Source organism: Thalassophryne amazonica, chromosome 19 (assembly GCF_902500255.1).
Source record: "Thalassophryne amazonica chromosome 19, fThaAma1.1, whole genome shotgun sequence".
Lineage (NCBI taxonomy): Eukaryota > Metazoa > Chordata > Actinopteri > Batrachoidiformes > Batrachoididae > Thalassophryne > Thalassophryne amazonica.
The window spans coordinates 49,723,514-49,867,692 of NC_047121.1; the positions used below are offsets into that span (position 1 = coordinate 49,723,514).

The 144,179-nt window shown below is 41.2% G+C and overlaps 2 protein-coding genes and 1 long non-coding RNA gene across 7 annotated transcripts in view; 1 reads left to right on the forward strand and 2 right to left on the reverse strand.

Moving 5' to 3' along the window:
* Nucleotides 1-801, reverse strand: part of LOC117531917 (serine/threonine-protein phosphatase 2A 56 kDa regulatory subunit gamma isoform-like) — a 12,798-nt gene extending 11,997 nt beyond the window's left edge. The window contains exon 1 of the mRNA XM_034195105.1: nucleotides 770-801. Within this exon, the coding sequence (XP_034050996.1) occupies nucleotides 770-801 (32 nt within the window). The remainder of the gene's footprint in view (nucleotides 1-769) is intronic.
* Nucleotides 802-9,651: 8,850 nt separating this feature from the next.
* LOC117532127 (serine/threonine-protein phosphatase 2A 56 kDa regulatory subunit gamma isoform) lies at nucleotides 9,652-79,672 on the reverse strand. Of its 5 annotated transcripts, none has more exons than XM_034195405.1 (16): nucleotides 79,485-79,660; nucleotides 79,317-79,382; nucleotides 69,133-69,283; nucleotides 33,953-34,152; nucleotides 24,163-24,273; nucleotides 23,498-23,590; nucleotides 23,150-23,280; nucleotides 22,993-23,052; nucleotides 22,154-22,262; nucleotides 21,850-21,903; nucleotides 21,304-21,474; nucleotides 21,067-21,194; nucleotides 19,922-20,023; nucleotides 19,729-19,801; nucleotides 14,512-14,625; nucleotides 9,652-9,936 (listed from the first exon to the last, which is right to left on the reverse strand). In XM_034195405.1, the coding sequence occupies exons 1-16, from the start codon at nucleotides 79,509-79,511 to the stop codon at nucleotides 9,802-9,804; spliced, it is 1,725 nt and encodes a 574-aa protein (XP_034051296.1). In that variant the 5' UTR covers nucleotides 79,512-79,660; the 3' UTR covers nucleotides 9,652-9,801. The 5 variants fall into 5 exon arrangements, with proteins under 5 accessions (XP_034051296.1, XP_034051297.1, XP_034051298.1 ...); XM_034195408.1 differs by having other exon boundaries at nucleotides 9,859-9,936; nucleotides 14,512-14,590; nucleotides 79,485-79,671; XM_034195406.1 differs by lacking the exon at nucleotides 14,512-14,625 and having other exon boundaries at nucleotides 79,485-79,672.
* LOC117532128 lies at nucleotides 14,622-15,082 on the forward strand. The gene is made up of 2 exons (XR_004566790.1): nucleotides 14,622-14,792; nucleotides 14,847-15,082. It is a non-coding gene; the product is annotated as an uncharacterized LOC117532128 (long non-coding RNA).
* Nucleotides 79,673-144,179: the final 64,507 nt, after the last annotated feature.

Genomic DNA, 144,179 nt, shown 5'->3' on the forward strand with positions numbered 1-144,179 from the left:
TTCTATGGAGATAAACAGTGACATCAGAGCACATGTATATAGCGCCAAATCACAACAGTTGCCCCAAGGCGCTTTATATTGTAAGGCAATGGTGTGGTGGAAATTACATTTACAAGGCCAATAGTGCCCGTAGTTAAAGAATCACCCTTATATAAATATTGTGTGAACACAATCATCTGTGTAAAATGAACTTTAACTTGTTGGTGTCCTGGTGTGGAGGCACGTGGTACTCACTACACACCTGGAGCAACTAGGGGATTAAGGACCTTGCCCAAGGGCCCTCAGTGATTTTCCAGTCAGGCTGGGATTTGAAGCGAGGATCCTCTGGTCTAGAGCCCAACGTTTAACCACTAGACCAGCACCTCCCCTACCTGATATGTGTAGTATTTAGAAAGCCAGATCTCTCCTCTTCCGTTTAGGATGTCTCAAATTTACCATCTGGAAACCGAGGGAAGGCCTCCATCATCAAAACCGACATTACTGCTGTTATTGGTTTTGTCTTCATTGGATATAATACAACATATGACAAACATTACAGACACATTAAAGAACACCTTTCCACCTAAAACCTTTAACAGATTTCTAATTTCTCTTCACATTGTCATTTGCCTACAGTTGTTCAAACTATATTATAAATTTCCTCAGGTTACATCCACAATAGCTGCTTCCATCCAGTGTAACTGGGTGGTAATAAACTGTCATCTAAAGATTATCCAGAACTTCAGTTGTTTGACAGGTTCTTCATCAGTATGACAGTTGTGTCGCTCACCAGATGTCACTGTTTGCTGGCACTTCAGCCATATCCATTCATTAGTGATGCACATGCTGACGATGTCCTAGCTGTTGTTTCATCATAACCCAAATGATACTCACCTTGAGTCTCCCCAACCAACTGGTTATCTCAGTTATTCTCGTCGTACCCAAGGATTCTTTGAAGTGATCCAGCCCTGAACACATCCAATCTCGGCCTCAGGTCACTGGTTTGTCCAAATCCCACAACCGTACAAAGAAAGCACCAGAACTCAACAAACTTGTAACTTTGTTGTCCGACAAATACATCAACCACCTGTCCAGTAACCTCATACGCAGTTTCCAGCCATCTCAACAACAACCCCCATGTTCTGCTAAATAAACCCATTTTGATTCCCAACATGACTCGGGTTGTGCTCACACAAGTCAAAATAGATGCATTGTTGAAAATATATATTCAAATCTCTTTATTCATTCTACATCATTTAACACCACTAAAGACAGTGAGAACACACAAACTACATGAACATTTGTCAGTTATTTAAGAAACTGCATTTTTTTTTTTTTTTTATAAAATAAGAACTTTCTAAATCCTGGTGCTGCTGAATGTGCAGCAAAAAAAAAAAAAAAAAGTAAAAATAAAGACGTATGTTCCAGATTGACTGTATCCTCTTGCTATTTGTTTTATTCTGTACAGAGACAATTTGTACAAAATGAGTCTAGATATATAACACTACATGAAACAAGTCAACTCATATATACACAATATTAAATGAATCATATAATACAGGTCACATACAAAAGGACACTTTCATTTATCATGTTTTGGAATTATGTTCAACTTAAAAAGCTCTGCAAAGATGCTGCAGAATCAGAACCAACTGCAAAAAGTAATTTTAAAAACCATCTCATTATGAACGACTCATTTTCAAACACTAAAATAAACTTCAAACTTTTCTGACTCACTCCTAAATTCCATAAAACATCTTTTCCCTGCAAGCAGGAGAGTTCAATAAATGACCTTGAGGACAGAAAGACATCAGCTTGCTGAATGGCATTCCTCCAGGGGAAAAAGGTACATGTTTAACATGGTACTTTAAATTTACATCTTTTTTGCATTCAAGCAAATACAGTATTAATACAGTTAACAAGCCAAGTCACAATGTCAGTTTATTTTCAGCATCTGGTATTTTAGTGACCACTTCACACTTCACGCTCTGTTTTAGAGTCCTGCTCACTCTGAGGCCACAAACAAAATCAAAAATTCTAACAGATGCACTGTGAACCTCCAGGGAAAAGACAAAGAAATAAATCACACGGAATATGAAGAATTCTACCAGACCTCTTTAAAGAACTGTACTCAATGGAGAGATTTTCTGCACAATTCATTTGTCCCAACTATTTAAATCAGAAACCTGTTGATATAAACAACGACATTTCATGTATTCAATGAAGATTCTTTAATCTTTGTAGAATACTGCAGTTTTTAGGGTGGCACTCCTTCCAAGCTTTGAACGTGGGGACAACAGCTTCATGCAAACTGTGGATTAAAATTAAACAGAAACAAGATGCAAACATTCCAGACAACCAAGCAAACATCACAAACCATATTTAATAAGCAAAACCGTTGACCCACATATGAATAATAAAGCTTTCACCTGCCATTTTCCTGAACAATGCAAGGCTGCGGAAAGGCGCCATTTTGGTCTTGAATGTGCAAAACTTAAAAACAAAGCAAAACAAAACCCCAAGGCATGTGTTTCTGTGAAGTCAGATGAATACATACCCAAGAAATAAAGAAATAACAGCAGTATTGGCACTGGTGCATTTAAAAAAAACAAATCCATGAAAGTCAGTCTTTCCTTTAACCATCAGTTTGTAAGTTCCACCTACCCCCCTCACCTCATTTGACAGCAGGAGAAATAAAATATGGGTCATTGCATATGAAATCACCAAAGGTCCCAGTTTTATGGTTTTGGAATTGCCTGACTTTGGTTTATTTTGTAACCAGTGTTGAGAGAAGAATGGTCTTGGTGGCAGCTCAATATCTTGTTTCATTTAGATTCTATGGAGGTTTTAAAATGGGGGCGTGTCCGTGTTAACCCTCTGTGTTACGTTTGTGTCCATGTTTACTTCGCCATAAATCAAAAACTAGAAAAGATGTAAACTTGATATTTTCAGAATTTGTTTATTCTGTCTTAAAGTTTGTGTAAAATGTACAGTTGAAGAAATTAACCTCCTGGGGACCACGGCATTAATTACAAAAAATGGAATTTGAAAGAAAAAAAAAAAAAAGTTCCGAAAGTGTGCTGACTTTGATGTGCATTTTACCATATTTGCCTTGTCATGTAAAATGCTGTTTGGCATGTTGGTAGTACTAATGTTAGGCTTCCTTGGGATGCAAAGAACACCACAATGTCCTCAGATTTTGCCCGAAATTAACCCTTGTCCGGCTATTTTTACCAAATATATTCCTTTGGCACCCCCTTTTGGGCATGTGGGCATCTTTTGATTTTTGTTTTGTTGGTCTCAAATGAAAGGTCTTAATTGGAATTTCAAATTAAACCTGGTACCAACATCTAACAAAAAGCCTGATGGGTGCCCTCATGTGGTCATAATCGGTGGTTTTAAATTAGTTTTTATAAAATTATCTTTTTAACTAGAAATTTAATTGTTAATAAATTCTTTTTTGTATTTGGGAACCACGTCTCTGTCTCAATTACAACGAACCTGTGTGTCTTACAACCCCTGGCAATAATTATGGAATCACCGGCCTCGGAGGATGTTCCTTCAGTTGTTTAATTTTGTAGAAAAAAAGCAGATCACAGACATGACACAAAACTAAAGTCATTTCAAATGGCAACTTTCTGGCTTTAAGAAACACTATAAGAAATCAAGAAAAAAAGATTGTGGCAGTCAGTAACGATTACTTTTTTAGACCAAGCAGAGGAAAAAAATATGGACTCACTCAATTCTGAGGAATAAATTATGGAATCACCCTGAAAATTTTCATCCCCAAAACTAACACCTGCATCAAATCACATCTGCTCGTTGACATTGACCCTATGTCATGACATTGGCCAAATACAAACAACATGGGAAAGTTGTTAAAGGCAAACATACTGGTAGACCAAGGAAGACATCAAAGCGTCAAGACAGAAAACTTAAAGCAATATGTCTCAAAAATCGAAAATGCACAACCAAACAAATGAGGAGCGAATGGGAAGAAACTGGAGTCAACGTCTGTGACCGAACTGTAAGACACGGTCTAAAGCAGGGGTGGGCAATTAATTTTTACAAGGGGCCACATGAGGGACCTGAATTGTGTCAAGGGGCCATACCAATGGTATCTTTAGCTTAATTCTGCCCAACTGTCTTCCACTGTAAAATGCACTTAGTTACATAATGTGTATCATTCAGTTCATGAATATCTGAAGTTTTTAATAATGAGAACTGTTGTACGCTAAAAATTTCACATTTAATTACTAATTCGCAGTTGCAGTATACAGGTGGAGTGAAAAACAGAAGACACGTGGTCTGAAACATCTTACAGGTGTGAACCACACGAAATCCAGTCAAGTCACATATATAAACACATTGACACGTTCGCTCTTTTAGCTTCACAATAAAAGCATCCGACTAGTTTAATCAGGCATTTTCAGAATAAAATAAATTTCTGGCAACTGAATTTTTACCATTACTGCAATTCTTCCAACATGGCAACTTTTCACATTATAACTGTAAATATTGTAAATAAAACAATTCTAATTAACGTTTTTCATTGGAAAATTCACTTAATTGCATATTTTGAATAGCTGGTACTGGTAACTGGGAAAATAAAACTATTCTGTAACTATTTATAATTAGGCTATGTGAAATTGTAGTGTAGAGGTCAAATACAGGCATACAATAATACATCAAACAATATCTTGCAATGTTTTCAACCTCATTTCACCTCTTCAGTGAGAATAATCCAGTCGGTTCTGGGCTTCAACAAGGGCATTGAAATCTGGCTGAATGTCAGAAGTGGCTATGCGCAGAACAGCTGAGAGGTGGTCATCAGTGATAGAGGATCTGTGTTTAGATTTGTTGAACTTCATCAATGAGAATGTCTGTTCACACACGAATGTAGAGCCAAAGAGGGCTAGGATACTCTGAGCATGTCTCCTCAGGTGTGGAAAGCTCTCCTTTTTCAGAGAGGAGTAAAAGTCCAGCAGTGAGACCGACCTAAAGTGCTCTGCCAGAAGTATGTCAGACTGTAGGTCAATGAGTTCCATCTGAACATCACTTGGTGCGTTATCAACACTAAAGCTGAAGAGAAAAGAAACCATGTGCATTTCACTTTCAAGAGTTTTGAAATCTTGAAATGTCCTTGAAAACTCTTCATGCAGAGCTTCTAACATGGTTGCGTACTTGTGGAGGTGATTGGCTGATCTTGTGGTTTCCTTTAGTGTTGGCAAGTGGGTCAGAATGTTGTCCTTCACTTGGTTCAAGAGAAGCTGCAGCTTTCTCATGAAAGCCTTCACTGCACTGTACATCTCATACACAAAAGCACCCTTGCACTGCAGTTTGACATTTAGTTCATTCATAAGTGCAGTCACATCCATGGCAAATCCGAGGTCTGCCACCCAGTCTTCATCTGAAAGCTCTGGGATGTCATGTCTTTTCTTAATACAGAAAGCCTGAATCTGGTCTTTCAGGTCCCAGACACTTTACAGTACTTTGCCCAAGCTGAGCCACCTGACAGCACAGTGATAGCTTATTTCACTATGTTCAGTCTCATTTTCCTCCAGAAGTGCAACAAATTGTCTGTGATTTAATGCTCTCGCTCTGATGAAGTTCACTATTTTAGTTACAGCATCAACAACGTGATTAATCTGCAACACTGTCTTACATGAAACGTCCTGATGTATAATGCAATGTAAAAATGTTAATTTCTGCACAGGGTTGATTTCTGTCACTTTATCCTGTATTCTCTTTAGAAGCCCAACATTCTTCCCTGTCAGATTTGGGCAACCGTCCGTTGTCACACCTGTTAGCTTTTCCCATTTCAGTCTTAATTTGTCCAAACATGCATTTACCTCTGTGAACAAGTCCAGACCAGTGGTTGTACCTTTCATTGACTGCATGGCTGCCAGCTCCTCTGTGATTTGAAAGTCCGCACTTATCCCACGTAAAAAAAAATTAGTAGCTGGTTGGTGTCACGTACATCGCAGCTTTCATCTAATGCCAGAGAAAAACAGTCAAAGTCGGCGGCTCTGTTCTTCAGCTGAAGTGTCAAGTTTCTAGCGATGTCCTCCACCCGCCTCGTGACAGTGCGTCGGGAGAGTGACACGTTCTCAAACGCGTTCTTTTTCTCTGGACAAATCAGTGAAACAGAGTCCAATAAGCACTCCTTAAACTCTCCATCAGAAAATGCTTTACTTTTTCTGGCGATTTTGTGAGAGATTACATAACTTGTCCTGACGGCTGCATCTCTGGTGGTGTGAAGTTTGGTAAAAAGTCCTTGTCGGGCTTGCAGTTTTGCGAGCAAGACTCCCTCGCACGCTCATCATCTAACAAATTTCTGTATTTATCCTCATGCTTAGTCGTGTAGTGGCGATTCAAATTGTAATCTTTAAACACAGCAGCTTCTGTACCACAAATTAAGCACACGGCTTTACCTCTAATTTCTGTAAAGAAATACTTGGCAGTCCACGTCTTATTGAAAACACGACATTCGTTATCGATTTTTCTTTTCTTAGCATGAGCTGACATTTTGAGGGTGACAGGGCTAGCATCACATCCCGCTGTTCACCTTCACACACATACAGAATAGGCGTGAGCGTATTTTCAAAATAAAAGCAGCACAGTTGTATTTCATGCATAACCGTTATTTTTTCAATTAATTTTTTAATTTATCATTGGCCTCACACGGGCCGGACAGGGATGCAGAAAGGGCCGGATCTGGCCCGCGGGCCGTGGTTTGCCCAGGTCTGGTCTAAAGGAAATGGGATTTACATACAGAAAAGCTAAACGAAAGCCATCATTAACACCTAAACAGAAAAAAAAACAAGGTTACAATGGGCTAAGGAAAAGAAATCGTGGACTGTGGATGACTGGATGAAAGTCATATTCAGTGATGAATCTGAAATCTGCATTGGGCAAGGTGATGATGCTGGAACTTTTATTTGGTGCCGTTCCAATAAGATTTATAAAGATGACTGCCTGAAGAGAACATGTAAATTTCCAGTCATTGATGATATGGGGCTGCATGTCAGGTAAAGGCACTGGGGAGATGGCTGTCATTACATCATCAATAAATGCACAAGTTTACGTTGATATTTTGGACACTTTTCTGATGTTTGGGGATGTCATTTTTCAAGATGATAATGCATCTTGCCATAGAGCAAAAACTGTGAAAACATTCCTTGCAAAAAGACACATAGGGTCAATGTCAAGGAGCAGATGTGATTTGATGCAGGTGTTAGTTTTGGGGATGGAAATTTACAGGGTGATTCCATAATTTATTCCTCAGAATTGAGTGAGTCCATATTTTTTTTCCTCTGCTTGGTCTAAAAAAGTAACCGTTACTGACTGCCAATCTTTTTTTCTTGATTTCTTATAGTGTTTCTTAAAGCCAGAAAGTTGCCATTTGAAATGACTTTAGTTTTGTGTCATGTCTGTGATCTGCCTTTTTTCTACAAAATTAAACAACAGAATGAACATCCTCCGAGGCCGGTGATTCCATAATTTTTGCCAGGGGTTGTAGTTTGAAGTTATTCAATTGTCGAATTCCCTGGGTGAAATTCCCAGGGTGATGTCAGAAGTCCGACATATCATGTTCATTCATGATTTCTAATTGTCTTGACGATTAGGAGTAACTTGTCCGCTTTGCCACAATCGCATCAAAATCATCAATCACAGCAATTGGAGCTGAATCAACAAACTGTCATTGGACAGAACTTGACAGGCAAGAGCTTGCAAAGTTAAGAAAATTTTCACAACAAAATAAATTGAGCTAATTTACTTGACTTTGTTGTTTGCTTAATTTGGGAGGGGGGTGGAGAACATAATTGATGGAGGCTATGCCTCGTCCAATATAACTTTTCTTCATCCAATATTTCTCTATGTTGGACTCCTTACCATCCATCCATCCATCTATATATATATATATATATATATATATATAGATATATACACGAGGTCTGTCAATAAAGCAACGGTCCTTTTTATTTTTTTCAAAAACTATATGGATTTCATTCATATGTTTTTACGTCAGACATGCTTGAACCCTCGTGCGCATGCGTGAGTTTTTCCACGCCTGTCGGTGACGTCATTCGCCTGTGAGCACTCCTTGTGGGAGGAGTCGTTCAGCCCCTCGTCGGAATTCCTTTGTCTGAGAAGTTGCTGAGAGACTGGCGCGTTGTTTGATCAAAATTTTTTCTAAACCTGTGAGACACATCGAAGTGGACACGGTTCGAAAAATTAAGCTGGTTTTCAGTGAAAATTTTAACGGCTGATGAGAGATTTTGAGGTGATTCTGTCGCTTTAAGGACTTTTCACGGTGCGAGACGTCGCTCAGCGCTCTCAGCCGCCGTCGTCAGCCTGTTTCAAGCTGAAAACCTCCACATTTCAGGCTCTATTGATCCAGGACGTCGTGAGAGAACAGAGAAGTTTCAGAAGAAGTCGGTTTCAGCATTTTATCCGGATATTCCACTGTTAAAGGAGATTTTTTTAATGAAAGACGTGCGGACCCGTCCGCACGTCGGCTCGCAGCCGACGCGACGCTCCGCCACAGGAAAAACAACTCTGTTGAAAGCCTTAAGGACAAGTTGGAACATGTCCTGCTGTTAAACAATTTCTCATATACTCACTCCACTGAAAGCCATCAAAAGCCGCCTGGATTTTACAAATGGTTATCAACACGGAGGTGTTTTTCCTGTGCCGCCGCACCGCGTCGGCTGCATCCCGACGCGCGGACCCGTCCGCACGTCTTTCATTAAAAAAAATCTCCTTTAACAGTGGAATATCCGGATAAAATGCTGAAACCGACTTCTTCTGAAACTTCTCTGTTCTCTCACGACGTCCTGGATCAATAGAGCCTGAAATGTGGAGGTTTTCAGCTTGAACAGGCTGACGACGGCGGCTGAGAGCGCTGAGCGACGTCTCGCACCGTGGGAAGTCCTTAAAGCGACAGAATCACCTCAAAATCTCATCAGCCGTTAAAATTTTCACTTAAAACCAGCTTAATTTTTCGAACCGTGTCCATTTTGATGTGTCTCACAGGTTTAGAAAAAATTTTGATCAAACAACGCGCAAGTCTCTCAGCAACTTCTCAGACAAAGGAATTCCGACGAGGGGCTGGACGACTCCTCCCACAAGGAGTGCTCACAGGCGAATGACGTCACCGACAGGCGTGGAAAAACTCACGCATGCGCACGAGGGTTCAAGCATGTCTGACGTAAAAACATATGAATGAAATCCATATAGTTTTTGAAAAAAATAAAAAGGACCGTTACTTTATTGACAGACCTCGTATATATATATATATATATATATATATCCAAGGAGAAACCATGAGAGGATTTTTAGACAGTGATTCAGTCTGTTCCGATGTGTCCCTGTCTGATGCAGTGTGAACATTTGCAAAAAGGAATGATGGAAATAATGTGATGTCTGGAGTCCAAGATCCCACATTCACAGTGAACACGAACAGGTAGAAGAAGAAAGAAAAGCATTAAGATCAATGGCGAACACAGTGAACGTGGTGAAGAAGACGAGAAGACCAACATCCTCTGCTTCCATCCAAGTTTGCAAAACCAAAAACCCGAAAAAGCAAACGTTTTAGGAAGGTGGAAACGGAGCTTTTGCAGACTCTGACTGGATGAGCGAGATGAAAGGGGGAGCAGCAGGAATGAAGGGGTAACTAAGAGTTTTGGAAAAAGTCACCAGTGTGCGACTGGGTCCTGGGTGGGACGGAGGTGCAGAGTCTGTGGTCAATCATTCATGCCTCTGGAGCTACTGAGGGTAGAACGGGCAGCAGAACAGAGGGCTGGCATTCTGCTGGACCTAAAGTCCGTCGGGGGAGGTCAGCATGTCTTCAGCTCTGCGGTGGGACTCCAAGGCTTTTGCGGTGAAGATATCCTGAGACAACTCAGATTTGCGTCGCATTAGAGGTCGCTCTCGCCGCTGGTCATGTTGCAACTGCCGAGGGGAAAATGAACATTAATTATAACTTCTCATGTCATGACCTGGTGTCATACAAGTCACATCGTGCCTGATGGACGTCGTGAGCACAGCAAAAAAAAAAAAAAAAAATCTAACTTTAGAAACAAAATTACTTTAGTAAAAACATAAAATCAAATCAAACTCAGCACACTGCACTAGACAAATATCAGAAATGATGCAAAATACACAAGACATATCCTAAAAAAGGGATGGGAATCAAGAACCTGTTCCAAATTTTCATCCATTGGAATAATGAGTCTCAGACATTATCAATGACGGCATATTTTTCATGACAAACAGCGATACAAAAACTAACGCATGATGATATGAGAAACAACGTCATGACATCAAACTATGCAACGAGCAAGAAAGAAACAAGCTGCAAATTCAGGTGGGCCGACATTTGCCCCTTTTAGAAAAAGAATCAGGAATCAATTACAAAATCTATAAAATCTGCAGGTTCGGTGAACTGGAAACTTCAAAAAATTGTCCAGGTCTCCTTTGTAAAAGGGACTCGATCTCAATGGGACTAATCTGGTTAAATAAAAGTTAAATTTAAAGGTGATAGAGAGAGGTTGAATGGGGCATTAATCCTTGTTCTGTGATGTGATATGTAGCCCCAAAAAATTGGTTGGGTCTGTAATGGCTCAAAACCTTCCTAAAAGGCTCTCTGTAACAGCTATGTGACTATGCTGCGTTTAGAATGCGTCATTTGCCCTTAATGACGTAGTTTCGGAGCTTATTTGGCAACCTCATTATGAAATGCACGTAGGTGTTGGTGCTGATCGGTTGCCGTTGTTTGATTGGCTGCCCTTGCTCTCACTGAAAAGAAAGCGCGGAGGATCAGCTGTTTTTAACAGCAGATGCGGAGCAGCTCGGAAAAAAAAAAAAAAAAAAAACATCTTTGTCTTTGTGAAGCTCAGTGCTGTTACCGGCATCACTGGTAGTTGTTGGCATTCTTTTTTCTTCTGGGCGAGAAGGTTCTTCTAAACAGACACACGCAGAACACAATGCGCGTGCTCTCCCTTCGCGGCGCCGCGACCAGCTGCTTGATGAGGACGTAAAAAAAAAAAAAAAAACACGCAAAATTGGACTAAAAAAATATGCGAAACTTAATTTGTTTTGTTTTACTTCGGTTACTGTGATTTCCAAAGGTTATGCACTGAAATAAGCAAGCTGCCCTTTGCAGGCTTACTTGCTGCCAGCATAATAATGCAAATAGCTAGCTGCTAAGGGGTTAGCTCATACCCTTTAGAGGAACACACCAGAGCTAACGTGCCATTCTAACAACAGGAATATAGCGCAACACAAATTTAAAACAAAAGAAAATGTTATACTTACAGGCTGTACTGATTGCTGGGGTTGATTTTGTCGCAAAGTCGGAACTGACCCTCTACTGAGTATTAAATGCCGATGAAGCCAACTCGAAATTGAGCAAGGTTGGTGAAACAGTCCTCCGTGAAATGTGCAGAGCAAAGAAATAGTCGGCGGTTGTATGTCCTGGGGATGCGGCTAAAAATGAATAAAAGCCAGTGATCGCGTACATTGCTTTCCGTGGGATGAATATGGAAAGACCGCAGTCCGCTATGACAGCCTGGGAAGGCACACCTGTAGCTCGCCATTGCTCCTCTTCCAGTGGTAGGAATGGGTGAGCACAACCTTATGAATAATTAATTTCAAAGGGGCGTGTGTGAAAGGGTGTGTGTGTGTGTGTGTGTGTGTGTGTGTGTGTGGGGGGGGGGGGGGGGGCTATTGGTGAAAATGTCACGCAACGTTTCCCTCAAACACGAATTGGCCTATTTTCTGGCGGCAATTCAAAAAAGGAGAATTACTTGAAAGAGAGGTTCTGAAACTTGCTGGCACTTCGTGTGTATTCCCCACAGCGGGGAGACTCTGAACTAACACCAAAAACATGAAAAAGATGATTTTGATTCTCTATCCCCTTTAAGATAAAGAGTCAACGTGATAAAGGTGTCAATATTATGATTGTGTCAAGATCTCGTGATATTAAAACACGACAATATTTCTCGTCGCAGGGAAAATCTGTGTCACAGTTTGTTTTTTGGGGGTGGGGGGCTTTATTTTGAAAATCAACAACTCACAAGCAGTCACTCACTGTAGCTCTGAAGCAGCGCATGGCGTGCACGGACTGAGGCAAGTAGCAGCATATCTGTCTATTTTTATTCCACACAAATGGTCAGTGTGCCACAGAAATGTGAGTGTGTGTGTCAGGAGAAAGAGGGAAGAGCACAGAGGGACAGAGCGTGTGACACTGTAAATGTGCTGTATGGCACACAGATGTCCGTTAATAAAGCTCGCAGCTCTGTGGCCTCCTTCCAAGCGGTAAACTTTGATGGCCTCAGATGAAGTCCTACCAGAAATAGAAAAGGTGGCGGTTCCTTGACTGGCCTCTTGAGGCTGGCTCCAAAACGGAGCAGGTTTCCAATGTTCAATATTAGAGTACAAATAAATATGTTTACAGACTGGTACAAAAACAGTTTTGGTCTGCTCTGTGTCAGTCTGTTCCCATCAGATCTCAGATGCTAAGCAGTGTGGGGCCTGGTTAGTACTTGAATGGGAGACCTCTTCAGAACACCAGGGCCAGTGTGTGTTTCTCCAGGTAAGACTGGAGTTGCATCTTGAAGAGCATCAGGTGTAAAACTTGTCACAAATATCAATGCGAATCTGGTTGTTACTGTGGCTTCCCCAAACAAACGGGGGCAGCTGAAAGAACAACAGTAGTTTTGGTCTCTGTACATTGTTTCCTCCTCCGTGACAACTGTACAGGAGTGCATTTTTTCCTAACTTCTTAGTTAAAGTCATTTTAAGGCATAAAGTTATGTATAATTGGGGGGTGTGGTCGGTTTGAGTGGCAGTGGCTGAGCTCTGTGACCCCTACTCTCAGAACATCTGTAACTTATTGTCCGATGGATACAGCTGCAAGCTGTTGTGGAGGCTGTGTGTGTTTCGTCTGGAGCGTTTTATTACAAACACCTTGTTGTGGGAGGAAACATCTTAACAGATCATCTAAGATGTCTCTGCTGCAATATTTGTGTTCAATATCAATATCGTTGTTCTGGATATCTACAGAAAGTGACCTCAAGCAGGGTTCCTTCCTGGGGTCTGCCTCAAGACCCACTCATGGAACCGATTTTCTCGAAGGCTGGAGGTCGGGGCTTATACATAATGTGTCAGCTAAAAAAAAAAAAAAAAAAAAAAAAAAAAAAAAAAAAAACTTGCAATAAAAACTTTTACATAATTTGCATATCGTTTCATCTTTTACTGCAAATGATAATTCATATGCAGAAAAGCAGAATCGAAGTGACATTCATTACAAGATGATTAGTTAAAATATTTCAAAATGCACCTCCAGTGTTTTGCAATTTGTGACGGTCAAATACGAAACAAGCGTAAAAGGCTATTTTACAGTAATGTTTTAGGCTTCCTTGAAAATGGTGTGAAAATCTCATCTTGTCTCGTTCTCACAAACCCAATATCATATATTATTATCACTTTACCGAGGCATTGCTAGGCCAGTATCGTAGATTTACATTGACGCTACCTGGCTATACCCGCCCGCTGTGTGTAAACAAATGACGTCATAGCGCGTAGCCCAAGAACTGTCCGCCAAGGAAAAGATAAAAAGGCAAGAAGTGTGTGTTGGTCCCAATATGGATATTCTGGATGATTTTCTCATGGATAGTACGACAATGAACAGCAGCCAAAGTAGCCAGCTTGATGAGGACGCACTGCTGAATTTGGAGAGCAGAGCGCGCCAGCCGACACGACAAAAGTTAAAGTGAGCCAACTTTTTATGTACGTGTTACGTGTTGTGTATCTTAGTAAGTGATAATAATGCAAATAGCATGCTGGTGTCGTGCAGTATGCATTTTCAGAGGCCTGACTCGGCGAATATCTGTCATTTTGGGCGACTGGGCATGAACGTCGGGCCTCTAAAAATGCATACTGCCCTCCAAAAGCATGTTATTGTATTATCATCTCGTCTCGTGAGCTGAGTGTATCGTCACTCCCCTAATCAATACCATTAAGATCTTGCGTATCAATTCCCATCCCTTATCCTACATCACAATGACAACTTGCAAACAACAAACAACAAAGTTTTGATTCCAGTGTCATCTGTTTCCAAACTGTTGTTTGCTCCAATTCAGACATGACAAAAACTGCACTGAAACTAGAACAGCACTCAGAATGCGTGTTGTTCTGCCAAGGTGTGATGAGACTGTAATAAAATGTAAAAGTAAGACTTAGCATGTCAGTTCTGAACACTGTTTTTAGAAGGGACCAGGCCCAAATGTTTCATCGAGGTTCATGTCAATCAGCTCAAGTCTTGCTCCAGAGCACGAGGGAAAAAGTGTACCATCACCACTTTGGCAGAGGCAGCAAAGACTACAATCTCTACAGAAAGTATATGTAGAAAATGATAACAGCAGATCAGTTCAACTGCAGAATTTGGAAGCACTGGAAACCATTTATTACTGTACAGAGTGATTGTGAGAAAATGGATAGCGACAGAGAAAAGTCAGGTTTTACCTGAGATGCACCTTCAACTGTCCTTTTTAACCTCTGAAAGTCTTCTATCAAAGGAACATCCGTCTCCATTGCTACAGGACTATTGAGGTCAGAGGAATCAACATACATAGAGAACTACGTTGAAAAGAAAAAGAAATAAAACACAAAAGGATGAAGAAAAGACTTTCAGTTGCATGCAAAGAATGATTCAAGAGGGTCCTGAATGAATAAAATGAGTAAACGTCACAGCAGTTTAGTTGGGGTTTTGGAACTGAAATGGTTAAAATCTAAATTTGAAGACTGTTGCATTTTCAACACACAAAAATGGTTTGTGTGTAAAATGGTTTAACATCAAGAAGTGGAAATACCACAATATGAATTTAACATCCAAAATACTTTGTGACAACATATTGTTGCATTGATGTAATAAAACACATTTTTTTAAAAGTACACTGGCAGTGAGGGCCATTAAAAATGAGACCATGTCAGATCATGCCATTACCACAACTAAGCACATTCATAAAGCAGGACCACTCAACGATAGCCTGTAATGTTAAACAGAAGCAAGAACAGACCTAAACAGAGCAACAAAGACCTACCAAAAACAAAAACACCATCACACAAGTGACAAATTAAAAGAACATCCTAAATACGTGGAAATTGTATGCGCTGTGTGTGCTGCACGGTACAGTATGCTCCATATTGACTCTACCGGTGACACGTACTAAGAATACCCCATACCAGATTTGCATACTTGCAGGATGTTTGTTCTGTACTGAGTTTACCTGAAATTGAAATTACTGAGTTGACCTTTTCTGTGTGCAGACCAAAATCAGGTTTAATGTCAAATTCTGATCTCAACTCTTAATAATATTGCTCCCCTGGCCTAATTCAACAGTAATTTGAACAGCATTTAAAGAAACGTAGACGATACATTCGAACTTTAACATGTTCAAAATATGTGCAATGAGGATGTGGGTGAACCAAAAGGCAGTAAGAATTAAACAAGGATGTATTAACAACTGCACTGACATTAACTACTTAAGAGAACTGCGCATATTGAGCCATGCAGTACATTGTGGGTTTGACTGGCTAACATACAGTGGGGAAAATAAGTATTTGACCCCCTGTCAGTTTTGCAGGTTTTCCCACCTACAAAGAGTGGAGAGATCTACAATTTTTATCATAGGTACACTTCAACTGTGAGACAGAGAAAAAAAAAAAAAAAATCCAGAAAATCGATTTGCATTTTGTTGCATAAATAAGTATTTGATCCCCTAGAAAAACATTTGTCTGCTATTACAGATGTCAGACGTTTCCTGTAGTTCTTGACCAAGTTTTCATACACTGCAACAGGGATTTTGGTCCACTCCTCCATACAGATCTTCTCCAAATATTTCAGGTTTGGAGTTTCAGCTCACTCCAAAGATCTTCTATTGAGTTCAGGTCTGGCAACTGGCCAGGCCACTGAAATGCTTCTTACGGAGTAGTTGCCCTGGCTGTGTGTTTGGGGTCATTGTCATGCTGGAAGACCCAGCCATGACCCATCTTCAATGCTCTTCCTGAGGGAAGCAGGTTGTTTGCCAAAATTTTGCAATACATGACCCCATCCATCCTCCCTTCAATACGGTGCAGTCGTCATGTCCCCTTTGCAGAAGAGCACCCCCAGAGTATGATGTTTCCACCCCCATGCTTCACGGTTGGGATGGTTTTCTTGGGGTGGTTCTCATCCTTTAAACATGGTAAGTGGAGTTGACTCCAAAAAGCTCTATTCTGGTCTCATCTGACCTTCTCCCATGCCTCCTCTGGGTCATCCAGATGGTCACTGGTGAACTTCAAACAGGCCTGGACATGTGCTGGCTTGAACAGGGGGACCTTGCTGCCCTGCAGGATTTTAAACCATGACAGCATCATGTGTTACTAATGTAATCTTTGTGACTGTGGTCCCAGCTCTCTTCAGGTCATTGACTAGGTCCTCCTGTGTAGTTCTGAGCTTTCCCAGAATCATCCTAACCCCACAAAGTGAGATCTTGCATGGAATCCCAGACTGAGGGAGATTGACAGTCATCTTGTGTTTCTTCCACTTTGTAATAAATAATCATAGCAGTTGCTGTCTTCTACCAAGCTGCTTGCCTGTTGTCCTGTAGTCCATCCCAGCCTTGTGCAGGTCTACAGTTTTGTCCTTGGTGTCCTTAGACAGCTCTTTGGTCTTGGCTATGGTGGACAGGTTGGAGTGTAATTGATCGAGTGTGTAAACAGGTGTCTTTTATACAGGTAACAAGTTCAAACAGGTGCAATTAATACAGGTTAAGAGTGCAGAATAAGAGGGCTTCTTAAAGAAAAATTAACAGGTCTGTGTGAGCCAGAATTCTTGCTGGTTTTTAGGTGATCAAATACTTATTTTATGCAACAAAATGCAAATTAATTATTTAAAAATCATACAATGTGATTTTCTGGATTTTTTTTTCAGATCTGTCTTTCACAGTTGAAGTGTACCTGCGATAAAAATTACAGACCTCTCCATTCTTTGTAGGTGGGAAAACCTGCAAAACTGACAGGGGGTCAAATACTTATTTTCCCCACTGTAGCTACCAACAAGCATATAAAAGATGGCAGATTTCACTATAAACAGGAGTGATTGGTGCAGTTTACATGACTTTAAAAAAGGTAGGGTTTCAATGACTGGAATCTTTTTTAGTTAACTCAGAGGTCTCCGTGTTCTTGGGAAGAACAAAGACAAACTCATGGTGTTAGCATACAGTGCAAATGCAAATCTGCCCTGTATTTTAACTGCTGAAGCAGTGAAACAAATCAGACAAGATTGTGTGGACTTGTTACACCCGACCTCCTGAAACTGAGTGATGGATGGAATAGCAAAAACACCGACATAAAAATGTAAACAGATATGGCTGAATATTTGATGGAAAATGATGAGAGTGTGCTCTTAAAGTGACTCGACAAGGTCAGTAAGTCTTGTCACTGTTGACCATAGCAAAGTTCCGTTCACGTAATTAAACTCACTGTGATTCATACAATTGATACTAATTTAATACATTGCATACGCCAGTTGTGGTTTCCGGAGCTTTATGCTCACATTTATGAATATCACACTGGCTTTTATGCCACCTTTCAAGTCTACAACCCCTGGCAAAAATTATGGAATCACCGGCCTCAGAGGATGTTCATTCAGTTGTTTAATTTTGTAGAAAAAAAAGCAGATCACAGACATGACACAAAACTAAAGTCATTTCAAATGGCAACTTTCTGGCTTTAAGAAACACTATAAGAAATCCAGAAAAAAAATTGTGGCAGTCAGTAACGGTTACTTTTTTTAGACCAAGCAGAGGGGAAAAAATATGGACTCACTGAATTCTGAGGAATAAATTATGGAATCACCCTGTAAATTTTCATCCCCAAAACTAACACCTGCATCAAATCAGATCTGCTCACTAGTCTGCATCTAAAAAGGAGTGATCACACCTTGGAGAGCTGTTGCACCAAGTGGACTGACATGAATCATGGCTCCAACACGGGCGATGTCAATTGAAACAAAGGAGATGATTATCAAACTCTTAAAAGAGGGTAAATCATCACGCAATGTTGCAAAAGATGGTTGTTCACAGTCACCTGTGTTTAAACTCTGGACCAAATACAAACAACATGGGAAGGTTGCTAAAGGCAAACATACTGGAAGACCAAGGAAGACATCAAAGCGTCAAGACAGAAAACTTAAAGCAATATGTCTCAAAAATCGAAAATGCACAACAAATGAGGAACGAATGGGAGAAAACTGGACTCAACGTCTGTGACCAAATTGCAAGAAACCGTCTAAAGGAAATGGGATTTACATACAGAAAAGCTAAACGAAAGCCATCATTAACACCTAAACAGAAAAAAACAAGGTTACAATGGGCTAAGGAAAAGCAATCGTGGACTGTGGATGACTGGATGAAAGTCATATTCAGTGATGAATCTCGAATCTGCATTGGGCAAGGTGATGATGCTGGAACTTTTGTTTGGTGCCGTTCCAATGAGATTTATAAAGATGACTGCCTGAAGAGAACATGTAAATTTCCACAGTCATTGATGATATGGGGCTGCATGTCAGGTAAAGGCACAGCGGAGATGGCTGTCATTTCCTGATTTCTTATAGTGTTTCTTAAAGCCAGAAAGCTGCCATTTGAAATGACTTTAGTTTTGTGTCATGTCTGTGATCTGCTTTTTTTTCTACAAAATTAAACAACTGAATGAACATCCTCCGAGGCCGGTGATTCCATAATTTTTGCCAGGGGTTGTATAACCGAGAGGTAACTTCTTTTTTCTCCCCCTCAATCGCCTAGTCAGAACATCCAACACTTTGTCAAAACAATGCCATTTACTGCTTTTTAAATAAGAATAAAATTATTATTGTGCAGATTGAGTTTAGCCTTTTGGCCTGGCCCTCCACAATATTTTCTGTTTCTCATTTGGCCCTCTGCAAAAAATACAGGGTGAACACAAAAACACTCCTTGGTTTCAAATATTTATAATATCAAAAGTTACATGAATAATTTTACAATTTTGGTATCTACAGTTGCTGAAACTCAAGTTTTTTTTTCTCTTTTGCTGATTCTTCTTCAAAATTGTGAAATTATTCATGTAGCTTTTGACATTATAAATACTTGAAATCAACGGATGCTTTGTGTTGACCCTGTAATTGCCCACCCCTGCTCTAATGGCTCACACACATGGTCTTGTGTGCGGTAAGAAATTAGTGGGAACAGAGGAACATGTATGGACTTGAAAATGGCACTTTTTCCCCATTTTGACCACATCCCCACTGTGTTCATGAGTGTGATGGGGTACAATGGCAAATATCATGCTAAAAAAATAAATTAAGGGCTTTAAAGTCATACTGGTGACAGGTTATGAAAGCTTTGGTAATATTTTTCTTCCTTTTGTCACTCATCTGGAGTTTATAAGTAGAAATTAACTTAGAGTAATATCTCCACCGAGGCACAAAATTATTCAGCTTGCAATATTTAAAATTTTGAGTCTCCATCTTAAAATATATTAGTAACAATATTATTTCAAAGCAAGTCCAATACGTTGATAAAGATTCAGAAAACTTGGATGTGAGCTTTTGAGTAGTACTGTACAGACTTCAATGAGTGAACCAGATGCAGGCAAAACTATCACATCCTTGGTGGAGGTAAACAGAAGTATGCATAAAAAGTATACATTTTTTGTACCACTCACCTGTGGATTTGATTTGGCAAGGTTCTCAATCTTTGTCCAAGCCTCTTCACGTTCTTTTGACTTCACCTTCTCTCTATTGAACAAAGTGTGAAGGCTGAAGTAAATACTCTGCTATAACTGCAACATAACTGGCTCTGCTGTCTAAAGGGTGAAATTAAATCAGTCACTATGCAATTACTAATTAAACACATACTTGTTTTTCTCAGCCCTGAACTGCTGTGTACAATCATCAAATAGTTTCTGATTCATCTCCATGAAAAGTTTCAGAGCATTGTAGATGAGGCCATGGATGGTCCTGTGAACCCACACAAATAAGACTTAATCAAAAGTGACATTTTTAACCAACAGTTTCGCCAGTTCCCCTCAGTGGCAAATACCTCACTTAAAACTAAATACAACAGAACTACAAAGATAAAATCTCAGTTTTGCAGTGAAATGGAGTTTAGACAAATCTTCATCTTGAAAGGTGTTTTGCAAAACTACTTTTTCAGAGACCAAGGCCAAATTTTCCAAAACACCCAAATATGTTTATCTCATAAAAATATGAAACTGTAAAGGCAGAAAACCTGAATTAAAGATCTGTAATCAGAGGGGAAAAAGTTACAAACCAGTACATTCAAGTTTGACTAAAGTTTGCAGCTGACCACATGGAGAAAGAAAAATAATACCTCCTAGAAGAATGTTTTGTGTACAGACCACACAGAATTTAAGTTGTTTGGCTGCAATAATCAGAGATATGTTTGGAGGAGCAAAGGGGAGGCCTTCAAATTCAAATATACAACATGTTCAGCATTCTGCTCTGGGCCCATTGTTAATGAAACTGATGAATTTGACAAAGCAGATGGAATAATGAAGCAGGATCACCTCAAAATTCAACTTCAACACGTGGACACAACTGGGTGTTTCAACCAGACAATGGCCCAAAAACATATCAAAGCTGCTTGTGGAACACTTAACGTAAGCTAACATCAAGTTTTTTGGAATGGCCTCCTTATAGTCTGGACCTCAAACTTTCCAACAATATTTTGTGAAAATTGGCACCATGGACACTTAATTATTGTTTTTTTTTTTTCCTATTAGATACCAGCAAATCTAAAGTTCAAAATCATTGAAAGCCCAATACCACCATAACATTCATGTCCATAAGTGCATGTTAACTTCTGACCACAACCCTAACCCTAACCAAAAATTACAATAACTGTGACACTGTTCAACTACTTATGGGTGTGATTAAACAAGGAGCACAATGTGTTATTCTGCCAGTTGCTGTGCTGACTTGGTGTTACATGCAGTGTGAGTGTGTCAGGACATTTTTACACCAACAGTCCAGCATCTCACTTGTTCCAGTGGGTCTTTGAGTTGCGATACAGAGCAGGAAACATAATTGGCAGAATCTTTGCAGCGTTATCGCTGATTAGACTCATTATGTACTCATTGTTCCAGTAGTAGAGCGCCCTCTCTGCCACCTGCAGATAACAGACACCTCAGTCAGGATAACACAAACAGGCACTGCCATGGAAAGACCTTAGATAAAACAGCAATGAACTCGAAGGGCAACATTCTCTTGTCGGATACCTGGAAGTGCGGGCTGGACACACACTTTGCTAACTGTCTGAAGAGAGGCTCCTGCACCTTGACAAACTCAGAGGGCTCAATTACATCCAAAATCTCCTCCAGCTCATTGAGGAACATCACTTCCTTAGGACTGTGAGTCTTTGGCCAGTACTTTAACAGAGCCATCACCACCTATTGTGATGGTAAAGTACAACAACTACATTAATAAATGACGTAGAATATATATATATATATATATATATATATATATATATATATATATATATATATATATATATATATATATATAAATTCGCAGAGAACTGAGTCACCTGTTTTACATTTCATAAGTCATAACAAGGAACTCATTTACAAATGTAAATGAGTTCCTTGTTAAACATAAAAAAAGAATACTTAAATTAAAAATTCCTCAATTAGCCCCACTCTGAAGTAGATACGTTTTACATGTCTACACAAACAAACAAATTCAGTGCCTTCAGATGGATAAAGGCTGACTGGTGCATCTTCTGGAAAACACAATATTATACCATAATTTACTTGACATACCGGCTCAGTTAGAGTGCTGTCCTTTTCCAAAAACTGCACAACACAATAGGCCAGCTGCAAAGAATGTATAGAGACATATTTAGGAAACTGTCAAAGCATTTTAAATTTTCTCAAACACACATACATCACAATGTCAGCCTGTGCAATTATGTAACTGTGAAGGGCTGCAATTTACATTTAATAACTAAAGTGTGGTGATCTGTGAATACAGAAAACCATTCTGACATCTACATAACTTGACATGATTTCAAGGTTAAATTGAATCGCTTGCTTCATTATGAGTTAAAAATTCTGCACTCATTACCTGTGGATGGTACACACTGAGTGACTTGACTTTATGCAGAGGCAATAAAACCTTTAAAAGGAAAATCTTGTGCTCTTCCTTTAGTGGTAAGGCAAATCCGTTGATTATGCTGTGAAATACACACAAAAAAGAAACTTAAATGCGTCTGGGTAACAAGTAAGGGGAAAAAAAAACCCAACTCCTCTTTCCCTTGTATAAATGGCTGAGAAGGAATAGGGCACCTCAGTCTCGTTTGAACCCTGCACGATATCGCAGGATTTGACCACTTATGGGGACAGCCAGTCCCATTGTGCAATATATACGCAGCATAACTTCACATGAAAAAAATAGTGTACCGTTTTGTTTTCGGCTGCAATCACAGAAGCAGTCACGAAAAGGTTTTTTTTTTTTTTCTTCTTTCAGTTCCCAGTGGAGAAGGAAGACGAGGCAGATGGGAGACATCGTGTCGGTAAGTGTTAGCCTAAACAGCTAACCAGACTAGCTGTGTTCTCTCACCTCGACATGTTTGTGCTGCGGGTCATAAAGAAACTGCAACATGTCCACTTTTTCTTTGCATTTTCACTTTGTTTGCATATAATTTGCCAAAAACCTCTGAGAAAATGCTGTGTTTCCCCCCCTGAAGTAGAGAAATTAAATCATATTTTACTCCTTTAGTGCCTGCCCTCAAATGAGACTGTGGTGCCCAGTAAAACTGCTAACACACAGTCAGCTATCAGCTACAAGCTTCATATGTCTGTGTATTGATCAGACGATAAAGACCATCTCTGAATCTGATATAATAGTTACATACATCCCATAAACACGTTTCCACTGCTGTTTTTATAAATGGGAGTCCATACCTTCCAAGTATTTCCAGTAGTTCAGCTATACCGTTATGGTGCTCAGTTTCATAGATAAACCTTTCAAAACAAATATTTGGCAATGAGACAGGTTTTTCAAGATGTATTTACAGCAGATTTAAAAAAATGAGCGGTGCAGCAGCAGAATGGCACTGACCTATAGAAAATGTTATTGATCTGTTTTCTGATGTACGCCCTCAGTCCCAGGAACTTTCCATAGATCCTGTGGAGTGTTGTTTTGAGGAAGTCTCTCTCTCTAGGATCCTCACTGTCAAATAATTCTAGGAGCTATAATGGGGGGGGGGCCTCATTGTATGAAATGCATCTTTTGTTGCTCAAAGAACTCCGTGTAGAAAGTCAATGTAGAAAACACAGCTGAGTGTAGGTCACATCTTTTTATATTGTTCTTCAAAGATTGAAGCAGTGCTTCCATTATCCTTTGTTAGTCAAAACTGTTTTTCATACAAATATAACATAAGACACTGTTACAATGTGCAATTCTTACCTGCATGACAAACTTTTGGTCAATGTATTTCTTTGCTATATTCGGCTGAAAGTCGGGTGATTCTAAAAACCTAAGGAAAAATTCATACACCAGCTGCAAGAGAAACACATGAAGACAAATTCATCAATTTTGGGAATTCAGTTGACAAAAGTGTCAGCGAGTACAATATTCCAGTATGCCCAAAGTTGAGGTACAGTTCTGTGCAAAAAAATTTGAAAGTCCTATAAACAATGTTTTAAACATTAATATAACAGCCAGCAACTAATTTTGCTATACATTTATGTGTGTGTGTTGTCACCAAAGCTTTTCTATTTCTTCTTTTCATAACCAGATTGATCGTGTGCGAATCCCACCTTATGAACCTGCGCCTCCTCCCCACATTAAAAATAGCCAGGAATGACTGCCCAAATTGCACTGTGCATGCAAGATGGCATAAAGTAACAAGTTCACAATTCTATCCCATCAGGTGAACCACTGATTGTGCTTTTATTTATTTGAATAGTTATTCAGCAAGTTAATGAATTGTACAACATAAACTCGTGAAATTAAAGCTCTCCTATATTGAAATTAACCTATTTTAAAACTCATTTTATTTGCTCAACATTTATCTTTATGCATATATTGGAGACAATTAGAATATTCTAATTAGTATGACAATAATTAACCTGCAGATGTGGCCATGCAGCTTCAAGTGTGGGCTCGTCCTCCTCTGGATCAAACTCTGCACCGGTCGGGTTGGACGAAGGAGGCAACGTTCTGAACATGTTCACTGCAAACTGGGAGAACACAGAGGCATAATGTAAATGCTAATTCATGGAAAATATAGTTCAGAGTTTAATGTACTACTGATTTATATCGTTATGAGTGTTTTTTTAGTGATCTAGTGGTTAAGCGTTTGGCTTGACACCAGACGATCCTCAGTTCAAATCCCAGCCTGGCTGGAAAATCACTAAGGGCCCTTGGGCAAGGTCTTTAATCCCCTATTGCTTCCGGTGTGTAGTGAGCGCCTTGTATGGCAGCACCCTGACATCGGGGTGAATGCGAGGCATTATTGTAAAGCGCTTTGAGCATCTGATGCAGATGGAAAAGCGATATATAAATGCCAATATATACATAAAAAAGCTGATTTAACATCATCCCTTGATTCTTTATTTCCTCACTCCATAGTCACAAGATAACCTGCCTTTAATATTATATTAGGTTACATATTTGTATTTTTAAGGTTAGTTTTGTCATTCCAACTGGCCTTCAAAGGTTTATCCCAGAATAAGACAAGTGTGTTGCGTTTCTGGTCTCTCAGGGTCAACTGACTCTCCGGTGGGCTGCCATTCCCTGCTGGGCATTATCATGGGACAGAAACAGAGAGAGCTTTGTCTGAAGAGAGAGACTACAACCCCTGGCAAAAATTATGGAATCACCGGCCTCGGAGGATGTTCATTCAGTTGTTTAATTTTGTAGAAAAAAAGCAGATCACAGACATGACACAAAACTAAAGTAATTTCAAATGGCAACTTTCTGGCTTTAAGAAACACTATAAGAAATCAAGAAAAAAAAATGTGGCCGTCAGTAACAGTTACTTTTTTAGACCAAGCAGAGGGAAAAAAAATATGGACTCATTCAATTCTGAGGAATAAATTATGGAATCACCCTGTAAATTTTCATCCCCAAAACTAACACCTGCATCAAATCAGATCTGCTCGTTAGTCTGCATCTATAAAGGAGTATCACACCTTGGAGAGCTGTTGCACCAAGTGGACTGACATGAATCATGGCTCCAACACGAGAGATGTCAATTGAAACAAAGGAGAGGATTATCAAACTCTTAAAAGAGGGTAAATCATCACGCAATGTTGCAAAAGATGTTGGTTGTGCACAGTCAGCTGTGTCTAAACTCTGGACCAAATACAAACAACATGGGAAGGTTGCTAAAGGCAAACATACTGGTAGACCAAGGAAGACATCAAAGCGTCAAGACAGAAAACTTAAAGCAATATGTCTCAAAAATCGAAAATGCACAACAAAACAAATGAGGAACGAATGGGAGGAAACTGGAGTCAACTCTGTGACTGAACTGTAAGAAACCGCCTAAAGGAAATGTGATTTACATACAGAAAAGCTAAACGAAACCCATCAACACCTAAACAGAAGAAACAAGGTTACAATGGGCTAAGGAAAAGCAATCGTGGACTGTGGATGACTGGATGAAAGTCATATTCAGCGATGAATGTCGAATCTGCATTGGGCAAGGTGATGATGCTGGAACTTTTGTTTGGTGCCGTTCCAATGAGATTTATAAAGATGACTGCCTGAAGAGAACATGTACATTTCCACAGTCATTGATGATATGGGGATGCATGTCAGGTAAAGGCACTGGGGAGATGGCTGTCATTACATCATCAATAAATGCACAAGTTTACATTGATATTTTGGACACTTTTCTTATACCATCAATTGAAAGGATGTTTGAGGATGATGAAATCATTTCTCAAGATGATAACGCATCTTGCCATAGAGCAAAAACTGTGAAAACATTCCTTTCAAAAAGACACATAGGGTCAATGACATGGCCTGCAAATAGTCCGGATCTTAATCCAATTGAAAATCTTTGGTGGAAGTTGAAGAAAATGGTCCATGACAAGGCTCCAACCTGCAAAGCTGATCTGGCAACAGCAATCAGAGAAAGTTAGAGCCAGATTGATGAAGAGTACTGTTTGTCACTCATTACGTCCATGCCTCAGAGACTGCAAGCTGTTATAAAAGCCAGAGGTGGTGCAACAAAATACTAGTGATGTGTTGGAGTGTTCTTTTGTTTTTCATGATTCCATAATTTTTTCCTCAGAATTGAGTGATTCCATATTTTTTTCCCTCTGCTTGGTCTAAAAAAGTAACCGTTACTGACTGCCACAACTTTTTTCCTGATTTCTTATAGTGTTTCTTAAAGCCAGAAAGTTGCCATTTGAAATGACTTTAGTTTTGTGTCATGTCTGTGATCTGCTTTTTTCTACAAAATTAAACAACTGAATGAACATCCTCTGAGGCCGGTGATTCCATAATTTTTGCCAGGGGTTGTATAAGGTAAAGAGACTGTCTGGTCTTTGCTGCGCTGATTTCCTGAACAGGATGTGGAGGAGATTGTGCATCAACTCAACAATGGACACTGTAAATGTCAACTATAATTACTCTCAAGGAAATTAGCTGTTGGCTTTGATGATAAAACAAACATAACTGCATTAGTGCTAGTAAAGTGCAATCCTTCCCTCAATCCTCAATCTTATAGTTCTGTTTCCAAGTCTGATAAAGTATATGTGAGCACTAAAAATAGTGAGCAGGCGATCCGTCATCATCTAACAACTTTGTTGTGCTTGTGTTCACTCATGGTGTGATTTGGGCTTCTCAGAATAAATTTAATTAAAAATAAATCTCTCATTCATTTCTAAATGGATGCAAATGGAAGAGCTTTCATTAACCCTTTATCTACTGAGGCTATAAATGGACGATTGGTTATAATTTTTTATTATAGCAATAAAATTAAGAAATAATGTTCTATGTTTGTGTGCTTTGGTACCCTTTTCCCAGAGTACCTGAATTTCAATTATATTACACCTGATTAACTATTTATACACATTATTTGTAAGTTTTAGCATTTAAAATGAGAAAAAACACAAAAACGAACTTGATTTTTTTTCAGTTTTTTAGTGAAAAATGAGAGCAATGTAAAGGAAGTTTGGATTTCACATTTTTAACAGGAAGCTGTATGTGTTTACAATCAAAATAATTGTGTGTGTCCGGAACTTAGAAACAGTGCAAAAGTAAACATTTTACAAAGCGAAAATATGCAAAAAGTAACCAATTTTAAAGTGCAGAAGCAAACAATATGAACAACAACAAAGTGCAAAACTATTTATAAATATATGAATTATTATCTGTATTATTAAAATGTGCAATAAATCACTCATTTGATCACTCATTTTGTGCAAAATTATACAATATGAATAAAACAAAGTGTCAAACTATATACAAATATATAACCAAGAATCAAAATTAGATCTAAACTACATCAGTCCATTGTCAGTGTGGTACTGGTTGTAACAGTTTCTGTCTGGCTGAAGACAGAGGCTAATTTTACAAAGTTTGCACATCCAGCAGGTTGAACTCTTGCAAACCTTGCAAGAACGCCGCCCCTTTGTGGATCGCTGGCAAGTTGGGTTTCCACTGCTTGTTGGCACCGGGCAGTGGCTTGTGGCTGATGGACACATACCATCACACACACACCTTCACAAATGACACCAACACCCTGCCTTTTCCTCAAAAATTACTACATTTATGTTTGCTGTCTGTCTCTGTACTTTTCTGTCACTTTTGCGCTCTTTTTCATACTTGTCCCTCGTTTCAAAAGTCACAGAACGCACTTTACCGTAATATATGCAACATATAGCATACTGTTGGAAAGCACGGGTTCTTGGCTTGCTGTCAGTGTTGAAATTTTTCAGATTGAGGTCTTACATGAGAACTTACAGTAATGAGAATCAGCGGCGCACTAGTGTGAAACTTCTGTGTTTTTCCTCTGCGTGATGCGTCACAGGCTTACGTTTACTGTAATACACCATATATCATTGGAAAGCCCTTGGAGTTAGCTTAACAATGCACTTTGAATCATTCGGATTGGACAAACTATGGCGGAGTTACGGTAAAAAAATACGCATATGGAAAATATGGCGTGGGCGCCATCGCCGTAGATAAAGGGTTAACAGAGTAGGTTTTGCTCTATGGAGATCTTTTCTCCTTTTGAGATTTGCTGTAATTTAAAAATTAAACAGTGTTATTCCTTTGACACATTAAAATGCAAACTATGATCAAAACGGAGCATTGCTGCATCATTCAGACAGTTCAACAACTTTGTTGAGCCAAGTGGACGGCATTTGAGGATAACCCAGGCTAGGATCTGCAGACTAAATCGTTTTGTCAAGGCAACCATGAAGTAGTGCACTAAAGCTTACAAGAACAACAAAAATAATGTTTTTGAAGCAGACTTTGTGTTGAGGACATGACAAGCGACATCACTAGAGCTGAAACGATTAGTCGAGTAACTCGAATAATTCGATTACAAAAAATGTTCGAGGCAAATTCTGTGCCTTGAAGCTCTGTTTAACGCTGTAGTACATATGCCAGGCCTATGTGTGGCACTGTAACAGAAGACTAGAGCATGCACATAAACCGTGTAAGAGCTAATCAATTTAGCAACAAAAGCTACAGCTTTCCAACGCAACATACAGAGTAAAATAAAGCCTTTTAAGAAAAGACTGTCCACGCTCATCATCTAATACACGGTCCGCTCTCCGTGGGGAGTGGCTATTTGCCCGGCGGCCAGCTCCTGTCTCTCTCTGCCCGGTGTGAGGGGCTCAGCACTCCCCTCACACCGGGAGAGTCACAGCTCCGTCCCCAGCAACACTGACAAAGTCTCTGAAAGAAGATCCTCTCAGCAAAAGTCCACTCGTTCTTCTGTGTTTTGCTCAGACTCGCACTGAGTGTTTCGCTTTTTAATTTTCGCTTTTTGGGGCAACACACAACGCTTTACAAACACTGTAATTTAAATAAAATAACCAGAAGCACTCGGAGAGCGTAAACCTCCGCCAAGGCCACAGGGTCACTGACTGGCAAAGAGACTTATTCCACGTCGTTTCACACATCTACCGTCATGTTTTAGATTCAGTGGTTAACCCTCTGGGATCCAAGCGCATTTTTTGGACAGTTCACCTGCCTGGCATAAATGTTTTATTATTGCTGTTAACAGCTCTCCCTGCATCCCACAATCAAGTTTTATGTCTCTTTTTTTCAGGACAACCTGTACTTTCAAAATATATATGCTATAATTGTGTTTTATAAGTGTAATAATGGTTTACAATCAGAAATAAGGAAAAAGTAAAGCGAAAAATAATTTTCCACACACATTTATTCAAAACACACAGCAAACTATAATAAACTGTTTTGACACTTTATAAAGTTAATTTGGGCTCTTGTGTGAAAGACTGTGCAACAAAAAGGTTCAAACAATAAACACAAATGCATATTTTGAACAATATATACAAAATGGTCTATGCGTTTTGTTTGTCTTCATCTCAAAGCAATTTGTCTGCTATTACACAAAGGTCACATCACAAACCTCAACAACCCCTGTCAAAAATTATGGAATCACCGGCCTCGGAGGATGTTCATTCAGTTATTTAATTTTGTAGAAAAAAAGCAGATCACAGACATGACACAAAACTAAAGTCATTTCAAATGGCAACTTTCTGGCTTTAAGAAACACTAAGAAATCAGGGGAAAAAAAATTGTGGCAGTCAGTAACGGTTACTTTTTTAGACCAAGCAGAGGGAAAAAAATATGGAGTCACTCAATTCTGAGGAACAAATTATGGAATCATGAAAAACAAAAGAACGCTCCAACACATCACTAGTATTTTGTTGCACCACCTCTGGCTTTTCTAACAGCTTGCAGTCTCTGAGGCATGGACGTAATGAGTGACAAACAGTACTCTTCATCAATCTGGCTCTAACTTTCTCTGATTGCTGTTGCCAGATCAGCTTTGCAGGTTGGAGCCTTGTCATGGACCATTTTCTTCAACTTCCACCAAAGATTTTCAATTGGATTAAGATCTGGACTATTTGCAGGCCATAACATTGACCCTATGTGTCTTTTTGCAAGGAATGTTTTCACAGTTTTTGCTCTATGGCAAGATGCATTATCATCTTGAGAAATGATTTCATCATCCCCAAACATCCTTTCAATTGATGGGATAAGAAAAGTGTCCAAAATATCAATGTAAACTTGTGCATTTATTGATGATGTAATGACAGCCATCTCCCCAGTGCCTTTACCTGACATGCAGCCCCATATCATCAATGACTGTGGAAATTTATATGTTCTCTTCAGGCAGTCATCTTTATAAATCTCATTGGAACGGCACCAAACAAAAGTTCCAGCATCATCACCTTGCCCAATGCAGATTCGAGATTCATCACTGAATATGACTTTCATCCAGTCATCCACAGTCCACGATTGCTTTTCCTTAGCCCATTGTAACCTTGTTTTTTTCTGTTTAGGTGTTAATGATGGCTTTCGTTTAGCTTTTCTGTATGTAAATCCCATTTCCTTTAGGCGGTTTCTTACAGTTCGGTCACAGACATTGACTCCAGTTTCTTCCCATTCGTTCCTCATTTGTTTTGTTGTGTTGTGCATTTTCGATTTTGAAGACATATTGCATTAAGTTTTCGGTCTTGACGCTTTGATGTCTTCCTTGGTCTACCAGTATGTTTGCCTTTAACAACCTTCCCATGCTGTTTGTATTTGGTCCAGAGTTTAGACACAGCTGACTGTGCACAACCAACATCTTTTGCAACATTGCGTGATTTACCCTATTTTAAGAGTTTGATAATCCTCTCCTTTGTTTCAATTGACATCTCTCGTGTTGGAGCCATGATTCATGTCAGTCCAGTTGGTGCAACAGCTCTCCAAGGTGTGATCACTCCTTTTTAGATGCAGACTAACGAGCAGATCTGAGTTGATGCTGGTGTTAGTTTTGGGGATGAAAATTTACAGGGTGATTCCATAATTTATTCCTCAGAATTGAGTGAGTCCATATTTTTTTCCCCTCTGCTTGGTCTAAAAAAGTAACCGTTACTGACTGCCAAAATTTTTTTTCCTGATTTCTTATAGTGTTTCTTAAAGCCAGAAAGTTGCCATTTGAAATGACTTTGGTTTTGTGTCATGTCTGTGATCTGCTTTTTTTCTACAAAATTAAACAACTGAATGAACATCCTCCGAGGCCGGTGATTCCATAATTATTGCCAGGGGTTGTACTAGGGGAGCTACGACCACGACCTTTGCACCCCCCCCCCCCCCCCAAGGACTAAACCAACTTTTTTAGGCTCCTTAGATGACCCCAAAACACAATCAGGATGTTCCCAAAAATAAAAACTGGCCTCAAGCCAGTTCTGATTTGATGCAGGTGTTAGTTTTGGGGATGAAAATTTACAGGGTGATTCCATAATTTATTCCTCAGAATTGAGTGATTCCATATTTTCTTCCCTCTGCTTGGTCTAAAAAAGTAACCGTTACTGACTGCCACAATTTTTTTTCCCCGATTTCTTATAGACCCTGTGCAATAACGTCACTGGGTACCGCCCCCCCGCCGTGTTGGAGGACAAGCAAACACTCCAACATGGCGGACGATGTAGAAAGAAGCGTTAAAGAGAGTGAATATCAAGCTAATTTACGCGCGGAGGATAAAGTTACATACAAAGAAAAGTTAAAAATCACTCTGGGGAAAAAAGAAAAAAAAAAAAAAAGCGCGCACCAAACATTAAAAAGCACACGCACACACGTGACAAACACGTGGAAAAAAGCGCGCACCAAACACATTAAAAAGCACACGCACACACGCGCCAAACACTCAGAAAAAAAGTGCGCACCAAACACATTAAAAACACATTAAAGCACACACGCGCCAAACACTCGGAAAAAAAGCGCGCACCAAACATTAAAAACACATTAAAAAGCACACGCACACACGCGCCAAACACTCGGAAAAAAAGCGCGCACCAAACACATTAAAAAGCACACGCACACACACAGTGTGGTTACTCAACTGCATGTAGATATTATGACAATTTTGCATATTCTAGGATTTATAAGTGAAATAAATACTGTACATGAAACACACTAGTTAAATAGGGAGACCGACCTCTAATGAAATTATCCGAACAGATCCGTAGATTGGCCAAACTGGACTCGGATGTAAGGTCACTTCTAGCTATCCGTGCTAGCCAGATTGCTCGCCTCTTTGAAGACAGTTCTCGCGTATTTTCTCCTTGATGCTCGATAATTGGCGGTAACCTGAAGAAACTGTGATTAGTTTCCCTGTTCTTACGATTACTACAGCCGATTATACCACAAAAACTCAGCATTTTATCGCAAATATCTGCAGCTAGCTAGTGTGCGTCTGTAGTGTGTGCGTCTTGTTTGTCCTCCAACAAGGCGGAACAGAAGTTTCGTGACGTCATTTGCACAGGGTCTATAGTGTTTCTTAAAGCCAGATAGTTACCATTTGAAATGACTTTAGTTTTGTGTCATGTCTGTGATCTGCTTTTTTTCTACAAAATTAACTGAATGAACTTCCTCCGAGGCCGGCGATTCCATAATTTTTGCCAGTGGTTGTAATTCTCTGAAGCTGACTGTGTGTTTGATCTCTCCTGCTCTGAAAGCAACATTCACACTTCGAGGCTCATTCAGTCTGAGGAGTGGCCCCTTCCCCCTCATTCCATTGATATGGTAAACAGTGCTTTACGCCGGAGCGAGAAAGCTTGCCAGAGGCTTATACAGTAACATTCACAGGAAAACTAGTGGAGCAATCCTGATACTCACACACTGTTTCACCACGTAAGATTGTATGAGAGGCTTTCCATCTGCTCACTTTCACTGTGCGTAATGGCGCAGGGCGCATTGGTGCAGCCAGGGGGCCATTCAAACGGGCCAACTAGTAACACATCATTCCTAAAAACAATCTTTGGTGTGTCACGTGAGGTGAATGTGCCCTATGACTGGATTTTGGAACACCATGTGACGGTGAACCAATTCCGATTGGACACTCACATTGCTCACATCATCACACAGCTATGAGGAGTACAAAGATGGTGGACGGTGGTTCGAAAGTCCACAGAGTTAGCTTTTCAGCAAAAAAAAAAAGTTTATCTCATATCATTAAAAAGTTATTTATAATTTAGCAAAGCTTGGTCTCAGCCATCGTATATAACGGCGTTGGCCCCAAAGGGTTAAACCCTTAGATCTTCAGCAAATGTATTTATAAAAAGAGAAATTGTTAGCTGATTACGTTATTGACGCTAACTTTTTGGTTAGCTGTGCCCACCACTGCTGTGAGGCAACAGTGCTAACCACTAAGCCACCGTGCTGCCGATGTGACATTCATGTTTGAGTTATTTCTTATGTAGAATTTCTGTATATCACTCATCCCTACCCCACAGGTACAACACATTTCGTCTAAAGAAAACATGTTCATGTCATTGCACAGATTAATAAATACAACTGACACCTGCAAATATGGCCAGATCAGACACGTGTTGTGCTAAGTAGGACATGTAGAGTGCAACACAAAACAACCAGCAAAAAATAAAATGTTTTCAAAATCCTGTCAGATAGTATAGGTTAATGAAGTAGAGAGAGATGAAGGTTAGCAGGACTGCACAATGATACAGACACAGAAGGCTTGGTCAAATAGCAGGTCAAGTCTATACCGGTCACACGTAGCACCAGAACCACATACTAACACAGGAACCATGGCTTTCAGCCCCACTGTTAAAGAGGCGGTATTTTCAACAGTGGGTTCAACCTTCATCCCGAGCTTCAATTTAGCCAACAAACATAATCCTCAGATATACTGACCATGTGCACAACCTCTGGATAGATGGGTTCTGTGATAACGTTCCTGTTGTGGGTGATGTACTCCACCATTTCACTCAGCGCCGCCCGCTTCACTTCCTTCCATTTTAGGTCACTCAGTGGGTCCGACAGAAAGTCAAAAAGAACGCAGCACTGCCGTAGCTTCTGGATGAAGAGTTTTTCCTGCTCTGTAGGGGCCACATCTGAGGAGACAGAGGGAAAATGTGAGGCAGAAAAAAGGTAAACTAAGCGCAGAATAGAGTCAAAGGACAAATGAAAGAAGTGCTGTGAGTAAATACAGCTGCTGAGAAAACAGCAGCCATGTCCAAGAGGGGCAGGACACAAAAGAAAGAAGGGGACAGCTAAGTGTCAAGGATAAGAGTTAAAACAGAATGATAAAGAAATATGAGGCAGCCAGTCACTAATAGAGACAGCAACAAACAGGAAATTAAACTGTGTTGCACCTAGAGCTGAAACAATTAGTAGGGCTGTCACGATTAGGAATTTCTGGAGACGAATAATTGTCCGATAAATAATTGTGATTGACGAATATATTGTCTTTTTTCTTTTTTCCCCCCTTCTTTATATTCTACTATTGTAGTATAATTACACAACTCTGGAAGAACGTTTCGCTTCTGCGAGTGGAGAAACTGGGAATGGTGCAACATTTTTATTTTTATTTTCATTTTACATACAGTCCCAACTTTTTCTGATTTGTGGTTGTTTCTGTTGCATTTCTGAAATTGTTTCTTCTCATCAGTCACGTTTTGTGCTTAAACACTACATTAAGCTCTGATTGAAGATTGAACAAATAAATACCTTTGGAAAATAACAGCTGTTAAAGTTCAGAGTTCTCACCTGCTTTTTGTGATCTGTGTGTCTGAACATCACCACAGCTTCTTCATGTCAAGGTTTTTTTTTGTGTGGCTCAGTTCATTCATATATTCTCATTTTTAAATATGTTTTTAAAGCTATTTGACCATTTATTTCATCTCATAAATTCAGCATACCACGTGCACATGGTGTGAACAGGACGGTAACGGCAGAATCACACCTTTAGAGAAAGTTCAGAGAGAAGTAAAAGCTTCACGTTTTGTTTTTTTAACATGTTCACTCGGGTTAAAATCCTCTCTCTGCTCCGCGCTTGCTGCGCCCTGATGGTTCTCAGAGTGTAACATGTTGTGCTTCCATTCAGGAATTTCCCTCACGCACCCCCTCCCTCGCAGTCTGCAGCCTATTGACTCTGCGCGTGCACACACACGCACACAGCTCCGCATTTTAGACGGCTTTTGAAGAAGACGGCCACTGTTTTAATCGGCCGTCTTATCCAAACGGCAGGACGGATCGCTCCTCAGCCTCCATGTTATTGTCCCGCCTTAAGATGAGAGCGAAGCTGCAGCATAATAACGTCAGATTCTGAGTCGTTTTATGCTTTGTGGATAAAATAAATAATTCACGGTAATCGCGAATATGAAAAATAATTGCGAATATGAAAAATAATCGCGATTGACGAATATTGTAATAATTGTGACAGCCCTAACAGTTGAGTAACTTGAATAATTTGATTACAAAAAATGTTCAAGGCAAATTCTGTGCCTTGAAGCTTTGATTAACATTGTAATACATATCCCAGACATGTGTGTGGCACTGTAACATCCCCAGGAAAAAAAACAAACAAAAAAAAAGAACAAGACTAGAACATGCGCTAATCCATTTAAGCACAAAAGCTACCGCTTTCCAACACGACAGAGTAAATTAAAGCATTTTAGGAGAAAGATGGTCCACGGTGATCATCTGAAATAGCTTACTGCACATTTAAAGGGAAGCAGCGTGTTTGTAAAAAAAAAACAAAAAACAAAAACAAACAGTTTCATCCACTGCCTGCTCGCCGTGGGGAGTGACTATAGACAGATATCCGATGACGTCACGGAGTTCCCACAATTCCACAGTCCGCCACGTTGTGAGTCAACTTTCTTTGTCAATGATCTCTATATAATAGATCAGTGACGTCGCCACGATAATGTTGATGTTAAAGCAGGATAAAAATAGCAAGAAGGAAAAACCCAATATATCGTGACTAGGGATGGGTATCGAGAACCGGTTCCTTTCGGGTATCGTTAAGAAATGATTCGATCCACCGACATCAACAAGCGTTGTGCTTAACGATTCTGTTATCGGTCCTTCAGAGTGGCCGTTGTTTGGGGGGTGTTTGTCAGGAAAATTATCATTTCTCTACATTGATTACAGACCCTGCAGCGGGTCCTTTATCAACTTTTCTGCAGCGCGGCTTTGCTTTGAACCTTGAACCAATCGAAGCAGTGGTTCGCAGCTTGAAGCAATGCTTCTTTCTTTCGCTTAATTTTCCTCCGCTAAAACCCTAAAGAGCATACGTCTGTGAGTATTATTTACCTTTTCTATGTTAAACCGACCTGTTATGGTCTTCTGAAACAGTTGATAGATGTATTTTATAACTTAAAAACGGGAGCGATGCTAACGCGTTAGCATGTCTATGGCATTTTCAATGTTAAAAGTTAGCATTAAGCTGTTGCAGCTGTCATCACGTTCGGGTGCATTTGTTTTCAAATTGTAATATTTCTTAAATGTATTTTTGTTTATATATTAATCTAATGATTATTATATACAATTTTAGAGAAAGAGAAAAAGAACCTGAATAGAAACAACAGAAAATATAAAAGCAACTAACAATGAACATAAATAAATAAATACATACAGAAATAAATAAGTGTTTCCTGTGAACACCTAGTGACTCTTACACCTTCCTTTCATCCCTGTCTTAAGTTTAATGACAGTTTGTTTCAGTCAAACCATATTTTCAATTTGTTAATTTCTTCAGTGATTTCCTCCAGAACCATCTGCCAAACTGGAAAACTGCTGCATCGTACTAAGAGCAGAATACTACTGGAATGAATTTGAATAAGTTTTTTTTTTCCCCCTCACTAAATGGATGCTGCACTCACTACAGTTTATCAATAGTGCCAGATTACATTTCAGAGCTTCTAGAATTGAAACATTTTCGTGTGGGTGATGTTAGGGGGTAATTTTGGGTTTCAGGTTTTTTTGTTTTTCATCACTTTCATCCCTGAATATGTCAATCGTGAGTCACGTTTGTGCGGATTAAAGTTACTAACTGGGACTCCTGTCTTGTTGGGAGAAAGAAACGAGAATCATCCTCCGTTCTGTTCACACAGCTCCAAACGTTGCACGGCTCTCTGACGAGTCAAGTTAGAATGATAGAATCCAGTCTGAATTAATAACCTCAAAGTGAAACACTTTTATTTTTATTTATGTCCAGAGATCAAGGACACAGTGACCAATTTCATATTTTTATTTACTTTAAGACTCAATGAAATACATAGAAAACCTGTAAAGCCTACTTTTAGTACAAAATTCATGAGGTATCGATAAGGGAATCGATAAGGCATCGGATAAATAAGCAGAATCAATAATAGCATTGATAGATAACATCTTATCAATACCCATCCCTAATCGTGACACATTGAATCCCATTTGCAAAGCGAGGTATTTACATAAAATTGCTGAAATTGCCAATAAGGACCCGTACACGATCAGAAAAGAAGAACAGTGCTCGGACGAGGAAGCGTTCCCAGACAGACGAGGATTACCTTGCCAGATCTTGTCAACTATTTGGTATACGGTGTTAGTGTGTACACATTATGGCCCAGTCACATGGCACACGACAATTCCTGAACGAAGGGAAAAAGTAAAAAAAAAAAAACATCACAATTCATTGAGACAAGGTGGATGAAAGAGCTTTTATCACCGAACAGTCTTGCGAAGCAAGAGCGCAAAAGGGACGAAAGAGGAACTTAAGAAAACCGAAGCTAACGATCTTGACGCTTTAAATGAAACACGCCTTGAGCCACAGCTGGAGCAGTGTGTGTCTGCATCTCTGAGTTCCAGGACTCGGTACTGGGACGGAGCTCAGAGCGCCAGAGTCCTGGAGAAACTGCAAACAGAAGCTGTGGAGATCTGTGTCCACGTCGGTGGATGACCACCTGCTGTTTCCTCGTCCAGAACAAAAGTGGATCATCTCCTTCATCATCAGAATCCTCACTGTCTGTCGACATGCTGCACACTCTGTCTCTCCAATTAAAAAAAAAAGAAGAAAAAAAAGTGTGCTGTGCTGCATCACTGTATTATGTTCTAAGCCATATATATTGATTTATAACACAAAACTGTCAAAAAGGAGAATAAATGTGTAAAGATGATTGAATATATCAGAGCAGTAAATTAATCAGTGCATGTGAACGCGCACACTGACTCACATGTGGTTATTCCACCAGCTGATCACTGATCCACAACGTGAATTCTTCCTTCCAGAACAGCTCTTTATATCATTTTGATTCGTTCTACCGGTTGCCACATGTACAGAAGGACTGGATTATCATTCCTACACTCATATTGTTATATCTAATACAAAATAGTAGGAACACGCAGGAGTTGCATCTGCCGCTGATGCTGCATTCAAGTACCGTTGGAAATTACACAACTTTGTTGTTTCAAATTCAACAGTTGCTTGGGGCAAAATAATTAATTATATCCACACAAAAAATTAATTCTGGCCTATGTAAGGTGCCTGAGCCCATTGAAGCTCCCCCCCACACAGATAAAAAGAAATCCAAGCAAGCAGGCTGTTTGTCCTGTAATTTCCAACGGTACGTGAAGTAGCAGCAGCCTCAGCGCTCACAGACCGGCTTCTGCACTGTGTGAAAACGTTCAGCTGCTCCAACGAAGTCAAATTAAACAATAACGTTACAAAAACTAAACAAACGATTAAAAAAAAACATCAAGAATGACAGCAAAACAAAACAGACAAATTGAGGTTTTCGTTGCCCTTCGTTCAAATTTTTCAACAGTTTAAAAATCCTGACAAAGGTCCATGCACAAGTTTACATTGATATTTTGGACACTTTTCTTATCCCATCAATTGAAAGGATGTTTGGGGATGATGAAATCATTTTTCAAGATGATAATGCATCTTGCCATAGAGCAAAAACTGAAAACATTCCTTGCAAAAAGACACATAGGGTCAATGTCATGGCCTGCAAATAGTCCGGATCTTAATCCAATTGAAAATCTTTGGTGGAACTTGAAGAAAATGTTCCATGACAAGGCTCCAGCCTGCAAAGCTGATCTGGCAACAGCAATTTGAGAAAGTTGGAGCCAGATTGATGAAGAGTACTGTTTGTCACTCATTAAGTCCATGCCTCAGAGACTGCAAGCTGTTATAAAAGCCAGAGGTGGAGCAACAAAATTCTAGTGATGTGTTGGAGCATTCTTTTGTTTTTCATGATTCCATAATTTTTTCCTCAGAATTGAGTGATTCCATATTTTTTCCCCCTGCTTGGTCTAAAAAAGTAACCGTTACTGACTGCCACAATTTTTTTCTTGATTTCTTATAGTGTTTCTTAAAGCCAGAAAGTTGCCATTTGAAATGACTTTAGTTTTGTGTCATGTCTGTGATCTGCTTTTTTTCTACAAAATTAAACAACTAAATGAACATCCTCCGAGGCCGGTGATTACATAATTTTTGCCAGGGGTTGTATTAGGGATGTGAATCGTTCAACAACTCATGATTCAATTCAATCCCGATTCTTGGGGTGACGATTCGATTCAGAATCGACTTTCGATTCAGAGAGCTCTGAGAAATAGTTATATTACTTAAAAATGTTTATGTTTAAGAAAATGCAGCTTTACAAGGTTACTCAAGTGATTCTAGGTGTAAATTTACTTATCTGCTTTGCTCATTCGGAGTTGGCTGGCAGTTTAGCGAAGCGCTGGTCAGTAGTCGGCAGATACCGCTACTCCGCTCCTTTTAGCTCCGGGTCATAGCGTAGCATGTGGGCTTGCGGAGTTGAAGTGTTTCCGAAGTACTTGACTTTCATTTTGCAGATTTTGCACACTGCATAAGTCATATCAAGCTCCTTCTTACGCAGCAAATAATAAAATCCAAAATGCGCCCAAACATTTGCCTTCAGCAAAGACGGTGCTGGCTGAATTAGCTCTTCGTCCACCATGCTAAGCTACAGCCACTGAACTCTGCAGCTCACGAGTGTTTGAAGCACGCCGGACTACCCCCCTCGCGGGGATGCTGTAGTACGGAAGCTGTTGCCTGACAAACGGTACACGCAGCGAGTAAGCAAGAAAATGTTTTAAAAAAAATGCTTTTTAAAAATCGATTCTTGGACATTTTGGACGTGAATCGATTTTTTCCGACACCCCTAATATATATATATATATATATAAACATGTTTTCCTCCACTAGCCGCCACCTCCGCAGATGAAGCGAAAGGACGCACACTTTAAATGTCATGTTTAATGATTAGAAAAAAGCTTAAAAATCTGCATGATGGCACAGCAACATTGTGCCACTGCTTAGAGAAAGCCCTGCCACTACTGATACTGTTTAAAAACACAAAAGGTACTTTTTATTCAATTACTCGATTAATTGATAAAATAATCGATAGAATATTCGATTCCAAAAATATTCAATAGCTGCAGCCCTAGTTTCAGGTAAGTTATGTGATTGTTGGCAGATGTTTCTTGCAATTTACTCATCCGTCCATTAATGCTGGCCACCGATTGGCTGAAAGCTGCTGTCTGTATGCAGAATGACCGTTTCATTCACACACAGAAAAATATAAAATATGACCTGTTCATTTCAGTCCAATTCACCATCAGACGGACATGAATCCATATAAAGCTCTTGATTTTTGAAAAGGACCTTGGAAAAAATCCTTTAATTCATGGCTGGAAACGCAGCTTTTTAAAGCAAGTCCCTCTGTGTTTTTTCCAGCTGCAGGTGCGTTTCTCAGAGGATGCCCATGTCGCGCTCTGATCACACAGAAGCACTGTGATGAATTAACTTTTGTGATCATTAGATGACCTGATCAATCGATCAGGGTGATCACACCTGATTAATACACTGTTTAAACATTTAAAGTGCCATGGCTGTCGGCGATCACAACACCAACAGATCACACAGCATGTCATTCTGATCACACCTGATCGCGGTTGATTGGCGCTTTACATGTTTTCATTACTCAGGACTGATCAGCTGAGCTGCTGTCACAGCCCTCCATTCATTCATGGCAGCATTTTCCACAGCCTGTCCACTCATCAGCATTCTGTACACAATGAAAAAGGTCCACCATGATACAAAATTAAAATAAAAAATAAAATAATGTTTTATTCTGTTTCTGACGTGCACCACACGTTGCAGTACCGACCATTAACTATATGGATTTGAATGACGTGCGATTACACCAATCATGCTTGAACCCTCTTGCGCATGCGTGAGTTTTTTCACGCGTCGGTGGCGTCATTTCCTTGTCAGCAGGCCTTGAGTGAGATGTGGTCCAGCCCTCTCGGCTGAATTCCTTTGTTTCACCCGCTGCTCGAGATGGCGCGCGTTGCTTTATCAAAGTTTTTTCTGGACCTGTGAGGAATATCCGAGTGGACACTATTCGAGAAATTTAGCTGGTTTTCGGTGAAACGTTTAACGCCTGATGAGAGATTATGGGGTGTTTCTGTCGCTGTAAGGACTTCCCACGGAGCGGGACGTCACGCAGCGTTTCCAGGCGCCGTCGTCGGCCTGTTTCGAGCTGAAAACATCCTAATTTAAGGCTTAATTCACCCAGGACGTCGTGAGAGAACAGAAGATTCAGAAGAGGTCGGCATGAGGACTTTATGCGGACATTCCACTGTTTAAGGACAGTTTGTAATGAAAGACGTGCGCGCAAATTCGCCGAGTCGTTTCTGTGACGACTCGGCGAATCTGTGTGCGCGGCGACAGGAAAAACACCTCCGTGTTGAAAACCATTTGTAAAATTCAGGCGGCTTTTGATGGCTTTCAACAAGTGAGTAACTGAGAAATTGTTTAACAGCTTGGGCATGTTCCAACTTGCCCGTTAAGGTTTCCAACGGAGGTGTTTTTCCTGTCGCGACCCCCCGCAGTCGGGTCTGGCCCGACATGGGACTGGCCCGACATGCGACTCTGCCCGCTCGTTCTTTCATTACAAAATGTTCAAATAAACTCCTCATGCCGACTTCTTCTGAAAGTTCTCTGTTCTCTGACGACTTCCTGGGTCAACAGAGCCTGAAATGGGGAAGTTTGCAACTTGAAACGGCGAGACGCTGCCTCGAAGCGCAGATCGCCATCAGGCGTCGTGGGCTGTCCTTAAAGCAACACTACAAGACCAAAATCTCTCGTCAGCCGTTAAAATTTTTACCGAAAACCAGCTGAATTTATCGAATGGTGTCCACTCAGTTGTGCCTTACAGTTTTTGAAAAAATTTTGATCAAACAAAGCAGCAGTCTCTGAGCCATTCCTAAACAATGAAAAATCGACGAGAGGGTGGGCGACTCCTCACTCAAAGACTGCCCACAGGCGAATGACGTAACCGACAGGCGTGAAAAAACTCTCGCATGCCCACGAGGGTTCAAGCATGTCTGATGTAATCACACGTGATTCAAATCCATATGGTTTTTGAAAAAAATAATAAGGTCGGATACTTTTCTAACAGACCTCGTACGACAGCATGCCGTTTTTAAACGGTCGGCATACGCTGGCTAAATAGTCAAGGTGTGACAGGGCCTTTACTCCCTGGCTTTCAACTTCGCATGAGGCTCTGTTTTTCTTTTAGTGTTTTAAGAACAGTTGTTTTAAAAACAATGAAACAACTGTTCTTAGTTATTTGATTGCTTTTAATTGTTTTATGTCTGTATGTACAGCACTGTTTTCAACTGCGGTTGTTTTAAAGTGCTATATAAATAATGTTGAGTTTTGTTAAAAGATTATGACCGTGTTTGGGACTTTATTCTTCATTTATTTTTTGTGCGTTCGTTTTGGTTTGTGTAATGTTTACGAAGGCAACACAGCCGAACTGTTCCTGTAATTTTAGAAATATAATTCAGAAATAAACTGTGACTATTAATACTGCGACTTACTGCTTTTGATAAAGATGATGACCGTGTTTGGGACTTTATTTTTCGTGCATTTGCTTCATTTTTGTGATCCTCGGAATGCACGGCTTGTATGACTTGACCTTTGAACACAAAGGCTATGGGATAGAAGGATAACACACAAAGACCTTCTTGAAACTAAGTAAACTTAGGCGAGAAGCGAAGTGTCCTACTGAGAAATAATGGAGATTTAGCAAGAACACACAGGCACACAGAGTTGTGCAGGGTCACAAGTCAGCCAATTTATCTTGATTACTGTAGAAGCTACGAATTCCAGAGCTGAGCGCCTAAATAAATGAGCTGTTATTACTGGTAATTTCAATAAAGCTTTTGACAGCCATCAGGGCAGTCACTGCAACAACAAGCAAACACAATGGAAAACACAATTAACAAGAGCAAGCTTCATCCAAAACACAGTCTATCCCCATTCATCATCAAAAACGTACTCTCATGTGAGTAAATGAATGTTTTTGATGTTTATGTACAGGATTTTACAGTTTATATACAACCCCTGGCAAAAATTATGGAATCACCGGCCTCGGAGGATGTTCATTCAGTTGTTTAATTTTGTAGAAAAAAAGCAGATCACAGACATGACACAAAACTAAAGTCATTTCAAATGGCAACTTTCTGGCTTTAAGAAACACTATAAGAAATCAAGAAAAAAGATTGTGGCAGTCAGTAACTGTTACTTTTTTCAGACCAAGCAGAGGAAAAAAATATGGAATCACTCAATTCTGAGGAAAAAATTATGGAATCACCCTGTAAATTTTCATCCCCAAAACTAACACCTGCATCAAATCAGATCTGCTCCTTGATATTTATCCTATGCCATGACATTGACCCTATGTGTCTTTTTTGCAAGGAATGTTTTCAGTTTTTGCTCTATGGCAAGATGCATTATCATCTTGAAAAATGATTTCATCATCCCCAAACATCCTTTCAATTGTCCAAAATATCAACATAAACTTGTGCATTTATTGATGATGTAATGACAGCCATCTCCCCAGTGCCTTTACCTGACATGCAGCCCCATATCATCAATGACTGTGGAAATTTACATGTTCTCTTCAGGCAGTCATCTTTATAAATCCCATTGGAACGGCACCAAACAAAAGTTCCAGCATCATCACCTTGCCCAATGCAGATTCGAGATTCATCACTGAATATGACTTTCATCCAGTCATCCACAGTCCACAATTGCTTTTCCTTAGCCCATTGTAACCTTGTTTTTTTCTGTTTAGGTGTTAATGATGGCTTTCGTTTAGCTTTTCTGTATGTAAATCCCATTTCCTTTAGGCGGTTTCTTACAGTTCGGTGACAGACGTTGACTCCAGTTTCCTCCCATTCGTTCATTTGTTTTGTTGTGCATTTTTCGATTTTTGAGACATATTGCTTTAAGTTTTCTGTCTTGACGCTTTGATGTCTTCCTTGGTCTACCAGTATGTTTGCCTTTAACAACCTTCCCATGTTGTTTGTATTTGGTCCAGAGTTTAGACACAGCTGACTGAACAACCAACATCTTTTGCAACATTGCGTGATGATTTACCCTCTTTTAAGAGTTTGATAATCCTCTCCTTTGTTTCAATTGACATCTCTCGTGTTGGAGCCATGATTCATGTCAGTCCACTTGGTGCAACAGCTCTCCAAAGTGTGATCACTCCTTTTTAGATGCAGACTAACGAGCAGATCTGATTTGATGCAGGTGCTAATTTTGGGGATGAAAATTTACAGGGTGATTCCATAATTTATTCCTCAGAATTGAGTGATTCCATATTTTTTTCCTCTGCTTGGTCTAAAAAAGTAACCGTTACTGACTGCCACAATCTTTTTTTCTTGATTTCTTATAGTGTTTCTTAAAGCCAGAAAGTTGACATTTGAAATGACTTTAGTTTTGTGTCATGTCTGTGATCTGCTTTTTTTCTACAAAATTAAACTGAATGAACATCCTCTGAGGCCGGTGATTCCATAATTTTTGCCAGGGGTTGTATCAAGACAGCATTTTTTCAAACCAGCCAGATTGGTCCTTGTTGCGGGAGATTCAATTCAATTAATTTGTACAGCACAAGTCATAACAAGGTGCAACACAAAGCAACGTTTATACCTCACCCACCTCAAGAGCTAGCACACTGGCAACAGCAGTTGGTGGAGCGGAGAGATGACTGCCTCACAGTGGGCTACGCTTAGCCTCAAGTTGGAGGTCAAATCCACTTACCGCTAAGAAAACTTAATTTGCATGTTTTGATGCTTGTATTTTTTTTTTTTTGTATTTATGTTTATTTCCTTTAATCTGTGGATGGATAAAGAAGTGATGGAAAAGAGGATAAAGAGAGAGATCCTACCTGGAGAAGTTAAAATCAAAATGCTAAGCAGTATTTGGAACAGAGCATGTGGGTGGGGCGGGAGGGAGAATGGCTCAGCATATTTGGGGGGGTTAACATGAAGCATCACCTCTCTCTCGCTCTGTCTGACTCACTCCACTGTAGCATACTGGAGCGGTACGGATGCACTCGGAACATATGTCTGAAGCACAACTGACCCCGAATGCATCTGCGTATTACTAAGCATGTAACTGTTCCTAGCGATAACCCACACGGGCACATTTGGGCATGTGCACATTCAAATATGTTTTCTTTTTCTTGATGGTGAAACTGGAGAGCTTCTTAACAGGACCCCAACTGTCACCCTGTGTTCAGTATTTGTCAATAGGGCAGCACAGTCTCATTTGAACCCCTACATGATATGGCGGGATTTGACCAGTTCCAGGGACAGCCTGCCAGTGCGCAATACAAACAGCATCACTTAACATGGAAAAATGGTGTACTGTCTTGTTTTCGGCTGCTATCACCAAAGGAGTGGTGAAAAGTACAGGGGTTTTTTTTTCCCCCAGTTCCCAGTGGAGAAGGGAAGACAAGGCAAATGGGAGGAGGTCGTGTTGGTAAGTGTTAGCCTACAGACCTAGCCAGAGTAGCTGCGGTGTATTGCCTGCACAACCGCCTCAGCATGTTTGAGCTCTGGCTCATAAACAAACGCAACAGATGCCCGCTTTCCACTACATCGTCACTTTGCCGTGTAATTTGCCCAAAAACTCAGAGAAAGTGCTGTGTTTCTGATGGGGACAGACGAGGGCTGTCACTGGATGTAGGATTATTGCATAGCATATATATACATATATAGATAAAATAAATATTTTAAACCTTTAGTTCCCACCCTCAAGTGATACTGCACAGCCCAATAAACATGTGTGACGTTGTGAATATCACACACGGTCAGACACAGTGTTGCCAGATATGAAATATGCAACTATCGTACCAAAACCTCAAAATTATCGTATTTTGGGATAAATTATCGTACACAAACAAAACGCATACAATGTAGCTATTTTAGCGCTTTTTTTTTTAATTTCCAAAGAATTTTATGTCACATTTTTAAACAGTAATTCACAAGATCCCTATAGTAATGGGGAAACTATGGCACAAAAAGAACACAAATGCACTACCAGACTAGAAAGATTTATTTTTCTGTGAAGGAACACAAATGTGTTAATTACCAGACTAGAAACAGTCGAATTCAACCTCGAGGTCGCTGTCGTCATCCGATGCCATGGCCACTTGTGCAGATTTTGTTGAACACAGAAAAAATGTTGACACCTCCATAAGGAACTTGAACTTTTTTTTTTTTTTTTATTTGCTCTTGTGTTTTGTTCCTTTGTTATTGCATTTGCTGAAATAAAGTTTCGAAAAAAAAAAAAAAAAAAGATGATGTTGGTTGGGGAATCTTCCTGTCACGGCAGAGATTGGATGGGAACTCATTACTTTGTATGGAGAGGGGGTGGGCTTTCAAATGACTTTGTCCCGGGCCGGCCAAAGTTCGCAGCAGCCCTGTGTGTGGTGTGTCTTTGATGCCACCTGAGTGCAACGCCTGCAAAATGATTCTTGGGTGTCAGAGAGAGATGCGTGTTTGGGCAAGCAGCTGAAATTATCATACATTTTGGATTTTTTCCCATTATTGATCGTACACTGTACAGAGGGCAAAACTAATCGTACAAATACGATAATTGTCGTACATCTGGCAACACTGGTCAGACACTGCACACCTATCTTTTTACTCAGGGGTCGAAATTTTTTAACCTACTTGCATTGGTGCTAGTAACAAAAATTTACTTGCACCAAAAAAAAAAGTTACTTGCACAACCAAAAGTCAGTCTTATATCAACCTTAAAACTCCTCCTCTGATGTGTCAGCCTCTTCCTGTCTGGGTCCGTAAAGCCCCTTTCACACCGGGGCTGCTCCCGGTTGCATCATGTGTTGTCATGATGACGCAGCGTGGAAGCAACTCAGTGCCGAGATAATGCAGCTTGACGCCACAACAGCGGGAGGGGCGCAAAGGATGGAGCAAATCGGACGCCAAAATTAAACATGTTTAATTTTTGTTTGCGTCCTGTGCTTGATGCAGAAATTAAGTGGTTTCAGCTCAAGTCAGAGCAAAGCGACACATCTTTTGTTTTTTTCTCGCTGCCTCTACAAGTGTTTTAATTATTACACACGACAACACAGAGACAATGACAGAAGTCAAACATACGACACTCCACACTTACGGTACTGGCAAATAACACAACCAAACTATTTACAGAAATTTGCATATTCAGAGGACAGGGAGGTGTTTGGTAGTCCGGCATGTGTGCTCAATTCCACGTTGATTGGGATGTACAAAAGGAACATGCTTGGATCCATGCATATGAACCCATTGATACATCTAAATTTTTTGTGCTTACGCCAGTTTCTGGGTTTTGGAGCATGCCATGTTTCAGTAGGAAATCCACACAAGTCTTTGTACATGAGGCCCCAGAAGTTACCTTGATGCAATATGTGATGCCGACGTGCATGAAATGTCTTTAAGTCACTCCAGTGGTGTTATCGGGTTACCAAATCTGTGTTTTTCATTTTAGAAGTGTTTAATTTTCACCATCTTTTGCACAATATATGGAAAAATCTTAGATTTACACAGAAAGGCTGCTGTTTCAGAGCATTTTCCACTATGTTGGATTAGGAGCCAGAGCAGGGGAGATGATGGTCTTGTGGTCAAAGCGTTGGGCTTGAGACCAGAGGACCCTCGGTTCATATCTCGGCCTGACCGGAAAATACCTAAGGGCCCTTGGGCAAGGTCTTTAATCCCCTAGTTGCTCCTGATGTGTAGTGAGTACCTTGTATGGCAGCACACTCACATTGGGGTGAATGTGAGGCATTATTTGTAAAGCGCTTTGAGCACCTGATGCAAATGGAAAGTGCTATATAAATGCAGTCTATATACCATTTAGAGAGAGACCAGCAATGCTCTTAAATCTCTTAAGCTTCAAAGTTAAATTAACTTTAATAATTTCAGGGTTCTTGCCAGCGCAGCTGAGCATAGTGGACCCCTATGCTGTGATTTGGGCCCCAATGTTGTGATTTAACCAGCATAGGGGGGCTTTTCTGTTTTTTTTTTTTTTTTCTTTCTTTTTAAAGTACGTGTTGCACGTTCTGTAATGTTCCAGTTAACACACAAAGTGACCCTCAAAATGCAAGAAATAGTGTTTCCAGGGGTTATAAATTTAAACATTTTCTCAGGGTGCTGCCCCCGGACCCTCCTGCAATACTTGTGTCTGCAACACTCATTGTGTGGGTATGCCCCCCTCCCCCGCCGTGAAAAAAAAAAAAAAAAAATCATAGTGAGAATCCTGAGTGTGTTGAATTGATGATCAAGTGATTCCCAAATCTTTCATTGGATGAAGGGTTGCAGGGCTGTACGCTTAGCTTTTTCACTAGGAGCACAGGTGCTCCTAAATGAAAAAAATTAGGAGCACAGATAAAAATTTAGGAGCACTGTGAAATTTCTTGATACAATTTTATTATTAATGCAAAGACACATACTGTACAGAGAGTACCTTTTCCACACACACATGCACATTTTATATGATTTAATTGTTGTATTTATTTCATTGTTTTTTACTTCCTTTTCTATCGTTATTTACATCATTGCTTTTGTCCATTTCATTACTTTTTGCTGTGTATTTCTTGTATTATTTTTATTTGCAAAACATCATGCTATCCTCATGCACTAGCCACGGAAAGCTCTTAACCCAGTCTGATCTGAATTTCTGAACTTTGCTAGTAGTTCTAGACCTACTGCCAGTTTCACTGCCTGTTGCCATCTCCTCCTGATCCTCCTCACCATTTTCCTCATCTCCCGAGGTTCCCTCCCCTGGTTCCTTGGGTTTCCTTTGAAAGTACGACAAAATCATTTTCTAGTCTCCTCACGCACCTTTCGTTGTAAATGTAGCTGCTATGCTAGTGCTCGCTTATCTGACTGCACAAGCTAGTCGCAAGCCAAGACTCAGAGCGTAGCGAATCAGTGCAGCTTGTGCGTTGAGACGTCACTGCGTCATCACAAGAGTCTACATTTCCCCATTCGGTCACATTTTACAAGGGAAGGATAAAAAAGGAAATATTAAGTTGTAGACTCTTGTCGATTTGTACAGATGTGGGAATGGTTTTCTCTATGGGATATACAGTGGTCCCTCGTTTATTGTGGGAGTTACGTTCTAAAAATAGCCTGCGATATGCGAAATCCGCGAAGTGGCCAGCGTTACTTTTTACAATTATTATAGACGTTTTAAAGCTGTAAAACCCCTCACTACACACTTTTCTCAATCAGGCATGAACATTTTCTCACTTTTCTCTCATGTGTAAACACTCTCAAAGTTCAAACCTGAGTAGAAAAATAAGACCAACCTGTTTTCAGGCCCAAACATTTGTTTGAGAAATAAAAATAGAACGTTTTCCTATAAATAATTATGATGGCTTTTAGAACTAACGAATTTAATTTTAACGATCAACGTACGAGGTTGGACACATAAATTATTAATAGTGACTGACCAGTATTTCACAGTTCCTCTGATCGCGCCTCTTCGTCTTGGCGCCGCTGCACTGTCACGTCTTTTTCCACTGACTCACACCTCACAGCAGGTGTCTTTTTCCGAGTGTAGAACACAGTTATGGGTAGTTGTTGGCGTTCTTTTATCTTCTGGGTGAGAAGATTCTTATAAACAGACACGCAGAACACAATGTGCGTGCTCTCTCTTTGCGGTGTCGCGACCGGCTGCTTGATGAGGCTGCGGAACACAATGCACTGTAAAAAAAAAAAAAAAAAGCATGCAAAATTGGACTAAAAAAAATCTGCGAAACAGCGAGGCCGCGAAAGGTGAACCCCGTTATAGCGAGGGACCACTGTATTTATTTTAGGAGCAAAATGCGAATGAAAGGGTTGAAATACATTTTCGCACACGTGCGCCCGTTTTATTCTTTTTTTCCTCGCACAATCAAATTTTAGGCGCAATATGCGAGCAAAACGCTCGCACTGTACAGCCCTGGGTTGACAACCAAAAACACGGTCCTTTGACCTCATGGACAACTTACTTGTGACAAATACCTGTAATAATAAGGCTTCTTGTGTGGTCAATTGGCATAAGTGATGCAAGCGAGCACACATACAGAGGCACAGAGTCCCACACAACAGGCGCTTTATATATAGGATCCGGATAACCCTAACCCCACAACACTATCTCCTAACTCTTTTCCCCGAACTGCAACACACAGGTAAATGTTACTTTTTCAGGCAAAAAATGCAAATAATATGGACATACATCTGAAAGAGTATTCAAAGGACCTGTCAATAACTTATTTAGCAGTGGCACCACATTTTCAAAAACAAGGCCAAATGTGACACAACAGACAGTAAGAGAAGTCATCATTCAAGAATGCGGGCCATCTTAAAATGGAATTGCAATCTGAAGGAGACACTAGGTATGAAAAGGGCCAACCAGACAATCAGAGAGACTACACAAAGCTTGACTGTTCACCAACACTGCACTGCCATTCAAGGCAGTCACTTGTGCGGGTCAATGGAGTGAAATCAATAATAGCCCAAGGCTTCCAGAGCTGCATCACAGCGGTAACAGGCTGAGCCTTTAAACATGACTGAGTACATTGTGTGCACATTAAGAGGAAAAGTTCACTGTCCCGCAAAACATTACTACAACACTGCAGCTGTGCCTCCCTTACCACACCACGAGCACACAAAGTTGGCACTTCATTTCTTGTCTTGTTTTGAGAAAGGACTTTTGGAGCTCATCAACTGACACTGATTGGCAGAGGTTGAAGATGGGGGAGGTTCTTCTGCAAAGCAGCTATGATCTGAATGAAGTTTGTACCCAGATTTACTGTAAGGTGCCAAACATGTCTCAGCAATGACGAACAAAATTAAATTCCCCTTCAGTTTCCACCCCAAAGGCCTGCAAATATTGATTGTGCGTTAAACTAGACATGTACACACATGAAACACTTCCCTTGGCTGTGACCTCACTTCCTTTGACATCACTAGGCTGGAGGGGGGATGGGCAGAGAGCGGCTAGCTAGTAAAACAAGGTTTTATGTTGCTCCCTCGCCTCACAATTATCCACACAACCACAACAAATAATAATTCCTTTCACATAGAGGAGTGCCGCTTTTCAAAAATAAATAAAAACTAGTTGTTAATTCAAGCGTTTGAACGCTGACTGACCGAGCAGTAACCAGTGGAGCAGAACAACACAGGAAGAATAATTTGTCATTACGTACCTCTGAAGTGCATAAGAGCCACCGGCTGAAAAGGCCCGTTAGAATTAGGTGCATCCACAACCATCCTGTCGCCACCTTTATTGCATGTCAACATATAAACCTTGACCAGGAAGACGGCGATCCACTCAAGGCGACAGATCAGCCTCCATTTTAACACAACAGCGGAGCAGAAAATGAAGCTGCTGGAGGGAACAGGCTAGCTAGTGACGTCACTGCAAAGGAAACAGCTGATTGGGTGAGCCCGCATTGGTCCAGAGCAATAAAAACGAAGGCTGCTCGGAGCGACGGAGGATGATTGGATGAACATGCTGAGCTGGAGGCGGGATGTGCGTTTGGAATTTTTTTCTGACTCCTCCCTCTCGCTGGTGACGTTCGTCGGTCTTCCAGGCGGCCTCTGCTACTGATCTGAGATCAGATCAGGCGGCTCCACCGTTTAACCGTTAGCGGATCATTTTTCAGCACAAACTGATTCTAGAAACTGTTTCTTTGTTTTCATTATTATATGGCACTTTATAAAATAGATACAACATGCTCATAAAATAATAACACAATAAAGCGTAAGCACTTGTTTCGATTGTGGGACCACGCACACGCACGCACACACACACACACACACACACACACACACACACATATATATATATATATATATATATATATATATATATATATATATAAAATTTAAAAATCATAATTTTCTTTCAATTCTGTCTGTCACAGTTGAAGTGTACGCACGATAAAAATTACATACCTCTCCATTGTTTGTAGATGGAAAACTTGCAAAATCGACAGTGGATGAAATACTTATTTGCCTCACTGTGTGTGTCTATATATATATATATATATATATATACTCAACAAAAATATAAACGCAACACTTCTGGTTTTGCTCCCATTTTGTATGAGATGAACTCAAAGATCTACACAATATCACCATTTCCCTCAAATATTGTTCACAAACCAGTCTAAATCTGTGATAGTGAGCACTTCTTTGCTGAGATAATCCATCCCACCTCACAGGTGTGCCATATCAAGATGCTGATTAGACACCATGATTAGTGCACAGGTGTGCCTTAGACTGCCCACAATAAAAGGCCACTCTGAAAGGTGCAGATTTTGTTTTATTGGGGGGGAATACCAGTCAGTATCTGGTGTGACCACCATATGCCTCATGCAGTGCAACACATCTCCTTCGCATCATCCGTGAAGAGAACACCTCTCCAACGTGCCAAACACCAGCGAATGTGAGCATTTGCCCACTCAAGTCGGTTACGACGACGAACTGGAGTCATGTCGAGACCCCGATGAGGACGACGAGCATGCAGATGAGCTTCCCTGAGACGGTTTCTGACAGTTTGTGCAGAAATTCTTTGGTTATGCAAACCGATTGTTCCAGCAGCTGTCCGAGTGGCTGGTCTCAGACGATCTTGGAGGTGAACATGCTGGATGTGGAGGTCCTGGGCTGGTGTGGTTACACGTAGTCTGCGGTTGTGAGGCTGGTTGGATGTACTGCCAAATTCTCTGAAACGCCTTTGGAGACGGCTTATGGTAGAGAAATGAACATTCAATACACGAGCAACAGCTCTGGTTGACATTCCTGCTGTCAGCATGCCAATTGCACGCTCCCTCAAATCTTGCCACATCTGTGGCATTGTGCTGTGTGATAAAACTGCACCTTTCAGAGTGGCCTTTTATTGTGGGCAGTCTAAGGCACACCTGTGCACTAATCATGGTGTCTAATCAGCATCTTGATATGGCACACCTGTGAGGTGGGATGGATTATCTCAGCAAAGGAGAAGTGCTCACTATCACAGATTTAGACTGGTTTGTGAACAATATTTGAGGGAAATGGTGATATTGTGTATGTGGAAAAAGTTTTAGATCTTTGAGTTCATCTCATACAAAATGGGAGCATGCAAAAATATGTTGTACATTAGTTATTGGTATAATTACACAAAATCTGTGTAACCTTGATTTTATTTTTATTCATTTATTTTAGTTAATACCTGACAGGTTGGGCCTCCAGGTCAGTATGTGGAACTTTACTATGCACCTGTCCCCTTACGTCCACATTTTAATGTGACGCCGTCCTCTATAAGTGCGTTTTAGTGCCTTTCCTCTCCCCTTTTGTTACTGATGTCCGAGGGAGAGGGGCATGTCGTGTAGAATCCACTGACCAGAGGATTTTTATTTTTATTTCACTGTTTGTCAGAAATTAAATGGAGACGACCTCCAAAGACACCCACGTCTGAGACTCTCCTTCAAACACAGCGCAGTCAGTCACAACCGGTTCTATATATATATTATATATATATGAGGGCTGTCAATAAAGTAACGGTCCTTTTTATTTTTTTCAAAAACTATATGGATTACATTCATATGTTTTTACGTCAGACATGCTTGAACCCTCGTGCGCATGCGTGAGTTTTTCCACGCCTGTCGGTGACGTCATTCGCCTGTGAGCACTCCTTGTGGGAGGAGTCGTCCAGCCCCTCGTTGGAATTCCTTTGTCTGAGAAGTTGCTGAGAGACTGGCGCTTTGTTTGATCAAAATTTTTTCTAAACCTGTGAGACACATCGAAGTGGACATGGTTCGAAAAATTAAGCTGGTTTTCAGTGAAAATTTTAACAGCTGATGAGAGATTTTGAGGTGATACTGTCGCTTTAAGGACTTCCCACGGTGCGAGACGTCGCACAGCGGTCCCAGGCGCCGTCGTCAGCCTGTTTCAAGCTGAAAACCTCCACATTTCAGGTTCTATTGATCCAGGACGTCGTGAGAGAACAGAGAAGTTTCAGAAGAAGTCGGTTTCAGCATTTTATCTGGATATTCCACTGTTAAAGGAGACTTTTTTATTGAAAGACGTGCGGACGGGTCCGTGCCTCGGGACGCAGCCGGCGCGGTGCGGCGGCACAGGAAAAACACCTCCGTGTTGATAACCATTTGTAAAATCCAGGCGGCTTTTGATAGCTTTCAGTGGAGTGAGTATATGAGAAATTGTTTAACAGCAGGAGATGTTCCAACTTGTCCTTAAGGCTTCCAGCAGAGGTGTTTTTCCTGTGGCGGAGCGTCACGGCGGCTGCGAGCCGACGCTGCAATCTGTCCGCACGTCTTTCATTAAAAAAATCTCCTTTAACAGCGGAATATCCGGATAAAATGCTGAAACCGACTTCTTCTGAAACTTCTCTGTTCTCTCACGACGTCCTGGATCAATAGTCCACTTCGATGTGCCTCACAGTTTTTGAAAAAATTTTGATCAAGCAAAGCGTCAGTCTCTCAGGAAGTTCTCAGACAAAGAGATTCCGACGGGAGGGGTGGACCACTCCTCACTGAAAGACTGCCCACAGGCGAATGATGTAACCGACAGGTGTGAAAAAACTCTTGCATGTCCACGAGGGTTCAAGCTTGTCTGATGTAATCGCACGTGATTCAAATCCATATAGTTTTTGAAAAAATAAAAAGGTCCGATATATTTTTCTAACAGACCTCGTATATATATATATATATATACGAGGGCTGTCAATAAATTAACGGTCCTTTTTATTTTTTTCAAAAACTATATGGATTTCATTCATATGTTTTTACGTCAGACATGCTTGAACCCTCGTGCGCATGCGTGAGTTTTTCCACGCCTGTCGGTCACGTCATTCGCCTGTGAGCACTCCTTGTGGGAGGAGTCGTCCAGCCCCTCGTCGGAATTCCTTTGTCTGAGAAGTTGCTGAGAGACTGGCGCGTTGTTTGATCAAACTTTTTTCTAAACCTGTGAGACACATCGAAGTGGACACGGTTCGAAAAATTAAGCTGGTTTTCAGTGAAAATTTTAACGGCTGATGAGAGATTTTGAGGTGATTCTGTCGCTTTAAGGACTTCCCACAGTGCGAGACGTCGCTCAGCGCTCTCAGCCGCCGTCGTCAGCCTGTTCAAGCTGAAAACCTCCACATTTCAGGCTCTATTGATCCAGGACGTCGTGAGAGAACAGAGAAGTTTCAGAAGAAGTCGGTTTCAGCATTTTATCCGGATATTCCACTGTTAAAGGAGATTTTTTTAATGAAAGACGTGCGGACGGATCCGCGCGTCAGGACGCAGCCGACGCGGTGCGGCGGCACAGGAAAAACACCTCCGTGTTGATAACCATTTGTAAAATCCAGGCGGCTTTTGATGGCTTTCAGTGGAGTGAGTATATGAGAAATTGTTTAACAGGCAGGACATGTTCCAACTTGTCCTTAAGGCTTTCAACAGAGGTGTTTTTCCTGTGGCGGAGCGTCGCGGCGGCTGCGTCCCGACGCGCGGACCCGTCCGCACGTCTTTCATTAAAAAAATCTCCTTTAACAGTGGAATATCCGGATAAAATGCTGAAACCGACTTCTTCTGAAACTTCTCTGTTCTCTCACGACGTCCTGGATCAATAGAACCTGAAATGTGGAGGTTTTCAGCTTGAACAGGCTGACGACGGCAGCTGAGAGCGCTGCGCGACGTCTCGCACTGTGGGAAGTCCTTAAAGCGACAGAATCACCTCAAAATCTCTCATCAGCCGTTAAAATTTTCACTGAAAACCAGCTTAATTTTTCGAACCGTGTCCACTTCGATGTGTCTCACAGGTTTAGAAAAAATTTTGATCAAACAAAGCGCCAGTCTCTCAGCAACTTCTCAGACAAAGGAATTCCGACGAGGGGCTGGACGACTCCTCCCACAAGGAGTGCTCACAGGCGAATGACGTCACCGACAGGCGTGGAAAAACTCACGCATGCGCACGAGGGTTCAAGCATGTCTGACGTAAAAACATATGAATGCAATCCATATAGTTTTTGAAAAAAATAAAAAGGACCGTTACTTTATTGACAGCCCTCGTATATATATATATATATATATATATATATATATATATAAGTGTAGTTTGAATTTTTTTTAAATAGTGACCAAGTTACAAAACCTCAAATTACAAATTTCCTCTCCATTTTCTTGTGAAAATCAATATGCATGATCCTCCTTTCCATAAAAACGAGGGTTCTCAAAAATTTGTTAGCCTGCACTAGCAACAAGTAGAGAGTATATGGAGGAGTAACCACTGATTCCTGTTTTGTTTTTTTTCTTTAATCGGTCAGCAGCATAGCAAAATGTGAACAGCAGATTAACTATGTCCCTTTTTGGCCTCTGTAGTGTAACATGGCAGTCTCTGTGAGGGGGCCGCGCCCATGTACATATGAAGGGTTCATTCTAAGCTTATGAAAACAAACACATTGAGTCCTTGTTGCAGGTAGGGTTGTCACAATACCAGAAATACCAGTGATATTACATGTTTCTCAATACCAAAATCAATGCTATTCAAAAAAACATAATTAAGTTAATAAAAACAGTACATAGCAAAAATATCTATTCTTTTAAGCTTTAATTAGACATACATAAATAGTATTCACTCAATGCATACAATAAAATGTGCACCACATAGCGCCCTCTAGATTGACATGAGTTTGATACCATTATCATAAAGGAAAATAAGAGTTAAGGAGATGTGAAGACGGCCAGATTTATCACTGAGGCACTGCCACCGTTAGTATTCTCTCACCGAGGGGCCAACACCTCTCTGAGACATAGCATACATTCCACATCCATGACAACCACTGACGGCATTTTGTGAAAGCTGCCATTTACTTTTGACTGGTTGGACAGGTTGGTTTACTATACTTTAACATTAAAAATAAAAAACAACTTTGCTCAGGAGTTTCACAAAGGAAGTAAGTAGAAGCTGGACTGACACATTAACAGCTGAAGTAGGCGGAAGCCGGAGCACCCAAAGGGAACACATGCTAACATGGGGAGAACATGCAAACTCCACAGAGAAAGGACAAGATCCAAAGCGAATTGTGGACCTTCTCATTGTGACGCTACAGTACTTATCCACTAAGCCACCATGCTGCCACATCAACTTTTCCTTTGTTCATGTGACTTTTTTCAATCACTGAAATGTTTTTACAAAAATGTGTTTCTGTTTTCAGTGTCTTTGACTTATTTCCCAGTCATAAAGTCCAGTAAAAGGTGTTAATTATTGACATTATTGCATGTAACACTTCCAGTGCATTTCAGGCTTTAGTTTTCCATTATGATGTCATCAGTAAAAAATATTAAGGTTCACATACAATGTTAATCAGCCTAGATTATTCGGTTTATATCAGTGGCACGAATGTAATTAGTTTATTTATATAATGACAAAAATCACAACACAAGATGCCTCAAGGCACGTCATAAGGATAAGGTCTAATCATACCTCCCCCTCAGATCAAGTATAGTATAGGCAACAGTGGTAAGGAGAAACACCCTCGAGTGTTTTAGACTGTAGGAAGAAACCTTAAGCAGACCAGACTAAGAAGGGTGACCAACTACTCTGGCCATACTACCATTAACAATCAATCAATTCAAAAGGTACAACAAAAATTGACAAACATGCAAAGACAGACATAACAGAACTATGCATCCAGGTAATAATTCTAGTGGTCATAATGACCAGTAATCAACCAGGTGGTAAAAATCATTGGCTTGTGAAGTGTGGTCTTCATAGTTAGCTGACATTTCAAATCCCTGGTACCACCACTGGCACATAAATCATCTCCTTACTCTAATCACAGTCAATAAAATATCTTACGGCTTCTTTCATAATGTCATAAGGCAATAGGCCTCATCAGGTAATATCAAAGTATTCTTAAAAGCTACTCAGTTACAGGTTGTTACCATTATTTAAATATCAGTGATCAAAGCCAAGATCTGCCACTTGATCCAGATCTGCACCAAAATTGAATCAGCTCTTTCTTGGCTCAAGGTCTACCTCCCTATCAAACCAAATTCAAATCAGTTCATCATTTTGACCTATCTAGCTGATAAAGAATGAAAGAAATAAACAAATGGCAACAAAAACATAACTTTCTCAGCAGAGATAATAAACCCAATATTTGAAATGTGACTGCGATGCAGAATTTCCAATTCCATACAGAAGATGGCAGTACAGGCTGTTGCAACTGTGCATGAGCCAGCGCTAACAAAAGCTCATCAATAAATGTTTCACTACCAAGAAACCACACACTCTGTTCTTGTCTGTATGCAGTCTTGACCTGCTGACTACACTTTGTCACACTGCTGAGTTACATACAAGCTTATCTACTCATTCTTAACCTTTAAAAACAAAAATGTCTCCTAGATGTAAGTAAGTCAACAAATATGTCAACAGTTTTGCTGATGATATACTAATTAAAAGTGGAATGAGATTTGCATGTAACATGGCGTACATTATACCACAAACAACCATAAACGTCACCCATCCCTAGCAACATGATACATGAACTACTTCACCGTCTTTGCATGAAAACAGCAGCACAACTCCTTCTAACTTGCAAATCCTACGTGCATGACTGCTGTTGCCATATCGCCGTCCACCTCATCCAGGTATGAGAACAAAACATAGTCGAGAGGCACTTACAAGAAACCACTTAGGTCAGATCCTGCCTGTAATGCTGTGTGTAAACAAAGAACCCATGAAAGATTGATGCAAATGTTCAAACAGCAACCTCACTGTCTCATCTCATCATCTGCACCAGTGCATCATGTGAATTGATACAAGAAATCCTGACATGGCAACGACATTCACTACCCATGGTTAATCTGCATAGTGACAATGAAAATGACTTTCTGTACATTGAAGTTCTTTAAAGAGGACTTATTGTGGAAAAGCTTTTTTGATCTACTCTTTGCAGTTAAAATGTGGTTTGTTTCATGTCATTTCTGTGCATGCAGAGCAGGTAGCTCAGTGGGATAGGAGTTGGACTACCAATATGTAGACCTGGGTTTGATTCCTGATCACATTACCTGTGTGTTTGGACAAGATACTGAATTGTCACATTCCACCCACCTGCAAATGGGTACCAGCTTTGAATGGAGAAGTAACCTGTGTCAGACTGGCATCCCTCCCAGGGTGAGTTGTAGACTCTCATCAGCTTAATGGTATGGAATCCACAGCCCAGTCTCATGCTTATTTTCATGATGCCATCATGAAACCCGTCACATTTTCGTGACACTGTGAAGTTTAGTTAACCCTAGCCCTAATCCTAACCATAACCCTAACTATACCCCCCCCTCCCCCCCGCACCCCAATTTTGTGATGCCATCACAAACTCATTTCATGATACCATCACATTTTGGTGATGGTATCATGAACTAATATATTTAATCAGTTTTTGTCATGCAATCAGAAGCTGGCGTGAGATTGGGTTGGGAATCCAAGGATTAGCATCCACAACAAGCCTCAGTACAGAAATAGGACTTCTTCTTCTGTGCATGTAGATATGCAGCTGCTACAAGTATAATTTAGGACCGAACAGCTCATTTGACATTTCTTTGACATATGCCACAGAAATCATATCTAGCATCTCAGGCATATCTAGATGCAAGAACAACAGCATCTCCACCTGCTTGAAGAGGTTCAACCCTGACACCGCATAACCCTGCAGATGTACCCACCCAGAACTCTTTCACCAACTTCGCAATTTCTTAGCCATATGCAACTTCTCAAAGTAGCCAACTCAGTGGGACTGTACAGCAGAGGTATTTGTCAAGATGGTATCATCACTTTCCATCACTATGGCATGGGAAGTATGACATGGTAAACAGTAGTTTTGGAGGAATTCAGTGCGTTGATTTTTACGTAAGCAGACTGAGGGTCACTAGACCACAGATCGTGTCACCTGCTTGGAGATTCCTCTCACAAATGCTTCCCCAAACGCCCCCTCGTGGCGCCGGGTCTGATATATACAGGTGCATCTTAAAAATTAGGACATTGTGAAAAAATTGTGTATTTTTGTGTATTTTAGAAAGTGACATTTTTATATATTCTAGACTCATTACATATCAACTAATGTGTTTCAAGCATTTTTTATTTTTTTGAGAATTATGGCCTATATCTCCAAGAAAATAAACTGTATATAGGCTTCTGTGGATGTGAGTGGAATAACTGGGAATGGTGCAACATTTGCCTGTTGTATCCCCACTCACAACCACAACCACAACCACAGAAGCATGTGACTCCTTCAGAGTTCTCATAAAAGTCTTGGTGGCTTTCTTCACAGATTTATTTCACTCATTTTTTTTAGAATAGCCTACTTGACACAGATTTACACACGTACCATACTGTATGTATTTCTTAATGATTGATGTAAAAGAAGGCCATGGCATATTCAGTGACTTGGAGATGTTTATGTATCCATCCCCTGATTTGTCTCTGGGAAACTGGCTGCAAAAGTGATAATTTAGTCCTTATTTTTAGAAAATTGTTCCACTTTTTTTTAATGTGCCACAGGCTTTAAATGCAAGAATGGATGTACACTGAAAAAAATAACCAAACTAAAAAGTGGTTTCAATTGGTAACACCTGAATGAATTAAGTTGTTTGAACTTAATTTAGTAAGTTAGATAAACTCTAACTTACAAACAAGTTCAAACAACTTAATTCATTCATAATTCACCAACTGAAATAATGCATTTAAGTTGGTTCAACTATTCTCTTTTAACAGTGTATATTAACAAAAATTAAATGAGGTTAACCAAACAATATGAAATATCTTGGGTTCATACTGTCTGAAATTAAACAGAAGTCAAAGTAAATGTAAGGCTCACTGTTTTTTGGGGAAGGGAGGAGAGGGGGAGTGGTATTTTCCATATCATTCTAACTTTTGCTGATTTGATGTTGTATAGGGTTTCCAGTTTGGTGGGCTCAGTCTCATCACTGCTTTTTGCAGATGATGTGGTCCTGTTGGCTTCATCAACCGGTGACCTCCAACACTCACTGGATCGGTTCGCAGCTGAGTGTGAAGCGGCTGGGATGAGGATCACCACCTCTAAATCTGAGGCCATGGTTATCAGTAGGAAACCGATGGATTGCCTACTCCGGGTAGGGAATACGGCCTTGCCCCATGTCAAGGAGTTCAAGTACCTTGTCTTGTTCACGAGTGAGGGGACGATGGAGCATGAGATTGGCCACAGAATCGGCGCAGCAGAGGCGGTATTGCATTCGCTCTACCGTACTGTTGTGACAAAAAGGAAGCTGAGCCAAAAGGCGAAGCTCTCGATCTACTACTGGTCAATCTTCGTTCCTACTCTCAACTATGGTCACGAGTGTTGGGTCATGACTGAAAGAACTAGATCGTGGGTACAACCGGCCGAAATGGGCTTCCTCAGGAGGGTGGCTGGTGTCTCCCTTAGAAATAGGGTGAGAAGTTCGGTCATCCGTGAGGAGCTTGGAGTACAGTCGCTGCTCCTTTGCGTTGAAAGGAGCCAGCTGAGGTGGTTCGGACATCTGGTAAGGATGGCTCCTGGGTGCCTCCCAAGGGAGGTGTTTCAGGCATGTCCATCTGGGAGGAGACCCTGGGGAAGACCCAGGACTAGGTGGAGAGATTATATCTCCACACTGGCCTGGGAACGCCTCGGAATCCCCCAGTCAGAAGTGGTCAATGTGGCATGGGAAAGGGAAGTCTGGGGTCCCCTGCTGGAGCTCTTGCCCCCGCGACCCAAACCTGGAAAAGCGGTTGAAGATGAGTGATGAGTGATGAGTGGTGGTGTATATTTAGTAGTAAAAAGATAGAGGAGATTTCAGGTCAACATAGGGTGAGTATAAATGTGAGTGAGACTGTAAAATGCAATGGCTCTATATTTTGAATGTTTGGCGTTTCCGTTAAATCATGTTTTCAGTGATTTGGTCTTACATTTATGACATGTCATGAAGTTTATTGTCTACTGGAGTCAGACTTCCATCAGTCAGCCCTCTGCTGGTTATATCTCATTCTTCTTGGTCAATCTGGAGATGCATCTGATTGCACATCATTTGCATCCCATATAAACGTGATGGTCAGTCTGTTCAGCTATAAATAATGTAGTAAGCAAAGACCTCAACGTTTAAAAGGCGGTTATGAAGATCTACCAAGGCTATGAATTGTTAATAGGATTCCTTTAATCCATATAGGCTCAAGATGCAAGTGCAGATAAAGCTCAGCTTGTATTTTCCAGAAGAAACAAAACAAAATGAATCTAAAGATACATCAACAAGTACTTGCAGTGCTTCACTTTTTCCACATTTTGTTATGTTACAGTCTTATTCCAAAATGGATGAAATTCATTCTTGTCCTCAAATTCTATTGACAATGTGAAAATGGTTTTTATGTTTTTTATTTTTGCAAATTTATTAAAAATAAAAAAAACAAGAAATCACGTTTACACAAGTATTCACACACTTTGTCATGAAGCACAAAATTGAGCTCAGGTACATCCTGTTTCCACTGATCATCCTTGAGATGTTTCTACAGCTTAATTGTAGGCTACTTTGGGTACATTCAGTTGAATGGACATGATTTGGAAAGACACACACCTGTCTACAAATAAGATCCCACAGTTGACAGTGCATGTCAGAGCACAAACCAAACATGAAGTCAAAGGAATCGTCTGTAGACCTCCGAGACAGGATTGTCTCAAGGCACAAATCTGGGTAAGGGTAGAGAAACATTTCTGCTGTTTGGAAGGTCCCAATGAGCACAGTAGCCTCCATTATCAATAAATGGAAGAAGTCTGGATCCACCAGGACTCCTCCTAGAGCTGGTCGCCTGTCTAAACTGAGCGATCGGTGGAAGGACCTTAGTCAGGGAGGGGACCAAGAATCTGATGGTCACTCTGTCAGAGCTCCAGCATTCCTCTGTGGAGAGAGGAGAACCTTCCAGAAGGTCAACCATCTCTGCAGCAATCCACCAATCAGGTCTATATGGTAGAGTGGCCAGACGGAAGACACTCCTTAGTAAAAGACACATGACAGCCCACCTGGAGTTTGCCAAAAGGCACCTGAAGGACTCTCAGACCATGACAAACAAAATTCTCTGGTCTGCTGATTGAACTCTTTAGCGTGAATGGCAGGCATCATATTTGGAGGAAACCAGGCACCATCCCTACAGTGAAGCATGGTGGTGGCAGCATCATGTTGTGGGGATGTTCTTCATTGGCAGGAACTGGGAGACTAGTCAGGATGGAGGGAAAGATGAATGCATCAATGTACAGAGACATCCTGGGTGAAAACCTGCTCTAGAGCACTCTTGACCTCAGACTGGGGTGACAGTTTATCTTTCAGCAGGACAATGACCCTAAGCAGCAGAGGTGGAAAAGTCCGGCTTCAGAAAGTAAAAGTCCAACCACACATTTGCTTGCCTCTACTGGTGGTTGGCTCTCACTGCGGTATTGTATCACTTCCTGTTCTGGAGCACAGCAGTGTTTTGCTGTATCTGTTAGCTGTTTAATCTGCGCAGTTAGATTGATCTAGATAACTAGATAACGATTTGTTTCACAGTGTAATCTTCACGTGCCTTAACTAAAGCACTCCCTCTGCTGAATCACCTCTAAATTATTTACACATTATTCACTTTGTGTGTTTTTAGGAATCCGCTAGCTTAGCGCAGCTACTAGCTCTTAGCCGATTTAGCATGCCGGCTTCTCGTGTCTCTCCCGCACTTTTCTGGTCTGGGTGTGAAATGTTTAGTTATTCCTCGGCCTCCTTTAGCAGTAATGGTACTTGTAATAAGTGTAGCTTATTCGTAGCTTTGGAGGCCAGGCTGGGCAAATTGGAGACTCGGCTCCGTACCGTGGAAAATTCTACAGCTAGCCAGGCCCCTGTAGTCGGTGCGGACCAAGGTAGCTTAGCCGCCGTTAGTTCCCGTTCCCTTCCAGCAGATCCCGAGCAGCCGGGAAAGCAGGCCGACTGGGTGACTGTGAGGAGGAAGCGTAGCCCTAAACAGAAGCCCTGTGTACACCGCCAACCCATTCACATTTCTAACCGTTTTTCCCCACTCGGCGACACACCCACCGAGGATCAAACTCTGGTTATTGGCGACTCTGTTTTGAGAAATGTGAAGTTAGCGACACCAGCAACCATAGTCAATTGTCTTCCGGGGACCAGAGCAGGCGAAATCGAAGGAAATTTGAAACTGCTGGCTAAGGCTACGCGTAAATTTGGTAAGACTGTAATTCAAGTCGGCAGTAATGACACCCAGTTACGCCAATCGGAAGTCACTAAAATTAACATTGAATCGGTGTGTAACTTTGCAAAAACAATGTCGGACTCTGTAGTTTTCTCTGGGCCCCTCTTGTTAGGAGAGACGGCGTCCATCCCACTTTGGATGGAGCAGCTCTCATCTCTAGAAATCTGGCCAATTTTATTAAACCCTCCAAACCGTGACTATCCAGGGTTGGGACCAGGAAGCAGAGTTGTAGTCTTACACACCTCTCTGCAGCTTCTCTCCCCCTGCCATCCCCTCATTACCCCATCCCCGTAGAGACGGTGCCTGCTCCCAGACCACCAATAACCAGTAAAAATCTATTTAAGCATAAAAATTCAAAAAGAAAAAATAATATAGCACCTTCAACTGCACCACAGACTAAAACAGTTAAATGTGGTCTATTAAACATTAGGTCTCTCTCTTCTAAGTCCCTGTTAGTAAATGATATAATAATTGATCAACATATTGATTTATTCTGCCTTACAGAAACCTGGTTACAGCAGGATGAATATGTTAATTTAAATGAGTCAACACCCCCGAGTCACACTAACTGCCAGAACGCTCGTAGCACGGGCCGAGGCGGAGGATTAGCAGCAATCTTCCATTACAGCTTATTAATTAATCCAAAACCCAGACAGAGCTTTAATTCATTTGAAAGCTTGACTCTTAGTCTTGTCCATCCAAATTGGAAGTCCCAAAAAACAGTTTTATTTGTTATTATCTATCGTCCACCTGGTCGTTACTGTGAGTTTCTCTGTGAATTTTCAGACCTTTTGTCTGACTTAGTGCTTAGCTCAGATAAGATAATTATAGTGGGTGATTTTAACATCCACACAGATGCTGAGAATGACAGCCTCAACACTGCATTTAATCTATTATTAGACTCTATTGGCTTTGCTCAAAATGTAAATGAGTCCACCCACCACTTTAATCATATCTTAGATCTTGTTCTGACTTATGGTATGGAAATTGAAGACTTAACAGTATTCCCTGAAAACTCCCTTCTGTCTGATCATTTCTTAATAACATTTACATTTACTCTGATGGACTACCCAGCAGTAGGGAATAAGTTTCATTACACTAGAAGTCTTTCAGAAAGCGCTGTAACTAAGTTTAAGGATATGATTCCTTCTTTATGTTCTCTAATGCCATATACCAACACAGTGCAAAGTAGCTACCTAAACTCTGTAAGTGAGATAGAGTATCTCGTCAATAGTTTTACATCCTCATTGAAGACAACTTTGGATGCTGTAGCTCCTCTGAAAAAGAGAGCTTTAAATCAGAAGTGCCTGACTCCGTGGTATAACTCACAAACTCGCAGCTTAAAGCAGATAACCCGTAGGTTGGAGAGGAAATGGCATCTCACTAATTTAGAAGATCTTCACTTAGCCTGGAAAAAGAGTCTGTTGCTCTATAAAAAAAGCCCTCCGTAAAGCTAGGACATCTTACTACTCATCACTAATTGAAGAAAATAAGAACAACCCCAGGTTTCTTTTCAGCACTGTAGCCAGGCTGACAAAGAGTCAGAGCTCTATTGAGCCAAGTATTCCTTTAACTTTAACTAGTAATGACTTCATGACTTTCTTTGCTAATAAAATTTTAACTATTAGAGAAAAAATTACTCATAACCATCCTAGAGACATATCGTTATCTTTGGCTGCTTTCAGTGATGCCGGTATTTGGTTAGACTCTTTCTCTTCGATTGTTCTGTCTGGGTTATTTTCATTAGTTACTTCCTCCAAACCATCAACATGTTTATTAGACCCCATTCCTACCAGGCTGCTCAAGGAAGCCCTACCATTAATTAATGCTTAGATCTTAAATATGATCAATCTATCTTTATTAGTTGGCTATGTACCACAGGCTTTTAAGGTGGCAGTAATTAAACCATTACTTAAAAAGCCATCACTTGACCCAGCTATCTTAGCTAATTATAGGCCAATTGCCAACCTTCCTTTTCTCTCACAAATTCTTGAAAGGGTAGTTGTAAAACAGCTAACTGATCATCTGCAGAGGAATGGTCTATTTGAAGAGTTTCAGTCAGGTTTTAGAATTCATCATAGTACAGAAACAGCATTAGTGAAGGTTACAAATGATCTTCTTATGGCCTCAGACAGTGGACTCATCTCTATGCTTGTTCTGTTAGACCTCAGTGCTGCTTTTGATACTGTTGACCATAAAATTTTATTACAGAGATTAGAGCATGCCATAGGTATTAAAGGCACTGCGCTGCGGTGGTTTGAATCATATTTATCTAATAGATTACAATTTGTTCATGTAAATGGGGAAACTTCTTCACAGACTAAGGTTAATTATAAAGTTCCACAAGGTTCTGTGCTAGGACCAATTTTATTCACTTTATACATGTTTCCCTTAGGCAGTATTATTAGACGGCATTGCTTAAATTTTCATTGTTACGCAGATGATACCCAGCTTTATCTATCCATGAAGCCAGAGGACACATACCAATTAGCTAAACTGCAGGATTGTCTTACAGACATAAAGACATGGATGACCTCTAATTTCCTGCTTTTAAACTCAGATAAAACTGAAGTTATTGTACTTGGCCCCACAAATCTTAGAAACATGGTGTCTAACCAGATCCTTACTCTGGATGGCATTACCCTGACCTCTAGTAATACTGTGAGAAATCTTGAGCAGTCATTTTTGATCAGGATATGTCATTCAATGCGCATATTAAACAAATATGTAGGACTGCTTTTTTGCATTTGCGCAATATCTCTAAAATTAGAAAGGTCTTGTCTCAGAGTGATGCTGAAAAACTAATTCATGCATTTATTTCCTCTAGGCTGGACTATTGTAATTCATTATTATAAGGTTGTCCTAAAAGTTCCCTGAAAAACCTTCAGTAAATTCTAATTGCTGCAGCTAGGGTACTGACAGGGACTAGAAGGAGAGAGCATATCTCACCCATATTGGCCTCTCTTCATTGGCTTCCTGTTAATTCTAGAATAGAATTTAAAATTCTTCTTCTTACTTATAAGGTTTTGAATAATCAGGTCCCATCTTATCTTAGGGACCTCATAGTACCATATCACCCCAATAGAGCGCTTCGCTCTCAGACTGCAGGCTTACTTGTAGTTCCTAGGGTTTGTAAGAGTAGAATGGGAGGCAGAGCCTTCAGCTTTCAGGCTCCTCTCCTGTGGAACCAGCTCCCAATTCAGATCAGGGAGACAGACACCCTCTCTACTTTTAAGATTAAGCTTAAAACTTTCCTTTTTGCTAAATTTTATAGTTAGGGCTGGATCAGGTGACCCTGAACCATCCCTTAGTTATGCTGCTATAGACTTAGACTGCTGGGGGGTTCCCATGATGCACTGAGTGTTTCTTTCTCTTTTTGCTCTGTATGCACCACTCTGCATTTAATCATTAGTGATTGATCTCTGCTCCCCTCCACAGCATGTCTTTTTCCTGGTTCTCTCCCTCAGCCCCAACCAGTCCCAGCAGAAGACTGCCCCTCTCTGAGCCTGGTTCTGCTGGAGGTTTCTTCCTGTTAAAAGGGAGTTTTTCCTTCCCACTGTCGCCAAGTGCTTGCTCACAGGGGGTCGTTTTGACCGTTGGGGTTTTTCCGTAATTATTGTATGGCTTTGCCTTACAATATAAAGCGCCTTGGGGCAACTGTTTGTTGTGATTTGGCGCTATATAAATAAAATTGATTTGATTTGATTTGTTCCATCTTCCTAATAAACTAGCTGATTGTAATTAGTTCAGCTCTTCAGGCAGGTGGATGCACTAATTAATGAGATCACCTGTTTTAGGTGCACAGGTAGAAGCAATACATGGTAGGGCTTTCACTTTTTGAAGCCAGAGTTCTCGACCTCTGCTAAGCACAGAGCCAAGATATCAAAGGAGTAGCTTCTGGACAACTCTGTAAATGTCCTTGACTGGGCCAGCCAGAACCCAGTCCTGAATCTGATTGAACATCTCTGCAGAGATGTGAAAATGGCTGTGCACCGACGCTCCCCATCCAACCTAACGGAGCTTGAGAGGTGCTGAAAAGAGGAATGGGCAAAACTGCCCAAAGATAGGTGCACCAATTTTGTGGCATCATATTCAAGAAGACGTGAGGCTGTAATTGCTGTCAAAGGTGCATCAACAAAGTACTGAGGAAAGGGTGTCAATACTTATGTACATGTGATTTCTGAGTTTTTTTGTTTTTAATAAATTTGCAAAAGAAAAAAAAAACTTTTTTCATGTTGTCATTACAGGGTGTTGTGAGTAGAACTGTGAGGGAAAATGAATTTCCTCCAGTTTGGAATAACAAACTGTGGAAAAAGTGAAGCGCTGTGAATACTTTCCAGACGTACCATGTGTGCGTGCAGGGATTTATAGCAAGAAAGTTGTAGTAAGGTGTGAAATTAATTTTAGTATAAGCCTGGCTGGTTGGGAAAGAAGAATGCAGCAAAGTGGTATGTAAGGAAATCTTATCGAAAGCATACCTGCTAGTGCAGATAGTTTCTGCAGCTCCCGGTTTGTACTGAGGGGGAAGGAGGAGGTACTGAACCTCTTCTCCCTCTTAACATCTGAGTGTGACCCTGGATGCTTTACCCTCATCAGCTGAGATGCAGGAGGCGGCTTTTTATTTGAGCCCTGCAGAAACAAGAGGAGGGGCTAGTGTTATTGGAGAAGAGGCACCGTAGTTACTGCTCCAAAGGAAACAAGTCCAAAGGCAAACAGGGTGTTGTGGTTAAGGGTCAAATTCCTTTCCGAATCAGATCAAGTAATTCTCACAGAGGGAACCTGATCGCAGTAGATGGTGTACTGTGCTGCGTCCTATGTGATGTACCTCTGTGGACGGAATAATTGAACGCAGATCGACCTGATAGAGCTAAGAGTAACAGGACCAGCGATCAATCAATCAATCAGGTCTTTTGGAAACTCAATGCATTATACACAACATCACTAATACATGCCACATATAACGAGGACTAAAATAGCTACAGAGCCTCATATTGTGCTCCAAACAAAGCATGGTAAGTGGGCATCAAATGCACCGAGGACTTTCATAGAAAACGAAGTTAGAAGGTAACAGTGAGACGTTATATGAGCAATGATGCTTACATTTCTCAGTTACAAGCAGAAGCATGAGCGGGTTTTATGAGCAACATGTTTTCTCAGATGTCACTTCGTAGCTATCGAGAATATTCACTAAAATATGCAATAAGAATAAGGTAGAGTATAAAAAACATGTGGCACCAACCTACTCTTTTATGTCAAAGGAACATTCTTTATTAAGCACCTTAAAAATTAGTAGGTGCTACTTAAAAAATTATGTTAAGAGTATTGACAGTTTACTGTCCTCACATGTGCAATTTGTTTAGTAGACTGCTGTTAACGCCTAAAAATTGTTTAAACTGATTACATAATTTTTTTAAAGTGGTACCAATTAACTTTTTTAAGTTAAAGGAACATTCGTTGTTAGGTTACTGCCACATAAAAAAACTATGTTAAGGATATCAACAGTTTACGATCCTTACATGTGAGACTTGTTTAGTACACTGCTGTTAACTCCTAAAAAATTGTTGAAACTGATTACATCATTTTTTAAAGTGGTACCAACTAACTTTTTTAAGTTAAAGGAACATTCGTTGTTAGGTTACTGCCACATAAAACTATGTTAAAGATATCGGCAGTTTACGATCCTTACATGTGAGACTTGTTTAGTACACTGCTGTTAACTCCAAAAAAATTGTTAAAACTGATTACATCATTTTGTTAAGGTAAAGGAACATTCTTTAAGGAACGTAAAAAATTAGGAGGTCCTACTTAAAAAAAATATGTTAAGAGTACACTGAAAAACCAACTTAAAAAAGTGTTACAGTTTGTAAAAAACCTGAATGAATTAAGTTGTTTGAACTTAAGTGTGAAAGTTAAATCAACTCTAACTTACAAAATTAAGTTCAAACAACTTCATTCATTCAGGTTTTTTTACAAACTGTAACTTTTTTTAAGTTGGTTCAAACATTCTCTTTTTTCAGTGTATAGACAGTTTACTACCTTACATGTGTGATTTGTTTACACTGTTGTTGACTCCTAAAAACTTGTTGAAACTGATTACATAATTTTTTAAAAGTGGTACTAACTAATTTTTTTCAAATTAAAGGAACATTCTTTAAGTAAGAGTATCAACAGTTTACTATCCTTACAGGTGTGATTTGTTTAGTACATTGTTATTAACTCTGAAAAAATTGTTGAAACTTAACATAATTTTTAAAGTGGTACCAACTATTTTTTTTTAGTTAAAGAAACATTCTTTGTTAAGTAACTTAAAAAATTAGTAGCTGACACATAAAAATGATGTTAAGAATATTGACAGTTTAGTGTCTTTACAGGTGAGACTTGTTTAGTACATCTGGTGTTACTTCCTAAAAACGGTTGAAACTGACTGCATACATTTTTTAAGTGGCACCAACAAATTTTTTTAAGTTAAAGGTATATTCTTTGTTAAGTAACTTAAAGATAGGTGCAACTTAAAAAAAAATATCTCGACATTTTTCGATTTTAGTTTAACTTATCTGGTTTTACACTGTAAGACGTTAGTTCAACACAAATATTCTGAGGAAACCAATCACCTCAAACTATTTAAGTTCAGTTAAGGTGAACAGAGTCTGTTCACCCAACGCGATCAAATGGATTAATGGGATTATTAACCATCAGATTAAAAGGTAAAACCTCTCAAGTCATTCTGAAGTCAGAAACGAGGCCATTTTAAGCAGAAACAAGGTGAAATTCAGTGGCGCTTTGAAATGACCAACACACAGCGAACACATCAGCTAGCAGCTCATGTAGCCGTGGCGCTCTGATCGCTAATGCTGAATTTATGTGGAAATGATTCTTATACAAAAGTTTCAGATATCTGTTGCTGAGATAGATGATGAGTGGAGTGATGTTTCAAGCACAAACAAGGTGTTAATCCATGAATCACGGCTAATGGCGCATGCGCAATGAAGGCAGGACAGACCGATTTTTAGGGGGAACCATTCCGTCTTCAACACCGGTCCTAATAAACTGGTGTTCCCACTTTGACTCTTACAGCTGATCTTGGCAGTTTTTAAAGCAATTTATGAACATTTTCTGTTGTGAGAGATATCTGCTTTTGAAATCATATAACAATCGATCTGCTCCCAGATACAATGCAGAAACATAACGAAGAGTGACAGAGCTTACCTTTAAATAATGACAAATTTGGGAAAATTTGTGGAAGCGAATTGTTTTTCTGCACCCTGATTATTTATTACAGTGAATACGGTATCTCCACTCACTTGATTCAGTCACAAAAGCAGCTAAGGAACTACTGTCTCAATGAGAAAAACTGATGTAACAATTTGCATAGATTTCTTTTTTTAAGTTATTTCAACTAGTTATTTCAACTTTCAACTGAGTTAATGCCACAGGACTTTTCTAGTTAAGTTGAAATATCTTTAAAAATATATATGCAAATTGTTACATCACTTTTTTCTCATTGAGACAACGGTTCATTTTTTAGAGTGTACCTTGATATTTTCTCCAGACACTGTTCCAGATAGAATTTTGGAAATATTCCAGAATCAGAATGAATCTGATGGAATTTTAGCACTCCCAATAAGAGTGCTTTTGTTGTGTGGGCCGCTGAAGAGGAGGTACTGCTGGCCCACCACCACCAGATGGCGCCCTGCTTGAAGTGCGGGCTTCAAGCATGAGAGGGCGTCATAGCAACCGGGAGTGACAGCTGTCACTCATCATCAGCACCAGCTGTCACTCATCCACATCACCACCACCATAAAGGCCGGACTGCAACTCCACCTCCCCGCCGAGAAATCAGCCATCAGAAGAGGTAATTTTCTCTGCTGACTTAAAACATTGAGTAATAATCTGAACTTCTTTGCAGCTGTTTTCCTGTGGCATTTCCTTATCTGTGGGATTGGCGTAAAGTGTGATCAGTGACAGCTTCGCTTCACACTCCAACCAGATAAGTGGTTAGACAGGAGCTGCACGAGTGTGTGATTGGAGGTGGAGGTGCTCCCTCCCAAAAGAATACAGACTGTGGGATTACTGAGTGTGCGAACTCACACTCATCAACACTGTTTCTGTTCTCTGTCAGCAGTACCAGGTCTGACAGCTGGAGACGGTGACCACCTGGGGACACAGGAGTTGGCGGCTCCGGTGTTCTTCAGATCCGTTGGCGGTGAGGGCCGTGTGGGATCCGGCTCGGCTCAGGACGGATGTCTCCTATCATCAAGCCTGCCCACACGTCACTCAAATCTGTAATTCGGTGGTACCTAAACTGTGATTGTCTGTATTTTGTTGTGCACTACAACATTAAATTGTTACTGTTTGGCTTATCCATTGCCCGTTCATTTAACGCCCCCTGTTGTGGGTCCGTGTTCCTACACCTTCACAACAGGATTTCTCGGCCAGCGTCATGGATCCCGAGGGGCATCAACCATCGCTTGAACAGCCAATGGAAGAGCGAGGTGCACAGGCGTCAGCAGGAGGCGTGTTAGGTGAGCTGCAGCAAATCTTAACCGCTTTCACTGCTCGGCTGGACTTAGTCACCGAGCAGAATGTGATCCTCAATCGGAGGATGGAGGCTCTCACCGCCAAGGTGGAAGCGCAGGCTCAGGGCGCTGCTGCAGTACCTCCCCCTGCTGACCGGAGGCCTGAAACAGACATTCCACTGGTCGTTCAACGAACCCCCCCACCGTCCCCTGAAGCATACATAAGCCCTCCAGAGCCGTACGGAGGCTGTGTCGAGACATGCGCGGACTTCTTAATGCAGTGCTCGCTCGTCTTTTCACAGCGTCCCGTCATGTACGCGTCAGACGCTAGCCGGGTGGCTTACATAATAAATCTGCTTTGAGGAGAGGCACGCGCCTGGGCTACGGCGCTCTGGGAGCAGAATTCACGGCTCCTAATGACATATACTGGGTTTGTGAGGGAGTTCAGACAGGTGTTCGACCACCCTCATAGAGGCGAGACCGCTTCAAGCGTGCTGCTGTCGATAAGACAGGGGTGTCGGAGCGCAGCAGAGTATGCAGTCGACTTCCGCTTCGCGGCAGCGCGAGCCGGCTGGAATGCTGTTGCGCTCCGCGCCACCTTTGTAAACGGACTGTCACTGGTCCTTAAGGAGCACCTGGTAGCAAAGGACGAGCCACGGGATTTAGACGGGCTTATTGACCTAGTTATACGGTTAGACAACCGATTAACAGAACACCGATGGGAGCGAGACGAAGGGCGTGGTCAGGCACAAGCCGTCCCTCTTCCTCCCGGGTCCGAAAGGGAGCCGTCTTCCCCACGCTCCACAGCCAGGGTACTCCACGTGACGACAGCTCCCCCTGCTGATGTTGCTATGGAAACGAGCAGGGCCAAAAGGCGATCAGATCAGAGACAAAGGAGGCTGGTCCGTGGGGAGTGTTTTCACTGCAGCTCAACCGAGCACACGCAGAAAAACTGCCCCAAACGGTCAAAACAGCAGTACTCGTCCTTAGAGACTGGGCTAAGGGTGGGTCATAATACCCACGTGGGGAAGCCCCATAAATCTGCACGCATCCCAGTCACAATCCTGAGTGGGGATCTGACCCTTCACGCCCCAGCACTGGTAGACACGGGGTCGGAAGGGAATCTGCTGGACAGCAGATGGGCAAGGGAAGTCGGGCTCCCTCTAGTGGCTCTACCTTCACCTATGAAGGTACGGGCACTAGATGGCACCCTTCTTCCATTAATCACACACTAGACACAACCAGTGACATTGGTGGTGTCTGGTAATCACAGGGAGGAGATCGTGGTCTATGTAACACCTTCCACCTCCCGGGTGATTTTGGGTTATTCTTGGATGATAAAACACAATCCCCGGATTGATTGGCCATCTGGGGTTGTGGCTCAGTGGAGTGAAACCTGCCACCGGGAGTGTCTCGGATCCTCAGTTCCGCCTGGTGTGACAGCTAGTGAGGAGGTTAAAGTCCCCCCCAATCTGACGGCGGTGCCAAGTGAGTACCACGATCTTGCTGACGTTTTCAGCAAAGATCTGACGCTCACCCTTCCCCGCACCGTCCGTACGATTGTGCAATTGATTTGATCCCGGGCGTTGAGTACCCGTCCAGCAGGCTGTACAACCTCTCACGTCTGGAGCGCGAATCAATGGAGACCTACATCCAGGACTCATTAGCTGCCGGGCTGATCCGGAACTCCACCTCACCGATGGGTGCTGGTTTCTTTTTTGTGGGCAAGAAAGACGGCGGACTCCGTCCATGCATTGATTACAGGGGGCTGAACGAGATCACGGTTTGCAACCGATACCCCTGCCCCTGTTAGATTCCGTGTTCACGCCCTTGCATGGAGCCCAAATATTCACGAAACTGGATCTTAGGAATGCGTACCACCTGGTTCGGATCCGGAAGGGAGACGAATGGAAGACGGCGTTTAACACCCCGTTAGGTCACTTTGAGTACCTGGTCATGCCGTTCGGCCTCACTAACGCCCCCGCGACGTTCCAAGCTTTGGTAAATGACGTCTTGCGGGACTTCCTGCATCGGTTTGTCTTCGTATATCTGGACAATATACTCATCTTTTCCCCGGATCCTGAGACCCACGTTACGCATGTACGTCAGGTCCTGCAGCGGTTGTTGGAGAACCAGCTGTTTGTGAAGGGCGAGAAGTGCGAGTTCCACCGCACTTCTTTGTCCTTCCTGGGGTTTATCATCTCCTCCAACTCCGTCGCCCCTGATCCGGCCAAGGTAGCGGCGGTGAGAGATTGGCCCCAAGCTACAAACCGTAGGAAATTGCAGCAGTTCCTCGGTTTTGCTCATTTTTGCCGGAGGTTCATCAAGGGCTATAGTCAGATAGTTAGCCCCCTGACAGCCCTGACCTCCACTAAAGTCCCCTTCACCTGGTCGGATCGGTGCGAAGCCGCGTTTAGGGAGTTGAAACGTCGGTTCTCGACTGCACCAGTTCTGGTGCAGCCCGATCCTACTCGCCAATTTATTGTTGAAGTGGATGCCTCTGACTCGGGGATAGGAGCTGTGCTATCCCAGAGCGGGGAGTCCAATAAGATTCTCCATCCTTGTGCCTATTTTTCCCGCAGGTTGACCCCGGAAGAAAGGAACTATGACGTCGGCAACCGGGAACTTATTGCGGTGAAGGAGGCTCTGGAGGAGTGGAGGCACCTGTTGGAGGGAGCTTCGATGCCATTCACGGTTTTCACAGACCATCGGAACCTGGAGTACATTCGGACCGCCAAGCGTCTGAACCCCAGGCAAGCCCGCTAGTCACTGTTCTTCAGGCATTTTGACTTTCGGATCACATACCACCCCGGGACGAAGAACCAACGGTCTGACACCCTGTCCCGGGTGCACGAAGAGGAGGTCAGGACCGAGCTGTCAGACCCGACGGAAACCATCATTCCCGAGTCCACTGTTGTGGCCGCCCTCACCTGGGACGTGGAGAAGACCGTCCGGGAGGCCCTGACATGGAACCCGGACCCGGGAACTGGCCCAAAAAACAAAATGTACATCCCACCAGAAGTCAGGGCTGCAGTTCTGGACTTCTGCTACGGTTCCAAATTCTCCTGCCATCCAGGGGTACGAAGAACCGTGGCAGTCGTTCTGCAGCGCTTCTGGTGGGCGTCTTTGGAAACTGACGTCCGGGAGTACGTCAAGGCCTGCACCACCTGCGCCAGGGGTAAAGCAGATCATCATAAGACCCAAGGCCTCCTCCAGCCTCTGCCCATGCCTCATCGCCCCTGGTCTCACATCGGCCTGGACTTCATCACGGGCCTCCCGCCGTCCCAGGGCAAGACTGTCATCCTCACGATAGTGGACCGGTTCTCCAAGGCGGCCCACTTCGTGGCCCTCCCGAAGCTCCCGACGGCCCAGGAGACTGCAGACCTCCTGGTCCACCACGTCGTGCGTCTGCATGGGATTCCATCGGACATTGTCTCGGATCGTGGCCCTCAGTTCTCCTCCCAGGTCTGGAGGAGTTTCTGCAGGGAATTGGGGGCCACTGTAAGCCTCTCATCCGGGTACCACCCCCAGACGAACGGGCAGGCAGAGAGGACGAATCAGGATTTGGAGCAGGCCCTCCGCTGCGTGACCTCCGCGCACCTGTCGGCCTGGAGTGACCATCTGGCCTGGATCGAGTACGCTCATAATAGCCAAGTATCTTCTGCCACCGGCCTCTCCTCTTTCGAGGTATGTTTGGGGTACCAGCCCCCATTGTTCCCGCTAGTGGAGGGAGAGGTCGGGGTGCCCTCAGTCCAGGCCCATCTGAGGAGGTGCCGTCGGGTGTGGCGTACCGCCCGCTCTGCCCTGCTCAAAGCCCGGACGAGGGCTAAGGCCCATGCGTATCAGCCCGGGCAGGCGGTTTGACTATCTACGAAAGACATACCTCTACAAACGGAATCCCAGAAACTAAAGGACAGATTTATAGGACCCTTCACCATCGTGAAGGTCCTCAGTCCAGCCGCAGTGAAGCTGAAGCTGCCAGCTTCACTGTGGATACATCCAGTATTCCACGTCTCCAGACTCAAACCCTGCCACACCTCTCCCATCTGTGCCCCTGGACCGGCGCCGCCGCCTGCCCGGATCATCGACGGGGAGCTGGCTTGGACTGTGCGCCGGCTCCTGGACGTTCATCGCAAGGGCCGGGGATTCCAGTATTTGGTGGACTGGGAGGGGTACGGACCAGAAGAACGCTCCTGGGTGAAGAGGAGCTTCATCCTGGACCCGGCCCTCCTGGCCAATTTCTACGCCTGGCACCCGGACAAGCCTGGTCAGGCGCCAGGAGGCGCCCATTGAGGGGGGGGGGGTCCTGTTGTGTGGGCCGCTGAAGAGGAGGTACTGTTGGCCCACCACCACCAGATGGCGCCCTGCTTGAAGTGCGGGCTTCAAGCATGAGAGGGCGTCATAGCAACCGGGAGTCACAGCTGTCACTCGTCATCAGCACCAGCTGTCACTCATCCACATCACCACCACCATAAAGGCCGGACTGCAACTCCACCTCCCCACCGAGAAATCAGCCATCAGAAGAGGTAATTTTCTCTGCTGACTTAAAACAGTGAGTAATAATCTGAACTTCTTTGCAGCCGTTTTCCTGTGGCATTTCCTTATCTGTGGGATTGGCGTAAAGTGTGATCAGCGACGGCTTCGCTTCACACTCCAACCAAATAAGTGGTTAGACAGGAGCTGCACAAGTGTGTGATTGGAGGTGGAGGTGCTCCCTCCCAAAAGAATACAGACTGTGGGATTACTGAGTGTGCGAACTCACACTCATCAACACTGTTTCTGTTCTCTGCCAGCAGTACCAGGTCTGACAGCTGGAGACGGTGACCACCTGGGGACACAGGACTTGGCGGCTCCGGTGTTCTTCAGATCCGTTGGCGGTGAGGGCCGTGTGGGATCCGGCTCGGCTCAGGACGGATGTCTCCTATCCTCAAGCCTGCCCACACGTCACTCAAATCTGTAATTCGGTGGTACCTAAACTGTGATTGTATTTTGTTGTGCACTACAACATTAAATTGTTACTGTTTGGCTTATCCATTGCCCGTTCATTTAACGCCCCCTGTTGTGGGTCCGTGTTCCTACACCTTCACAACAGCTTTAGCCATTTTATGGAATAATCCAGAATATTCTGTTCCCTTCCAAAATATCCAGTGTGGCCTACACAATGGATACAAAAAAGAAAATACTTCAACCAACTTAATTGAATTGTGTCAATTGGTAACACCTGAATGAATGAGGTTTTTGATATTAATATTATTATTAACACAAGTGTTAATCTAATTTATTAACTTAATTTCAAATTACTTAATTAATTTAGGTGTTACTAATTGAAAGAATTCAATTAAGTTGGTTCTTTTATCAGTGTAGTTCATACTGAAATTTAACATATGTTTAAAATATTCAACAAATGTATGCGTCTTCATGAAATACTGCATTTACAGTAAAATGTTTACAGTTTCCTAGATGTTTACATGTTTCCTAGATTAAAATTTGTCACATTATATCCGATGAATTCACAGTAAAAACAACTATCTACAGTGTGACATATATTAAATAAAAGTATTAAAGCCAAAGCAGTGGCTGCGTAAGTATGTACCCCCATGAGTATAACACAACAAAATCATCACTTTTACAGCCAGTTTTGAAACAGAACACACAAGTAATTGTTAAAAAAAATGCTACAGTTGGATTTTATTTATTTTTTGCATTTAAACAACCAAGTCGGTCCAGTTGACATAATTCGATTAAGTAGTGTCATGTAGATCACATGTACATCATGTAGATAGTAGTCTACATGATGCATGATTTCATTCCTCTTTTATTTGTATGAAACACATTCAAACTGCTGTATTGTTTTTTTGTGTACGTTTTCCTCATTGATTTTAATTCCTTGTTCTTTATTGCTTCTGTAAAGCATGTTGCAACCATTTAAGTGCAGCATAAAGTAAAGTTTACTTGCTTGCTAAACAAAACACCACTCAATAATACTTATGCACGTGTGCTCAGCCACTTATTGCATTCACAATAATCATTGTGAATGTGCAGTGTTTTCTTGCAGTGCAGTGCAATCATGCAGTGTTTTTCTTTGCAATGTGTATTATCTGAGAGATTTGTCACAGCAGGATATGAAAAAGAAATAAAATCCTTACAAGTTGGTCATCTGCAGGCCCATTTTTACTTCCAGACTTTTTAGCTCTTCCAGATTTGCCGAATTCCTAAACAGTGGAAGAGCAATAACACACACACACAAAAATATATATAAGATATAATATATTTAAGAATACATGAGAGATCAGAGCACTCCAAGTCCACTTTACCTTTTCTTTTTTGCTCTTGTGAGGCATGGTGTGACGGGGATCCCCCAGTGTCAGCAGGTCCCTGGTGAACTGGTCTGTTTCCAATGATGACTGTTTTCACGGACTCACGCACCATGTGACTGAGCCCCGGCACGACGCCATCCTCAGCTACACGGTGGCTGCAATCCACGAGCCGGTGGCTGAACAGATACGGTTCTTCACGGAGGGAAACACTGATTCTGCTCGATGTCAGAGTCCTGCTCAGTGATGCGGCTGCACTTTGTGGTACCGGGGTGGGGGGAACAGCAAGCGAGAATCTGTCCACAGCCGCCTGCTATGCGCACAGGCTGCCACTGGAGGGGAGTGTTGCACTCGAAGAAAATACACTTAGGTTTCCGTGGGATTTGTGAAGGAGTATTATCTGAATGACTTACTAATTTCAAACAGTTCAATGCAGATTTATTCATAAAACACTATGCTGTACATTACTGAGTGATTTTTAAAAAAATGTAACACAAAGAGAGCTTCTTAATTACTTGATAACTGGACTGCATCACGATTGCTGCAATACTGCTGCCAGCCGACAGAGGCGTCATTGAGCACACGCTGCTGAGCAGCATTTATCTAATGTGAACGTGTTTTTTCTGCAAGCAGGGGCAGATCCAGGGGGGAGGGGGGTGGAAGGCATAGCCCCCCTCGCTCATCCGCCCTTTTCAGGTTTCAAATCCCACAAAACCTCGGAGAGGTCGCCGCGCTGCGAGATCTCAGTTACACTGAGAACTGCATTGAGATGCTCTGATCATGCTGCACTTTAACCGCTGCACACGGACAACAGCATTAACATCGCAACATAAAACTGTTTGTATTTTGTGCCTAAAACTTTCATGAATATATTCTGTGGGTTTATAGATGTTGTTATTGCATTTGTTTTATGCAACATGCAAGAATCACAGGTTGTCTCTGGTTATTTTCAGTGGGAGCTGCTGTGAGCTACGATCGCTTCCTGATCATGTCGTTCTGGGGGAAAGTGAAGTTTGCTCTTTAACGTCTTGATTATTGTCCTTTACAACATTGTTTGTCCTCTTTGTTCCAGACTAATATATATAATATGTCTGAAATTCGGTTTGCATTTATTAAAGTCCACGCAGATTAAACATAGCAGACACAGATTATTTGTTATAATTGTTTTAGCAAGTTTTCAGGGTATCATGCAGCAGTCTCTTATTAATGTGATGAAAAGCATAAAAAATACATTTTTGTAGTATAATATTCATTTACAATTATCATCATGTGGATTCTTTATGTTGTTTTGACTGCAGCGACTCTGGCACGCAAGGGATTATGGGATATATGAAAACCCTGGATGGACCAAAAAAAACAAATGAATGCTGAATTTCTGAATGCTCTATTCAGCAGCAAGTCACTTAACTTGATAACAAAGGCGCAATTTAGAACTAGAAATTGGGGGGACAAAGTGCGAACAAAGTGCAAAGCCCATAGGCCAGGGGTCTGGGGGCCGCTTCAGGCCCCCAGAAGCCAACGGTTTCTAGATAAGCTCAGATGCATTCTGAGCATCCAGAACAGTAATTTAATGTTTTGAGAAGACCATAAAGTGGACACCATTTGACTTATACTGTGGATATAAGTACTTTATTCTGAGAATAGCCAGCGTTGATTGTATTAACATCCTGGTGTAAATAAGGTATCACCACATGTGTAGAACTCAAAATGAATGATAGGATGACTTCTCATTAAAAAAACAACTGCAATGTGGTAAAATATATTCATAAATATGAAAGAACAGGCTCTTAATAGTTATTAACTATCGCATACTGTATTTTTTTCTCAAGATTTGTTTTTGCATAAGTTTGAAAAAACAACAGATCATAAGGATAAATTACTTATCATAAATTTAATTTTCGAAGTGGCACTAATGACAACACTCATACTGAACATAATTTTGCTTGCATAGACTGATTTTGGAGATCAAGCAATAATTGCAGATGGGCTTTCTGAGGTCCCAGATAACTTTTCTGATTTCCTTTTCTAACTTTCAGAATTTAGTAAATTAACATATGGTCCATTAATACTTATGTGTAGACACTAGTCCCTAGAGGCAACTATTTTTGGTTTCAAATCTGGGCAAATGCAGTCCCAGAAAATTCTGAATGTGACAAACAAGAAACAGGTGTTGTAAACAAGTCAATGCTGCTAAAATCCAAACCTGCAGAAACAAAGATACTATTCTGACATGGTTTTGCACATAAGACTGACATGGTTTGCACATAAGACTGGCATAGCATGTTTCAAGTACACACATATATGTCAGAAGGTGGGGGGGGCATACCATATTCTGTCCCCCCTGGTTGAAAAGGTGGAGGGGGGGGACATGTCCTCCCTATCCCCCACCAAATTGCACCCATGCTTGATAAGCCCTCCGTAAAGCTAGGACATCTTACTATTCATCACTAATTGAAGAAAATAAGAACAACCCCAGGTTTCTTTTCAGCACTGTAGCCAGGCTGACAAAGAGTCAGAGCTCTATTTAGCTGAGTATTACTTTAACTTTAACTAGTAATGACTTCATGACTTTCTTTGCAAATAAAATTTTAACTATTAGAGAAAAAATTATTCATAACCATCCCAAAGACATATCTTTATGTTTGACTGCTTTCAGTAATGCTGGTATTTGGTTAGACTCTTTCTCTCTGATTGTTCTGTCTGAGTTACTTTCATTAGTCACTTCCTCCAAACCAAATGATCTTCTTATGGCCTCAGACAGTGGACTCATCTCTGTGCTCATCCTGTTAGACATCAGTGCAGCTTTTGATACTCTTGACCACAAAATTTTATTACAGAGATTAGAGCATGCCATAGGTATTAAAGGCACTGTGCTGCAGTGGTTTGAATCATATTTATCTAATAGATTACAATTTGTTCATGTAAATGGGGAGTCTTCTTCACGGACTAAGGTTAATTATGGAGTTCCACAAGGTTCTGTGCTAGGACCAATTTTATTCACTTTATACCTGCTTCCCTTAGGCAGTATTATTAGAAAGCATTGCTTAAATTTTCATTGTTACGCAGATGATACCGAGCTTTATCTATCCATGAAGCCAGAGGACACACACCAATTAGTTAAACTGCAGGAATGTCTTTCAGACATAAAGACATGGATGACCTCTAATTTCCTGCTTTTAAATTCAGATAAAACTGAAGTTATTGTACTTGGCCCCACAAATCTTAGAAACATGGTGTCTAACCAGATCCTTAAGCCCAGGTTACACACAGACGGTTTTGTCGGCGGGTAGTACATAGACCAAAGTTCGCGGTAGTTCCGGCTGTTTTCGCGGTGGAAAGGGGCGGAGCATTTCGCCAGCGTTTTGACCGCCATACTAGCCGCAAATACGCTGATAAAACGCAGCTAAATCCGCTGAATAAAGTGGCGTTTTGACGCTGTAGCATCCAGCACACGTCAGGCAACGGGGGTTAAAACCCAGTTCTATCCTTTACAATCGCAGGTTAAGACGCGCGTGAGAACAGCGGTGTTCTGCTGCCGCCGATAATGCGCTGTGTACCGCTGGTTTTATCCAGGCAAATCCTGCGTTACTCCAGGAACTTTTGCATATAGGCACCGCCCCCAGAGTATAATAGGCTGATGCAGCAGAGATACATGCCTCTGTCACTGCAGGGGGAGGGAGCTCATCCTCAGCCTTTTCTTCTCCTTCCTTTTCCCCTCCTCAACGTGTTGCTCGTCTCCACCACAGGCCACCCCGCTGCTTCTGAACCAGACCTCTTGGTAAGTCCTTGCCGCTGCCATTTTTCTTTTAGGAGGCATACTGGAGCTTCTCTGCAAAAATATCTGGAGCTGGCCACAAGTGAGAGGCATGCATGCAGCGTGCTAGCGTTTTTATACTGACCGCCGCTTATCAGCCGTTTGGAACGCCGTTAACTGGGAGGTGGCGTTTAGAACTGCGTACTGTCCGCTAGCGCCGCCATTTTGTCTGCCTCTGTCGCTGGTTAAAATGCCTTTGAGGATGCCAATGTGGGCTCTATCGCTGTTTTACACGCCGTTGGTTAGGGATACAACGCCAGCCGCCAATTACGGCGGTGTAAACTGCGGGCACCACAGGAAGGGGCAGGATGAAACGCTATTAAAAGTATCAGACGCCGTTGTTTGCGTTGTCTCCGTCGTCATGCGAATTCACCGGGAGCGCTCCCGGAATTATTCGACATGTTGAATAATTTTTTCAACGATTCCCGGTAAAGCCGGAACTAAGCCATGCCCCCTAGTGCCAGCGTTAACAACGGCGTTTGATCCTTAAGACGGCCAAAAACTCTTCCGGGACGCTTCCGGGAGCTCTTACCGTCTATGTGTAAACGGGGCTTTACTCTGCATGGCATTACCCTGACCTCCAGTAATACTGTGAGAAATCTTGGAGTCATTTTTGATCAGGATATGTCATTCAATGCGTATATTAAGCAAATATGTAGGACTGCTTTTTTGCATTTGCGCAATATCTCTAAAATTAGAAAGGTCTTGTCTCAGAGTGATGCTGAAAAGCTAATTCATGTATTTATTTCTTCTAGGCTGGACTATTGTAATTCATTATTATCAGGTTGTCCTAAAAGTTCCCTGAAAAGCCTTCATTTAATTCAAAATGCTGCAGCTAGAGTACTGACAGGGACTAGAAGGAGAGAGCATATTTCACCCATATTGGCTTCTCTTCATTGGCTCCCTGTTATTTCCAGAATAGAATTTAAAATTCTTCTTCTTACTTATAAGGTTTTGAATAATCAGGTTCCATCTTATCTTAGGGACCACATAGTACCGTATCACCCCAATAGAGCACTTCGCTCTCAGACTGCAGGCTTACTTGTAGTTCCTAGGGTTTGTAAGAGTAGAATGGGAAGCAGAGCCTTCAGCTTTCAGGCTCCTCTCCTGTGGAACCAGCTCCAATTCGGATTAGGAGACAGACACCCTCTCTACTTTTAAGATTAAGCTTAAAACTTTCCTTTTTGAAAAAGCTTATAGTTAGGGCTGGATCAGGTGACCCTGAACCATCCCTTAATTATGCTGCTATAGACTGCTGGGGGGTTTCCCATGATGCACCCAGTGTTTCTTTTTATTCACCTCTTTTTGCTCTGTATGCACCACTCTGCTTTTAATCATTGGTGATTGATCTCTGCTCTCTTCCACAGCATGTCTTTTTCCTGATTCTCTCCCCTCAGCCCAACCAGTCCCAGCAGAAGACTGCCCCTCCCTGAGTCTGGTTCTGCTGGAGGTTTCTTCCTGTTAAAAGGGAGTTTTCCTTCCCACTGTCGCCAAGTGCTTGCTCATAGGGGGTTGTTTATGACCGTTGGGGTTTTTCTGTAATTATTGTATGGCTTTTGCCTTACAATATAAAGCGCCTTGGGGCAACTGTTTGTTATGATTTGGCGCAATATAAATAAAATTGATTTGATTTGTATAAATTTGTACCACACCATGATTTAAGAAGGTATTCTCAAGGTTGGTCATCCAGGCATTTAACCTCTAGCGGCTTTTTTTTTTTTTCCTGTGAAAATATTGCAAAGCTCAATACAAATACATGTAATTTGGTCACTTTTCAAAGGAGTCAGACTTGTCAATAATGTTAATTTAATGTACAGTGGTTCATTTCAGGTCATTTTAGTCCAATTAATCTCACCGTTCAAGGCAATGATAGCTATCAGCTGGCCATTAGAAGCCAGTTTAAGACAATAAAAAACGTCTGATTTCTATAAACGGAGTGGCTATATGTCCATCCGTTGGTGCAGTAAAGTAAATACGTGAGCATATACGCCCGCTTGTAAGTTCACTTCCGGTTTCAACGCGGAGAAAAAGGGCGGATGTTTTCTTGCCGGCTGTGGGAGGGTTCACAGCCCGCAGATGGGCTGTGATCTAAAGCGGTTCTGTTTGGCTCATCACTCCCAGGGAACTGTGTCAAACTAACACCATCTTACAGGCAACAAGCAGCATTTTGTTCATCAAAACAGTTTCGTCGTCAACAGGCTTCCGTTCAAAATACTTATGAAGTTTGCTTTCATCCATTGTAGTGTTTTTTTTTTTCGCAGTAATTAAAGATGGCACCGTTAAATGTGTCAAACATACGCCACTTTTCACGACGTAATAGAGCCTTAAAAAGTGGTCTAAAAAACATAGTTTAGATGCACACAATGTGTCAAATACACGATCACGGTTGGGCGAATACTTCAGACAACTACTTTATTGATCCCTAAAAGGGCAATTACGTATTACGCAATTACGAATAAGGTAAGACATATTTATCTGCCCAACGGTTGGGTGAATAGCCTTTGCCTTCTATAAAACAGCATACAGCCCGAGTGTGTTGTCACTGATTCGACAGTCACGGAAGCACGAATTCTCTCCTTTGGATCAGCTGCTTTGCTGAAGTGATGTAGCACCGACATTGAGAATAGCAAGATTGTTTACCTTTTTAGCCAAAGACAGTTGGAATGTTTTCTGTTACCTGTCATCACAACATCACATTCAAGATTGTACAGTACAAGTTAAAATAGAATACTTTTTATTGTCATTCTACACAACGTACAGCGAAATTAAAAGACAACTCCCATAGTGCAAAGGTGTAAAAAAGTTATATAAAAGACAAGAATATATACATGTATTACAAAAGAGCCAGTAGGTGTATATAAGTCAGCCAACCGTGTGTATTGAATGCACATAGGCTAATGTGCATTCAATACCCGTATTGCACTTGGGTAGAACATGTTGGTGAGTCTGGATGTGCGGGCCTTGATGGACCGATACCTCTTTCCTGAGGGCAGCAGTGAGAAAAGGCTGTGCCTGGGGTGTGAACCATTGAAGCTGATGCTTCTGGCCCTACGTAGACATCTGGTGTTATAGATGTCTGACAGAGAGGGCAGCTGCGCCCCTATGATGTTCTGTGCTGACTTCCTGACTCTCTCCAGAGCCTTCTTGTCAGCCTGAGAGCAGCTCCTGTACCACACCAAGATGTTGTTAGTGTGGACGCTCTCTACAGAACACCTATAGAAGGACAGCAGCACTTCCTGGGACAGGTTGACCTTCCTCAGTGACCTTAAAAAGTACAGACGCTGCTGTGCCTTTTTCACAAGGCCATTGATGTTGGTGCCCCATGTAAGGTCCTGAGAAATGTATGGTCCCAGGAACTTGAAGTCACTGACCCTCTCTACGGTGTCTCTCCGAATGAGAAGGGGGGGGGGGGTCCTCCCTCTTCTGTCTGAAGTGTAGCACCAACTCTTTTGTCTTTGAGGAGTTCAGTGCCAGGTTATTTAGGGAGCACCAAGTAGTGAAGTTCAGGACCTCCCCTCTGTAGGCCGTCTCATTGTTGTTGTTAATCAGCCCAACCACAGTAGTGTCATCTGTAAATTTGACAAAGATGTTGCTGTTGTGGATTGGTGCACAGTCATGGGTGTACAAAGTGTACAGCATGGGGCTGAGCACACAGCCTGAGGGGCCCCAGTACTCACTATCAGCACTGAGGAGTCGTAGGACCCCATCCTGACTGACTGCAGACGGTTGGTGAGAAAATCTCTGATCCATCTGCAGGTGTGCAGGTAATAAAGTATCAAAAGGCTCTGATCTTACAATGTTTGCAGAAATATGTTCAATTCAATTAAGAAATATGTTCAATTCAATTAATTTTATTTATATAGCGCCAAATCACAACAAACAGTTGCCCCAAGGCGCTTTATATTGTAAGGCAAGGCCATACAATAATTATGTAAAACCCCAACGGTCAAAACGACCCCCTGTGAGCAAGCACTTGGCTACAGTGGGAAGGAAAAACTCCCTTTTAACAGGAAGAAACCTCCAGCAGAACCAGGCTCAGGGAGGGGCAGTCTTCTGCTGGGACTGGTTGGGGCTGAGTGAGAGAACCAGGAAAAAGACATGCTGTGGAGGGGAGCAGAGATCAATCACTAATGATTAAATGCAGAGTGGTGCATACAGAGCAAAAAGAGAAAGAAACACTCAGTGCATCATGGGAACCCCCCAGCAGTCTAAGTCTATAGCAGCATAACTAAGGGATGGCTCAGGGTCACCTGATCCAGCCCTAACTATAAGCTTTAGCAAAAAGGAAAGTTTTAAGCCTAATCTTAAAAGTAGAGAGGGTGTCTGTCTCCCTGATCTGAATTGGGAGCTGGTTCCACAGGAGAGGAGCCTGAAAGCTGAAGGCTCTGCTTCCCATTCTACTCTTACAAACCCTAGGAACTACAAGTAAGCCTGCAGTCTGAGAGCGAAGCGCTCTATGGGGTGATATGGTACTATGAGGTCCCTAAGATAAGATGGGACCTGATTATTCAAACCTATAAGTAAGAAGAAGAATTTTAAATTCTATTCTAGAATTAACAGGAAGCCAATGAAGAGAGGCCAATATGGGTGAGATATGCTCTCTCCTTCTAGTCCCTGTTAGCACTCTAGCTGCAGCATTTTGAATTAGCTGACGGCTTTTCAGGGAACTTTTAGGACAACCTGATAATAATGAATTACAATAGTCCAGCCTAGAGGAAATAAATGCATGAATTAGCTTTTCAGCATCACTCTGAGACAAGACCTTTCTAATTTTAGAGATATTGCATAAATGCAAAAAAGCAGTCCTACATATTTGTTTAATATGCGCTTTGAATGACATGTTGTAGATATTTTATTGGTCAGTGGTCTCCAGTATCATCTTCTATGCTGTAGTCTGTTGAGACAGCAGGCTGAATGCAGCTGACAGGAAGAGACTCAACAAGCTCATCAGGAGAACTGGCTCTGTCCTGGGGGTTGATCTGGAGTCTGTGGAGGAGGTGTCAGAGAGGAGGATGTTGAGGAAACTGCTCAGCATCCTGGACAACACCACCCACCACTCTGTGTGCCACGCTGGTGTCCTGCCAGAGCACCTTCAGCCATAGACTGAGACCACCGAGGTGCGTCACAGAACACCACAGGAGGTCTTTCCTCGCTCTGGCAATCAGACTTCTGCAGGATGAATACATAATGAACAGAGTTATTCAGTTACTCAGAGTTATGTGTAATATTATCGAACATCTTGTGCAAATGTCTTCCAGTCATTTTATATATATTTGTTGTGCTTATTGTCAACCCCCCCCAAAAAAACATTGTTCACTGTTTCAGTACTCTGGCAAAATAATTTCCTTTGGGGTAAATAAAGTTGATTTTATTTTATCTTATGTTATCTCTGCAATTGCATTTTGTGGTGAAATATGCACAAAAATGCAGAAAATGGCCGCCGGTAAAAAGGAAAAAATAAAAGGGTTGGTACATGCAAGTTAACCCACAGTTAATATTGTTCCCTATGATTAATAAGGCATGCATAAGGGTCATTGAGTGGATCTGCAAAACCCCTTAAATCCACTTTATTTATTTCTTTTCTTTCTTCAATATTTATTTCATTCATTTAAAGAAAACAAAAAACAAAAACAACAACAAAAAAAACCAACAACCTTTACACAGTGGAGATTGTTGAGAGATGAAAAGAAAAAAAAAAAAGCCAGATCTCTCAATGATCTTTCAATGAGCACCAAGTGACCACCAAGTTCTCTCAATGATCTATGACAGGGGTGGCCAAGTTCGGTCCTCGAGATCCACCTTCCTGACACTCTTAGTTGTCTCCCTGCTCCAACACACCTGAATCCAATAAAAGACTCGTTAGCAGACTTTAATGACCCTTTCATTGGATTCAGGTGTGTTGGAGCAGGGAGACAACTAAGAGTGTCAGGAGAGTGGCTCTCAAGGACCGAACTTGGCCACCCCTGATCTATGACCTTCCAGTGATCTTCGCAGTCATCACAGTCTCCTCAAAGTTTTGACTCAGTCCAAAACAATCTCTCAATGATCTCTAAGAGAAGTGATCAAGAGAATCTCAACGATCCCTTAATGATGTCATCATTCTCCCAGTGATCTCTTTTGGTTGCACCAGATCTCTCAGCGATCTCCTTAGATCTCTTAGGGACCTCTCTTTGTCACACATGGAGTGTTCCGCAAACTCTTAATGGTTGCTGCAGGATTCTCTGATAATTGCATTTTTGATCACACTCCGAGCACACAAGGATCTCCATAACATTTAAACAGAAATGGTTTTTTCACGGCTTTAGGCAGAGATTGGACCATTTTTTGATCACTTGATGGTCACCCAATGATGTAAAGGGGGGCCTTAAAATTACTGCATACTCTGCTTTGGAAATTTCGGTTGTTATAGGTACTAGTGAAGCCTTGCTAAACCTGTACTGTCCAAATCTATTGGACCTGGACTATTTGCCCAATTGAGGATTCAAATCCTGCAAAATCTCAGAGGTCGCCTCTCTGAGAGATGTCAACAACACTGAGAAATGCATTGAGACGGTCTGATAACACTACAATATAACCGCTGCACACAGACAACAGCATCAACATCGCAAGGTAAAACTCTTTGTATATTGTGCCTAAAACTCTTGTGAATATATTATCTAGGATTTTAGACATTGTTATTGTGTTTGTTTTACGTAAACATGGTTGTTTCTCCATTATTTACAATGGGAATTGCTGGGAGCCGCGATCACTTCCTTGTCATTGTAGTGGAAAGTAAAGTTTGCTCTTTAACACCCTGCTTATTATCCTTTACAACACTGTTTGTGCTGTTTGTTCCAGAGTAATATGTATAAGATGTCTGAAATTTGGTTTGCGTTTTTGAAGTTCCACGCGGGTTGAAGATAGCAGAAACGGAATATTTGGAATACTTCTTTTAGCAAGTGTTCAGGGGTTTCATGAATAAAATGAAAATAACTAATAAATAAAATAAATATATGTTATGAAATGCATAAAAAAATTACATTTTGGTACTTTAATGTTAATTTGCAGTTGTTGTCATATGGTTTCTCTGTTATTTTGACTGTAGCGCATCTCTGAAGCACGAGGGATTATGGCATATCTCAACAGGGTGAATATTGGAATTCTGATCCTGCACAAGACATGCAGAAGTGCATAAAAGGGTTCTGGAACCAGAAATACTACTGTTCACATTTCTGAATTTTAATGCATTTTAGAAACATTAATCCCTAAATCTAACTCTTATGGTAATCCCAGCCTGAACCATTTGCGATAAAGTAATATCCAGCTGAGATATTAGGTTTAGAGTCTTGTTCAGAAACCGCAAGCATGCAGTGCCATTCCAGAAGTGGTGGTCAGTGTGCGGAGTGCAATTATTAAATAAATAAATCCTGAATTTTTTCCCACTTGGAATATACATGGGTTTAATTCCAGTTGTGTGCTAGTGCTACCTGTGTTTATGGACAAAATAAGTCCGCTGCATTATCCCCATCCACCAACTAGTACAAGTAAATGGGCATTTTGCATAGTATACAAATCTGTCTGGTTTGCAAATGCAACTGGACCACATCGGAATTATACTACTGTGCAAGACTCCCGGAAGTGCACAAACAGTGGTCCGAAATTAGAAGCATGGTTCAAATTTTCAAGTGTTTTATATATTTTAGAAAAATTTAACTTGGTCCCTAATCCTAATCTTAATGTATTTGCGATAAAATATTATGTGAAGTTTTTTTGGCACCTGAGAGCCTCATTCTGAAATAGGAGTAAAAAAAATGAATTAAAAAAATCCCACATTGCCCAGATTTGCAAAGTGCATGGAACATAGGTACGAGCCTCAGCTGGGGAAGAAACCTGTGATTGTCTTGCGCCCCTTCCAGGGGAGTCCTTGAGTGTCACAATATAGTATCTGGGGATACTGACTTCTACTTCTTTGGCAATGCAAACTGTACCCTGTACAATAAAATGCAGTGCGTGAATGAATAGATAAATGTGTAATGTGTGGTCGGCAAATTGGGGCATTTTTTTGTACTCCTGAATCTGTCTGCCACTTTTGGAAGAGCACAGCACATTTTCAGTAATCTAATATCTACCAACCTAGAAAATTATGTTATTATCATGCCGGGCAGGTGCCAGGCACCCAAAGAGGGTGGGACCCTCTATGCAAACTCCCAGACCAGGCTTAGGTGTAAAGGAAGTCGTCATCTTTATTTCAGGCTGGGGTTCGGTACACAGGTTGTCAGTCAGCGGAGCAAAGGTACAAACAGGGCTAGGCAAATACACAATCATAATCAAGCAGGGATATCGGCACGAACACACAGTTTTCAGGGATGAGGCAAAAAGTGTAGTCAAAAACACAGGAGATTTCAAAAACACGGCTAGGCAAAACAGGACTGAATACAAGAGCTAGGATGTGTACAAACAATGACAAACTGACAGGGGAGTAGTGGCTGGGAGGAAGACGAGTTAAGGTGCATGTGAGGAACAATCTACAAAGGGGCGTGGTTGGTGGACAAAGATTATACATGGGGAAGGATAGTGAGGAAGGGAGTGCACAAAGTGGAGTGACGTAAGATACAAAGATGCGTGGGCAGGTGCAAAGAGCGTGGGTGAACGGAAACCCAAAGCAGAGAGAAATAAAGTGAGAGACAAAGACACAAGGCAGGTGCAGTGATGTGAAGTGAGAACATAATCAGATGGGCATGAGGAAAACTGGGAACTATGAACCGAGCAAAACACAAACCTAGGACAGAATAAAATATAACAATAAACTGGGCATGAACATGAGAACTAATCAGAGATTAAATGGTAAATAAATACTAAAGCTAAACTAAACAGAAACTGATGAAGAAAACAAAGTGGTTGAACAAACTATAAGAAAAACAGTGACTACACGATAACAGCAAACAAACCCCGACATTAAAGCATAATAGATAACACAAATGAGATGAGCAAAATAAACTAATGAACGAAAACACAAACCGTCTGAACAAACTAGAACAGAACTGAACAATGGCTAAAGTATGAAAGGTGACAACGAACAAAGTGACGATGAAAATAAACAACTAAGAAATCAAAGCTGGGGCACGTGAAGGGAAAAAGAAAGAGGGTAAAACCGAATCAAAGCCCAGAGCCGGCCTAAATCGTGACAGTTATCTTAAATGGGTTACGTTTGCCTGGTGGACACAGACGAAATTGTTAGAGGGAATCATTGTATCATCACATGCATGATGAACATTATGAGCATGTGTGATTAAGTTGCATGTAACCTGGAATTAGCTTGTTTGTCAGTTTCTTTTATTAACAACAGATCTGGTGGCCACTGCTGCATGATTTATTTTTGTGGTCTACAGGAAATGGTGATGCAGATAACGCTGGAGCTGTTTTTGTTTTAAATGATATGGAACTTGATGATGGATTCTTGCTTTTGCTAAGGACAAAACATTTTTCTCCTGTTTGTGCACAATATGACCACAATGATAACATAGGAGCTCTCAGCCAATCAGCACCTTCTTCAGGTTTAGAAATCTTGGGCTCAGTCAATGCATAAAACATATTTGGTTTCAGACTCTTGCATAAGAAGGCGAGGCTAGAGGGAGGGATTTAGCCAAATGCAAAAACTTTTTTTTCCAGTCTGTTATGTAAAGTATTTAACAACATTACAGAATTGAATTCCATAAACTGACTTACTGTGTTCTAAGATAACCATCTTGAAAAATGTATAAGAAATAAAATCCTCTTTGCCTAAATATTTTAGAGTTTCATCATCATTGTTGAACTTGACAATATCTAAGCTTCAAGCCAACTAATTTTCCTGAAATTTTTAAAGTCATGGTGTTTTGTTTTCTTTTTTAATGACAGAAGATGATGGTAGCAATTTTGACATTGAAGCACATTGATAGTCACCAAAACTGAATGTGTGCATGCACCAACAACATATAATATTTTTAATTTCCAATTAACTGAATGTATTGACACTTCTCTAGCTGTTGCAGTACTGTGAGTAAATCAATAGATAAATGAGTCTATCCCTGCCAGGGTTGTTAACACGATAACATAAAAACAATAAACACTACGGTATAATGTTGTACTTCTCTATATTAAAAAAGACATCTAACGAGGACAAATGGAATAAAATGTTTTTTTTCACCAAATCAGTCAAATAAGCAACTTTGTTTTCCAACCCCAATTCCACTGAAGTTGGGACGTTGTGTAAAATGTAAATAAAAACAGAATACAATGATTTGCAAATCCTCTTCAACCTATATTCAATTGAATACACCACAAAGACAAGATATTTAATGTTCAAAATGGTAAACTTTATTGTTTTTGTGCAAATATTTGCTCATTTTGAAATGGATACCTGTAACACATTTCAAAAAAGCTGGGAGCATGGCAACAAAAGACTGGGAAAGTTGATCAATGCTCAAAGAACACATATTTGGAACATTCCATAGGTGAACAATTTTAATTGGAAACAGATGAGTGTCATGATTGAGTATAAAAGGAGCATCCCCAAAAGGCTCAGCCGTTCACAAGCAAAGATGATGCGAGGATCACCACTTTGTGAACAACTGCGTGAAAAGAATAGTCCAACAGTTTAAGAACAGTGGTTTCCAACATTCAATTGCAAGGAATTTAGGGATTCCATCATCTACAGTCCATAATATAATGAGAAGATTCAGAGAATCTGGAGAACTTTCTATACATAAGCGGCAAGGCTAAAAACCAACACTGAATGCCCGTGACCTTCGATCCCTCAAGCGGCACTGCATTAAAACCTGACATCAGTGTGTAAAGGATCTTAGCGCTGGGCTCAGGAACACTTCAGAAAACCATTGTCAGTTAACAGTTCGTCGCTACATCTACAAGTGCAAGTTAAAACTCTACCATGCAAAGCAAAAGCCATACATCAACAACATTCAGAAATGCCGCCGCCTTCTCTGGGCCTGAGCTCATTCGAAAAGGACAGATGCAAAGTGGAAAAGTGTGCTGTGGTCTGATGAGTCCACATTTCAAATTGTTTTTGGAAATCATGGACGTGGTGTCCTCCAGACAAAAGAGGAAAAAGACCATCTAGATTGTTACCAGTGCACAGTTCAAAAGCCAGCATCTGTGATGGTATGGGGGTGTGTTAGTGCCCATGGTATGGGCAACGTACACATCTGTGATGGGGTCATCAATGCTGAAAGGTACATGCAGGTTTTCGAGCAACACATGCTGCCATCCAAGCAACGTCTTTTTCAGGGACGTCCCTGATTATTTCAGCAAAACAATGCCAAGCCACATTCTGCACGTGTTCCAACAGCATGGCTTCGTAGTAAAAGAGTGCAGGTACTAGACTGGCCTGCCTGCAGTCCAGACCTGTCGTCCATTGAAAATGTGTGGTGCATTATGAAGCGCAAAATATGACAACCGAGACCCTGGACTGTTGAACAACTGAAGTCGTACATCAAGCAAGAATTCCATCTACAAACAGTCGTAAACATACCACTGCCCCAGCTTTTTTCAAACGTGTTGCAGGCCTCCATTTCAAAATAAGCAAATATTTGCACAAGAAAACAATAAAGTTTATCAGTTTGAAATAAATATCTTGTCTTTGTGGTGTATTCAATTGAATAAAGGTTGAAGAGGATTTTGCAAATCATTGTATTGTTTTTATTTACATTTTACACAACATCCCAACTTCACTGGAATTGGGATTGTAATACCCAGTTAATGTGTTTGCCACCTAGTGTTTGGTTGGTGGATGTTGGCTGGATGATGGAAATTAGGAGCAAGCGTGGTTGATCCTGTATATGGCTTGTCTGAAATCTGTTGTACACACTGCCACCTGCTGGATAGTTGGTGGATGTTGTGGACAAGAATCTAAGTGCTTTTAGCTGCTCAGTCATAAAAACATTTTCTCAAAGGTGTCCAAAGGTGTCTTATTTTGCAGCTTCAAGAGACAAAGCCTGGCAAACATTTTTATACACTTCAGAGGTCAGTATCTCCACCCAAAGTGGGTGGCCTTTCGAAACGTAGCACTTCTTACACCAATCAAAACAGTTATTAATGACATCATGATGCAGGTGCAAATGAGTTAATTTCTTGGAAAATCCCACGGTCACGAGTTCACTCTGTGTCAGGGTGCAGGTGTTAAACAAAACCTTCTTCATGGAAAATTACCAGGCTAGTGGGTTCACCAGAGGTCAGCAGACTCTGAGTCATGGAAATTCACCCCTCTTGTAAATCCAGTATTCATTCTCTTCACAAATTAAGTGTTTTACTCAAATTATACCTTTAAATCCAAATTCTGGCCTTATAGTTTTCTTTGAAAGAAAATGAACATTTTGAACAAAACATATTTTCTTCTAAACATCTGTTCACTGTCATCAGAAATACAGAACAAACCCCTTTTCTGGCATTACATACTGTATTATCATGATAAGTTTGTCATTAGTGCATCATCTTTATTTAACAAAAATTACCCCACAGTTGGCTGGATGATGGAAATTAGGAGCGGGTGTGGTTGAACTTCTATGTAACTTGTCTGAAATCTGTTGTACACACTGCCACCTGCTGGATGGTTGCTGTATTTTGGTTTTATGATGGAAATTAGGAGCAGGTGTGGTTGAATTTCTGTGTAGTTTGTCTGCTACCTGCTGGATGATTGGTGGATGGAAATTGTGGTTGTGAAAGAGAGAGAGAGAGAGAGAGAGAGAGAGAGAGGGAGAGACGGTTTTGACACTAATTATTTATCACCACAAACTCCTAAGTCAAATAACATGGTCCCCACAACCCTGCGAGAAGGATTTTGTGTGAATGTAGCCAAAGCAGACACTTCTTCATTTTGAACTCCCTTCTCAACTCTCCCTTATTCTGTCTTGTTTAACATATGTCTGATTTAGAAGTTACATGCAACTTGAAAGGAGCTTTTTGGTCGATATCTTTCACATCTAAAGCACAACTCTGGTGGCCCCCAAGGCCACTGCTGCTTAAATCAAACCAAATATGGATGCGATGTAATGGGCAGGGGTGATGGCCAAGCAGTTAAGTCTGCTTTTTTTTTTCCAGTACAGAAGGTTCCCAGTTCTAATCCCACCCCTGCCCATTCTCAGTTGTGTCAGGAAGGCCAGCTGGTGTAAAATCAACATGCCAAATCAGATTTGCGGTGGCAACCCTGAGTGAAAACAAGGGAGCAGACGAAGGGACTCACTCATGGAAAATAGCGATTTGTTTCCAGAGCATCCATCGTCTGACTTTCTGTTTGTTCAGTTTACCCCACCATTCCATTTTTATTGTTGTAATGCATGTCTCTGTCCAGAGGGTGGGAGTGTTGCATTCTGTGCACAAAGATCCTGGTAACTCATGCATTGAGTCAAACGTTTTAAGGCACTTGTGTGGGGGATTTTGTCTTGATCTTTTACAGTCCTTTGCCAATCATGGCTTTGATGCTTGACTTGTCATTGATTTTGCTTCTGTCGTGTTGATTGATTGACAGCCAAGCATGACTTAGCTACTGAGAGAAGCTGTTTTGGAACTGTCCCCTCTCATGAACAAATTACAACACAATTGTAACACAAAGCACACTCAGTAATCAGGATTCTGGATTCTTCTTTGTCATAATTTAGGCCAATATATAATCTGATGTCATCTTTCCATCAACATGCCTTTGTGCATAGTAGATGTTTTCACATCCTTGATTTACCAGAGCTGGCTGGAAAAGAAAGCACAGATTTACATGAACAACAAATGGATGTGTGGGCTACAAACAGGCTTGTTTGTATTGATTAGGCTGTGAGAATCTTTTGTTCTCTGAATCACTGTGGTTCATCCTCTGCCTCCATCCATTGTCAGTGCTTCATCAACAGAATGATGTTATTACTGAGATACGGTGTCCTTAATTTCCTGCTTTGGGAACAACAGTGAATGTTGCAATATACCAAAAAAAAAAAAAAGGGGGGGGGGAGCAGGGTGTTCTGTGCTTGCATCTCTGTGCACATCGATGGATGCAAGAATGTGTGAAGATGCACAGTATGTCGTAGCTTCCCAAAGAAATGCAATAAGAGAAGGCAGATGGTGTAATGAAGAATATCCTTGATGTGGTATAAGATTTGTGCAGCCATGCCTCAATGTTAAGAAGTGAACTAGTTCCTCATATAAATCTGCAAAGCAGCCTCGTGTAAATCAAAGACAGTTTGCTGAGAATTATTTTATCAAATGTGTATCTCTTCGTTTCCTGACAATCCAGGGTTTTTTATGTATCCCATAATCCCGCGCCACGTTTAATCTGCGTGGAATTTAATAAACGCAAACCGAATTTCAGATATATTATATATATTAGTCTGGAACAAAGAGGACAAACAGTGTTGTAAAGAATAATAACCAAGACGTTAAAGAGCAAACTTCACTTTCCCCCAGAACGACATGATCAGGAAGCGAGTGTAGCTCACAGCAGCTCCCATTGAAAATAACGGAGAGCCAGCCTGTGATTCTCACATGTTTACATAAAACAAACACAATAACAATGTCTAAAAACCCAGAGAATATATTCATGAGAGTTTTAGGCACAATATAAAAATAGTTTTATGTTGCGATGTTAATGCTGTTGTCTGTGTGCAGCGGTTAAAGTGCAGCGTGATCAGAGCGTCTCAGTGCAGTTCTCAATGTTACTGAGATCTCGCAGAGCGGCGAACTCTCCAAGGTTTTGCGGGATTTGAAACCTGAAAAGGGCGGATTGGATTGTTAGGTATCTGTGATCAGTACCTGAAAACTCATTATTTTTTGCCACAGATTTCAACCCATTTTATCCCGTATATCTACAGTGGTGGGCACAGTTCCGTGAATCCGTTAACCGCTACTTAGCGAAGCTAACATTTTTGTTAGCGGATTAGCTTTTCAGCTAACTTTGAAAAGCATAAGCGGACCAGTTAGTATCTACTAAATTTAGTTCTGCTAACTTCTAATCTGCTAACATTTCTTTTCCTGGTAAAGTGAGTAACTTTAATGGTCAAAAATGTTCGTAAACACTAAAATCTTATGTGTTAGTTCCTGTTTATGAACGCAGAGAGCTAGCTATGCTTCCGATTCACAGGTCAAAGCAAACAAGCGATGTTCAGTAGACAAGAAGTTACACAATGGACAAAAACGGTATGTAAGCAGCTCAAAAGTCAGTATTTTTATTTATTTATTTATTTTTGTGCATTTTGTGCATTTGTTTTGTGCATCTATCTTCACTCTTCTTGGTGAAGAGAGAGCTGAGCAGGGGGGCAAAGCTCTCGATTTACCGATCGATCTACGTTCCGACCCTCACCTATGGTCATGAGATTTGGCTCATGACTGAAAGAACAAGATCGCGAGTACAAGCGGTCGAGATGAGTTTCATCCACAGGGTGGCTGGGCGCTCCCATAGACATAGGGTGAGGAGCTCGGTCATTTGGGAGGAGCTCGGAGTTGAGCCGCTGCTCCTCCTTGTCGAAAGAAGCCAGCTGAGGTGGCTCGGGCATCTTTTCCGGAATGGCCCCTGGACGCCTCGCTGGAGAGGTGTTCCGGGAACGTCTCATTGGGAAGAGTCCCCAGGGAAGACCCAGGACATGCTGGAGGGACTATGTCTCTCGGCTGGCTTGGGAACACCTCGGGGTTCCCCCGGAGGAGCTGGGGGAGATGTGTGTAGATCGGGAGGTCTGGGCAGCTTTGCTTGAGCTGCTGCCCCCGCGACCCAACTCGGATTAAGCGGAAGAAAATGGATGGATGATGTTTTTTGCATTTGTTTTGTGTTTATGAACGCAATACGGCTGAGCCAGTTTATAAATATATAAATAAAATATATATGTAATATATACAATATATATAAACAAATATATCTTCTTCTTTTTGTCTTGGCTGCTCCCGATAGGGGTCGCCAAAGCAGATCAATCATTTCCATCTCACCCTGTCCTCTGTATCTTCCTTTGTCACACCAACCACATGCATGTCTTCCCTCAGCACATCCATAAACCTCCTCTTTGGCCTCCCTCTTCTCCTTCTGCCTGGTGGCTCCATCCTCAGCATCCTTCTCCTTATATACCCTGGGTCCCTCCTCTGCACATGTCCAAACCATCTCAACCTCGCCTCTTTGTCTCCAAACCGTCCCACCTGAGCTGTCCCTCTGATATGTTCATTCCTAATCTTGTCCATTCTCGTCACACCCAAAGAGAATCTCAACATCTTCAGCTCTGACACCTCCAGCTCCGCCTTTTGTCTTTTTGTTAGTGCCACAGTCTCTAAGCCGTACAACATAGCTAGTCTCACTACTGTCTTATAAACTTTCCCCTTCACTCTTGCTGATATTTTTCGGTCACAAATCACTCCTGCCACCTTTCTCCATCCACTCCACCCTGCCTGCACTCTTTTCTTCACCTCTCTACCACACTCTCCATTACTTTGAACAGTTGACCCCAAATATTTAAACTCATCTACTTTCACCACCTGTACTCCTTGTAACTGCACTATTCCACTGGGCTCCCTCTCATTCACACACATGTACTCAGTCTTGCTTCTATTGACTTTCATTCTCCTTCTCTCCAAAGCATATCTCCACCTCTCCAGACTAGACTCAACTTGCTCTTTGCTCTCACTACAGATCACAATGTCATCTGCAAACATCATAGTCCATGGAGACTCCTGTCTGATCTCATCCATCAACCTGTCCATCACCATTTCGAACAAGAAAGGACTCAGAACTGATCCTTGGTGTAATCCCACCTCCACCTTGAATGAGTCTGTCATTCCTACTACGCATCTCACCACTGTCACACTATTCTTGTACATGTCCTGCACTACCCTAACATACTTCTCTGCCACTCCAGACTTCCTCATATAATACCACAGCTCTTCTCTTGGCACCCTATCATAAGCTTTTTCTAAGTCCACAAACACACAATGTAACTCTTTCTGTCCTTCTCTGTACTTCTCCATCAGTATTCTCAGAGCAAACATTGCATCTGTAGTGCTCTTTCTCGGCATGAAACCATATTGCTGCTCACAGATCTTCACCTGTTTTCTAAGCCTAGCTTCTACTACTCTTTCCCATAACTTCATGCTGTGGCTGATCAACTTTATGCCTCTGTAGTTACTGCAGCTCTGCACATCACCCTTGTTCTTGAAAATAGGAACCAGCACACTTCGTCTCCACTCTTCAGGCATCCTTTCACTTTCCAAGATTTTATTAAACAATCTGGTTAGAAACTCCACTGCCATCTCTCCTAGACATTTCCATGCCTCCACTGGAATATCATCTGGACCAACTGCATTTCCACTCTTCATCCTCTTCATAACAGCCCTCACTTCTTCCTTACCAATCTCTTGTACTTCCTGACTTACTCTCACCACATCATCCAGCCTTTTCTCTCGCTCATTTTCTTCATTCATCAGCTCTTCAAAATATTCCCTCCACCTTCTCAGCACACACTCCTCACTTGTCAGCACATTACCATGTGCATCTTTTACCACCCTAACCTGCTGCACATCCTTTCCAGCTCTGTCCCTTTGTTTGGCCAATCTGTACAAGTCCTTTTCTCCTTCCTTACTATTCAACTTCTTGTACCTGTTGTGTGGGCCGCCAGAAGAGGAGGTACTGCTGGCCCACCACCAGAGGGCGCCCTGCCTGAAGTGCGGGCTTCAGGCACGAGAGGGCGCTGCCGCCACGGACACAGCCGGAAGTGACAGCTGTCACTCAATATTTCCTGACAGCTGTCACTCATTCTTCATCATCTCACTCCATAAAACCCAGACGTCATCTCCACCTCATCGCCGAGATATCGTACTTCTATGGAGGTAACTTTCTCTGCCAGCATTCAGTGATTTTCAAGAGCTATTGTGTTGCAGCTGTCAACCAGAGGACCGGCGTGGGTCGCGACTGTTTCGTCCTACGTCCCGTCAGATAAGTGGTTAAACAGACGCTGCACGAGTGTGTGTTAAAGGTGGAGGTGGCATTCCCACCGTTGTTGTTACGGGGTGTACACACACCCACACTTGACTGTCTTTGCTCTTCGCCAGCAGCACCAGATCCGGCAGTCGGGGACGGTGATCACCTGGGAATTCGGGACTTGGCGGCTCCAGTATTCACCAGGTTCGGTGGCGGCGGAAATCGTGTGGTTCCGGCTCTTCTCAGGACAGACGTCTTCTATCCTCGAGCCTGCCCACACGTCACCTTTGTGGATTGACTGTTGTCAGATTCTGAGATTGTCTGTATGTTCGTTGTGCACCTTCACAACATAAAATTGTTACTTTTTGGCTCATCTATTGACCGTTCATTTGCGCCCCCTGTTGTGGGTCCGTGTCACTACACTTTCACAACAGTACAGCTCACTATATGCCTTTTCCTTCGCTTTTGCCACTTCTCTTTTTGTCTTATGCCGTATCTCCTTGTACTCCTGTCTACTTTCTTTATCTCTCCGACTATCTCAAAACATTTTCACCAACCTCTTTCTCCTTATGCTTTCCTGGACTTCTTCATTCCACCACCAAGTCTCCTTGTCTTCCTTCCACTGTCCAGATGTCACACCCAGTACTGTCCTAGCTGTCTCCCTCACCACATCTGCAGTACCTTTCCAGTTGTCCAAAATTGCTTCCTTTCCAATCAGTGCTTCTCTCACCTGCTCGCTAAATTTCACACAACAGTCTTCCTCCTTCAGCTTCCACCATCTGATCCTTTGTTGAGCTCTCACTCTCTTCTTCTTCTTTACCTCTAAAGTCATCCTACAAACAACCATCCTATGCTGTCTAACGACACTCTCTCCTGCCAACACCTTACAGTCTTTGATTTCTTTTAGCTTGCATCTCCTATAAAGAATGTAGTTCACCTGTGTGCACCTTCCTCCACTCTTATATGTTACCCTGTGCTCCTCCCTTTTCTTAAAGTAGGTGTTCACCACAGCCATTTCCATGCTTTTTGCAAAATCAACTACCATCTGTCCTTCCCCATTCCTATCCTTGATACCATATCTACCCATTACTTCCTCATCACTGCTGTTCCCTTCACCAACATGCCCATTGAAGTCCGCTCGTATCACCACTCTTTCATGCTTGGGCACACTCTCCAACACCTCATCTAACACACTCCAGAAATCTTCTTTCTCCTTCATCTCACAACCTACCTGTGGGGCATATGCACTGATGATATTCATCATCACCCCTTCAATTTCCAACTTCACACTCATCACCCTGTCAGACACTAGCTTAACCTCCAACACACTTTTAACATACTCTTCCTTTAAAATGACCCCAACACCATTTCTCTTCCTGTCCTCACCATGGTACAACAACTCAAACCCACCGCCGATGCTCCTGCTCTTACTTCCCTTCCACTTGGTCTCTTGCACACACAGTATGTCTACCTTTCTCCTCTCCATCATATCAGCCAGCTCTCTCCCTTTACCAGTCATACTTCCAACATTCAAAGTCCCCACTCTCATTTCCACCCTTCTAGTTTTCATCTTCTGCCGCTGTTTGTGGAAACATTCTCCTCCTCTTCTTCGTCGTCGTCTTCGCCCAGCAGTAGCCCAATTTCCACCGGCACCCTGTTGGGCAACAGCACCGGTGGCGGACATGGTTAACCTGGGCTTTGACCGATCCGGTATGGAAATTTGATTCTTAGTCTGCATAGTTGGGTTGGCTTGTTTTATGCCGGATGCCCTTCCTGACGCAACCCTCCTCATTTATCCGGGCTTGGGACCGGCACTCAGAATGTACTGGCTGCACACCCCATGTGGCTGAGTTGGTTTATAAATATATAATATAGAGATAAACTGTGACTTCTAATACTCCCATTTACTGTTTTTGATAAAGATGATGATAGTGTTTGGTGTTTTTTTTTACATTTATTTATTGTTCATGTGTTTGTTCTGTGTTTGTGATTGCTTTTGAATTTACCCAGCAGCCCCTGCAACACTTAATTGTGATACTGACTTATCAGTAGCTGACAGTGTACCAAGTCAATACTAAAAGCTGGCGGTTAGGGGTAACCTCCGCTAAATCCTTTAGCGGTTTATCGGTACAAAAGTTAACTTTTCAGTTAGAGGTTTAATGGCTATCGAAGCTAACTTTTTGGTTAGCTGTGCCCACTGCTGTGTTTCTATGTATTATAACAGTATATCGACTATATATGTGCTGGAGAAAGCCTTGATGACATCATCTATATGTTTTCAGAAGAGTGGGATTGATGCTCAAATGTGGGTGCTTGACTCTACCTAACTCACGTCCAAGCCATAAATGGGTGAAAGGGTGGAACCCACTTTAATTGAAGTTACTTAGATAGCTAAGTCTAGCAACCTGGGTAACCTGGGTTCGGGTGATTGATTAACACACATTTTTGTAAATTGGGCGGTGGCTCTAATAAAGTGCCTCGAGTGCTGGTACTAAAAATAATGACCAACATATAGTCTTAATATCCATGTTGCTATCAGCACAGCTGACATGACCTAGCTATCAAAACCTGCTAATTGGTGCTTCCGGTGCTAACGCTGAAAATATGGGAGAACAGAATTCATCTCATATGGTCCATTAGTCTAAGTAACTGCCCAGTAAACCATATTATTTCAGATGTTTTGAGTGGAATGGTCAGAAAGGACGAATGTGCTTGAGTAGACAGCTGCTAGCTGCCTCTGGTAGCGGGTGGCCACCTGGACCCAACACACACTGGCTGTAATAACCATGGCATGTAATTATGCATAACTTTATGGCTTAATAAATGTCTTAAACTGATGAGTTATATAAAAATCTCCCCCATGTTGGTCATTCTAGCAGAATTACGATCATCTGCAGTAGCAGACAATAGATGATGGCATTAAATGCAGTTGTTTTTCTGTGTTAATGACACTTGTAATAATAATTTGCTAAGATACAACTGAGTTACATTAAAAGTCAGGAAGCTCTGGCTCTTATGGTTGTTTTATGTATGCTATGTTTTTAAATGTCTTGGCCACTGTGTGGTGTATTGTGCTTTTTATGTTGTGAAGCACCTTGTGGCTCTTGTCTGTGAAAGGTGCTATACAAATAAAATTTACTCACTTACTTACTTTTAAAAGTCAACTTTTAATGATGCTATAGCTTACAGCTGTACGGCCTTTCAAACTTTAAAAAAACTGACAGGATTTAGTTTCACCAAAATCCAAGCATTATAATGTAGGTTTATTTTTGTAATGCATTTTAAAATTACAGGCCATTTTAATGAAGGGAACATATTTACTTTGGGCAATTTCATAGTGAATATATTCTCTTCCTTCTAACGCCATCAACAGGAGGAAGTGTGTGCGCATGTTTAAGGTTTTGATATTACTTTTGACCTAACACATTTGTGTGATGCGCATTCCCCCCTGTGCATGCTAAGATGTCTTATAAATCACTTCAGAGGTGTTATCTGGTTTACAAAATAATGGTTTTAGATTTAGAAGTGTTTATTTCTCACTAATGATTCCAAAATATATGAAAAACATATTTATACAGCAAAAAGAGCAATCCGGATCCAGATCACCTCCAAAATCTTGGATGCCCTAATATCTATCTGTGGTGCAAATTTGGTGAGAATCCGTGAAGATTTTGTTTTTAATTAATATTTCAAATCCTATATAAAGTGAAATCTTGATCCAGAATCCATATCTCCTCCAAAATTTAATGGAGTCTTCCATGGCCTAATATCTATCTGTGGTGAAAATGTCGTCAAAATTCTTGCAGTAGTTTTGACTTAGTCCTGCTAACAGACAAATAAATAAACTTTGATGATTTTATTACGTCCATAGTGGACGTTTGGGAGCATTTTTCACCATTTTGGTTTATTTTCTTTGAGCAAGCAGCCATCTGACATCACAGCGCCTTTCTTTACTCTGATCGACAGTCATCATGTACTTCCCAGCATCACTCTTGCAAATCGGGGGAAGCCCCCACATGTTCTGACATCGCTACTATGACAGAGGCCAGCAGGAGGCTGCGCAGGACACACTTGGGAAGAGCTTGTGAAGTCATGAGGTCACTGGACAGAGGTGTCTGGCAATGCCAGTATTTTTGCAGGCGAATGAAGGTCCAAGTCTTTAGGGTCATGGTGTTGTCTGTTTTGCTGTATGGTTGTGAAACTTGGACACTAACCAGTGACCTAAGGCGATGACTGGATGACTTTAGTACTTGGTGTCTTTGGGTACCACTGGAATGACTTTGTATCAAACAAGCAGTTACTAAGAGAGACTGGGATGAGGAGTATCACTTGCATTTTGAGGGACATTTTGGCCATGTGGCCCGTTTCTCTGTACATGATCCAACACACAGGAGCCTGAGTGTTGAGGACCCCAGTAGCTACATAGAGAAGGTCAAGGGGCTGCCCACGTTTCACCTGGTCATTGCAAATAGATGATTATATTAGAGATGTGGGAATGGGCTAGTTGTCTTCCCAGGTGGTTGCCATCCACGACCCTAGGTGATTCCGTGGTGTTGTGGATGTGGCAAAGTGCAGCACCAGCACATGCTCCCAGACTTGACTTTGTTTTGGGTTCCACTGATGATGAATCGTCCTTATTTTACAAAGTCTACTCTTCTGGCTCAGTTCACTTAAAAATCCATTCACTTGGCATTTTGTTCATTTCCACTCCCACCTTATTTATACATTTCTGAGTTGCAAGTCACAACTCGCTCCCCACTCATTCCTGACGGTGTGAGATGCACATCTGCTCACATTTATCTCTTCTCCACTAATTTTGCTCATCGTCTATTCCTGTTCTCTGATCAGTTCATTTCGTTCTGCATTGATTATGACTTCCTGCTCATCTGCTCATTTGCCTTCTTGCATCTACTGCAGTGCAGCAAGTCCAATCATCGATCCCACTTAGTGTGCTGGGCAAAAATGTTTCCCAAATAAACGGGGAACCTGTTTCATTCTTGCGCTCAAAAAGTGCTGAGGAAATGTACTGGAATTTAGAACTAAGGGCTTTGCTCAAGGATGCCTTATAGTGCAGCAGATAATTGAAACAATTCTTCACTTGGTGATACAAGCATCAGATTTGGCATGAATATTCTTCATAAATCAGTGTTTGAGAAAAAAGTGCTGGCCACTTGAAAATCCAATATTGCGGCCAGTTGGGGGTCAATGAAGAATTAGGTCAAAATTTAAAAAATGCTCCAATCATATTGAAAACTATACCACATTATGTGTCTGATCACACAGATTCCAAAAAGGTATAGTTTGGACTATCTATGACTGAATGTTATGGGATAAAAACAGCAAGAATGGTGACAAAAGTCAATTTCAGTTTGTGCAGGAGTCAAAAGTTAAACTTGCTCCAGTTTTGGTAAAAGGTGGTGCATATTATTGGTTGAGCTAATAGGATTAATAAATGGAATAGTTTTGACTGTGTTGAATGCTTTGTTTGCAAAGTACATGTCAATGTCAACGTACACTGGATTCTATGGCATGTGACACGTTACCCTGTAATGCAGACCTGGGCAAACTGCGGCCCGGGGGCCACATGCGGCCCTTTGCATGTCTCTGTCCGGCCCTCATGAGGTCTGATTATTATTACATATAGTAAAAATGTCAAGCTTGTGTGTCGCAAATCATTAGAGAGGTTTATTTAGGTATATTTACATATTATTACAATAATAAAAATGACCTACAAAAGCTATTAAATAGGTAATTTTTTGTAAAATTTGTAATGGGAGACAGCTGAGTTATCAATGGTGTGGCCCTTGGACATAATTCAGGTTCCCTATGTGGCCCCTTGTAAAAATTAATTGCCCACCCCTGCTGTAATGTGACAACTGAGCATGACACATGGTGCAAACTATTCCTTTTTAAAACCCTATTAGCTCAACCAATAATTTGCATCAAATTTTACAAAGATTGGAGCAACTTTAACTTTTGACCCCTGTAAAAACTGAAATTGACCTTTGTCACCATTCTTGCTGTTTTTACCCCATAACTTCATAACATTCAGTCATAGATAGTCCAAACTATACCTTTTTGGAGGCTTTGTGATCAGACACATAATGTGGTATAGCCTTCAATATGATTGGAGCATTTTTAAATTTTGACCCCTGTGTAATTCTTCATTGACCCCCTACGTGCCGCCATATTGGATTTTCAAGTGGCCAGCACTTTTTTCCTCAAACACTGATTTATGAAGAACATTCATGCCAAATGTGATGCTTTGTATCTCCAAGTGAACAATTCTGGCCAAAAATCAAACTTATCTGCTCCACTATTAGTTGTAGTAGTAGTAATGACAGTTTGCCAAGTGCTGTACTTTCACCTTCGAAGCACATGTATTTGCATGATCAGACTACCAAACTATAGCGACCTGGCAGTCACACACCTCTTTCTGTTTAAGGCTGTAACAAATAAAAATTGATTAATCAATTGATTATTTTCTTGATTAACTGATCAGTTGTTAGATCCATTAAATGTCAGAAAATGGGGAAAAAATGTTCAGTGTTTTCCAGAGCCCCAGACGATGCCTTCAAATGTCTTGTTTGGTCCACAACCCAGAGATAGTCAGTTAACTGTCAGATAGAAGAAAATGCAGGGTGGTAGCCAAGTGGTTAGTGCTGTTGGTTTCAGTGCAGATGGTTCCTGGTTCATACCCCACCCGTGCCCCATTTCGCCATGTAGTGTGGAGTTGTGTCAGGAAGGCCATCCGGCATAAAACTTGTATCAAATCTGCTGTGACAAGCCCAAGTGAAAACAAGGGCACAGCCGAAGGGACTTACGAAACTCAAAAAACAAACCACAAACTATTCAAACTGTAACCGTGCAAGACAGGAGTTGAGTGAGGGAAACCACCAAGACACCAGAAACAACTCTGAAGGATTTGTAGGTTCCTGTGGCTGTGACTGGAGAACCTGTGAATTATGGTACTTTTGTCTGTTGCATCCCCATTTCATAGTTGACCTGCATAGAGTATTATCACACTATAAGGTTTGGTTATTTTTTCCACTATTTCCAATTCCAGGGGTGGCCAAGTTCGGTCCTCAAGAGCCACATTCCTGACACTCTTAGTTGTCTCCCTGCTCCAACCCACTTGAATCCAATGAAAGGCTCATTAAAAGTCTGCTAACGAGTCTTTCATTGGATTCAGGTGTGTTGGAGCAGGGAGCAGGACCGAACTTGGCCACCCCTGCACTATTCCATCAAACTTGCTGCATGCATGTCAGCTGACCCAAAAGTTTGTCTTGGCAAAAATCAAGATGACTGGGCCAAAGGTCAAAATTATGGAACACCCCGCACCCAACTGAGATATCCACCAAAGTTGGCACACGTTCAGGTGGGTTCTTGAATTGATCACTCAACATTCAGTTTACCAAAGGTCAACTCTCAAAATAGAAGTCTTTCACTCCAGTTTGTACGAAAAGTGGCACACACATGGACGTGGGTTCTGAAATTGCTCAGCAATGTCAAATTTGTTAAAAGTTGGAGTCAAGGTCTTGTCAGCCTGATTGCTTGTTGACCTACTCCTGCCAGGTCTGGGTACCTCTTAAAACTGCTTTTAATTCGGTCTGCTACTTCAGATTCACACTGGTCTGCCACGTTTTGGTTGTTACAAAAGAGATGGACTGAGATATCTTGAGTCCTTGGAGTGTGACTTGGCCCCTTCCTGTTTTTGCTGCAGCGAGAAAAGGGACCGATCTTATCTGTCTGAGTGAAACCTTCCAACAGAATAGAAGGACATGCTAGCATTGTGGCTGAATGGAGGGTCAGACCTGTGTTTTCCTTCCCTTTTTTTTCAAGCTCCTTTTGTTGTGAAAGTGTAATGACACGGACCCACAACAGGGGGCGTAAATGAACGGACAATGGAAATGCCAAAATATAACAATTTAATGTTGTGAAATGTGCACAACAGAATACAGATGCTGCTCTTTAGGTAACAGTCAATGAAATCACAGGTGACGTGTGGGCAGGTTCGAGGATAGGAGACGCCTGTCCAGAGAAGAGCCGGGCCCCACACGGCTTCCACCGCCAACGGAGACCTGCAACACACCGGAGCCTCCAAGTCCTGAGTCTCCAGGTGGCCACTGCCTCCAGCTGTCAGATCTGGTACTGCTGGCGGAAGAACAAACAGGTTATGGTGGGTGTGCGAACACCCAGCAAACAGTCAGCAAAATCACAGTTCTTTCCTGAGGGAGAAGTCCTCCACTCCCAGGTAGCAGGAAAGCTGAATACATGCAGTACCTAATGTAATACTCAGGAAATTTAGGAGTGGAAACGCCAGCTCCTCCAAATTCCCACAAAACCAGCTCCAAGCTGTAAGTATTCAGAAGGTTACGACTGCAAAGAGTTCAGAAGCAATTATGTGCGTACGGCACAGAGACGGCTGAGAGGTTTACCTTTCGGGTAAGCTGATATCTCGGCAGGGAGGTGGAGTCACTGCCGGCTTATGTAGAAGGAGGTGATGATGGTGATGAGTGACAGCTGTCATCCCGGTGCGGTGATGATGATGTGTGACAGCTGTCACTACCGGTGCTCCTGGTTGCTCTTGAGAGGCGACTGCGCCCTCTGGTGCTTGAAGCCCGCCTTCAGGCAGGGCGCCCTCTGGTGTTGGGCCAGCAGTACCTCCTCTTCTGGCGGCCCACACAACACCTTTATCTGTTTTACAGAAGTAGAGAAGGAGGCTGTGTCTACTGTCATCCTAAAAGACTGAGGAGTGTATACATATGGGAAAAACCTAGGTGGGAAAAATGAAGCTCAAACACATCCCCATTTTAAGAATTACAGATGAGCTAAGCTAACCGGCTAATCTCGGTTTGGGTGGTCATTAAATCATATTTTTGAGGACTGCACTTTTACCACTTGTTTCCTCAGTAATTGTGAATTAACTTGACCTAGCATCATCAAGCTACTGATAATTGCTAGAGCTGCTAACGCCATTAGCATACAAAATTAAATAACACATAAATTTCACCTCATGGAAATACTGCAGCACAGACCTGCTCGGACAGTTAGCCACACAGCAACCCATATTATTACAGATATTTGTAATAAAATGCTCAAAGAACAGACACAGTGCTCCACAGCAGATAGCAGGTACAGCTGCTACCAGATCTCTGCGCTCTGCTCATTGGCACCGACTAGCTGTCATTCAGGTGGCCCCACCCATAATTATAATTATGTACCCTCCCCCATACAGTTGTCATGGAGGCGAAAGCTATAGGGACAAAAATAAAAATAAATTTTTGTACTAGGCTCTAAATGTGTTTTTTTCTTTTTACTACTCTAAAGCTGGGCATTTTAACATGGTTGTCTATGGCAGTCAAGCCTCTTTCTGGTGCCAACCTCAAATGGCCAGTCAAGGAACTGCAACTTTTTTCTTCTTGCTGTGGTTATCACTTCAGATGAACAAGGAAAAAAGAACTCTGCACAGGAAATAATTACCAGATTCTAAATCCTTCAGAAAAACCTGGATTCTTGTATCTATTAATGCACAAAATTTGCATATACTTGCAATTCATCTTTAATAAAACTGGCATCTAAGACATGTAGAATCTGTATGCAGCAGCATGGTGGATTAGGGGTTAACACTGTTGCTTCACATCAAGAAGGTTGTGGATTTGATTCCCACCTCTGGCCTTTCTATTTCAGTTTGCATGTTCTCTCCGTGTTTGCATGGGTTCCCTCCGGGTGCTCCGGCTTCCTCCCACATTCAAAAGACATGCAGGTTAGGTGGACTGGAAAATTTAAATTGTCTGTTGGTGCGGGTGTGAATGTGTTTGTCCTGGCGTCCTATCCAGGGTATATCCCACCTCATGCCCTACTGAGATAGGCCCCCCCATGACCCCCATTTGGAGCAAGCGCTTGAAGACGAGTGAGTGAGTGAGCATCCATGTGGTTAATGATTGTAGTTTTTCTTCCTTTGCTGAATCCATACATGAAAGACATTCTGCAGTAATAACACTGTGATTTGTTTTGTCTGATCGTGTTTTTGCAAACAGAATTATTGCTTGCCCTTTGCAGTACTTGAGAAGCTGCATGAGGAATCGAAGTGTCTGGGTTAGTGATTGTCCTGAATCAATATTAAATCCCAGCTTTCAATAATTCCTGGACTTGGCCATCAGAAGGGCAATTCTATGGTAACGGAATTACAATGACTGCAAAATCTGGCCATGTTTTAGCTCACCATTAACAATTAGCTGTGATTCTAGTTGGATTTTGTAAAGTCATTCAAATCCAGACTAAAGACCCACCTGTTCTCCCTTTCGTATGATTAGCATTTTCATGTTGTACTGTACTACTTTTTCCTCCATCTTAAATTATGTTGCTAATAACTGGAGCAGGACTCGGCCTCTAAATATCTAAGTTCTGGGTCTGTTAGTGAAGCAAAGGGCTAGCTGCCGGTGATCACGTTACCATCATGTCACTTTGCTGCGGCGAATTAGTGTCTGTAAATTGTTTGTTCCAGCTGACTGCTTTCGGCTGTTCTCTCTTTTCTGAGGCACCACTGATTTTCTTTGCTGGCTGAACTACCTGGGAGTCCTATGTTTGTCCACATGATGATTGAAGTCCCTGGACACTATATCATGAGACGGGGTCATCCTACAAGCTGGACTCCTTCTCGGGGACTTCTGATGTTTGACAATTCTTTGTTGTATTTTGTTTACCTGATTCTTGTTATTGTTAGTGTGGCCTAAGCAGTTGGTCACCCCTCTAAGTCTGGTCTGCTTGAGGTTTCTTCCTCAAAAATGCACAACAGCACTGCTGCCTACATGCTTACTCATGGGGACTGAAGGTTAGACCTCACCCTTGTGAAGTACCTTGGGGCAACTTGTGTTGTGATTTGGTGCTATATTTATAATTTGAATGGGAATAAATTGGACTGACTTACCATAGAATTACCGAGAAGTGTATCTGTATGAGGTCAAAGTGTTGAACTTATCTCGTATGTAACAGCTGTGTCTCTGGGGCCTCGGCCTCTGAGATTGACAGATGCCTTGGAAGGTCTTATAGAATCATGATGTCACTGCATAGAGGTTTTTGGCAATGCTCATATCTTTGCAGGAGAAATAAGGTCCAAGTCCTTAGCGTCCTGGTGCTACCTACCTTACTGGATGGTTGTGAGATGCTAACCAGTGACCTAAGGCGATACCTGGATGTTTTTGATACAATGCTGGAGGATCCTTGGGCACCGCAGGAGCAGTGACTTAAGCCTGATTTGGAAGACTGTTAGGAGTATCACTTGCATTATGAGGGACATTTTGGCCATGTGGTGCATTTCTCTATGCATGATCCAATTCGCTATTTCAGCGTTTCCCATAATGCCTCTGGCAGCCGCCTACGCTTCCCAGAATGCACTGCGGTGCCAGCAGAGTTCCCCTGTCTCACAGCGCATGTAAACAATGGCAAAGCAAGGATATGGATGGCGTTAATTTAGCAAATTTACAGGCAATTATGATGATTATACGCTCTCCCAAGTTGAGAGGGTTATCTAGAGGAGGTGTAGCACCTGTGATGGACTTCTGCTGTGCTCCGATGTTGTCTTATTGTCCGTACTACATGAGATCTGTTTACACTGTGAGTGCTGAGCTCCTGACACCGGAACTCTGCTGAAACCGAGCTCTCACGTGAGTATTCCTGGGTGGTTGCCAACCAGAATGCAAGAATATTCCATGGTGTGGTGGTTGATGCAACAACAGCACATTCCCAGACTGACTCCTGTTTTGCACAAAGGAGCCTTAATACATACTATGCTGTTTCTTCCAAATATATAGAAAATATTTTACAGCTGAGCCAGTTTTAAAACATTTATCAATCTAATCAAATGAAAATCTAACTAGAGCACCGCATTCATAGAGCATAAACCGTAAACACGAGTTTCCAATTCCACAAGTTTTTACTTTGGAAAACATTTTCAAGGTCAAAAATCTGTTAGAAGTGACTTTTCATAAACTAAATTAGCTATGATCAAATGTCAGGAGTATGTACTGTATTTAGTTCATGCACGTGAATCAAAGTTTTTGTTGTCAGGTTTTTGTTTGTTTTTCAACTTTCTTGGTTTCTAAATTGTTTTTCAGATCATTTTCACAGAACATTGGTTGTCTCTACTATGCATAATTTGTCATTGCTTTTTGGCACTTGGTTTAACACAGATAACTAGAAGACAAACAGGCATAAAATTGGAACCTCCATCCAATTTTGCTGGTGTAGGTAAATCCATAACAGAAAAATGAGAGTGACTGAGGCACTTTTGATTGAGATATAATTCAAAATGTACTTTTAAAATTAAATTCAAATGTCCATAAAATCCACAAGCAACTTTGTCAGGCGATAGTGAGTGCCAGTCTGCACCTCACTTTCAAATATGAGGGTGATTGGGGCACGTTCGATTAAGGTATAATGTAAAATATACCTTAAATGGGGTTTTCAGTGTTAAATGTAAATGTCCACACAATCTGAAAATCTAAAATTTGGTCTGCTGCCTCCACTGTGCGAGTCTCTACACAGCTGTAGAGCTTTGTCAGCTGACAAAGTAAAACCTCTTAAATCATTTTAAGCAAAAACAAGCTGATAATTTGTGAATCGCTATTGACGCTCTGAAATGATGTAAGCACGTGAGACTCTGACGTGCTGCTGTGGCGCTCTGACCTCTCCTCTATCTTTTATTGTGAAATAATGCTGAATGTATGTAAAAATGATTGTTGTACAAAAGCTTCAGATATCTGTTGCTGAGATAGATGATGACTGGAGTGCAGTTTTAAGCAGAAACGAGGTGATAAATCTGTGAACCGTGGCTGACGCACAGAAATGACACATGCGCAGTGAAGGTAGGGCGGACCGATTTTTAGGGGGACCGTTCGGTCAGCGACACCGGATCAGATCCAGATCAAAGTTTGTCAGTCGATTAAGGATACCATCCTATATAAGGCCATTAAATATGAAAGAAATGTGATCTTTTTTGACACAGTTATGAATTTTTGAAAATTCATTCAATTCATTCAGGATAGGGATTTTTCCAATTTTCCAAGATTTTTCCTCACTTTGACCTTTGACCTTGATTCAGTGCTTGCCTATCAGGATATGAATCCTCCGTAAAAATTTCATAAGGATAAATTGTGGGTTCCAATGTGTTCACAAACAGACAAACAGGGGTGAAAACAACCTCTTCCCAACTTCTTTAGCAGAGATAATAAAAAAATTAAATGAATAAAATTAGTGAAATGTTTCTTGTATTCAAGCGTGTGTGTGTGTGTGTTTCTGTACTTTGGTAAACCCATTAAATCTGAGAAAAAGTCCTGCTGAAGGTTCGGAAATGAAGATGGCTCCGTCTGTCAGGTGGCTCTTCTGTACCTCTGACTATCTTACTGTCCCACTCACACTCTTCGTCCTCCTCCTCTTCACTTCACCCACTCTCATCTTTCTCTGCCTCTCTGCAGCAGGGTTACTCAGGTCACAAAATGAAACATCAACTGGGGCTGATGTGGAGAATACAGCCGGCTGGAGCCCAAGACAGAGGTTGACAGAAAGGCCAGCTTTTCCTCGTAGATAAAAGGCTGTGCTCATGTCTCATGTGATACCATCCAACTTGACCTACAAAAGCACTCAATCGCCACAGCAAAAAAAGAAAAAGAAAAAGAAAGGCAATGTGGCTTCATGTCTGGAGAGGTTTTATCGCCAGACATGGAGTTGAAAAACATCCTGCAGAAATGAAAATTTTAATTTGACATGAGGATGTTCAATGGATGGAAGAGAAGATGCTGTGACGATGACATAATAATCAGGAGTAATTTTAGCAAGAGCCACCTGCCAGTAAATGAACCATTGCATAAGTAATCATAACATACTACATTTCTATATGTGGGAATTGTATTGAGGGTTTATTATGTTTATTAATAACACTATCATGCATTATTGTGGATCAGTTTGTAGTATTCTTATATTATGTGACTATACGAAAATACGGTCTGATTTTTGAGCTGGATAAATAACATTTCATAGAGTTGTCAAATGTTAGGGGGTTTATGTTCATTTATTTATTTACTAGCCGATTACCCGCCCCAGAGTGGGTCTGATTCAGAGACCAAGAAAGCTATCACCTACCACCTATCAAGGATTCCAGAGAACTGTTAGGGCAGGAACAAAGTTGCCTCAAGAAGAGACCAACTTTTAGCACACTTGCCGATGATAATGATGATGATGATGATGATGATGCAGCCTGTACCCTTTACTACTACTACTACTAAAGTGCTCAATAGCCTATATCACAGTATTTGTGTGCCAAGTTTGCCCAGTTCTGCAGCACAAAAGTGTCTCTACCCTTTATTACTACTACTACTACCACCACCACTACCACTACTACTGCTACTACTACAGTGCTTAATAGGCTATACCACTCCCCATATGCCAATATATGCGTGTGCCATGTTTGGCTCAATTCTGAGGTGCCGTTTGGACAGGAGAGTGAAACACACACACACACACACACACACACACACACACACACACACACACACACACACACACACACACACACACACACACACACACACACACACACACACACACACACACACACACACATTAGTCTCTTATTATATAGATTTACTGCAATATCCAGTACGATGTTTTTTCTTCATCAGTGTGTCAGCAGACAGTCAAATTTATCTTCAACAGTATCTCTGTATTCCATCAAAAATGAGATTGCTTTTCTAGTAAATTTTCTGTCAATCTTGTGTTGACTCCTGAGGAACCTCACTGTCTGGTCTCCTTTGAATTTTCCATCCATCCATTTTCCAAACCTGCTTATCCCAGTTAAGTGTCACAGTGGAGCAGAAGTCGATCCCAGGAGTTGCTTGAGATCTCATCCTATGAAAGAAAAAGGGGGAAAATGATTGAGGCGTAAATAATAAATCTATGTTGTAAATGTCATTTGTAAATAACCATGTGGAAATAAAATATGAAGGGTTGGAGGAAACTGAGTGTATGTAAAAATAGCCACAATCATAGAGAATTATGATAATTTCCTTTCATCTGAGTTCAACGCCAGTTCATGTGCTCCATCCTAATTGATCACTAACTGGGATAGAAAACCTCCGGGCTTTTCCATGTGCGCCTTTGTGATTATGTAGTGTTCTTTCCTGGCCGACTTCCTTTCAGCGTCTCCGTGTACCTTAACGCCGTGCATGTTCTCTGACAGGGTTGGGGCACGATTAACTGTTGTGAGCGCTACACAGTGTGGCGGTGGCGTTGTTATCGCACCCTTTTTGTGTTAGCTTGTGTTTTGGTTCTGTAACTATTTTCTTTGGTTTGTGCACATGCACATTTATTTCCAGAGCATTATCTGTTGTGTTAGTGATTCTACACCCACCTCTGTAAGGAGTATTTGCAGATGTCAAGGTCCAGGGTTGCAGTGGCAGCAGACCGAGCAGCTCATTCCACACTTCCCTATCCTCTGCCAAGTCATGTAACTCTTCCCAAAGGATTCTGAGGCATTCCCAAGCCAACTGGGAAATATAATCCCTCTAGTTTGTGTGGGACCTCCTCCCACTTGGATGTAAGGAGACGACCAGGGGGTATCCTCATGAGGGGCCCGAACCACCTCAGCTGGCTCTTTCAATGCCAAGAAGCAGCGGCTGTACTTCAAGTCTCTCTTGGCAGCCCAGTCTCATGTTTTTTTTTTTATGTCCTCCCGTCACGAATTGAGTCAAATTTTTGTGACGGGGTTTTTTTAAACTCACTATTACTAACCCTACTCCTACCCCCAACCCTAACCTTAACCATAACTTAATCCTACTCCTTCCCCCATCCTAACCATAACCACCCCCGACTCCCCACTTCACTTTTAATTTTGTGCAGCCATCATGGAATGAATTAGAATGAATTCGTACTGGTGTGATGAAAATGAGGCGCTTTTCGTCACAATATCATAAACCAATTTCATGCTGCTGATTCACAACTTGCCGTGAGAGCAGGTTGCTCTTGGATCGTCGAGGTTCTCACCCTGTCCAGGAGTGTAAGACCAGATAACCGACAGAGGAATCTCATTTTCCTCGCTTGTATCGCCAACCTTATTCTTTCAGTCATTACCCAAAGTTCATCAGCACAGGTGAGTACAGGAGCGTAAATTGACTGGTAAATTGACAGCAAAATTATACAGCAAAGAAATGTCATTGTATGTATTCATCTATGTATAATAACAAACAAATTAAGGTAAAATTATACAGCAATGTACGGTTTTACATTTAAACGGTATGCTATTATGTTATTGCAGCGCACTCTGGGAGTTTATCCCCAGCTTCTCAAACGCACCACAGCGCTGCAAAATTACATTATATAAAGTAAGTGAACATTTACTGTGATTGCTCCTTGCAGCATTGCATGGTTGACAGTTAATTACCATTTATTACAGCATGGTCATATGAACTCCCAGAGTGCACTGCAGTATAGAGTAACATACTGTTTAAATGTAACACAGTACATTGCTGTATAATTTTACATTAATTTGTGTGTCATTATACCTAGATGAATACATAAATACATTTGTCCTCTGTCCTTCCTTGAGTTGACACAGGAGGAACCAATAGCCAATCAGAGTGTACCCTTATATCACGTGGTGCATTTGAACTAATGACCGATGAGAAAATTCATAACCTTCAGATTATGAAGGTTATGAATTTTGTAATGATGATTGTGATGGTAATAATGATGGGTGATGATGATGGTGATTGTGATGAAGGTTCCGATGATGATAATGATGTGATATTGTTGATAATGATGATGATGATGGTGATGATGATGATGATGCAATTTTGATAATGATGGTGATGATACTGTTGATGATGATGATGGTGGTGTTGTTGATATTGCTGATAATGATGATACTGTTGATAATGATGATGATTATATAGTTGATAATGATCATGGTGATGATGATATGATGTTGATATTCATGATTATGTTGATAATGATAATTATGATGTGATATTGTTGATAATGATGATACTGTTGATAATGTTTATGGTGATGATGATAATGATGGTGATAGTGTTGATAATGACGATGATGATACTGTTGATAATGATCATGGTGACGATGGTGATTATGATGTTGATGGCAGGAGTTCTGCTGGTCATGCTTAGGTTCAATAAACAAGTGACTTATCTGAAAAATATTGATACAAAATTTGATCATGCAGTCACAAAAAATTCTCCAAATAACATGCCAGACTGCACTATTTCACTTCAGTTTTTACAAAATCTGGTGGGTGGGTGGGTGGGGGGCATGCTCCCAAACCCCCCCTAGGTGGACATGAGATTGCACAATTTTGAATTCAGAATCTAAATAAAATTTAACAATGCAGTGTTAGGGACAGACCAGATTCCCACAGACTTGGTACTTGACTTAAGACTTGACTTGGACTTGCAAAAAATGACTTGTGAACATCTCTGGTTAGCGTGCATGCATGATGTGAGTTCCAAGGTAACGTCTGGTAATTTCAAAACCTTGTGCATGTGCACACTCGTATCCTCCTGCAGACATCGTCAAAATGAAAATAAAATATTCATTGTGGAATTCTCCCCAGGTAAATATGTTCTCTTTGAAATGAGCTGTAATTTTGCAACATGTTTCAAAAATAGATCAACATTATAATGCTTGGATTTTGGCAGGAACTAAATTTTGTCAGCTTTCTCAAATTTGAAAGCCCATTCAGCTTTAAAAGAAGACAAAAATTCAAATACTTGTGGAAAGAGATTTACTTGTGTATAATACTTGCAGAAAGACTCACTGCAAGTTATCCCATTTGGTGACGGTGATGCTGCCTCCTTGGTGGCACTTGGTCAAGAGATGACTCGGTGCTCGCGTTCTGTTGTTCTCACTGGTACATCTTCCTTTTCATACCAACAGGACGACAGTGTTTTGTTGCCAATAGAGATGAGACTTTTTGGTATCATCCCTACCTACACATTCTATCCATTCTTTCATTCCCATTGTACATTTCGTCCAGTTTATGCTCACATGGTGGGTATCTTGTTTACTCATATAGTTGGTAATTTATCTTGCTGCTGATACTCAAATGACAGGTGTGGCAGACACATCTGTGGGCTGTTAAATAAGAAAAAAAAATTGTTCTTTCAGTTGATCTGGTGTGTCAAGGTTAATCACCATCTAATTACTTCATCCTCACTATGTGCTCTTTTAATTTGGTGAGTTATAAGATGACAGCATTTATTGACTTGTTGCCTACACAAACTGGCTCGAAAGGACTAACCCACTCACCCACCCATGCACTCATCTACATTTTAGCTGTACAAGCTCAATGCGGTTGCCAGCACAGAAAACAGAGAAATGCCAATTATTGCCTTTTTCACAAGTATTCTGCCTTTGTGTTGTCCATGGTGGATGCAGAGACATCAGTTGATGCATTTATTTATTGCAGAATCAAATACGGTTGCTTTATTTCCTCTACTGTTAAAGTGCTTTTACACTTACAGGTATTGCCATACTTGGTTCTGACTTTTCCATTTTGGTCCGAGAGGTGTGAAGGTTGCCGCAGGCCATGGTAAATGGAATAGTATTCTTATAGAATTTTTCATCATGATGCAGCTACTCAAAGCACTTTATAATGATGCCTCACATTCACACCAAGCGCTACCATGTAAGGTGCTCAGCTGCACACAGGGAGCAACTTGCTTTCATAATTGCAATGTGACACTAAACTGAAGCTACCTAAAAAAACTAAATCAGCTTGGACCTTGGTCTTAGCTTTCATATTTGAAAATGCTGTTACAATCTTCAATTTTTATTTATTTTATTTAATCAGATTAGTCCCATTGAGATTGAGATTTCTTTTACAAGGCACACCTGGACAGTTTTGAAGCTTCCAATCCACCTAATCTGCATCTCTTTAGATGTGGGAGGAAACCGGAGCACACAGAGGAAACCCACGCAAACACGGGGTTAAAAGTAATTAATTACAAAAAATGTTGAAAACATAGTTCACTCGGTAGTTCAGTACAGTTGGACCTAAAGTGGCACCATGTTCCAAGTTGACACTACTCTCCCAATTGAGGGACTCTAATTCAACTCATTCCAACTTTTATCACTGCGCGCTGTGACGTAGCTTTACGTGCCCAATAGAAACGAGGCATCGGGCCAAAACACGGGAGACAACTAGCATTCTGAAGAAAATCCTTACAATTTTTTTTTTTTACCTCAAGATTAATTTGAGTACTGTTAAAGTTAAAACAATGTTTCTACATTAGGAAACACAATTAATTTGAGTACTGTACATTTTGAAGTTAAAATGTTACTACATTAGAAAACTTGTAATTAAAATAGCTTTAAGTTTAAAAAAGAAAAAAGGAAGACTCTTTAGAATCTTCATCAACTGGTAGAAACAGTTTTTGGTTAGCTGCTTGGAATGATGCTCAAATGACAATGGGTCAAGCTTGACCATCTTTGAACTTGTCCAAGGTCTGTGTCCCAAGAATGTTTCCTGTGACTTTGAAGACCCTGGCAGTAACAGAAATAAGACAGTTTCACAGATACCGCCATAGTGTGTGCCTGACCCTTAGAGTGAAATGGGTGGTGATGATTGATGTGCAGTTTACGAGGGTAGGCTGAAAAGTTCTAAGGCTCACCTAGAAGGAGAAATGATATTTCAATAAAACTTGGCATGCATTAAGTTCAACTCTTCTGATGACTAACTGTGTTATTTTCTTCCAGGTTGTGAGGTAGTTTGTGGTTCACAGCCAAGTTTGAAAGTTCGTGGTAGAGGGAAACAGCAAAAATGGACAAAATCTGGCATCGCGGTGTGATTAAGTACCTGCATAAGAAGGGGTTAAAGCCCAAGGACATTCATGCGGATATGGTTGCTACATTAGGGGATGAAGCTCCCTCCATATCTACAGTGCAGAAGTGGGCAGCTGAATTTAAGAGGGGCAGAGAGAGCCTTGAAGACGACCCATGGTCTGGGTGGCCTGCAACAGCCACAACCCAGAAAAACATTGACCTTGTTCATGAAATGGTGATGGACAACAGACGATCGATGATTAATCAGCTAGCAGATGCTGTGGGAATATCCCGTGAGAGAATTGAACACATTCTGCATGAAGCACATGGAATGTCAAAGGTGTCAGCTCGGTGGGTGCCACGTCTTCTGACGCCTGATCAGAAACGCACCAAGCTAGTCATGTCGAAGGCAAACTTGGCGCAATTTGAAGAGGATCCAGCCAATTACATGGAACGTTTTCTTATCCAGGATGAGTGTTGGGTTCACCACTTTGAACCAGAGACAAAAACCAATCAATGCAGTGGAAACACCCAAGGTCACCACCTCCAAAGAAGACCAAGGTCGTTTCGTCTGCAGGGAAGGTCATGGTTTCAGTTTTCTGGGATGCCAAGGGCATTGTGTTCGTGGACTATCTTGAAAAGGGACAAACCATAAATGGATAGTACTATTCTAACCTACTGAGACAGTTATGCGAGGCTATCAAAATGAAGCGACCAGGAAAGCTGATGAAAGGGGTGCTGTTCCATCAAGACAATGCCCCAGCTCACAAGTCAACAGTGGCCATGGCCACTATCCATGAGTGTGGATTCAAACTGGTAGATCACCCACCATACTCCCCTGACTTGGCACCATCGGACTTTCATCTGTTCCCAAACCTGAAAAAAACTTGGCTGGGAAGCACTATCGGAGCAATGATGAGGTGATGGCTGCCGTTGAGGACTATTTTGACTCTCAAGATGAAAGCTTCTATGCCAAGGGAATCGAAGCACTCAAGCACCACTAGAAGAAGTGTGTGGAGTTACAGGGAGACTATGTAGAAAAATAACCCTGAATTTGTTCAATTCGACAACTGCATCATAGTCAGCCTTGGAACTTTTCAGCCTACCCTCGTACAACTGCAACAACAGTCAACTGTGTAAGGACAGGTATAGCATGCCATTTTGTAATGGCTTTACTAATTATTGCCGCAGTACATTATGTTATGCAGTATCAGGTTTTTTGGCCATCTTGTTTTGTATTAATGCACATACATGTATATTAGTGTGAGTATGCAATTAATAAAGCCATTTTATTTTCTTATAAAATGTGATTTTTAAACATTTTTTTTATTCACCCAACAATCAAGTTGTAACCTTCCTCAGAGCAATATCATAATTACAGCTTCCCAAGCTCATGGCTGCGCATGATATAGGTGCGGCCACCCCCACACTCACTATGCCTCAATTCTAAGGTGATTGGGTGTGGACATAATTTTGTTGCACTTGTAACTTCGTTGAATTTGTAATGACAAATCTATCGTTTTCTGTTAATAGATTGATCCTTCAGCATTAAAAGTTATGAATCAGTATAGTGTGCACACATTTTATTTAGCAGTGCTGAGAGTGATGGTTCACTTACTGACTCAGTTGTCCAACTGCAAGTTGTTTATACTTGTATATTTCATCACAATAAGTTTGAGACCAATAATAAAATATAAATTGTTTAAAATAAAGGGTAAAATAACTTGTGTTAAAATATTTATTTCTAAAACTAAAAGTCAGATTACAACAGTGACAATTAGTTTAAACATCAAATGCTGTGGTGACCCAGCCTATAAGCATGGTACTGGCATATGGTATAAATTGTCTGAAATCATAAATTATTGTCCAGAAAGAGTGACGTTTGGTGGCTGTAAACTTATAAGTGCTTACAGTGACAGCTATGTGGTCTATCGGATCATACATGCCGATAATTAGATTCAGCAGGGTTTTATGACATAATTACTAGATCACACCTGTGGATCACGTCTGCAACAAGTTGGGAGTGGGCAGACATCTCGCTTGGGATTAGGCTTGGGTATCGAAAACCGGTTCTTTTCGGGTATTGTTAAGAAATGATTTGATCCAACGACATCAATAGCCTTTTTGCTTAATGATTCCCCTATTGGTCCTTCAGAGCGGCTGTTGTTTTTGAGGGTGTTTGTCAGGAAAATGATCATTTCTCTACATTGATTACAGACCCTGCAGCACGACTCCACTTTGAAGCATGAAATAGTGCTTCGATCCGCTGGCTCGTTGGTTCTTTAATTCGCTGCTCTTCAGAAGCGGCAAGTCTGCTTCTTAACCCCTCTCAAAGCCATTAAAATTTTAATCATGAATCACTTTTGTGTGGATTAAAGTGACTAACTGGGACTCTTTTCTTGTAGCAATCAAGAAACCAGAATGGTTCTCTGTTCCATTCGCACAGCTCCAAACGCTGCTCCGCTCTCTGCCGAGACAGAGTCTGGTTGGAATTAACTTCAAAACGAATTGCCTTTTTTTTTTAAATAAAATGACACCGCTTTCCAAACGCTGTAATACAGACAGTAAACTACAATAGACTAAAATGTTTTTTCCTCCCAAAATGAGACGTCCTCCGTTCTTTATGAATTACATCCTGACATGCAGCACAGCCAGCTAGCTGCAAGAGCTCAACTCAGATGTATGGAAAGACATTCATACCAATAATGTCTGAAAGGAATTGCTTTTGACAAAAACTACAGATTTTGTTTATTTCTATTTATGTTCAGAGATCAAGGAGCCACCATGTAGAGTTTATGTCCAGAGTTTAAGGATCCAGTGACCAATTTCATATTTATTTACTGTAAGAATCAATAAATGTTAACATAGAAAACCTGTAAAGCCTACTTTTAGTACACAGAAAATTCACAAGCGGTATCAATAAAATCTTATCAATATCCATCCCTACTTGGGATGCTTTGTTTGTCCCCAAACAATCCCAGAGTGCACAGCGCCAAATCCAATATGGCAGTATCTGTGAAATGGCTTATTGACTTGTTCGCATATCCGGGCACTCTGTCTGTGAGGTCCTAGCAATGCTGGCTGGTGTGCCAGTAATTGAGCTGGGTGGATTGTTTAAGTAGAGGACAGTTTAGTTGGATGAGGTTTTTTACATTTTGGCCACAGTTTTTGTTTTTTGAAATGCCTGGGCAATTTGAGGCAGTGCTTTATTAGCTGAACAGATGGACAGATAGATGTACGCAGTCTTCAGTATTGCATGGCCATATTTTAGCCTCTGGTAAAAATCTGTTCACTCAGCTCGACAGCTGAGTGAACATTTTATATTTGTAGATTGATCTGGAGTCTTTAGCTTCTAGGTTAACCCTTAGCCAATAAATCTTTATGGTTTAGTGGTAGACTATCACGTTTTATCATCAGTCACCTCAGAAGCTCCACTGCTGTGTGTCTATATGTGTGTATGAAGAGTTCGGATGCAAAACCCAGTAAGTGTTCTTCTCTTTAAATGGAGAAAAATGCAGTTGAAAATGGAGATTTAAAGGAAACCCTATTAAATGCACGGACTTTCATCAATAAAATGAAAACAGTTTGTTCAAATTCTTTCATATTTTGCACACTGATGGTCCCCTTGAAAGCCAAGTACATGTTGGCCTCAACTAAAAATTTATGCTTTTGCATCTGAACTCTTATTTATTATGTATGTGTGTGTGTGTGTGTGTGTGTGTGTGTGTGAAGAATTTCACATTGAGTATGAGTGCTCAATCATCTTACTGCACATCTCTACTCCGTTGAGCAAAAGTACTCATCGATGAGCTCTACTGTGCATGCGCTTTCACACTTCACCCATCAAGCACAGTTTAGATAGGTGTACATTGTAAGCTGCCAATCTGTATAGTAGTCATGCGAAGATAACGGATTTTTTTTTTCCTGTTGTGATTATCTTGGCCATAGTAATTGCGTTTAATATCACAAATTAAAAAAATAATGGTGGAATCGCAGTAGTACATTTTATTGTAGGCTAAAACTAATATTTTAAAATGTGTAGTTTTTATTGTGGGCCAATGTCTACTGAACTCAAACTGAATATAATAAATTCTATCCAATAATCTTCAAAGGGTATTAAGGTGCAAATTAGTACTTTTATAGTGCGTACGTTTTACATATTTCTACTTTGAGATGAACAATTGATACCTTTATTTTCTTGTCAAAATAAACTATGTCAAGACGATATGTGTATTCAGTGAATGAAAGTGAAACACGATAGGTAGCTTGTTTCGATGGAGTTCATTTCTACACACGTATCTGTCGATTTACGCCACAGGTAGCTCAACTCAACGGGGGAGCTCATCTTGACAGAACAGTTAACCGAATGTTCAAAACGCCAGGTAGTGACGTAGAAATCTCCGCCAACCTTGTGCGTTCACAAGTGGATACAGAAAAATGATCGCCTGGTGCCCTCTATCTGAAAGGCCCTGCTAAGAATGTGTTTATGCCATTGCAGTAGCCTGTGACAACTTATTTTAGTACATGAACCACTTCCAAAGCCATATTACCAAAGCGTAAGAGCCAGTTTTTATAAGAATCAGGCAGGTTTCTATTAGAGGGTGATTCATGATCCCTTCAGATTTGTCCCCCCCCAAAATTTTATGGGTAGATATGTTAGAAAGGAATAATCCTTTTATTTTTTTATCCTTGATAGGGTCTGCTTTTTTTAGGAGGTCCTGGAAATTTGGGGTCAAAATGAGCCGAAATGGGTTTATACCATAACCATATAGGTTTTTGAATGCTCATATTTCCGTGTGCCCTGAGTGAGCCAATTTGATTTTTCATTAGTGTTAGTCTATCAGGTATGGACTCTCCAAAAATGTGAAAATTTTGGCAGCTGTCTCAATGTGCAGCCTGTAGGTGGCACTGCAAATTGCTTTTATTTATTTATTTTTTCCAATGAAAATTTTGGCGGCTGACTTTGGGCGCACAAGTATAGGGGGCGCTTTTGCTGCCAAAATGCGAAATTACCACACTTTCACAGTGATTTCTCCATGCGCCCTTAGTCAAAAGTGATGAAATATGGATCATATTGTCATTCAGCATCTCTAGTTTCAGTGGTAGAGTTTTGTGGCTGGTTTTAGTATTGACCTTTTTGCACAGTTTTTGTTGGACCACTTCACGAAGAGGCCAAATATGGTAAATTGGCAACTTCCTCCGATTTTCATGAAACTTGCAGAATTTGCTCCCATAATAGGGTAAAGGGGCCTCTTTAAGTTTGAGTGCAGTGTGGCAAGCCATTCTGTTTGTAGGCTGCTACCTGGTGGCCAAATAGGAACTAAACTGCAAAAAATAAACACTTTCAAATAACCGTTATTTTATGAACCGTCTGTGAAAAATGTACAATAATTTGAAGAGAATAGGACAAACGGTTCATGACATATATGGTTATTTGAAAGCTTATTTTTTGCAAAAAAAAAAAAAATAAAAATAGCAATTTGCAGCACCACCTATGGGTGGCACCGAGTCAGCCGCCAAACTTTTCATGATTTTGGAGAGTCTATATCTGATAAGACTAATGCTAATGAAAATCAATTTGGCTCACTTAGGGGGCATGGAAATATGAGCATTCGAAAGCCTAAATTTTGTGATTTTGATCATTTTGACCCCAAATTTCCAGGGCCCCCTAAAAAAAAAAGAAAAAAAAAAGCAGACCATATCAAGGATTTAAAAAAATGAATTGTTGTTCGTTTCTAACATATATCTACGATTTATAAAAAAAAAGACATCTACCTGACTTATTAAAACTGGCTCTTAAGTTCTAGAATATGTTACAGCTGTTGACATTTAGAGCTGTAACAGGATTTAGCCTTATAGGCTGTCTGAGAGTAGGCAGGTGTAGGCTTACATGTGTGCCAGTTTCATGAATTTGTGCTCATGTTTAATTCTTGCTTTTAATTAATCTGTTAATTTCCATGATTTTATTCCCATCTTGTATTAGTTATGTAACAAGCCAAGTTTGGTAGGCTACATTTGAAAGTTTGGGGGGGGGGGGGGGGGGACGTTCCCTTGATCGCTAAAGTCATAAAATATTGTTAAAACACATGTTAGCTCTTCATCAGGTAATCTTTTGAGTGGCCCAGGTCTGTTGTGCTGGACTGTTGGGTCTTATAGGCTATCTGATATCTGCTCCATAGCTGGCTAGTCTGAGGGACTTCTTGAAAGATAGAGATGTCAGCCTATTCTTGACTTGTCAGAGTGAAATGTGGCAACAAAAATCATTGAAACGAACACATGGTTTCAAAAAATATATAATTGCAAATGGGAGCAGTAGGTGAATAAAGACCAAAGATGGTCCAATAAAATAGCAATTTTCATTCACCATGCTGTAACTAATGAATAGTCCTTGGCTATGTTTATATTGTGCCTAAATATTCTTGATTACCTTGAAACGATAAGCGTAAGTGGTCTTGTATTGTTCGATAACCTATAACAGGACTGGTTCTGTTTAAAGTCCAGTCAGCTGTGCTTTATTAGTTAATATTCAATGTTAAATTTCTTCTTCCATGTTCTCTTCTTTATCACAGATTGATCCATCTGTGATACAGCTAATGAGTGATGTCGACTTGGCAAAGTACATTCCTAAATCAGGGGACCGGATAGCTGTGGTGGCCTTTTGTAGGCGATCCAGCACAGCCAGTAATTCAAGACGAGACCAGATACTGACTCAACTGCGCTGAAGACTATCAGCAACTACAACAGAAGCAACTCCTTCAAAAAATCCAACTTGGAATGGGAATAAGAATGCAGCAAAAACAGAGAGGCGGATTGAATTAGGATGGATGGAGTTTGATTCTAAACAGCAGCAGTACAAGCAGGTGAAAGCTATTAAGGATGGAGGAACCAGACATTTGACAGTCAATAAAAACCTAACTGTGGAGGAAGTAAGGGTCATGGCAGAAAATATCTTTTTCCAGACGGGGCATCAAAGAACAAAAAACTCTCGTGTTATCATTCTGAAATTCAGTCCTCACAGATTGAAGTGGAGAGCTCAAGCACTGTTGAGCAACTGTATAACATAAGTAGAGTTCGAATACTACGACTATATCTTTGCACCAAGTTAAAGGATGTAGAGATGGAGGAAGACGGCTATCCCCAAACCTTACAGAGCTCAACTTCAATTGCAGATGATGTAGAAAGTTTTGCTGAGACCAGGCAGTACTTATCAGAACCAGATAATGACTATGTTGTCAACACTGATATTCCCACAGATAACATGGACGACACAGTGGGTTGGACTGGCCAGTACACATTGGTAGAAAATTAGGTTTCGCCTGTTACAGTGTCTGTGGTTGTAGATAATATGACCTCTGCTGATTCATCTCCATTTGCACAGCCCGCCAGTGACTTTGAACAGCCTCTAAGCCAAGCATTAGTTACAGGGGTGGAACCCACAGTTGCAGGAATAGGCATACAGCACACTCTCTCTTCAACAGCCAATGAATCCTTGCCATGTAATTCTGTGTATTCCTCAGTTGTTGACCTGACCTCTACTGAATCTCCTCTCCAAGACTCTGGGATGTTGCAACCTTCTGTTGGAGAGCCTTTACCTCAGTCAGACAGTGACCATGTGCTCAGTTTGACGTTGATCGTACGGCGAGGACACTGTCTCGCAGATCTTATCCAGGCATTTAAAGATCCTCATGTTTTAGAGTCACAGATCTCCATTAAGATGTAATTGCCTAATGGGCAAATTGAGGAAGGAGAAGGAATACGATTGTTCTGGACAGAGTTTTATGAGAGATGCGCAATGGGCCATGATGCAAAAGTGCCTTTTATCAGGCATGATTTTCAAATTGAAGAATGGAAGGCTGTTGCTAGAGTGCTTGTTTTGGGATGGAAACATGCTGGCTACTAGCCAGTGCAGCTAGCAGCCCCATTCCTGGAGGAGGTACTATATGCATCAGCAGTTAGCAGCTGCAAGAATGTATTTTTACAGCATGTGTCAGAGCAGGAGAGGCAGATTCTTCTTAGTGCCTTGGATGACTTTGATTCAATTGAAATGGAGACTCTGCTTGACCTCCTTGATGTCCACGAGTGTCACCAGGTGCCAAATAAAGATAATCTATTTCCATTACTTGCACAAATGGGTCACAAGTCCATAATCCAAGCACCAATGTACATCATTGAATGCTGGCGCCCCATAGTCAATTTAGCCCACTCTCTCCTGATCGACGTGCTGCATCAACTGTTAAAACACACATGCGCGCACACACACACACACACACACACACACACACACACACACACACACACACACACACACACAAAAAAAACAACTTCGAAGACTGTGAAGGAGCTTCTCCAGTTCCCAGATGAGATGACCACAATACAGCATGCAGTTGTTCGCCATCTGAAATGTTACATTGTGGAAGCTGACCAGCAAACTTTACAAAACTTCCTGAGGTTTTGCACTGGCTCACATTTGGTTGGGCATTCCATTAACGTTGATTTCATTGAACCATCTGAGTTTCAGCGACGGCCTCAGGCTCACACACGTGGGTGCGTTCTTAAATTACCCGTTTGTTACTACAACTACCCAGACCTCAGGAGTGATTTCAATAGTGTGCTGACTAGTTCGGTCTGGGTTATGGATTTTGTGTAGATTGTCTTATCAGCTAGTTTGCAGTTCTCAGTAGTTAGCTTTATGGAAAAAACTGCAGTGCCTCAAAGTTGGAGTTGGTAATCTGTTCTGATACTAAACAACTCAGTAGGGTGGTCCTTACTCTGCAGAGTTTTGAAAGTCAATACTCTCACCTCCTGAATAGGTTCCAATTGAGAAAACATGCTGCGTAAAATTTTTATTTGTATAAATTTATTTTATAAACAGTTGAAGTTTTGCTATGGCAGCACGGTGTCTTAGTGATTAGTACTGTTGCCTCACAGCAAGGTGGTCATGGGATCAGTTCTCACCTGTGGAGTTTACATGTTCTCCTTGTTTGTGTGGGTTCCCTTGAGGTGCTCTGGCTTCCTCCCACAGCCAAAGACATGCAAGATAGGTGGATTGGAAACTTAAAATTGTCCGTGTGTTTGTGTGTGTGTGCGCGCGGGTGTGAATGTTTGTTTGTCTGTATGTGGCCCTGCAACAGACTGGTGTCCTGTCCAGGGTGAACCCTGCCTCACACCCTGTGACTGCCTCAGCAGTCATAGGGCTTACTCAATTGGAGTAAGCGGTTGAAGATGGGTGAGTGAAATTTTGCTAATTTCATGCTATAGAATACTATAAAAACCGATGCTTGAAAATCACCTCTGGAGGCCATATCATATTTCTAAGTGAGTGCCAGGATTCATCAGGACTTTTGATATGTTTAGGATGGATTGGGGCACCATTTAGCTTTAGTTTGTATCGTGTTATATAGCAGAAATTAACAAAATTTCAATGCTTTTGATCTACTGATAAAAATTAAACTATACAAACACAATTTTACACAGCAAGTCTTCTTCATCAATTGGAACCTATTCAAGGATCAGAGTACTAAGTTTCAAAACTTGGCAAAATGCGGCCCATCCTGCAACTCATCTTCACTGTTAAATGTTAAGTAAACTGTCTGCAAAGCATCTTTCATTTTGTGTGATCAATTTTGTAATCCTTCCTGGATTAAACAGGTGTCAATGTTTTTTGAATTCTTACACAAGTGTTCATACAGGTTTTAATGTAGCAAAGATGCAATAAATTTTATGAATGAAAATGTTTTTTTTTCTGAAACATGCAGTGTTTTACATATAGGCAATGTTTTTGTTTTAAGGTTTAAGAGCAAACACTAACGGTTTCTTATACAGAGTATACCCTGTATTGTTATACTGAGGAACTGTTCAAGCAATCCTGTTTACACAATAAATGTGTTCTTGCAGAAGTCATCTTATATGTTCTGTGTTTTGTATTATTGTATTTTTATGCTGGGGCTTACATCATGTTCAAACTAAATTAAGATCCTAGGCTAAAGTTCTTCAGACTTGTTGTGAGCACAGGTGAAAGGAATGTTTGTTAGCCTTCTCTACAGAGCCCTACTCAATCAGTAGTGGACGAACAAAGTCTCTCAAAGTAATGTACAACTCCTGTGCCTGTGGACAGTTTGAAGAAAACTCTAGTCCCCTCTCCAACATCACATTTGTGCAAAAATCAAATATATCAAAATCGCATGGAACAGAACTTAAGAATGTGCAGTTTTCTTTACACACAGCTAAATCAACTGCATTAACAGGCACAAGAAGATCATCAGCTCCCCACAAATGTGATGCCACATACATCACATCAGGTACGCCAGATGGCACATCGCATTCGCCCTCAGAGGGGCGAATGCGATGTGCGTTCCAGACATTCATGATGCTGTTTAACTCGTCCTAAAAAAGGAAATGCACACAGGTCAATGATATTTAGAATCCCAAGAAAACCCCTAATGTTTATGAAAGAAATGTATTTTTAATATGCACAGTAAAAACAAAAGCACTTCAGACAATTTTGCTCTGGTTATATAATGTATTAGTGTGCATGCATGACTTGCTTGAACAGGTCCCATGAAACACAGCTGGATTAAAGCCTTGTCCAGATGGTCCTGTGTGAAAAGACCTTCATCTTTCAGCTCGCCAAACATCTGGATCCAGTGTTCGACGCCTTGCCTTCTCATCACTCCCCGCCAACTCTCTATTCTTTGGTTGGCACTGCTTACTCCTGTTAAAAAGCTTGATTCTCCTGCTCTGTCGTCGTCGTCATTTCGTCTCAAAAGCATCTGCATGTCTCTCAAGACCACGTTCTCTGTTCCCATGTCAGTGCGCAAAAGTCTTGGATAGCCCCCCACCCTCTCTATCGCTTCTGCAAAGTAGCCCCCAACCACACGCGGATCACTGTTGGTGAAGGCAGCCCTGAGCCAAATAATCTTTCTGCTATATCCATCAATGCCACCATTTATGCATATGCCATAAGGCTTGAGCTTATCATAAGAATCAATGTGCCATATAAAATTAGGCCCACGGGAAAAGTATTGCCTACGTCTCAGACGTCGTCTGCGGCGGCACTGGCTGCTTTCAGGGTCAACTGCGCTGAGAATGATGTGCACATCTTCTTTCCTCACGCGCAAACCATGTTCTATACATTTATAGAACATCCAGCGGTACCCATGTAACCTCCCAGACCCTTGGAGTTCGTTCAATATGAACTCTGTAATATGACCTAAATCGTCATACTCGTGACATGGAGACGGCTCGCCCTCAGCATCCTTTTTAATGTACTCAAACTCCAGATGATGCCATGCTGGGTATATTGTGGCCACGTTTAAGTAGATCGTGCCCTCGTTTTACTCAAATGATGGTTAAAACATGCGCACATTATGATAAAACGTGCGCACATTATAAGAAACGTGCGCACATTATGAGAAAATGTGCGCACATTATAATAAAACGTGCGCACATTATAAGAAACGTGCGCACATTATGAGAAAATGTGCGCACATTAAAATAAAAGCACATTATAATAAAACGTGCGCACATTATGATAAAACGTGCACACATTATGATAAAACGTGCGCACATTATGAGAAAATGTGCGCACATTATAATAAAAGCACATTATAATAAAACGTGCACACATTATGATAAAACGTGCGCACATTATGAGAAAACGTGCACACATTATAATAAAACATGCGCACATTATGAGAAAACGTGCGCACATTATAAGAAACGTGCGCACATTATGAGAAAATGTGCGCACATTAAAATAAAAGCACATTATAATAAAACGTGCACACATTATGATAAAACGTGCGCACATTATAAGAAACGTGTGCACATTATGAGAAAACATGCGCGCATTATAATAAAACATGCGCACATTATGAGAAAACATGCGCACATTATGAGAAAACGTGCGCACATTATGAGAAAACGTGTGCACATTATGAGAAAATGTGCGCACATTATAATAAAAGCACATTATAATAAAAGCACATTATAATAAAACGTGCACACATTATGATAAAACGTGCGCACATTATGAGAAAACGTGCACACATTATAATAAAACGTGCGCACATTATGAGAAAACGTGCGCACATTATAAGAAACGTGCGCACATTATGAGAAAATGTGCGCACATTAAAATAAAAGCACATTATAATAAAACGTGCGCACATTATGATAAAACGTGCACACATTATGATAAAACGTGCGCACATTATAATAAAAGCACATTATAATAAAACGTGCGCACATTATGATAAAACGTGCGCACATTATGATAAAACGTGCACACATTATGATAAAACGTGCGCACATTATAAGAAACGTGTGCACATTATGAGAAAACATGCGCGCATTATAATAAAACATGCGCACATTATGAGAAAACGTGCGCACATTATGAGAAAACGTGTGCACATTATGAGAAAATGTGCGCACATTATAATAAAAGCACATTATAATAAAACGTGCACACATTATGATAAAACGTGCGCACATTATGAGAAAACGTGCACACATTATAATAAAACGTGCGCACATTATGAGAAAACGTGCGCACATTATAAGAAACGTGCGCACATTATGAGAAAATGTGCGCACATTAAAATAAAAGCACATTATAATAAAATGTGCACACATTATGATAAAACGTGCACACATTATAATAAAAGCACATTATAATAAAACGTGCGCACATTATGATAAAACATGCACACATTATGATAAAACGTGCGCACATTATAAGAAACGTGTGCACATTATGAGAAAACATGCGCACATTATGAGAAAACGTGTGCACATTCTCTCCACATGCAAAACATTTTGCAATGACACTTCCAAAATAAGGAAGCAAGCAGTAGATAAACTACAAGAACTAAACAATGACTAAACTAAATCCATCAACAAAAAGCAGAAAACTAATGTGGAACTCAAAAATGGATAGAGTGTGAACTGGGGGAAAGCCACATGAGACAAATGACAAAACACAGAAACATGGACAGAAAACACAAGACACAGACAGAGGACAAAGTGACACAGATTAGAACACAGAGAAAACTGACAGAAGGAACATGGATAAACACAATGACGTTTTACAACAGTGGCACAGACCGGGGCAGGGGCAGAATTCACAAAAAAAAATGAGAAGACAGACCAGAACCATATCTGTGAAAACACAGAAACAACACTCAGGACTAAAATACAAACCCACACACGTAAGGCACAAACAGTAATACAGACGCACACACAACACGTTCTGTTTTTGTGGCTCCTTGTTGTGGAACTGTCTGCTCAGAGATTAAACAGTCTGATTATTTTGAGTCATTCTTCTTATGTGTTATATTTTTTAAATTTATTTAGAGTTTATTGATATGATGTACATGATTTTATTCATTATTATTACACTGGGTAAAATATGAGGCAAGAGAAAGAAACAAATCCCTTCAGAGTGCCTGCTGAATGTTTACAGTGTTTATGGAACCCATTTCAAATGATGACAACTATACTGGGGCCAAAAATGTTTTCTTAAAATTTCATTTTATTTATTTGTTTTACATCTCAGATAATGGCATGACCCGTGTGGACGCAGTTCCATAACACAGCCCAGATAACCTTAGATGAATGGGGTTCTAATGCAATACCACTGCACCCAAACATTTCCCATATCCCTTTGTTTTTGTCAGGCATGGTATCGGCGTGGCTCATAACAGGTGGACACAAGTGTGAATTCTCACCAGGGACGGAGTAAGTAAAAGGTTTAATCGTCAAAGCAAGCAGGGAGTCAGTACACAAGTGATCCAGCAGCGGGGCAACGGTAACAGACAGGCGATAGGCTGAGGGGTGGTTCAACAGACGGGCGCAGGTCAAAATACACAGCGAGGAGGCAATCACAGACAAAGACAAACTCAAGGTTGAGGAAAAAGCAAGGTCAAAAATCCAGCAACCAAAAAACAGGGCAGAGGTGAACTTGGAACTAAGGCTGGAGAATGACATGAAATCAACAATCTGGCAGTGAGCAGTGACACTATGAGGGTTTAAATAGGGAGGAGACTAATCAAGGTGATGTGAGGCAGGTGTGTGGAAGGTTCTGGAAAGAGGTGTGGTTTAGTGAAATGAAGAGGGAAGAAAGGCAAGGCAAAACAAAGCGGTGCAAAGCAAATTAAGTAAGTGACAGAAAAACTAACAGTGAATAACGCGATGTGTTCCAGACAAGCAATAATGCATGAGCAAAACAAATGGGGAAACAAAACTAGGAAATAACGTGACTAGTCCAAGTAGCGGGAACCAAGAAGATCTATGATTATAATCAAAACTACAACAGGGACTGATACAGATTAAAGTATAAAAATAAAATGCAATAACCAATAAAGAAATGGCAAATCAGATTACAAGCTCAGCAGAAAATAACTGAAATGAAACCAAACCAGTAACCACAAAATACAACACAAAATAGATGATAAACAGAGAATAAACAGTAAAACTTTTATGGTAGGGTTAAACTACGCTATTGTACTTTATATGCTAGTTACCGGATTTGTTTAACCTTGTTGGCTAGCAAGGTACGGTTGGCTAATTAACGGCTAAATTAATGGTAGCTCATCAAGCTATAGTTAGCTTACTTTTGTGATTTTTATTTTACATGGTGTAGATTTGTAATGGTTCTTCAGTTTATGGGTTCTTTAATAGATATCAACAGATAGTATCTAAGTTTGGGGCTTCCATTAGATAGCATATAGAATATGTATTTTGTTGTCCTATAGTAAGCTAGCAGGGTGAACTTTAGATACCGAAAACATGTTACATCATAGCTTCTGTTTCTATAATAAAATAACCATATTTATAGCTTAGCCTACTAGCTATAATAAAATTTTACTACAAGTCTATAGGTATACGTATACTACATAGGTATACTACTATCTTCTCCTGTATGAATATTTAGGTTTTAGAAGCTAACTTCTATAACATTATGTTGTAACTATATTTCTTGTATATGTTGTTTATTACCCTGATTTTGTAAATATCACTTATATACATGCTGTCCATATTCTTGAGCCGCTTAGGTGGGTAGGGAGAGTTCCCATGGGATAAAAAAGTTTTTCAACCTACCATCCCTGGTTCTCAAGACCAGGCACCAAAGTGGCTCTACTCTACTCTTCTCTTTTTTTTTTTTAGATATTTAAATATACCTTAGTATACACTAGTAGAGTTCTACCTTAGAATTGGAATGTAATGTAGAAGACATACCTTACTGAATTTTCATGTATCTGCCATAGAGAGATGTGCATGTTAATATAGTTTGACCATGTTTTGCTTGCTCATGGCTGCAAAATGTGTTCGTCCTGTGTGCTTATTACATCAACGTTTGACAGCTTCGTATGTGCTGTATATGCTTTGCATTATTTTTTTTCAACGTGGATTCCCTTAATCTTCAGTGCACTTTTGGTCCACTTATGTTCAAGCTTCACTATCCCTTTGCGGGAAGAAGATCACATCTTAAGGGAGTTACACCCTGGAACCAAGAGCAAGTTCCAATGAGACCGAGAACTTTTTGAAGTATCTTGTATATGCCTTCCTGTGCATTGTGTACAAGTAGGTCACAGATGAACTGAAAATATTAGATTTTCAATATTTTGTTAGTTATATCATCATGTACCAAACCATCTGCATTGCCACAGTCGCCCTTCTAGTACTTGGTAGTTAAGTCCCACCGGCATCCTCCGGAATCTTCTTCATGAATGCCTGTACTTCAGCTGAGGTTTTAAAAGTGTGGGTTTGTCTTTGATATGTTACCAACAGCCTCACAGGGTGAGTCACTCCATGCCAGATCACTAAATTGCACAGCTCCTGGTGAATGGAGTCCAAACAAGGCAAAGAAAACATTTTTAAGGTAAATTATGAAGATAAAACCAAAAGTAGTTAAAAACAGCCAATTCTACTCCAATTACATTTGTTCCACAAATCTGATTGGTTAATCGTGCGAAATTTCAGACCATAAAATATCACGTTGACAGTGGCAAAATACTTGACCATTTCACATTTGATGTATTACTCCATGCCCTGACCATGTTGCTACGCAGATGTCAATAATGACACTGTATTATTATGCGGATTAAGATGTAGCCTTCAGTGGTGAAGCGGTCTTTGGCTGAAAACACAGATCCAGGTCAAATTTCCATTTCACATTTGATGTATTACTCCACGCCCTGATTGCACTGTTATGCAGATGTCAATAATGCGCTATATTATTATCAAATCAAATCAAATCAATTTTATTTATATAGCGCCAAATCACAACAAACAGTTGCCCCAAGGCGCTTTATATTGAAAGGCAAAGCCATACAATAATTACGGAAAAACCCCAACGGTCAAAACGACCCCCTGTGAGCAAGCACTTGGCGACAGTGGGAAGGAAAAACTCCCTTTTAACAGGAAGAAACCTCCAGCAGAACCAGGCTCAGGGAGGGGCAGTCTTCTGCTGGGACTGGTTGGGGCTGAGGGAGAGAATCAGGAAAAAGACATGCTGTGGAGGGGAGCAGAGATCAATCACTAATGATTAAATGCAGAGTGGTGCATACAGAGCAAAGAGAGAAAGAAACATACAGTGCATCATGGGAACCCCCCAGCAGTCTAAGTCTATAGCAGCATAACTAAGGGATGGTTCAGGGTCACCTGATCCAGCCCTAACTATAAGCTTTAGCAAAAAGGAAAGTTTTAAGCCTAATCTTAAAAGTAGAGAGGATGTCTGTCTCCCTGATCTGAATTGGGAGCTGGTTCCAGAGGAGAGGAGCCTGAAAGCTGAAGGCTCTGCCTCCCATTCTACTCTTAAAAACCCTAGGAACTACAAGTAAGCCTGCAGTCTGAGAGCGAAGCGCTCTATTGGGGTGATATGGTACTATGAGGTCCCTAAGATAAGATGGGACCTGATTATTCAAAACCTTATAAGTAAGAAGAAGAATTTTAAATTTTATTCTAGAATTAACAGGAAGCCAATGAAGAGAGGCCAATATGGGTGAGATATGCTCTCTCCTTCTAGTCCCTGTCAGTACTCTAGCTGCAGCATTTTGAATTAACTGAAGGCTTTTCAGGGAACTTTTAGGACAACCTGATAATATTGAATTACAATAGTCCAGCCTAGAGGAAATAAATGCATGAATTAGTTTTTCAGCATCACTCTGAGACAAGACCTTTCTAATTTTAGAGATATTGTGCAAATGCAAAAAAGCAGTCCTACATATTTGGTTATTATGCGCATTGAATGACATATCCTGATCAAAAATGACTCCAAGATTTCTCACAGTATTACTAGAGGTCAGGGTAATGCCATCCAGAGTAAGGATCTGGTTAGACACCATGTTTCTAAGATTTGTGGGGCCAAGTACAATAACTTCAGTTTTATCTGAGATTAAAATCAGGAAATTAGAGGTCATCCATGTCTTTATGTCTGTAAGACAATCCTGCAGTTTAGCTAATTGGTGTGTGTCCTCTGGCTTCATGGATAGATAAAGCTCGGTATCATCTGTGTAACAATGAAAATTTAAGCAATGCTGTCTAGTAATACTGCCTAAGGGAAGCATGTATAAAGTGAATAAAATTGGTCCTAGCACAGAACCTTGTGGAACTCCATAATTAACCTTAGTCTGTGAAGAAGATTCCCCATTTACATGAACAAATTGTAATCTATTAGATAAATATGATTCAAACCACTGCAGCGCAGTGCCTTTAATACCTATAGCATGCTCTAATCTCTGTAATCAAATTTTATGGTCAACAGTATCAAAAGCAGCACTGAGGTCTAACAGAACAAGTACAGAGATGAGTCCACTGTCTGAGGCCATAAGAAGATAATTTGTAACCTTCACTAATGCTGTTTCTGTACTATGATGAATTCTAAACCCTGACTGAAACTCTTCAAATAGACCATTCCTCTGCAGATGATCAGTTAGCTGTTTTACAACTACCCTTTCAAGAATTTTTGAGAGAAAAGGAAGGTTGGAGATTGGCCTATAATTAGCTAAGATAGCTGGGTCAAGTGATGGCTTTTTAAGTAATGGTTTAATTACTGCCACCTTAAAAGCCTGTGGTACATAGCCAACTAATAAAGATAGATTGATCATATTTAAGACCAAAGCATTAATTAATGGTAGGGATTCCTTGAGCAGCCTGGTAGGAATGGGGTCTAATAGACATGTTGATGGTTTGGAGGAAGTAACTAATGAAAATAACTCAGACAGAACAATCGGAGAGAAAGAGTCTAACCAAATACCGGCATCACTGAAAGCAGCCAAAGAGAACGATATGTCTTTGGGATGGTTATGAGTAATTTTTTCTCTAATAGTTAAAATTTTATTAGCAAAGAAAGTCATGAAGTCATTACTAGTTAAAGTTAAAGGAATACTCGGCTCAATAGAGCTCTGACTCTTTGTCAGCCTGGCTACAGTGCTGAAAAGAAACCTGGGGTTGTTCTTATTTTCTTCAATTAGTGATGAGTAGTAAGATGTCCTAGCTTTATGGAGGGCTTTTTTATAGAGCAACAGGCTCTTTTTCCAGGCTAAGTGAAGATCATCCAAAGTTGTCCTCAAAGAGGATATAAAACTATTGACGAGATAATCTATCTCACTCACAGAGTTTAGGTAGCTACTCTGCCCTGTGTTGGTATATGGCATTGGAGAACATGAAGAAGGAATCATATCCTTAAACCTAGTTACAGCGCTTTCTGAAAGACTTCTACTGTAATGAAACTTATTCCCCACTGCTGAGTAGTCCATCAGAGTAAATGTAAATGTTATTAAGAAATGATCAGACAGAAGGGGGTTTTCAGGGAATACTGTTAAGTCTTCAATTTCCATACCATAAGTCAGAACAAGATCTAAGGTATGATTAAAGTGGTGGGTGGACTCATTTACATTTTGAGCAAAGCCAATCGAGTCTAACAATAGATTAAATGCAGTGTTGAGGCTGTCATTCTCAGCATCTGTGTGGATGTTAAAATCACCCACTATAATTATCTTATCTGAGCTAAGCACTAAGTCAGACAAAAGGTCCAAAAATTCACAGAGAAACTCACAGTAACGATCAGGTGGACGATAGATAACAACAAATAAAACTGGTTTTTGGGACTTCCAATTTGGATGGACAAGACTAAGAGTCAAGCTTTCAAATGAATTAAAGCTCTGTCTGGGTTTTTGATTAATTAATAAACTAGAGTGGAAGATTGCTGCTAATCCTCGGCCTCGGCCCGTGCTACGAGCGTTCTGACAGTTAGTGTGACTCGGGGGTGTTGACTCATTTAAACTAACATATTCATCCTGCTGTAATCAGGTTTCTGTAAGGCAGAATAAATCAATATGTTGATCAATTATTATATCATTTACTAACAGGGACTTAGAAGAGAGAGACCTAATGTTTAATAGACCACATTTAACTGTTTTAGTCTGTGGTGCAGTTGAAGGTGCTATATTATTTTTTCTTTTTGAATTTTTATGCTTAAATAGATTTTTGCTGGTTATTGGTGGTCTGGGAGCAGGCACCGTCTCTACGGGAATGGGGTAATGAGGGGATGGCAGGGGGAGAGAAGCTGCAGAGAGGTGTGTAAGACTACAACTCTGCTTCCTGGTCCCAACCCTGGATAGTCACGGTTTGGAGGATTTAAGGAAATTGGCCAGATTTCTAGAAATGAGAGCTGCTCCATCCAAAGTGGGATGGATGCCGTCTCTCCTAACAAGACTAGGTTTTCCCCAGAAGCTTTGCCAATTATCTATGAAGCCACGCTAGGGCACCCTAATGTGGGCAGGGCAGATGTCAATAATGGCGCTATATTTTTATGCCTGATTAAGATGTAGCCTTGATGTATTACTCCACGCCCTGACCGTGTTGCTATGCAGATGTCAATAATGGCGCTGTCAGCTGAGAGCGAGAGAAACTGGTGGAGGGACGCTGAAGATGCTGCTACTATGGCAAGCTTCGCCGACCGAATTATTTACAGAAAAAAAAACAAAAAACGTGCAAACGATGGAATTGGATTAGGATGTAGAATGGGAATAATCCCCTTTTGTGTGATGATTTGCAGACGTTGATCTTGGATTATGGTTGCAAATATCCGCTAATGCGTCACTGGTAAAACTTAATTTGTGGCCATAAAATCCAGCATTAACATCTGCAAATGATCGGACACAACAGGGTTATTCCCTAATTATACCCTGGAATGTGTTCTCTCTGCTGGCTGTACAACAAATTGCCCCATTGGGGAAAATAAACATACCTTGATACCTTAGTGTTGTCGGTGGCACTGTGTGGTCCCTCAATGGTCAGATGTGATGTGCCATATCAATAACCATTGGAGTCAGTAATGTTGAGAAGTCCAATATTTATGGAATCAATTTCTCCAAAAGAAATGAACATGGATCCTGACCGTCCTGTCCCACAAGTCTCAGGTTGTTCAGTCAAGTTCTAGTTTCCAGATCCAAGAGTTTGTCTTCTAGAGATGACTCCAACAAATCCATTTTAGTTTGCAGATTAGTTACCTTTTCTTTGGTGTTTTATGTGTACCTCTGCCTGGACACACTCTATTACACTCCACAATCACTTATCTCCATCCTCATACTGTCATACTGTATTGTCATCATAATTCCATCAAATATGGGTAAAAGTCACTTTTCATTGAGTTTACTGCAACCGAAATTGTGTCCGCTTTTACACCTCCAGGTTCTTCTACCCCACCGGCCCCCTCCTCTGCCATGTCTATGTTAACTTCCTGTGTTTGACCACAGATGTGATAGTTAATTAACTCTTGGTGTGTTGGCACTTTGGCCTTATACTTACCTAAATTATCAATCCTCAACATTACAGTATATATGCAAATACTATATTATATAGTTTTGTTGCAAATTAAGAGTTTTTTTTTTTTTGTGCAGAAATTATATCTGTTAGGCCTGCTGGGATACGCTCCAGCCCCTCTGTGACCCTTAATTGGAGTAAGCGGTTGAAGATGAGTGAGTGAGTGAGTCTGTTAGGATGGATCAGTGCAAAATGTGTCTTCTTACGCATCTGCCACAACAGAAGTCCACAGTTTTTTTTAATCCTAATGTTCCAACAAGGTGAAGACTTGATTTCATGGCAGTTCCGGTTTGGAAGCATTATTTTGTTCTTTTCAATAACTACTTTGGTCACAGTAATTTCCTTTCTTTGGATTCCTCCCAGTTATTTTGTCATGGATTTGAAGCATCCATATATCAGGAACACAGATGACAGAAGCAGCTGATAGTACACATCCCTATATATGTGATTATGCACTCTCGGATCACAGGGACAAGAAACAAGAGTGAGAAGAGAAGAATGAGTGGGACCATAGCTGATTGTAGTTATGGGTCACTGTGTTTAAACCATGAGTGCGACAATGGGCCAATCGTACATTTGGCACAAACTCGGCACAAGTGTTGTTGTTAGTTTCCACCTGATGTAGTTGTAATTTTTACAACCAGTGCCTATATCCGATAAATAACAATATCACTTCAGCATGTTGCTGTCAAAATCAGGTGTGGTATGGCAAAGAGGTGGTGCATGGATATCGCCTGTCACCAGGAAGTATTTATACCATAAACCACCACCACCACCAAAAAAAAAAAAAAAAAGATGAAAAGTTCAGCGCTGTCTACCATTGTACAAGGAGCAGAACATTCAGATGAACATTACATAAGGGGCTTCTCCATGCATGCACACTCTACATGCCAGCACATATTGTCACCAGTAACTTACAGTGGTGCAATAATATGACTGTGTATTAAGGCCATTATGGGGGGAAAAAGAGCAGGAACAATTTTTTTACATCTCTCTTTCTTTCTCTCTCTCTCTGTCTCTCAGACATTGTATGTGAAAATACATGATGAAAGTGAATTGAATACAAACAAAACACTCACTGGAAATAAAAAAAAACAACCTCTATCTATTTCATTTGTATTGTGCCAAATCACAACAAAGTTGTCTCAAGGTGCTTCACACAAGTAAGGTCTAACTAACCCATAGAGCAAGCACACAGGTGACAGTGGTAAGGAAAAACTCCCTCTGATGATTTGAGGAAGAAATCTCAAGCAGTCCAGACTCAAAGGGGTGACCCTCTGCTTGGGCCATTCTACCGACACAATTGACAAAACAAATATACAGCAAATTTTGGGAGTCCATGCACAGGACGGGAGGCTTGCAGAAGAAGACACCAGTCCCATCTCTGGATGGAGCCGCGCCTCAAACAGAGAGAAAAAGCAGAATCGGGTGGCAGAAAGACAACAAATACAGTATAATTTGTCAGCATTAAGCAACAAGAAAAACAGAAGAAATACTAAGATGATCACCGGCCACTAGCCCTAAGCTTCACTAAAAGACCCAGACCTCACCTTGGTGCTGCATTGCTTCACTTCAGGGAGCTTTGGTGGCCACTGCCCGTAGTGTGCTCTGACAAATTAATGTGGCAGAAATCTTTTTACATGCATCTATTTCCTTGATACTGTACTGTACTTGATACTGTAACTGGTTGGCGTAACATTTGAACTACAACATGCCCATGCCTATTGAGCACAGGAAATCCAACCCGCTTTGCGCTCCATGCCAGACTTTGCGTTGGTGTATTGCATTGCTTAAACAGCAAAGTGCACTTGGACATGTCCCAAACGGACTCTCTGCGCAAGTCATTCTTACAGCCGCCATCAAAATATGGCCCCGAGCGTTGAAGCATCTTTCAGTAAGATGGGAACTGAATTGCTTAATGTTGGTGCACATTGTTCCCTTGGAATCTACAAGAATGTGGGATAAAGATGTACAGAAAGAAGGTGATAAAGGAAGAAAACATACTCACTGCTTTGGCAGACTTAGCTTGCATTTGGAGGATCATCAATATGTGTGGACCAAAAATGATTTTGTATTCAATCAAGTTATAGCTTTTATCCATTATGGGCTGCAAACCAAACATCTACCACACAACATAATCCACTCCATCTCTCAATCTTCTTACTGCTTTGGCAATTTTATTTTTATTCATTCATTTATTTTTGTTTCTCTCCTGAATGATATATTTAGGTGATGAGATGGGAGATGTGGAACATGGAACATGACAGACGGTCTGCATCTTTTGGTCCATTGTTGTACAGAACTCAGAATTCTGCCCTTG

Excerpts from the sequence above, each read along its gene's own strand:
- LOC117532127 (XM_034195405.1), bottom strand. The coding sequence starts at position 79,511 with ATGCCTCACAAGAGCAAAAAAGAAAAG. Across the intron at positions 21,475-21,849 it reads ACAGCACTCTAACTGAGCCG|GTGGTGATGGCTCTGTTAAA; the intron begins GTATGTCAAGTA and ends CCATCACAATAG. Across the intron at positions 19,802-19,921 it reads TTCAGGGCTGAGAAAAACAA|AGAGAAGGTGAAGTCAAAAG; the intron begins GTATGTGTTTAA and ends TTTGTTCAATAG.